Source organism: Triturus cristatus, chromosome 5_1 (genome assembly GCF_964204655.1).
Source record: "Triturus cristatus chromosome 5_1, aTriCri1.1, whole genome shotgun sequence".
In the NCBI taxonomy this organism is placed as follows: Eukaryota; Metazoa; Chordata; class Amphibia; order Caudata; family Salamandridae; genus Triturus; species Triturus cristatus.
In genome coordinates, this window is record NC_140587.1 from 876,808,736 (window position 1) to 876,952,914 (window position 144,179).

Here is a 144,179-nt window from a genome sequence, read left to right on the forward strand (position 1 = left end):
CAGAATTGGGGCTCTGCAGCTGCCTACGTGCAACCCTGAATGGACATTTGGTGCACCCACCGTGTTCCAATCCACATATCTTGTCTGGGGAGGTGCTGGCACCTCCCTGCCACAGGAGCCCTATTGTCCAGCTGGCGAGGCTGGGATTTTCCCCAGCAACAGCCAGCCAGAGTCGTGTAGGTGGCGGACAGTAGCCATTTTGTGGTACATGTGCACTTTTAAATTGGTGTCTAAATTCTACCGCTTTTCCCATATCACCCTCCTAGCAAGGGGGAATCGTACCCTCATGCCCATGGCTGGACTGGGGGTATGATTCCTTCATGTTTGACACCAAACACGATATGGTTCTGTGTAGCCATTCTCAAGTTACAGCGATGACGCGATAACTTATAATGCGGTTAAGAGTATATGGTATGGCTACACTACAAACAACCCAGTAACGGTTTTACGAAGGTTGCAGAGAGGTCCTACTCATGTAGGGGTCCCCCCTCACACATACCTCAGCACCCAGCCCTGTTGGATTACCAGGGCCTGCCATAGGGGTGACCTATGAGAGTATATGTGTTGTAAGGGTATGGGATATAGGGTACCTACATCCCTGTAAGGGGTGCTAGCTGGTCTGGTGGTGTCAGTTTGTGTGGCTGTCCCAGGGTGGCACAATAAGTGCTGCAGCCCTGGTAGGCCTACTGGGGGACCCATGCCCTGGGTACCTAGGGTACCATCTACAAGGGACTGGTAGGGCATGCCCAGCATCCAATTATGTCTGTACCTAGAGTACTCACAACAGTTTTAGGGAGAAAGCAGATAGGCTGGGGTCCTGGATAGCAGGATCCCAGCCAGACCAGTCAAAAACCACTCAAATACCAGGCAAAAAGTTGGGGGCAACCATTAGTCAGATTCCACTCTCCTACAGGCCAAGTGTAAAGTATTGGCATAGCACCACCTTCGCAACACACTGTGGATGCTACACACAGACTCCACGCCATATGTATAAAACACTAGTCTCTGTATAAAACACAAATTTAAATCAAAAACGATATATACATTGAATATACCCTTTACATTTGTATGCAAGTGTCAAACTTCCCATTAGCAGCAGAACAACATGAATAAATATCCCCCATTCAGAGGTATTCCTCAACCATGACATTCTCCAATATTGCATACCAAAAAAAGTTGCAATGGTTAAGATATCACAAGTCTTTGACTACGCCTCATGACCCAGCCCCACAGTCACTCAACTACACCAGCCAACGACACAAGTTTCCTATGCTGGCGCAACATTGTTTAGACGGTCGGAACTACCTAAAGCGTAAAGAAACAGTTACTTAGTTTCATCTATTCAGATTAGACACCCAGGTGCCCTGCGGCACCTGCACAAGGGTGGGATCCCTATTCTCCCCATAGACAAAAAATGATGACCCAGGAAGCTTCACGCTTTCAAGTCTGGAGAATTGTTTCCCTTTAAGCAGAGATTTGAGCTGTTGTAGATCTCGGCAGCCTGCTGTAGGTGCCCAGAAGGCTCATGAAATCCCCCCGGGCTTGTTATGATGTTCTTCACAACAAAGTGCATTGTGGTGTGGGTCCAGGGAGAGGTAGCCAGTGACCTCCGACAGAGGCTGCAATGTCAGGCATTGTCATCTTTCCAATCTGGATATCGAAGACAGTCTCAGCTCCTGGCTCAGGTCCCCCATCACCCCTCAGACATACAATCTCCAGAGTACCAGCTAGCACTGGTCCCCTGGTTTGCAAGCACGGGCCCCTCAGACTCTGCAAACTTCCCCCATGCTCCTCAAACTCCTTAAGTCCCATCACATCAGGTGGGCTGCTGATCTTTATGTGTCCATCAAGACAGTCCTTGTCTCAACAGACAATCACTTCCACGCGTTTCCACCACACCCTGTGTGGCTCTTACTATCTTGTGGAAATGGTGAGATCCCTTGTGTCCCTGAGATCTCATGGACAGGAGACCATCCAACCAGCCCTTGAAGAGTACCTAGGGACCCAGGCCACAACAGTTGGCACTTACCTGCAGGCCAGCAACGTTGAGGCAAAATCCACCACGTGATAGTCCCATTCCTGGAGCACGAAAGCCCCAGACCACCACAATTCTGCAGTTAGTCAATTTGCAGCACCTCCTGGCCTAATGATTTCTCGTGTCAATGTCCCAGTGTCGAAGCAGTGTAGAATGGTTCCAAATCCAAAAGCGTTTCTAAATTTGGAGGCCTCAGCCCCAGTAGCTCTACCTACAATGCCCTTTGGAGAGGCAACCAGTTCAAAAGGCCACCTCTGAAATGCACTGGCCCTCTTTATATTTTTTCCTGTCTGTCTTCCTACCCTAGGAGGTTTTATCACTATCTTTAGTGGGGCCAAGACCCTGCCCTTTGGAATTCAGGTGGCAATTCCACTCCCAGGTAACCATCCCAAAAAGACCTCTCAGAGTCACAAATCTGATGTTTCCCTTCAGCCCCTAGTGTATGGACTTCTATCAGGAATGCACAGATGTAGCTGTCCCTCCAGCACTTAGATGTGAATTAGGAGACAGGCCAACAGGCAGACGGAGCCACGAGCATTGAAATGCAAACTGTGACATTTCCACACATGTAATGTTGGATCCACTCGCACTACCGGAGATCATTTGTCATTACAAACTCTTCAATATCAGACGTGATACTGCTACTATTCTGCATGTAGCAAATAATGCTCAGTAGCCTTCCCCTATATTTCCCCAAGCTAATCCAATGTGAGAAGCAGTCCCTCTCATACCGGACACACGACCCGCTGCCAAGTCGCAACCCTTGCATGTGTAACGCACAAACGCACATGCCATACCTCTTCTTGACACTGCAACCTGTCATCAGGACAACTCTGATATAGCAAGAGACATGCAGAACCTTGGCACATAACTTTTTAAATGTCATTATGAGTAACAGTAACTTGTGCACATAAGCCCCAACAGGGCAAACCTGTGGCATGATTGATGAGCTTCCTTCGTGGATGGCATAACCAGTGCTGCAGGCCCACGGAGGAGCATTCGAGGCACATGCCCTGGGTATATGTATAACCCCTGGACAAGGGACTTACAGCTAACTCAAATCAGTCAATCATATATACACCAACCACCACTATGTATATGAATAGCACAGCACTTCAACACTGAATGGCAGTGTCAAATAGGCTCAAAGTCCTAAGCCAGCAAAACAAGGTCCAAACATGAGGTCGACAGCCAAAAACGTTTAGGGGAGATCACGCCAAATTATGTCCCGTCTAACATTAACCCAGACCAAACTGGATTTATACCCAAGAGGGAATGCATTGATAACACTAAGCGCATTTGCCATCTCCTTGGTGAGACTCAAAGTGCACGCCTAGCAGCACTTCTCTTATCTGTTGATGCCGAGAAGGCTTTTGACCATGCGCATGGGCCTTACCTTACTTAGTGTTTTCCAAATTTGGATTGGGAATTTTATTTAGACACTGGATAGGGTGCAATTATGCAATCCTAGAGGCAAGGGTTAGGGTCAATGAGATGATATCCCAACCAGTTAGGGGAGCCTGGGGCACCCAACAGGGTTGCCCCTGTGCCTTCTACATGGAGCCCTTTGCTGAACAGGTGTGAATACACCCTTCCATAAAGGCTATTTGGATGGGGGTAGAGATTATATTCTAGCAGAGTATGCTGACAACATAATGTTTATGGTGACACAGACATTTCCTTCCCTCCTTTGCTCATGCCCACAGTGGAAGAGTTTGGGCAAGCCTCTGGGTTCAAAATGAATCTTCAAAATAACCTAAGCCCTTAACCTCACTTTCAGGAGTATCAAGCTCAGCTCGAACTTGTATTCCCCTTTGAGTGGGCTACCCAGGGTGTAAAATACATGTATTTACAGATACTTACCAAAACAGGTTGAACTTCCAAGGACAATTATACCACATTCCTTTCCAACAACATATTTGAAATCTCCTTGTGGAAGAAATATATGCTATCATGGCTGGGGAGACTGGCAACAGTCAAATTGACTTTGTTCCCCAGACTTCTCTATGTCATGCAGATACCTCCCTTGCAACTGCCAGTACACATTTTGGAGAAAAAACAAAACTTCATGAACTACTTTATTTGATCGGGAAAGAAGGCATGCATGGCTAGGACATAGCCGTATCTGAATCAAGCACAGGGGGGATGAGGCATACCTCATCTAATATGGCAATTCCAAGCAGCTCAACTTAGATATATGGTGGAATGGCGCAGGACAAGCACTGAGGAACATTGTGCTTCATCGAACTCCACCTCGCTGATGAACTATGGCATTCATTGCCTCGTTGATGTAAAGATTCGAACCGGACAGTGGAACTTTCTTTGAGAAATACCTGAGGTCTTTTCCTTCCTCTGTTATTTTAACACAATCATACTTGTGATTTCAATTGGGGAATTGACTCCTTAAAACCATGGACTAATGGACCTATCATTTAAAGCATCTATATAATTTCAACTCGCCTGTGATTGTTTTAAAGAAACTGAGGCTGTATGCCGGTGTTCTAGCCCTTAATCAAGCCATACTTACCATGTGGGAAGTGTGACCGCATTTGCATTTGGCTGTCCACAGTTCTGTTATCAGTCATGAGGAAGACCCGCTGTGACGCTTGTTGATTTGTGCATACTCTTGGGTCGAAACGTCGACGCTTCTTGTCCAATTCATGTCTTTAGTCTCCTCACTCCAATACCAAGAAAAGGAACATTTATGGGTGTTGCTAGAACATGTGATACAATTGGAGTGGGACAGACCCACATTGATTAATATTATGAATACGTGGTTGTAATCTGTACGTCTTGTATATTCATCTGTAGCACCTCTTTCACTACACGTCACTTGACTCACGAAAGTCACATTATTTATGTTTTTGTTTTTTTAATTTGTACAAGTGACAGCCATATACTAAAGTAGTGATTATAAAATATTTCACATGAACAATTGAACAAGTATTTCCTGTGTGTTTCGTTTGGTGTCTAAAAAGTTCCCAATATACATTGTTCTGACTTTAATTTTCATGTAAAAGAGATTGTGCTGTATCATTTAATGAATTTTGCTCACTAAGCAATTGGTTTAACCAACAGAACCTATTGTAGATTGTATTATCAATACCCAGGTTCTAAGGGACACAGGGTTTACCCCAATATCTTTAATGGGTCAGCCACAGGAATACATATATGGAAGGTACCTTGGCTCCCCAAATGACATCAGCCAACAGGGGTTTATGTATCTCCTATTACCAGAGCAACGGTGGGACTGTGGGACAGAGGTCGAGTGCTGGGTTGCATTTCCACTTGTATCTCACCCCTTACACTTTCTATAGGCAATCCAAACTTCCCTCTGGCGTTGTAGGGGTCCATCTTCCTCAACTGTCAAGAAGCCAACTGTGAGAGGGTGTGGCTTTTATAATGTAGACAGGATCCCGGACTTCTCCCAGATCCAATCTAATTATGATCTTTCCTCCAAGGCCTATTGGCAATAAGGCGTCATCCACCATTGGATCCTGCAACCATACATCCACCCCTATGCTAGCTGACCTCTTACACCTTTTGAAATGTGGCTCTCCGCATGCCAATTTGACAAATGCATCCTTTCAGACATCTATATATTCCTTCTCAATCCCATAACCCATACCAAACCTCTAGCACATAAGAGATGGGAAATGAAACTCAAGCTCACTTTTACACTTAAGGAATGGCATGACATCACTCACGGAGCATATGCCACTGCCTGTATTACAGCGGACAAAGAAATGTTTCTTTATTTAGCACAATATTGGTATTACATCCCAGCTAGAAAAGTACAGTGGAAACCAGGCGGGGATTTCACTTGCTGGAGACACTGCGGCCTGACAGGCACCCTGACAACCTTGCATGGGCATTGCCCCAAGATACAACAGTTCTGGTTGGATGTTTTAGCATCTATTGAGCAAATAACATTACAGGACTGCCTAGATTTCATAGTTACATCTTATTTAGCATACCAAATGCCTTGACCTACCCCATGAAATCACCATGAGGGTTTGCTATCACTTTAACATTGGGTGTGGCCAAACAGGTCCTGCTCTCTCGTTGGGGCACAGATGTTGTTTCGATGCGATCGGATTTTCTCCACAAAGTTTAGGATCTTCTGGGAATGGAGAAACTGACAGCAGTAGCCACCCATATATTACTATGGTTTAACATAACATTACAGAACTGCCTAGATTTCCTAGTTACATCTTATTTAGCATCCCAAATGCCTTGACCTACCCCATGAAATCACCATGAGGGTTTGCTATCACTTTAACATTGGGTGTGGCCAAACAGGTCCTGCTCTCTCGTTGGGGCACAGATGTTGTTTCGATGCGATCGGATTGGCTCCACAAAGTTTAGGATCTTCTGGGAATGGAGAAACTGACAGCAGTAGCCACCCATATATTACTATGGTTTAACAGAACTTGGGCATCCTGCATAAGGTTTTTATCTGACAAATTTATGTCACTGACCTGCCCAATCTACCTCCACATACTTTTCCTTACTTAGCCGTCCCGCACTGTGCATTTATATGATGAACCACCTGCTCTGCACTCTCTTACCAATACATTTCAGTCCTTTTCAGTGGTATTTTCTAGGTTCTGTCGAGCTCCTGTTCTCTGCCCCCTTACACCCCTCCCCTCTTCTCTGTCCCTGTCCTCTCCTGCCCTATCCCTGTTGCTTGTTACTGTCCTTTATATCACTGTTCCCACACTGGCCTACAAATGTAGGTGGGATGTGGTTGTATGGTATTATGGTTCAAAACAATAAAAAGTTTTAAACCATATATGGCATGACATTTACTCCACTCAAGGCCAGAACTTAGGGGCAGATTTACAAGAAAGTGATGCATCTGTAGAGATGCATCACTTTCCCTGTGCCAACATGCCAGATCCTTGCGTCACCATGGATGCACCGTATTTACAATACGGCGCACCATGGTGCAAGGATTGACAGATGCATCAGAAATTCTGACGCATTTGTTGATGCAAAAGTCACGCATTGCGGGAGTCGTGTTACAAGCACGACGCAACTCCAGCAATGCTCAGGGGTGCCCTATGCCTAACATGCTGCGTCACTCCTTACGCCTGCTTCAAGCAGGCGCAGTGTTTTGACAGAGCATGGACGTAAAAGTGACTAAGTGAAATCTTGTAGATTTCACTGCGTCACTTTTGCGGGGCTTCCTGCGACGGAACGCCCACCCTGCATACATTAAACCTGACGCAGGTTTAATGTGGCGCAGGGCTTCACAATGTGACACATCTCCCTAGATGCATCACTTTGTAAATGGGCCGCAACTTTTACGCTGCCGCTGCGTCACAAAAGTGACGCAACGATGGTGCAAAAGTGACGCAAGGGGCTTGTAAATCTGCCCCAAAATGTTTTAATCCAGAGCAGAAGGCAAAGTGGGCATCCCTTGCGTTGATGGTGTCTTTATGGGATTGTTTTATCTATGTGGAAAATTATATTCTCTTTTGAGCATTGTTTATCTATGAATGCTATTGTACAAAGATCATGTTCAGCCTGCATGTGTAAATATATACTCTGTAAAATAATGCACACACCAATGCTTCCAACTAGTTGCAATTGCAAATTTACATAAATATTCCAGAGATACACCTCGAAACATGTCTTTAGGCATAATTTGAGAAACACATACATTTTCCCAGTTATTAAATTTGCACCAATGCCTTGCTATAATCCTCCACCTGTATTGAGTACTTCTGTATCCCTGCACAGGTACATGGCCCAACGTTATCAATTAATGCTCAACCCCCAAGCAGCGTAGCGTAATCTGCCTCCTATACATCCAGTCTTATAGTCAAAATGACTAAATAACCAGACTCTTGAGATTCATTTGATTCTACAAATAGGTGTCTTAGCACCAAATTATTTCACATTCTACTTAGATAAATTATTTCCACATTTACACTTTACAAAAAGAGAGGCATCTTTAAGGATCAGCTACATGACCTGAAAAATGTAAAGCTCTTAAAAGTACATCTCACTTAAAAAGTTTGGACTAAAACTTCGGGTTAAACAGCTGAACCTATAATCAGCAGTGCTGGCTCCCACATTCCATCTGGTGTATGTCCTGAATTGACAAATACCAGATGTCAGAGCTCTCCAAGATCAGGTAAATGTGTCATTAGAAACACAAGAGGGCTTTAGGATTTCATTGTTCACATCTTGTTTCAGAAATGTAGACCAAATGTGGCCATTTGAAAGCAAAATCTGTCCATGGTCATCTATGAAGTTTCTTTGTTGTAAAGAAAAGGATAAACTTAAAGATGAAAAGATACATTTTAATCGTTATGTTTATTCTTCTTATGATTCCTTATTGATATTTGACAAGCAAATCACTCCCAAATCAAATCTTCCAAATAATTCCACTGAACAGTCAATACATACAAAGAAGAAGCAAAACCAGTCAGTTGAAAAAAAAATGTAAGTAAGGATATTGAAAGCAGGCCAGGAAGAATACTCTAGTTAATATTTTGTATACCCTGTGTATTATATGGCCTCTATACAATGGACTACAAATGGTGAGCATACAATGAACAAGAAAAGACACTAACAAACAAAGGGCCTGACTTACAGTTTAACAGACAGGTTGCTCAATCAGAAATATGACAAATATCCCGTCCGCCGTATTACAATTGCATTATCCAATGGCACTTGTAATATCCATCACATTTGTGATGGAGCTACCGATCTGCCAAAAGCTAAATTAAAGTACAGAGGGTTAGGCCAATGGACACACATAAATCAGAAGGTACAGTTCACCTAAGCAATATTAGTTCAAGTGGTTTTAAATAAGGGTGGGCGTAGTTCGCGAAGTAGCACTTCGCGAAGCTACGCAAAGTGAAGTTCGCACTACGCGAGCTACGCGTAGCACTTCGCGAACTGCGAAGTAACATGTTCGCACTGTGCAAGATGTTGTTTTCAATGATTGCACAGTGCGGACAAGCAACCGGCACTGTGCAATCATTGAAAATGGCATCTTGCACAGTGCGAGCTGTAGTTTTCTGCTGCTCGAGTAGATTTTTACTCGAGCTGCAGCTTTCTCAACGCGAACTGGTAGTTTCTCATCGCGAGCGGTCGCGAGCATACGCGACCCCTCGCAATGAGAAACCTGACCTTCTCGCGTTGGGAATCTCGCCGGGAGGTTTATTTTCCATGCTCGCGATCGCGAACAAGGAAAAAGTCTCGCCAGGATGTCATTTTGCTTGCTCGCGGTCGCCAACTTGACGTTGAGGACCGCGAGCAAGCAAAAAATGACCGCAGCACTACGCAACACTACGCTACGCGTGTTCGCACTGTGCTACGTGCAGTTCGCGTAGCGCGAAGTAGCGCGAACTTCGCAAACTACGCGAGCGTAGCGTAGTGCTTCGCCCAGGCCTAGTTTTAAATGTTGTGATAAGGTATAATTCGATAGTCTGATCCAAGAAAGTGATCCGTGAGTGCAACAACACTCTGAAGGCCGGGCTGAAAGCAAGAACCCCAGCAATGGGGAGAAAAGCATGCTGTGTAAATATGTAATATATATTTGTCCAACCCTTATCGCTTCAACTTTTCTTAAGATGTAACCTTGAGTGAAAATGCAACTTGTATATATGTAACTCTAAACTAGTATCTGTAGTAGTCTTATGTACTTAGGGGCAGATTTATGTTCCCTGGCGCATCCCTGCAAATCAGCTTGGATGCGCCAGGGAAGATGCGTCACACAAGTTTGCCCTTGCGCCACGGCAGATGCGCCGCATTTACAATGCGGCGCATCGTGGCGCAAGGACAAGCAGATACGTGACGCATCTGCCGGCGTAAGGTTGGCGCAGAGCTGAAGCTGCGTCGCAAGCGCGACGCAACTCCAGCACTGTTCCAGCCTTTCCTATCCCTGACATGGTGCGTCAAGCCTTACGCCTGCTTCAAGCAGGCGCGGGGTTTTGACGCATCAGCGTTGGGAAAGTGACTCAGTGAAATCTTATAGATTTCACGGAGTCACTTTTCAGGGGCGTTCCTCCGTCGCAGGAACGCCCCCCCTGAGTTGAAACGCCCACATGAAACCTGACGCAGGTTTCAAGTGGCGCAGGGCTTTACACCGTGACGCATCTCCATAGATGTGTCACGATGTAAATGGGGCGCAACATGGCGCAGGGTTTACGCCGCCGCTGCATCACAAAAGTGACGCAACGGCGGCGTAAAAGTGGCGCAAGTCCGATATAAATCTGCCCCTCACTACCCTTCTTATGCAAACTTAGAATCTATCAGTTTGTATCTTTTATGTAATTCATGTACTAAGAAGTCCTTATGTAATGTAACTGATGCTATTGTAAAGCGCTATGACACCTTTGGGTAAGGTTTGTGCTATATAAAAACGCATAAATAAATAAATAAATATGTACAGTTCAGTGCAGTTGGCTGTGCAAAGAGGAGAGACAAAATGGCAACATTACGGTAGAGTAGATGTCAGATGGGGTAGTGGCTGAGTCGTAATCAACACACCATTAATGCAGCTTCAGAGAACCAGGAAGGGTGTTGAGGGCAGTATCCATTACAGTCTCAGAGAAATGACCTCTCTGAATGGGCAGCAGTTGTAGTGGAAAGTCTGCGTACAAAGCTCAATGTTCTGCTTGATACAGAGATTGAGCACGTGAGCCTTTAGAGGCTTCCGGAAGGATAGCAAGGTGTGTTAGGTCACTAGCTCAGTTATTTAAAAGTGAATGTGTAAGGATGCACTGATGCTTGTAGAAACATCGTAGATTGGTCGTTATATAATGCACTGATAGCGTCACTTACCAAAGGTTTATTCAATCTGCTACTTTTGAAATATGATGAGCTATCATTCACACAGTGGTTCAGTCCTTAAAGAATGACTGCCCGTGCCCAAGGTCCTGCTCCCACAGTGCTATTAAAAAATGGAGAGCTGAATACCAAGGCTGTGTAGTGTTGAATCCACCTCAGACCTCTTTATTCCACTACCAGACAGTGCTGCCCCTAATCCCACTTTTGCTGTGGACTGCTTTCTCCTGTTGTTCCCATTTTTCCGTCTTTCTCTTCCTCCTCCTTTACCGGTTGTCTGTTCTCTCTCTTGCTCACCCTCAATATCTGATGAGGAAAAATGTCAGCCCCCAAAAATGGGTGCCAGTGGGCCACACCCGCAACAACCGACAATAATTTAAGCACTGCACCCACAACAGTATGTTGAGAAGTGAAAGTCTTATCCAAGAAACCTGCAGGTACAACCAACACAGGCAAGTCGAAACTACCATACTACACCCCATGTAGAAGCTGGTCCAAGGACTAAGGTTTCTTTGAGTGGTTGATAGCAACAAAAGTCCCAACTAAAGGAGAAACACTCAATATGCCAGCAACATGCCTCAACTATCAAGCAACACGATCTGTGGTGAATTACTCTATAGGAATGATGGATCTAATCAACATCCGTAAATACCACTTTTGGGAATCACTGGAGTCTGTTTAAAGTCATCTGCAAAACAATGATGTAGATAGACATGCCACCTCAAACTGCAAGATGCTTGAAACCAACAGAGCATTGGTAGAGGAGGTGGGGCAGTCCTACACTTTAACAATGAGCTCTAGTCACCGACCCCACCAAACTTACTTGCAACTCTTTTGAGAATTACCTTCTTTAGCAAATTCACTACCATGAGCCAGTGTCTGCGATCAGACTACTAAAATACTATGTTGTCATTTAAAATTCTAAAATACCATGTAGCTATTGTTCATTTATCTTAAATATTGTTTTTTTCCTTGGGTAGATAAGCGATAAACAACCACTGTCTTTAATAAAGATTATTGACATGGCTTTTGCTATCACAACTCTCTAAATGATGTATTTTTTTAATTAAAATATCGCATCTGCCCTCTTGAACGTTGTATTGATTTTGATTCTGGATGTAATATTGCCTGAGAGGTATTTGGACAAGAAATCAGTAAAGAAATGCCGCTGGTAAAGAACCTCTGCTTTGATTGTTTTTTATTTATGCAGTGTAATATTCAAGGTAATCTGTTCTCTTCAACAAATGATGAATTTTGCTATTTGCAAGATTGTGCATACATTTTTGAATTTTTGTTTTGAAAGTGATGTGTTCTAGTTTACCCGCGGCCGTCTTTTTATGATGCACTATTTAGTTATATTTTAAGCGGAAGTAAAGTCAGATTTGACACTGTTTTCAGACCGGCACCTCGCTGAAACCCACATCATTGTAATGTTACATTGGTTGTGCATGTTCAAAGCTACACATTCCATTTCGAGCAAAGACATTCTGGATTTAAAGTATCACCACAAAGAACCAAGCGCTTAATTTATGAAAAATTGGCGTAGGGTAGAGCCGCAAGTCTTCTTGCTGCATTGCCCTATGTGGTGTTGCCCTACGCCAATGTGAAGGATAATATATTTCTCCCCATTACGCCTGCTTTGGGGAGGCGTAAGGGTTTGGCGCTGCCAGGGGTGTACGAGATTTAGTAAATCTGGGGCAGCGTAAAGATCCATCGGTGTTGCGAGGGAAAACCCACCGCAATGCCCATGGACTGCCCCCTTGATGCAGAGTATGCGAAGGCAGTGACTTTGGCTGTTCTGTCCTACTCCAGATCTAAGCAGAGTGGCTTTGTGTCACCTCATAGATATGATTGAAAGGCTTGCGTCACCGGAGCATCAAAAAAAGTGACCCTCCAGTAGCGCAAACCTCTCCTAAATAAGCCCCCAAAGGTGTTCACAAAATAAAACCACACATTTGGGGTTCCAACATTTGGCATAAGCCACTGATGTATTTAAATTACTTATAGAAGTTAGGATATATTTTTTTGATTTTGATAAATATGTGTGCATTATGACTAAGTGCCATTTCCGTCAATAACATTGACCAACTGCTAGATGAAAAGTCTCGCCTGAGCTTAAAGGTAAGACATTGGGCCTCATTTAGAACTTGACGGATGGGATACTGAGTCACAAACATGACAGATATCCCATCTGACATATTACAAGTGCTTTATATCCTATTGCACTTAATACCACAGACGGGATATTCGTCATGATTGTGATGTAGTATCCCATCTGCCAAGATCTAAATCAGGCCCATAGTCATCATTTTGAAAACTGATGTCAGGATGCCGTTTTTAAAAAATATAACGAAAGACTTTTGTGGATAACTGCAGGCTGCATTAAATGCTCTCTTAGTGTTGTGCATTAGTGTCACTGAGTTATCTGTATATGTTCTTGTAAAATTGCATTCCGTATCTATGAAAATTGACAACACCTTTTGAACTAGTATCAACTATGGAAAATGTGCAAACACAAACTTGCACTGGAAATATGAACACTGCATCACTGGTGAAAACTCACACAGCACCTTACATTTTGTTTTAATTTATACAAAATAGGTCACAAATCATAGCTATGAGGGGTTTTCCAGATTTGGAATGAGTTGGTGTCATCAGCAAAGTTGTGTCAGATGAGATTGCAAGGATTTGATGGGGTAAGGAGAGGACTGAGGTGAGTGTTGAAAGATAGAGCCACCAGAAATATGTGCTCAAGTATATTAAAGTGATGTGGATCCAGCCAGAGCGGCAGTAGTAAAACCGTATGCAAGAAGCAGCCTTCTAAATCACTAGGCAATAATTAAACCTCAGAAGGGTAAAAAAGGTTGCATCTTCTACCTGGGAGCAGGAGGGTACAACCACATGGAGGAAACCACTCCTTAAGACACCAAGGGGCATATTATTAAGAACGGCGTTAAAATTATCGCCGCTTTAGCGGCAGGAAACTGCATCTAAAGCGGCGATAATGGGCTTGATAATATGCCCTTGAGAAATTCCATAGAAGCGCATGTTCACACCAGAACATGGGCTTCTATTGGAATTCACAAGGGCATATTATCAAGCCCATTATCGCCGCTTTAGTGGCAATAATTTTAACGCCGTTCTTGATAATATGCCCCCAGATATTGAGAGTGTGTGGGCCGAACTAAGGAGGAGTTGGTACAACCATATGCATGGTTCAGCTCCTATGACCACGAGATAACAAGGGTAATACTTGAGAAACAAGAAGCGTTTGGGGTCCTCCTAGAGTAGTTGAGGAACAACACCATAGAACATATGGCCATTCTTCATTAGAACCATCAGTTTCCAGGACGTCATGCCACCACAGTTTGTTTATTAATCTATCTACTTAGACATTGTCCATCGGAAGCACGATCTAGCAGAGGGACATGGTAGTCACGCAACTCTTTATTGTAAATGTCTGGACAGTCTCTTAATAATTTTGATGTGGAGAGACAGTCCCAATGTGACCAAATGCCCTCAGTCATCTAGTCAGGAATTTTGCCTTCTACGTTGATGTTGCTGAATCCAAACATTGAGAGCGTCCTGTCCAAAATGGAAAATTGCTTTCACATTTCATATATTCGAATTAGATAGTCTGTAGTGCAGTTCATTCAGCAGTTCAATGCCCGATGAAAGGAACCCGGGCCTGATATGCTCACCTACTGAAATACTGGTCTGGGATTGCTTTGAGCACTGATTGGTTTGATGGTGATTCTAATGTGGAAGATTGAGGACACATGCCACTGTGTCCATGACTGAGCCCTGGAAATGTCCTAACTTTAAAGTTTATAACAACCCTTAAGGATTGTAGTAGTCTTACTGTTGCAGAGAGGTGGGGGTTAGAAGAGGTCTGGACACTGCACCTTCAGAAGATTTTGTTGAGATACGTTTTCTGGCTCTACCCTGGTCTCCCTCTATCTATTCACCTTTTCACCTTTCCTACTTCTGCCAAGTTTGCTAATACTAGATTTCTTTGGGTTATCTTTGTTGTCATTTGCAAAATATCTATACCTTTGTTATACAAAGCTGAAAATAAAATAAACAAAATAGAAATATAGATGAATCTCCTTATAAGGGAGGAAAAAGATCATAAAACCAAGGTGCTTGGTGTTGCACCAAAGTGTTGATGACAGGACAAAGGGGAAGAATAAGTAGGAGAACGGTTAAATGTGGCAGTCTCACCGAAGGTTCAAGAATTTCTGATCAGAGTGTGGATCGAGATCAAAACATAGGTGTCCTTAATGTCCAAACTGAGCATCCACTTTCTACTTAAAAGTGGATCTAGGAGAGATTAATTCTCTATTTTAAAAACTGATATTCAGATTTGACAGAATTGGAAATCCTTTGATTTGTTGATGAAGTGTTAAAACAGAAGGAGATTCCACCAGCAAAATAACCTCAACTATGGAGATTTTACGATAAGGGAAATTTGTAAGATGGATTTATTTCTGTCTTATCTCAGACATAATGGGAATGTCCTTAATATTGATCTCAAAATCAGGGCCTACATTTTATTGTAAAATTACTGTGCTTGATTTTTAAATTGAGGAGAATCCACTGGTGGTAGTCTGTCCATTCTGTTGAGCATCTCAGGTTTAATGGGAACTTACAGCTAGATATATTTATTTCTTTAAAGGGATGTCTTTGAAAAAATCTTCTATCACTAACATCCTCATTGCAATATCTCCGAATTATAAAATCTTTGATGTCGATTGGTCAGGCAGAAAGGAAGGAGGAGGAGCTATAATTCACCAAGGTATCCTTTTGGTGAAGAATATCCTCCCTAGTGGAGAGCATTAGCACAGAATATCTGACTTGTTTCTATTTTCCTTAAACCTAGCTCTACCTTTCCAAAAGTAGTACTGTAGAAGTCTCCTGGTGACTCACCAGAATTTGGCACATATCACCTTTAACTTTAGATGTCTCTTTTTGTTCATCACTGGGAATTTTAATATATCAACAGATCATCTTAATTCCCCCTGGGTAATATTCAGTCTTCCTGCACTAATTTGGTACTTCACTATACCTACTCAAGCAGGGAAAAGTCTAGATCTGCAATTGACATAAGAGGAATTTGTATCTAGTCTTTGCTATCTTCCTGTCACATTGTCTGGCTATGTTGCATGAAACCTTTTCAGATATCCCAAAAATCCAACTCGGGATCTCCATTCACTGAAGTCACGCTTCAGTTGGACCTCCCTAATTGATTGTACTCCTCTTCATGGCTTATTAGAATCCTGGATACGTGATTACTCAAAATATGGTGAATGTACTGAGAATTTCACTATTTGGATATCCTCCACCTTAGACAGAATGTCCGCTCTATGCATCATATGGTCTCATCAATTACACCCTTCAGCTCCATAGTACTCATCCACCTTCTAAGCTACAAAAAAATGCCTATGTAAGAAGGTTGAAAGGGCTTGGCATCTGATTTATAAGTCAGACTAAGGCTACTTATACAACAGCTCAGAGCCAGTTTAAAGAAGTTCTACAGGAGTCCCAATCACTATGTTATGCTTCCAGACTTCTTAGAAGCTGTAATATATGTCAAGAAATATTTAAAATCTTTTAAGAGTTTAGAAATCATATCTAGTATCAAACTGCCCCTATTGATTTCTCTTTGCAAATTTCTACCCACTTTAAAATATCAGTCTCATTTACAAGTCATTTCCCACTAACCCCCTTCCATAACTATCTCCTACTGTACCACTTCAGCAGAGAATCTTGATGCCACTCACACCCTCACCTCTTACACCACTTACCTCAGTTGTGACAAATAAAGTCAAGATACCCATCAAATGTGACACTCCAGAAGACATTTATCATCCCTAAAAGTCTTCATTTGAGAGCAAAAATAGTGGAGTATGCACATTGTAAGTTAGTTAATTCTTCCTGTAAAGCAGGCCTCCTTCCTACAATTTGGAAAAAGGCCTACATTCTCCTTCTGCGGAAGAACAGTCTTAAACAATTATAGACCAATATCTCTTCTGTGCTTCTGCACTCAGCTTGCAGCTTTGAGCGGGTGGGAATTGACATTTTTGGGCCTAAGGATCCCTTATCCTGGTTCTGGTGGATCATGTCACAAGGCACCTAGAGGCCAATCCTCTGAGAACTGCAACTGCAGTGTCTAAGGTCCTAATTGGGATTTTACCCAGAGTGAGTTTCCCCAAGGTTGTGGTATCTAACAGGGGCTTCAAATTCATGTCTGCTTATATGCAGTCAGTGTGGAAGGAGCTTGGAATGACTTACAAGTTCTCTACCCCCTACCATCCACAAACCAATGGACTTTTGAAAGATGCAACAAGGCCCTGAAAGGCATTACCAAAGACCTACCTCAGGCCTTGAGGTGTAAGCGGGAAACCCTGCTGCCATGCCTTCTCTTTGCTTACAAGTAGGTGTCATAGAAGGGGGTTGGCTTTAGCCCTTTTGCCCTTCTGTATGGACACAACCCTGTAAGAGGACCTATTTGGCTAGAGGGATGGAAGCAATCTCCCAGGAAGAGTGCCCAGGATGTAGTTAACTACATGCTGGCTGTCAGAAGCCAAATGGCTAAGTTGTGATAGCAAGCTTCTGACAACCTAGAAGCCAGTCAGATAGGGATGAAGCAGTGGTATGACCAAGGTTCTACCCCTGTGGAATTGCAACCTGGGCAGAAAGTGTGGGTGATGGAACCCGTAAAGCCCAGGGCCCTCTGAGACCATTTGACTTGGCCCTATTTGATTGTTAGGGCAAGGTTAAAGTCACCTACCTGGTGGACCTCAAGACCCCTACGCACCTCCTCTATATCAACCGTCTCAAACCACACTTTGTGAGGTCTGAGCTCACCATTTTTTTTGTAACAGATGGAGGGAGGAATATGAGAGTGATCCTCTCCCTGATGTATTTGCCTCCAAGGAGAAGGATGGATCTTGGAAGGTGTATACCTTTCTCCTAGTCTGACTCCTGAATAGCAGACTGCCACCAGTTGCTGAGGCTTTACTCATCCCTGGGACCATCCACCTGTGTAACCATGATGTGGACACAGAACAACGCCTCCCTTTCAAGAATAAATCTTACAGGCTGTCTGATAAGCTGAGTGCCAGCATTAAAGATGAGTTTTCTAAAATGTTGGAATTTGAGGGTGATTGAACCCTTCCGTAGCCACTGGTCCAATCCTGTGGTACTGGTACCAAAAGCACCACACCTGAACTTTTGTTCTGTGCGTATTACAGGGGGATCAATTCTGTCTCCAAGACTGATGTTCATCCGATTCCCGAGGCTCATGAGCTTACAGACAGGTTAGAGGCTAACCAATTCTTAAGTACCTTTGATCTTACATCTGGGTACTGGCAAATTACCCTAACTGAGGGAGCAAAGGAGAGGTCCGTCTTCCCCACTCTAGAAGACCACTATCAGTTCACAGTAACTCAGGAATATCCCTGCTACCTTTCAGAGGTTGTTGAAACAGGTTCTGGTTGGAATGGAGGCCTTCCATGCTGCCTACTTCGATGACATTGCGGTCTTCAGAAGTAGCTGGAGGGGCCACCTTTTCCCTTCCAGGAAGTGCTTTAGGCTTTGCAACAGGCAGGCCTGACTATCAAGGCCAGTAACTGTTAGAGAGGGCTGGGGTTTGTGGCGTACTTGGGACACCTGCCGGGCAGGGGTTAGGTTCAGCCCTTTTAGCCCAAGAAAAAGACTGCCATGGCATGGGAGCCCACCCAAACCCTGACTTAGGTCAGAGCCTTCTTAGGCCTCACTGGGTACTATAATTGGCTTGTCAAGGGATATGGCAATAGTGTTGCCCCCTTGACAGACCTCACCTCAAAGAAGCAGCCCAGGAATGTGATTTGGAAAGAGACACACCAAAAATCAGTTGACTCCCTAAAGCAGGCCATGTGCACAGCCCCTGCGCTCAATGCCCCTGACTTCGCCATGGAATTTATTTTTCAGACAGATGCCTCAGAGCATGGCATAGGGACAGTACTTTCACAACTTAATGAAGGCCTAGACCAACCTGTAGCCTTCATCTCCAGAAGGTTACTTCTCAAGGAACAAAGGTAGAGTGTTTTTGAAAGGGAATCCTTTGGTACGGTCTGGGCACTGAAGAAGTTTAGAACATACCTGTTTGGGACTCACTTCCTGATTCAGACATACCACAGGCCCCTCAGGTGGCTAATACAATGAGGGGTGAGAATCCAAAATTGTTGTGGTGGTCCATTTTCCTACAGAGTTTGATCTTAAGGGTGGAACACAGACCAGGGGTAGCTCACGCCAATGCTGATGGTCTGTCAATGGTTTTCTGCCTTAGTGATGAGAACTCCCTAGATGTTGGATAGCTGTCACCACTTTTAGTTAGAGGAAACACATGTTTGACTGTCAGCCTTAGGGTTGTCCTTTCCCAAACATTTTGCGTGCTTACTTCTTTTATTTGCAGATTCTTTTTGGTGGCCTTAGGACTATGAGCACTTTACCACTGCTAACCAGTGCTGAAGTGCCTGTGCTTCTCCCCTAAACATGGTAACATTGGTTCATCCACAATTGGGATATTTAATTTTTCTGTAAGGCCCTAGTAGAGTGCTCTACCTGTGCCCAGGGCTTGCAAATTAAATGCTACTAGTTGGCCTGCAGCACTGATTGTGCCACCCACACCATTAGCAATTTAAGCACGTCTCAGGCCTGCAATTGCAGAGCCTATGTGTAGTTTTGCTGCCAGGTTGGCTTGGTATTTAAAACCCCTTGCCAAGCCTTAAATACCCCTTTTATTACACAGAAGTCACCCCTAAGTTAGTCCCTAGTGAGCGCCTAGGGTAGGATGCTATGAAAGTAAAATGTGGGACCTGTACATTTAAGTTTTGCATGTTCTGGTACTGAAAAACACACCAGTTTGTTTTTCATTACTGTGAGGCCTACTCCTCTCATAGGTTAACATTGGGAATTCCTTATTACACTTTGAAGCTATAATTCCTGATTGAGGAGTAGCTCTGTCATATTTTAAATAATTGAAATGGTAATGATAAATACCCTGTGCTGGTAACCTTGAATTTACAATTATTATTTAAGAAATACTACTTTTAGAAAGTGGGCATTTTTCTGCTCTTAAAGCTCTATGTGCTTGCAGCCCATCTCCAATACACGTCCGGGGTGGGTGACAACTTGACTTTGTGCTTTCCCTGTAGACAGTTACACACAAGGGAAGATTAGGGGTGTCTTATTGTCCATCTGCATCCTGATGGCTCATCCATCCTGGGCAGGATGAGAGGGAGGAGCTGACACTTACACCTGAATAGGCAGTGTCAAAGTGTTAAACCCATGTAGTGAGCCTGGAGCCAGGGTTAGAAAGACAGAAATGATGTGCATTTCAAAGACCCTACTTTGAAGTCATTCCCACTTCAAAGGCACAATTGGGTATAAGTATTGGGTTACTGACCCCACCAAACCAGACACTTCTAGACCTGTAAAGAAACTCTGTCAGGACTGGTGTACTGCTACAAGGAATGTCTCTCTGCAGGACTGCTGCTCTGGAAGAACTTATATTCTGTTGTGCTGCTCTGCGGCCTGCTTCTCTCTGACCCTGCTGAGGAAGTACTGGACTCTGCTTGAAACTGGAGTGATCTCCAAGGGCGTAGTGGCTTGCCTCCTGTTGTTGATACACAGGGATATCATAGTCTTACCACCTGCTTCTGTGCCTGGAACATTCGGAGTGGACCCCGATGCTTGCTCCAGTTGAACCAATGCATCTCCTGTTTGTGTCTGTCAGAACAATGCATCATCACTGTTGTGGGAGCAGAATCAGTGCATCGCACTCAGAACCAGCGCATCGTCGTAAAGAACTGATGCATCGGAACCAACGCATCAACTTAAAGAACTGATGCATTGGAACCAACTCATAGCCACCCCTGTAGTGTGGGAAGATCTATGCATCCCCTCAACTGCGCGGGGAAACCCAGCACATCATCTATGGAACAAACGCCTTTCGGCTTGATGCATTGTCTTTGGAACCAGCTCATCACCACCACTGCAAGAAGAAATTCGACTGCTGTATTGACACCGACACATTGTTCGGCAGCACCCTGCATCTCGCTGATTCGACCAGGGTCAAAGACTGGTACTTTGTTCAGCAGGATTTTCATGGCTCCTGTATCTGGCTCACGTTCCATCATGGTGCGCTTGAACTCTTGGATTTGCTTCTGTCCAGCATGACCAGAAGACCCCTATAGACGCACATTGCTTCTAAGCGCAATTTTTACATTTATTCTTTAAAAATTAATTTCTTAGCTTCTACTTATTGGATTTTTTTCGTTTTGATCTTGTTTTATTTACAAAACCATAAGCTATATTTCTAAACTGGTATGGGGTCTGTTTGTGGTGTTCTTATTCTGTTTCTGTTTGAAGTGTTGCACAAACACATTGCCTCTTAAGTTAAGCCTACCTGCTCTGTGCCAAGCTACCAAAGGGTCAGCACAGGTTATTTATGCCGTGTATCTGACCTATAATAAGTATCAAAAGGGGGACCATGGGCAAATAAGGTCCAGCACACAAGCCCCAATGTATGAGCTATAAATAATGAGGTATGCTATTCCTGGTAGAGAGAAAGATGAAAGGGGGCTAGCTCCTATAAGGAGCAAGGGCCATCACACACCCCGAACGGTGTCATGCTTAATCATAGGCAGCTCCTCATTGGGCGGGCGCTGCAATGCCCAACGCGCCCCACATGGGGGCGCTTTGCCAGAGATATTTTATAGACCATGGTCTCAGCCGTAGCTGAAGCAGGTGTGTGGGGGATGTGTGGTGTCTATAAAAAGTGAGTAGGAGCAAACCCCTCCCCCTTCTTCTTTCTCACTACTAGGAACAGCATACCTCATTATTCACAGTGTATTTGACTTACCCTGACTAGGATTGTGGTTCCTGCTTAGACAGGGGGCATACTTCTGCCAACAAGAAATTCAATTTCTAACACTCAAAATCTATGAAAAGCCTTCCTCAGGCATTCTAATCAACTGTTAATATGCAGGTATAATGGTTCAAATAGACACAGCAGGGTAGCAAGAACAAAATAAAAGCAGACAATATGAAAACTGAGCAAGAGATCAATAGAAAAAATTACCAGGAATGAAGAAGTTGCTTCTCAGAAGACAATTACCCTATTGAATCAAAGTAAAAAGTGATAGTGATTTGTAAGTACCAATTTATATATGATGTAGGACCTTGCAAAAACGAATCAGCCTTGCAGAATCGGCAACTGACTCTCATACAAAATGCCCCAGAGGTATGATGTCCTCTAAGGTTCTAGCCATGATTCTAAACTTTTACTGAGACCAGTGTTTCTAACATCCTTTCTTAGTTACCTTCAAGTCATGGAGGCAAAGGTCACCATCCTGCAGGAGATCCTTTAAATGCATTGAAATCTACAAAATGGAAAGGAAGATAGGTCGTTCACAAGAATATCATCCACAAGTGACATGACGGGTGTCTGAAATCATCACTAAACATGTCTTTTTTAAACTCCTTCTTCTAGTCCAAGAAAAGGAAAGGAGGTTCTAGTGACTGTATGATCAAAATATCACAATGTTAAAGATATATTGGGCTCAGTCCCGACAGGTGCCTCGGCAAGCGCCCTGACTGTGCCCCACCTCTATGTGACACACAATCAGAGCATCGCCTGACAGTCTCTCTACCTCTGCACTTAAATCTAAAATATGTAGGATTTCCCATGCAATGAGGGCATGCCTCCTTGGGATCACACAGGCGCACATTTAGAGTCCATGAGATTTGTGTTACAGAAGGGGTCATGTAAGTGTCTGCGACCCCCCCCCTTTTGTAACACCAAAATGTCCCAAGTAAAAATGACCTGCAGCTGGGATATTCTCACAATTCCGATTTCTGATCACAGTCATCTATTCCTGAAAGTTGATATGCCACGTTCCATTGCAGGTAATCAAATGAAAATGTAATCTATCCATGATCTAACAAGTTCAGACTGCAAAAAAGACTTCAAACTCAATAACTCCGAGGTCCTGATTAAAAGTGATGTGATAAATCTGACCCACGTGCAAACTCTTTTTCGTGCAGGGTCTGCAATTGCAAGTATTGTGGTAATTACAGCACCTCTCAACCTTTCAACTGGTCAACTCCGCTTGAATTCACTGAAGGATAGCATGCAGAAAAATCCAATACATGTGCAAACAGGTTCTAAAACTAGGGACATCTTAACAGTTATGGGAGCCTTGTGCCAAACATATTAAGGTGGCCTCTGTTTGAAATAACTTTGAATGTATGAGCCAGGTTTAGCTCTCTCCTGCCCTCTCTTGGCCAGCTCACTGACACTGCACAGGCACACTCATCCAAATTCTAAATGTGTTTACATTTCAGTGAAAATCACTTTATTCGGTTACTAAAAATCATAAAAACACATACAGTACATAGTAAAATATCATAACCGAATCATCAATAATAGGGCGATTTGAGAAAATTAGGGAGGGAATAAGACAAAGTTCATGAAGTTGCATAAAAATCTTGGCTGTGGTTAAAACCATTAAAACAGTACACCATTGCAATGAAAATAATTTAGTAATCAAAAGGCAAGTATTAAAAGAGTAATAACAATGACTTTACAAATACTCTTATGCTAAAATAGGGAGCCGAATTTTCCTAAGTCTCACGGCTGCAACAGAAAAGCTTGCAATATTAAACATCTCCCTTGGGTCATTAAGCATTTGTAAATACAGTAAAGCGGGTTTAACCTGCATTGTATCCTGTATCGAGAAATGATCACAGGTACACAGACCTGAACCACACAACCTTGCAAATTACCCAGAAAAAAATTAATTAGCTTAAAACGGAATCTGGTTAAGAGCAGACAGTGAAACGGCTTCATGACAATCCTCAGGTAAGATTCAATCTCGGGGGTGGTTTTTAGCAAAAAATGAACTTTAACTGTTGGTTTCATTAATTCGATCTTCTCCCGCTCTACCTTCATCTGATCCAGCAAATGTATTTTTACCAAGGCCAAATTATCTTTTCTTACTTTATCCGGGGAATCGAATAAGTCTGGACGTACAAGGTTAGTTAAAGTATTCTTAACATAGTTTAGCCATGGAATTGTATTAGCTCGGTCCAGGGTGACACAATCTCTGATTATCTTATGGTTCAGCGTTAATTGGGGGTTAAGCCAGGTTTTAAGCCAGCAAAGCACCGGAGCCAGCCTCAACCTGTCTGCCACATAGGCAACACCTAGTTCTGGTGAATTGAAAAAGTAGGAGTGGATTGCGGTACAGACAGGAGGGAACGTAGAAATTTATTTTCAACTCTCTGTATCCCCTCCATTGACTTATAACCCCAAATGGCTGTGCCATACAATGCAATATCTATACATTTAGACCTATAAATATTGAGCATTGCATCCATTGGATTAGCCCCCAGTGGCTGTGCAAATCCATTCACAGCGGCCGTTGACCTTGCCATTGCATTTACTTTTACTTTCTGTTGAGGTACCCAGGAACCCCTCTCATCAAAAAGTAATCCTAGATAAGCAACAGAGGTCACCCTGGTCGGTTCTACACTTTCACAGAAAAAAGTTTTAGGTTTCTTGGGTTCCCTTGCGGCCCATGGTCATTACGTGAGATTTGGCTATATTTACCACTAAATCCAAAGATTTCATGTAGGCCCCAAAGGAGTCTAAAAGCCTTTAGAGCCATACAGCTGTGCGGGCTAATAGGACGGCATCGTCCACATAGAGGAGCACAGGAATGAGCCTGTCCCCTACCCAGGGTATATCCAAGCTAGCCAATTCTAAAAACTTGCCTAAATTATTGATTTACAAAGTAAAAAGTAGTGGTGCTAAAATGCAGCCTTGGCGAACACCTCTACCCGATGTAAAGTGCCTTGTGCATTTTTCTTCTTGGCTGACCGTCACCCTTGCGGTGAGGTATCTGTGTAGGTCAGCCAAGAAGTAGACTAAGCTAGGGTCGATGCCCATTTCTAACAGGATATGCCAGAGCTTGGATCTATTTACCAAGTTGAAAGCCGACGAAAGATCCATGAAAGCCAGCTGTAGCATCCCTGCTTTAGCAATAGTGTATTTGCCTATAGATATAACATAATTTTCTTCTAGCCAGTCCATTTATTTCATTAAAATCACTCTCCCTAAGACTTTCACTGCGGAGTCTATTAGTGAAATCGACCTATAACAACGAGGGTCCCCTCTCTGACCCTTTTGAAAAATCTGAATAATAGTAGAGGATGCCCACGATGACTGGAAACCCTGACAGCTTGACACATTAAAAATATTTGTCAGGATTTTAGCCCAGAAGGATGGATTTTGTTTATATAAATCCACCGGGACACCATCAGGGCCGGGAGCCTTATTGCTAGTCATTTGCATGATTGCCAATTCCACTTAACCTTCATTAAAAACTATTGTGTGGGAGGCCCTTCTAGATTCACAACTAATTGACACTTCCATGCTATCACTGGCCTCATATATGGCTTCAAAATGAGAGAGCCATTGGTCTTCCGTGATGTTACATTCGACAGGGGCGTACCCTACCCCGGTAAAAAAAAGGTTTGTTGTCAATAGCCCAGAAGCTAGAGCTGTCTTTTATAACCTCTACTGATAGCAGAGCACACCAAGCTTCTTCTTTGATTTCCTTTTTGCGTGTGTATAGGACAAGCTTGTACTCTTTACGTAACCTAGCTATATAGACACGATCTCGTGGGGCCCTCTTCAATTCTGCTATCAATTTTCGGTGTGCTTCAGAGCAGTTGTTATGAAACCATTTCTCTCCTATATTGTGCCTAGATCTTGTTGGTAAGGTGAGGTCTGACGCTACATGCACACAAATGCCTTCAAAGGCCAAAAGAACCCCCGGCCCCTGTTTGGCGTTATGAAGACAGGTAGCAAACATATCCCCAACCTTCTCACAGAGGTCCAGGATAAAGAGGTCCGGAAGTACTTTGGCCCATTTTAACCTCCGTCCTTGATCAGTTGTTTTCAGACAGGATTCACCCACTAACTTTTCCGATTTACCCTTTAGGCCAAAGCCCCTGTCCAGCACTAGGATTACCGGATTATGGTCACTAAAATTAGACCACTTAGCATTATAAGAGGTTACTTGAGGTAGAAAAAAAATCTATAATGGTATCCCTCCCCCGTGCTTTAAAAGTGGGAATCCTCTCCTCAGGGTCAAGTGAGCTCGGCTCAAAAAGATCTACGGTGGCCAAGAGGTCTTCCAAACACTCCCCCTGTTGTGTGTGTTCAAAGTGTGGCATTGGAAAATTGTCCGGCCCTAGAAGTTCTTTCCCCTGACAATTCAAATTACACATGTGAAAGTTAAAAGCGCCCATATTTACAATTGAATAATAAGTGGTTTGCTTCGTTCAATACATTTCTAAAAAGCATTTCAATTTAAGTAAATGTTCATTTAAAAGGCTACTCTCTACTGAATTATAAAAATTTACAAACAACACTTTATTTGAGTTGTGAGCAGTGAATTTGATTGCCAGACAATTGTGAGAGCCCACGTCCACCATCCTATGAGCCCCTGACAATTTAAGTGAGAAAAGAATTAGGAGACCCCCTCTTGCCCTACCTGACGGGGATGGTTGCGCCGGGACCCAATAGGATTTATATCCGTCCACCCAAACATTGTTGACCATATCCCATGTCTCCTGTAGCCCAACTATATCATACTCTTTTAACAGACATAGCTACCTGGGATCATCTTTTCTGCTCTTCAGGCCCGCGATTTTGCAACTAACAATATTACAGTTAGGAATGTTAATCTCTTCTAAGCCCTGCCCTTTATCGTGTTCACTGATGTGATGTTACTCTGATGACGACCAAGCGGTATTAGCCATTCATTTTCATCTAGTGTGGACAAGGGGGGGGGGGAATCTGTTTTGGAAGTATAAATTATTTTCTTCTATATTCCTCTCTGGAAACCCTATTGGCATCTTCGGGTCACTTGCTAAACTTCGGTGTGACTTATCAGGGCAGATATCCTCACTAGTGTTGGAGTGGAAAATGGGGCAATTTCAGATGCCGAATGGGGCCAAAGCCCCTGGGCAGTGACACCCAGTGCATGTACCCCATTGGGAGGTGGGTAAAAGAAGCTCAGTGGCATTGCCCTAATACCCCCCTGCCCCTCCTTGGGACCGGCCCTAAATAACTGTCCCGCGATATCTGCACTGTCAAAATTAACGACAATGCAGTCGCCACCAATCTGTTTAGTTTTTGGGCCAGCCCACCCTACTCGTCTGACCATTTTAATGTGTGAGGAGACATTAGATCTGCTGGTGAGGAGTTGATCATACCAGTGTTTGGTTTTACGTAGCAACTCCATGGTTGATTCCAGTCTATGCTCACCCCTGTGAGTATGGCAACTAGAGGGGAGTCTACTACTGTTAATCCTGTTTACATTTAATATTTGTAACACAGCAGCAGATCACTAATATCACTGCAAATGATCTCTCTGACACCCTACAATTTCTAATAAGTGAGGTCCTCTTTTGATCCAAAAGAAACTTTCTTTTATGGCTGCGGTATGAAACATAAACACAAAATTTGTTTGCAACAGACTCCCACATGAAAAACACATGAAAGGAAAACAGTATTTAAAACAATCCCTTTAAGAAATAGTCAGGGTCATCGGGGCATGATTCTCTGCAGAACCAAGCTGGCTCTATCATGGGGCCCCCCGAAAGGCTGGGGCTCTGGGCCACTTTGCCCATGTCTTAAAACGTCTCTGTCTGGAACACCTTTTTTCACTTATTTATTGCACTCACAACATACCACGCCCCAGGGTTTTGTTATTTATTGATGGTGGGTGCATTGAATAACTCTTCTCATCCTGCCCAACTTTTAATCAAGGCCTCCAAATATCTGAGGTTTTTATGGGATGATTTGAATGCTCCTTTTAGGGTGGCTACGTTGGATTTTGATAAAATGTGCGTACATTAAATGCAGCAAGCAGACTCTAAATGCGCATGTTAGGTAGCTGGAAGTGCAGCATAAAAACAAAACTATAGACAGAGCTTTCTGCTCCTCGTAGATTTATGGCACTACTTAGCCGCTAGGCTACGTCGTAATTTCTCCACCCGCAAACAGACCTCCTATAAAGATAGGGACCACCCAAGTATCGTGCGTGGTTGTCATTTTTCAACATGATCTACTTACACATGAAGGTATTTCAGATATATGTAAAATTCACTTTACTAGTAATTAACATAAGTGTATTCTTCACTCACACCCTTAAGAGGAAGGGCATTTAATAAACCTGCACACCACAAGTTTCTCTGCACCAGATAAAGTAGGTTTGAATACAATAAAAATACTCAAAAAACAAACCACATTATTTAGGCTTTGCACTGCTTATATATTAATGCATTTATGGATTGGGAATTTAAGAATTCAATGAAACAATTTGAAAACAATATAATTGGATGATCTATTCAAATGTAACGCAACAAAACATCTTAGAGTCAATCTAAGTGTAGACATGTCTTCTGTTTTGAACTGACAGAAGCTATGAATACCCCCTACAGTACGTCAGAGAAAATTCTTCAAATTGCTCTGTTGATAGCCTCGAACTCAATATTTCTTTCCCCAGGTGCTGTAAAACATGCTAGCATCAGAATTAATAAGTGCTGAAAATTGATTTTTACTTTTATATAGCCTGTGAGATAATGTAGGATATAAGGAAAAATCCATGATAGGCCGTAAGGGTATGTATGCCACATGCGGCCCAAGGGTCAGCATTGCATACTTTCCTCTGAGAGCTCTGTCTTAACAATATAATACAACCCTTTCTCTGTGGATAGTAGCAGTTAGGCACGTCTACTAGACAATACTGTGTCACATATAAAGAAGCTCAAAGTTTGCAGAACATTAACTTTTTATATAAGTTTATAGCTTCTATTAGAAATATGATACCTATCTCTTACATTTTGCAAACATCATACATATCTATCTTTTGCAAACTGCAGTAACATACTATGTTGAATTAAATCAGTATTTATATTATGAGCTAAAAATTAGAAATTGCACGGTCACTTGCAACACAGGGACTTATTTGTGAGCTTCTGCGCCACTTGTGTGCTGCTGCTGCTGCATCGCTTTTTGTGACGCAGAGGCTGCGTAAAATATGTGCCCTATTTACAAAGTGACGCATCTAGGCAGATGCGTCACTTTGTAAAGCCCTGCGCCACATTATACCTACGTCAGGTATAATGTATTCAGGGTAGGCGTTCTGACGCAAGAAAGCCTCGTAGACGTGGCGCATTAAAATATATTTCAGTGCGCCAATTCTAGGATGCCTTTGCATCAATATCTTACGCCTGCCGCACAGCAGGCGTAAGACTGATGCAATGCTATAATCATAGCCCTCCCACCCGCATTGCTGGAGTTGCGTCACGCTTCCGACACAACTCCAGCAATGCATCAGTTTTGCGCAGGCAGATACGTCTGTAATACTGACGTCAATGTCATTCCTAGCGACATGATGCGTCATACAGTAAACATGACGTATCCATCATGTCGCAAGAAGGGTGCAGCGAATACTGTTGCATCGCGGTTTTCATGCAGCAAAGCAACAGTTTTCATAAATAAGGCCCACAAATGTTACCCAATGCACTAATAATTCTTCCTTTATCCAGTCTGAAATGTGGCTACAGTAGAATAGCCAATCAAAATGTTTGGGGGTTAAGCCTGTTTAAGCCCAACATGTATACTGCTCGCACCAATAATAGCAAAGTTGAAGATCCTATAAACAAAGATTCTTCGTTTGCTGTGATCGTTCACTGCGCTGGGTCACAAACAAGAAAGCATTGTTTTACTCACAGCGGACACAATGGCGCAGAGAAGACAGGGTGCTATCTAGGATAGGATTTCTACTAGAGGCATACCCTTCCAGTACAAATTACAGAATGTGTGAGTGTACGATCGAGTATAGGATTTTTACTGGAGGCATACCATTCCAGTGCAAATTACAGAATGTGAGAGTGAATGATCGAGTATAGGGCTTTTACTGGAGGCATACCATTCCAGTGCAAATTACAGAATGTTTGCAGACGTTGGATGTGTGCTATTCATTGCAGCACACATGCAATGCATTGTTTTATTTTAGAAATGCACATATTTCCCGTTGTTTGCATGTTACGCTTACACATTAATTTTTTATGTAGATTTGAGTCTGGTTCAATTTGTAGATAAGGGTATTTGTGCTCACCCACTCCTGTGAAGCCTCTTTGAAACAGATTGGTGTAAAATAGTTTTTGTGCTTTCAAAATTGCACCTCTGCTGCTAAAAACACTTTTTGCACTATATAGCAAGTAGCGTTCACCACATGTTGCTTTGCATCATCATAACGCTATCGCAAAGCCTTCCTAAATCTGGGTATTATATTATAAACTCACCTTTAAGGGCTTTGGGTTAGCCGAGTACACTCACTGGCTTCTTTAGTTCTGCCTTCAGCCACTGGTTTGAGACATTGTCAATCACAACTTGGATCAGGATCACAAACAGGACAATTTTAGCTATGCCCAGGTGGAAAAATCCACTCTGCTTGAAGATTAGGCAGAATTCAGGAACTCCACGCTACACGTGCTATGTAGAGTTACCATTAAATTCTACTATCGGGCAACTGGTGGCATTATTTTTCGGTTGGCACATGCAGAACTAGCTTTGGCTTGTGCTGGTAGGCATGACGAGACTTGTCTGCCGCTCTCGATTGCACAAGATTTGCCGCCCACTAGTGCGGCTTCTGGCCACAAATGCACCTTGCAGCGCCTTTTTTGTGATGCTAGCAAGCGCAAGTGACTGCGGCTTCACCTCAAGCACATTCTCTACTTGAGAAGCAGAAAAATCTACATGAAAACACATTTTGAGTTAATGTTCTACTCCAACTGTCCATTCAAGTTGTTTTTTCATGCAAGAAGTCTTTTTTTATTTAACTTTTTTTTCCAGACGGAAGTGACCCAGAGTCTCCAACTTCCTGTTCTTGTCCAGCATGCTCCTCCAAGTGCTTTGCCCAACTCTAAGTCACTTTTAATTTGGATTTGGAGCTTGAAGGATCACTCTCTTTTTTTCTGCTGCATAGATATCATTGGATTTAAGGACTTTGTTTTTGTGATAACACAAGTAAGTTCAAAAACTGTTGTATAAGGGTGTTGTTGTCTTTTTAGCGGGCATGCACCACAATTTATTTGTACTTTTATTTGATTTTTAAAATGTATTGTGGTGGGTGGCATGCAGTTTCAGTGGGGGACTAGTTTCTTTTTGCATTTTATTTTTCAACTTTTGTAAAGTACAAATATTGCTCATTTGAGTACATTTTCTTGATGTTTGTTAAATTTGCAATATTCATTTTTTTACTATGTGGTCTTGTCTGCTAACACGCTGCTCAGCCAGTGAGCCCAGTACTAGTCATGGGTGCATGAAACAACTGTTTCTGTGGTATATGTTGTTTTTAAACATCAAGTAGGTCAGGGATGGCATTGAATGAAACTAAAAATGGTTTTTTTGTTGTATTTCACAATTCGGTGTGAATAAAGTGTTTAGGTTGGGTGATATTTGATGCCTTGGGAGGATGTGTGTTGTTGTAAAAGTTTTATAGCTCAGTTAATTTCCATTTTTGGCATTGCTAAATTAATGGTAGTGTTTTCTGCAGTGTTACCATGCCTCCTTTGTCTTGCCAATGTGTGTGGGTGTGTTTTCCTTAGGCCACAATTTTCTGTGCTCTCTATGCAATGTGGCCAGGGGTCATTTTGTGTAGTCAGTGTCCATAGGCTTGCATGTGTTCTTTGTTTTCCATGCATCTTTGCTTGTTGTTCGACCATGTAGCCAGTGACCATTTTATGTATGCAGCCAGTGTGCTCTTGCTATAGGCTTGAATGTGTTCTGTGTTGCAGCCGTGTCTCCTTGCTGGCTGTTGTTGTTATACCCTGTGGCTACTGGTCATTTTGTGTAGCCAGCCAGTATGCTTTTTGCCATAGACCTGCATGTATTCTTTATTGCGGCCATGTCTCCTTGCTTGTTGTTGCTGGTTGACTGTGTGGCTGGCTGACATTTTTTGTAGCCAGCCAGTGTGCTTTTGCCATAGGCCTGCATGTGTTCTTTGTTGTATCCATGACTCCTTGCTTCTTGTTGTTGTTTGACCATGTGGCCAATGGCCATTTTGTGTAGCCAGCCATTGTGCTTTTACATAGGCCTGCATGTTTCGTTTGTTGTGTCCTAGCCTCCTCACTTGCTGTTCTTGGTTGACCATGTGGCCAGTGGCCATTTTGTGCAGCCACCCTATTGTTTCCAGTTTTCAATGCCATGTTGTAATGAGAATAATAAGAGAGGCATATGCCTTTTTGTGTTCATTGTTTTACTTTTCCCTGATAGCAGTTTGTTAATATATTTGAGGATCATTGAAAGAAATGTATGTTATGACTATGAAAAGTGTTTTATATTATATGCATTTCTTTGCATTTTTCATCTGCATCTCCTTGCCTTCCAATTGGATTCCCATAGTCCCCTATTACACTAGCAATACATTATTAATATTATTATCATCATTTGATTTTAATATTTGTTTAAAAAAGCATTTTTTTTTAAAGTAGATGAAGATTTGTTTTTTACATTTGCACACCCTCTATCTACCCCCTGCCAGCCACAGGTGCACAGTCGCACAACAGCATTCATTTTTCAAGTATTGTTCCATTTTCCACTGGGTCCCCTGCCTGCCATAGATGCACAGCACACACACCCGCATTCCTTTTTTTAGGATCATTTCATTTCTCCGTGGGCCCTCTGTCTGCAATAGACGCACACTAGCACTCATTTTTTAAGGAATATGCAATTTTCTCCTGCACCTACCTGACTGCCACAGGTGTCTCCCTTAGATGTGCATAAAGTAAATAGTTACTTCTGTTTGTTGTTATCCCGATTAGAAATGAAACATTATTTTATGGTGGTATGATATGCCATTGGAATGGATACACTGTATTGTTGTCAATTATTTAGGATAACAACTTAATTTAAAACACTAAAAATGTATTGTCTTTGTCTGTACTAATTCAAACTGCAACAATGCCACTCTTCACTAAGGGCCAAATGTACGACCCTTTTTTGCAGCCGCAAACGGGAGAACCTACTGCTTGGGGCCGCAAAAAAGGGTAATAGCATGTACAAATGCTAGTTGGCGAGTCCCTGACAGTTTACCACCAACTTCAAGCAGGTCGTAAACCACTGGCAAAGGGGATGGGGTACCCAGGGACCCCATCCCCTTTGTGAGTATGTTGGGAAAAAAATTAAGAGCAGCCAGTGGTCCCAGAGACCACTGCCTGCACCTAAAAAAATGAAACTGAAAAGTTTCATTTTTCTTTTTCAAATACATCCCGTTTTCCTTTAAGCAAAACGTGCTACATAAAAAAGCTGCTTTATTAAAAAGCAATCCCAGACATGGTGGTCTGCTGAGCCCAGCAGACCACCATTCCTGGGAGGGCTGTCATTTCCAATGGGCTCGCAAATAGCGAGAGGCTTATTAATAATAATGAGCCCCGCTATTTGTGACCCCATTAGGAATCGCAAATCGTAAATTGCGCCTCACGAAGTGCGACTCACAAAAGAGTCACAATTTGCAATGTGCAATTTTCTTGGTCGGACACCTAACCCTAAATGTTTTTCTTGCTTGTTTGCTTTTAGGTGCACAAGAGACATCACCCAGACAGAAGGTCTGTACAAAATGACGTGACCACACTGCAATCATGCTGACTCCGACAAGCAGTGACATTGAATTGGATTTGTCTCTTGTGCAAAGTAGTACCCAATCATTACAGGAAGCTGAGCAAAGGGGACAACATCCCTATCCAGTATTAGTAAATCTTCCAAAAGTGGGAGCAGAACAGGAGGTCGAGCTTCCTGCTGAACAAGAACTTCCTCTTTTAGAATCACTCCAGCCAGAAAAATAAAAGGTACTCCTCCGTCTTCTCCAAGCCCCCCTTCTGATGATTTGAATATGGATTGGACCTCAACTGGTTTTGAAACATGCCAGGAGAGGCAAAGGAAAAGAAAAGTTCCTGAAAACCTTACAATTATGGAAGGGGATGAGGAATGCAAGCCATTCATTGTCTTGGAAGTTGGCCCAGAGGAGGAGGATATTACCCCTCTAATTCCACCTACTCCAAGGGCTGTGGCACTGGTGTCACCACCAGCTCCTGTGCCAAATCCTATATTTTAAGGCCCCAGCTGAGACCTGCATCCACCACTACCTCAGTAGACTCATGCACTGCAGTGAGACAATCATTGGTACACCCTCCAGTTCTTCAGACTTTAACAGTGGCACCAGCGTCCCACTGAAAAAGTTCACCTCCCCAGTTTGTGACTTCCTTAAGATTAGCAAATAGGAGGATGACATTACATTAAGCTCCATTTCCTGTGCAAGTGTTTGTCAAGGTACACCTGGTTCACACTATGATACTGGAGGTCAAATGACATATAGGAGAAAACATCACAAAATCCACTGTGAGGCGCACCTTAAAAAATAGCTGGTGGTGGTGGTGATGAAGGTGATGAGAGTAAGGAATCTGGTCTGATCAGGGTTGAAGGTGAAGGTAATGAGGAAGAAGAGGGTGATATGAAAAGCAGCCCTGCCCCCAGCAGTGCATTAGTGTCACCCACACCAGCAACCTCGAAATGGCCCAAAATGCTGATGGAGACACGACAGCAACAGTATGGAGTGACTGCCCCAAGATGCACATTGAGTCTACCTGCTGGTTCTTCTCTCCAGACGTCACCTGCAACAGTGCACCAGAAAAGGAATCATTTGAGGCCACTATCACTGGCATATTTAAGCAGTAGTGCAGCACGAACACAACCACCGAAGGGCACGTTTGTACAATGGGAAGCTAGCTAAAATGTTAGCACAGGACCTCCTTCCGTTTTATTTTGTGGAAGGAGTGGGCTTTTAAAAAATTGTTGTGGCCATTTGCCTGAAATGGAAGGTTCCAAGCTATTCCTATTTTGCCAGAGTTACTGTTCCAGTGCTCCATCATGGTGTGCTGGAATTGGTTGCACAGAATTTGCAGAAGAGTGCTGTTCACACTATCCACCTGATGACAACATTGGATTTGTTTTGTGGGGTTTAGGCAACAGCTATTCACAGGTCTCGGTGCTGAAGACATTTTAAGGGCATTCAGTGGCATGCAACTGTAGTTATGTTAGCCTTAGAAAAATTCCATACAGCTGCAAAAATTTGGAAACACTTTAACAGCAAGGTGCTTGAAAGGCTTTAACTCAGAGGTCTCAGAATTGTATTTTTTGTTGCGAACAAGGGCAGTTATATAGTTAAGGCCACAGCAGATGGTAAATCTTTCAGGGTCCTGTGTTTGGCGCATTCCAACAATATCATTGCGCAAGACCTTCTAAAAAAAATCAGACCTAATAATCGAAATAGTGGTCACCTGCAGAAGACACTTCAGCCTTTCTTTTAAAGCCTGGAAGCAGTTAAGGTGACCAACTGTCCTTAAATGTAATGGACCTTCTGTAATGCGTACCTTACATCCATTGTCAATGAGGATCCTTTTATGAACACCTTTTGTCCATAGTTTTGGGCCTTGCAGGGAGCAGAGCGGTTCCCCTGTTAGAGGCCTCTGCTCCCTGATGGGGCCGCCTCGCACTCATCCTCGGGGGACAGGAGGGGCCCCACCCCCCCATTGTCATTCTGTATGCAGGCTGATTGCCACATACAGAATGACAATGGGCAGGTTTTGGGTATTACAGCATGTGGTGGGCCTTCTCCTGCCATGGTCTAAGGCAGTGCATTCTGTTAGGGTTAGATGGAAGAAATGTAGAAAACAAATGTACAAAGTTAAAAAGAAGAGTTTATAGTTCTTACACAGTCTAATCATTGCAGAGCTGAAGTATTTTTATTGTTATATAAAATGAAGCCATAGTTGCTGTTTTTTTATTTATTTTATGCAACTAACATCCATTGACAAAGCCAATAGTTATGAATTGTTGTAGGTCTAATGTTACTGGATACAATGAAAGAAACAGAAAAATATCAGTTGGGCGGCACATAATGCTCAGCATATATTTTTAGCTGTTGTACTTTAAGCCACGCCCTTAATTACATCAGGGACGCCCCTTGGAGAGACCCTGAGTTTTTTAATCCCACCTAAAACCCTGGAAACAACACCATGTCATAGTCACCTCACGTCCTGGCACTGTGCATCATGCATGACTTCCAAGCTTTCTGATTGCCTATGTGCAGGGACATAGTGAACCCTCCACCACCTCACCCCACCCCAGCCCTTGCTTTACAGCTAGGGTGGTGTTCTTGATGGTCCTCTTCTGTCCCCATCAAGGAAACCATCAGATACACCATCACCAATGACAACCCCATTCCTCTCATGGAACACCTCAACTTCCTACTACAAACTGACACAAAGACCAAAATAAGAAGCACCCCTGGCTACAGACCCCGGGACCCAGACCTACATTCTCCAATGCCATCCCCAACCTCAATGCCCTCCCAGCAATCAACTCACACCACTACATCCTACTCAGCGACCTCAACTCCCACATCGACGACCCCAACAATGCCATCTCCATTGTCCTCCTGGAGAACCTAAACAACATCGGCCTTACCTAACTAGTCACCAAAACCATGCACAAAGCCGGACACACACACAACCCCATCCTCACCTCCAGTGACAGAATCAAATTCAGCCACACCACATAACTCACCTGGACTGATCAAATGGTACACTTCACCATCCATGACACCCAGCACATCATCACCAAGCAGCAGATCTCCTCCCACAGCAGCTGGAGCAAGGTCATCAAAACTCAGTGGTCACAGACCCTCACTACCTCTCAACCTGAGGCCTCAACCGACCTCAACCAGGCTGTCCAGTACTTCGCTGCCCGGATCACTGACCACGCCAACAGAGTTGCCCCATTGAAACATACAAAAACCAACAAGAGCCCCAAAAATGCCAACTGGTACACCCCGGAACTCAGGTCCAGCAAGGGTAACTGCCACCAACTGGAGAAATAATGGCATTCCCCCAAGAACCTCCCAACAGAGCAGCTCACAAAATAGCCTTCAGTAACTATCATGGCACATCAAAGAAGACAAAAAAGTAGCCATCACCACCCAAATTGACTTCACTGCCAACCACAAAAAGGAACTCTTCAAAATAGTCAAAGAATTCTCCAACCCAACAGCTATAGAGAACACCATCCACCCTTCCCAAGAACTGTGCAACACCCTCTCAGACTACTTCCAAGATCACCAACATCAACAACAATTTCAACATCCAACCCACCACCATCAACCCCGACAACCTCAACCAACCAGCAACACCAGCCAAACCATCACCATTTGGCACCGCTCACTGCCCTGACCACCTCAGTTATTGTGTCTTCCAGCCTATCCGGCGCATCCACTGACCACTGCCTCCACCACCTCTACATCCTTGCAATGAAATCATCAGGCAGTAGTCTATGGTCTGTTGATTTTCCTCACACAAAGCCTGCTTACAGGACCACGAAGGGCAGACTTTCTTTTGTATTCCCGCGGGCAGGGGCCCTCCGCCCACAACCGCGCTCGAACACTTGAACACCTGAACATTCGAACACGCCACCCGTAACCTAGCGCCCCCCGCCTCCCGCCACGGCTCCAATTGCGGCTCCAATTGCCTCTAGTTGCCAGTTGCCACTACCTCCTGGGGGGGCATCCCTCGGGCGCTGCGGACCCCCTTTGCGGACTTCCATCGCTCTCCCTTGACCCCCTGGTGCAACAGGAGTGGGGACCACAAAGACAACTGCGCCTAGGGTGACGAGCGGACGACATTGGGAGGCAGGCTGGTGGACAAGCGGAGTGTAAGCTGAGAGGGAGCAAGGTGAAGCTCAGCTCACCCTGGCCTCTAAAACAAAATCCTTCAACACCAACAGCAACCAACAGCCACCCTCTGACTCAAGCCTTATTGGTAGTGCTGTGGAGGCACTTACTTCACATCACAGCTGCAGCCAGGGAGGGCTGCTGCAGAAGCCGCTACAGCAACCAGTAACCTAGCCGCAGTTACTCAAAATCGCCTATTCACAACTAACAGCTAACACTTCAGCAACACATGCAAAGCTGTTGTAAGCGGTAAGCGGCAACAGAAGGGATCAGAGGGTGGCCTCCAGGGAGTTAGGGGAAGTCGCGAGTGCAGCCGCATTAGAAAGGGGAGGTTGAGGGCGTGCCTAGGCAGTGAGGCAGAAGTGGCCCAGCAGGGCAGGGTGAGGCTTGCTGCCTTGCGCTCAACAGCGTCTCCCCCACCCTAGTCCACCCGGAGCCAGGCACTCCCTCCTAATCAGTACACGATAACCCTGCTGCCCCATAGGCAGGAGACGCCACACACACGAACAGTCAAACTAGACAAAGACCACACCTGGCAGCACAATGAGGTCAGGCAGGACAAGGAAAAATCCACCACAACCCACAAAGCGGACTAGCAAGTCCAAACAAAACATCAAAGGGACAGTGTCCCTCCAGGGCGGCCCATCTAATTTATTACAAAACCAAGGAGTCACACTTATATCACCTACTTATTCAATCTTCGGATCAATGAATACAACCAGTAAATTTACTTTTCTAAAGGATCCAACTGCAGCTATCTACTCAATGCCGGAAAAGGTAAACGGCCTCTTAAAACCACTGACACCATACAAATCAACCTCCACTCAGAAGGAGGACATAAAAGATAATGCATCACATAAGACGACGGCTATACTCACGAACGTTGCCCCACACATCATTGAAAAAAAAGAAGGATCTCAAGTGAGTGAGTGTACAGTGCAAGAGGTCAAAAAAATGCATTGGTGGAGTTACAATACGCATACAGTCCAAGCACCAGTACACACAAAAACTGAAGTACTTGCCAAATAGGAAGCCTCAGTACAGAGCAAGAGACCAACCACCACCCTGGGGATAGCGAATGCAGGCCATGCCGAAATATCTTCAACATCATTTTGCCAGTGCAGCTCAAATCAGCTAGGGCAAGAGCATCTTAATTTGCAAACCATCCAGGATTCAATGCGCAGGGTAGGTGCAAGACCCCCCAACAGTTCGAACACCACCTGCCATGCAGAAAAACCCAAACATCAATCCACACCGAGACACCAGACAAAGCAAATCAATAAAAATGAAGACACCTGCAACACAGATGAATTTAGTGACTCCTGGATGTAGTCCCAATCAATACTGAACAATTAGGAGATATTACAGGCAATAAATACAACATCCGAACCCCTAAAACAATCAAGTAACACATTAACGTCAACGCCTCAACTAGGAGAACAAACAACAACTGAAGATTCATCAAGTGCCCCAGTACAGGCAACAGCTAGTGCAGCAAATCAAACAAACAATAACATTGAACAAATAAATAATAACAAACCTAGCAACCAAACTACAAAATCAAAGGGAGACACAAAGGCCCAGTACACACAATCAACTCATGTCAGCTTAGCACAAGGAAGGGTATCATCAGATAAAAACCAAACAGAGTCACCAAAGGAAAAATTTGACACCGGTATCAATGGACAAACAGCAAACAATAATTGACATATCAAGCTCATCCGAACAGCTAGTACTTGATACCTCAGAACTCACCTTCAAAGCACATGACAAAAACAAAACCAACATCGAACAGAGGACCCACATGGATAATGAAGCCGACAAAAACAACACTCGCCATCCATCTCGTAACGCCACAGACTGGAACCACCGGGTACATAACAGCATCACCGAATATCTAACAGAGCTAAAGCAGGAACCAGAAAACAACCTGGTAGGTCTTTGAAATTTACATGTTTCCCTAGTTAAAACACTGAAAACCTCAATCAGCACCTTCTACATGCAGTCAGCCAAACTCGACATCCAAATCAATCTAATGAAAATAATTGTGGAATACATCTCTGGTATAAACACGAAACTTGACATCATGATGGGCCAATTACCAGTTATCAACAAAAATGCAAAAGGAGCGCGGGTACAACCTCCAAACTGTACTTGCTATCCCATTCTGGAAAAACTAAGGGACCTATCAACCATGCTAAAAAGTATTCTTCATGAATGTAAACGGGCTAATCATCCCCCCGAAAATAATAAAGAAAATAGCAAAGAACCAAAAAACGTAGACAGAAGTTCTTAAAACATTGCTTTATATCATACCGAACAGAACACCCTATCACCAACAGGAAAGAAGTCAAAGCTGGGGAATCAAGCGATGACCTATACTTCACAGATTCTCCCACATCAAATCCAGCTACTAGTATCAATGCCTCATGAACCCAAGCGATTCAACAACCATCTAAACAGACGAACCAAACAAATAATCCACCCCTGCTGTAACAAAAAGACAAAAAAAACGAGCAAGGAAAGCGAGAAATCGTCTGCACATGAATAAAACATCAAAAATAGAGGTATTGGATAGCCACCCAATCTTTAATTTTAATGACGGTAAAGAGCGGCGATTAGTAACATCTGGGCACTATCCAAAACACAAGGAGGAAGATGAGGCAGGCTGCTCAGACAAGTCGGGGTCAACTGATTCACAATACCCAACGCAAAGGGCGTCACCGGCACCAAACAGCCCGACCTCAACAAAATGGAGTTTTGAGAGCGATGACCTTCCAACCGGAAAAAACAAAGAAGAACCCAAACCTGGCGTGAGCAGGTTGAGATGCCCAGGGGACACTGCAAACAAACCAAAAAAGCTTGAGAGACCAGCAAGCCTCCAGCAGAGAACGATCCAACGCTCACAAGAAAATGGCCTGCCTTCAATCAGAAAAAACAAAGAAGTATCCAAACCTGCTGTGAGCAGATTGGGATGCCCAGAGGACAAGGCAAACAAAACCAAAAACCCCAATCGTACAGCAAACCTCCAGCAGAAATCGACCCCATGCACACAACCTAGGTTCCATCTTACAAGTCTACAACAGGGACAACAGAGGACATAGGCAAGTAATCTCAAGGACAGTATGAGAAGGTGGCCTGATATATGCTGCCCACTAGTTCTAGTGGGCACCTTGTATCAGTCCAAACAACCCCTTATGGTGAATGGTTAAAGACAACCTTATTTGAAAGCTATCCTAGTGGTAGCTATGGAGAGCAGCCTTCAGGCTAAGTCTTGAAGGAATGTAAAGCAGCTTGTTTTTACCAGTCTATAATCTCTTGAATGATCAAATGAAAGGACAGCCACACCAGGTATATATTTAAAATATATGTATTTAGGTTAACACACACGCCTCTAGTCTCTTTATGAGACTGGAGTTCGAAGTACTTAAGTTACAAGATAGCAATTATCAGTAATAGCACAAATACATGTTTGGGGCCTAGGGGCGTACCAAACCATATACCAAAAAAGTGGTATAAGAACCATGACTGGGATAGACCCTAGGCCTATAGCCTGTAGAATCGCTGGGACCCCAAGGAACCACCCAAGGTAGTGACACAGGGGACCCAAGGGGATGCAGTGTGAGAACACAACCGCGGGTTCCCGTTATCTTCTATGGGCAATGTCGCGATTGGAAATTGAAAGATTAGGGACACTTCTAATCGAGTCAGGACCAAACCCTTTTGGACTTAGGAAATTCTAGGGCTAGCACCCATGAGAGCACCGGAGTACTCGAGTTACATCATCCAGGGAAGCTTGGTGCATAGGTGTCTTTTGGAGTCGGGCCGCGTCGGCCATTTCAATGGGAACCTGCAAGGAACTGCTGCTGCCGTGAAGAGGAGAAGTGTCCATGGAGATCCAAGGCCGGATCTAGGATGGAAGGAACCTGAAAGCAGAGGGGACAGAGTTTGGGTCACTTAGCAGTGGTCCAATGCCCACAGATGTCGGGTGCTTCAGGTGAGTTGATGGGTGTCTTGACTCTTCAGCCATGAGGTCCAGGAGGCATCGATGAAGTCCATGAGCTGGATTTGAGCTGTCCCATGAAGTCTGTCGAGTGCTGCGGTGTCGGCGACCAGAATGGACCCAACAAGCCTTGGCAACGGCAAGTCACTGGAATTTAGAGGAAGGACTGCGGTGCAGACCAGCAAGGTCTGGGGTACTCACTCAGCGAGGGTAAGTCAGGGCACGTCTGGAGCAACCAGAGAAGCCCAATCAGAAAAGGAGTTGCCTTCGTGGGGACCTGCTAGCCAACAGGCTAGTGATCACGAAGGAGCCTCAAGCGGTCGCACTTGAAGCTGGCCCACGGGTCACTTGTGGAGTGGAGGCCAAAAATCTTCAGTGCAGGAAGTGCTCAAGGCTGGGGCTACTCAGAGCCCAAAGCACAACTTCGAGGAGGTCCAGGAAGAGAGTGTTGCTGCAAAAGTTCACGGTGTCCAGGGGTCACGGTTCCACATCACTCATGATAGCCACAGCCCTCAGCTTTGCTGTGGACTCAGGGTAGCTTCGGGGAAGTCTAGAAATCTACCTCTGGTGATGCAAAGACTTCGGCGTCCGGCGGGAGCATCAGCGATGCAGACTGGTCTGTTGCTTCGTTGGTGCCTCCCAAGCAGGGGAGTCACTCCTTGACCCCAAGGGAGATCTCTTCAATCTTCTAGTCAGAATAGAACATCGAAGGTCCGGGATGTACGTTGCAGAGTTTCGTCCAGAATAATCTAAAGTCCTAGGGACTGGATTCCTATACTTATGGTAAGTTTAGGGGATGGGCTAACCTATGGGTGGGCCTGGAAAGAGGGGTGGTCACACCCATTTCCTTTGTCCAGTTTCGCACCAGAGCAGGGGCAGGTAGCCCCTGCAACCGGTTTGAACTGGGCTATGCACAGGGACAGCAAACCTGCCCCCAGTGCAGGGCTTCAAAGCACCAGAGAGTGCTCCCGCCCAGACCCAATACACATCTGCCTGTCTGGGGAGGTGGTCACACTTCCCTTCGACAGGAAACCTATTGTCCAGGCCTCCCCTGCCAGAGTTTCTGTCAGCAGCAGGAGGCCAGACCTGTGTCTGTGGCAGAGGCATCCATTTTGTGATGCCAGGGCTCAGGAAAGTCCTACCAGGTTTAGCCAGTGTGAACATGTCTCTCCCTCTAGAAGGGTGAAATGCTACCCCCGCCGCCAGAACTGGCAGGGGTAGTATCCCAAAGCGTTTGACACCAAACACGGCATGTATTGTTGCAGCCATTCCAAAGTTAGCATTTACAGCGAGGTTATAATGCACTTAAGAGTATATGGTATGGCTGTATCTCAGAACAGCCATAAGGAAGTATTTCCGAAAGCTGTAGAGGGGCTCAGCTCATGCTTGGGCACCCTCTCACATACAACCAAGCACTCTGCCTTCAGGATTGTCAAGGCCTGCCATAGGAATGGCTGATAGGTTTATATGTGTCTGTATAAGGGTAGTGATATAGGTAGCCTATACCACAGTAAGGGGTGCAAGCACACCCTTACCCACGCTACAGTAGCAGACCTGTGGTGCCATTTTGGAGAGCTTCCAAGGGGTGGCATAATACATGCTGCAGCCCCTGGTAGGCCTCTGGGGTACCTATGCCCTAGGTACATAGTATACCATATACTAGGAGCTTATGAGGCACTCCAGAATCCAATTAGATATGTACCTAATGTACATGCAAACCATTTTAGAGAGGAAGCAGCTAGGCAGTGGTCCTGATTAGCATGGCCAGAGCCAGACTATGGTTGAAAAACAGTGAAACACCATCAAAAAGTGGGGGTACCCATATGAAGCAGATCTTACTCTCCTACACAACCCCCCCCAAATGCAGAGACATTAAACTAACCTTGACCAGTTGAGTCTTCATGTTCTAAGTGAAAATACCTAGAGAGTCTATCTGCATTGGCTTGGTTACTCCCAGGTCTATGTTCCACTGTAAAGTCCATCCCCTGTAGGGAAATGGACCACCTAAGCAGTTTGGGGTTTTCACCCTTCCTTTGTTTTAGCCATAAGAGGGGCTTATGGTCTGTCTGAACAAGGAAGTGAGTACCAAACAAGTATGGCCTCAACTTCTTCAGAGCCCAAACCACAGCAAAGGCCTCCCTCTCAATGGCTGACCAACGTTTCTCTCTAGGGGTCAGCCTTCTGCTTATGAAAGCTACTGGCTGATCCTGACCTTCTTCATTCAATTGGGTCAGTACAGCCCCAATCCCCAATTCAGATGCATCAGTTTGAACAATGAACTTCTTGGAGTAGTCAGGACTCTGCAGAATGGGAGCAGTACACATGGCCTGCTTTAGGTCATCAAATGCCTTTTGACAGCTAGCTGTCCACTGAACCCTTTTGGGCATTTTCTTAGAAGTTAAGTCATTCAAGGGTCTCACTATTGATCCAAACCCTTTGACAAATCTCCTATAGTACCCAGTCAGGCCTAAGAAGGCTCTCACCTGAGTCTCGGTAGTTGGAGCAACCCAGTCCATTATGGTCTGAATTTTGCTCTACAATGGTTAAACCTGGCCTCGACCTACAAGGTGGCCCAGGTACACAACCTGACTCTGCCCTATCTGGCACTTAGTAGCCTTGATAGTTAGGCCTGCTTTTTGCAGGGCCTCCAAAACATTCCTTAGGTGGAATAGGTGATCCTCCCTGGTGGAACAAAAGACAGCAATATCATCCAAATATGCTGCACTAAAGGCTTCCAGACCTGTGAGAACTGTATTCACCAACCTTTGGAAAGTGGTAGGTGCATTCTTCAGACCAAAGGGCATTACCACAAGTTGATAGTGCCCACTAGGGGTTGAAAATGCTGTTTTTGGCTTTGCATCATCAGCTAGTCTGATCTGCCAGTAGCCAGCTGACAAGTCAAATGTGCTAAGGTACTTGGCTGAGGCCAAAGAATCTATAAGCTCATCTGCCCTTGGTATTGGAAGGGCATCATTCCTAGTGACTGCATTGAGACCCCTGTAGTCCACACAAAACCTCATCTCTCTTTTTCCACCACTGGTGTGAGGTTTTGGCACAAGGACCACTGGACTAGCCCAAGGGCTATCTGAGGGTTCAATCACACCCAAGTCCAACATTTTCTGGACTTCTGTCCTGATACAGTCCCTGACATGGTCAGGTTGCCTATAAATCTTATTTTTAATAGGCAGACCGACCCCAGTGTCCACTTCATGAGTGCACCAGGTAGTCTGACTTGGAGTCAGTGAGAACATGTGTCTGAACTGATTGAGCACCTGTCTGCAATCAGCTTGTTGCTGGGCAGTGAGGCTGCCTGCCAAGGCTACACCATCAACTGGCCCATCATCAGGGTTCTGTGAGAGGAGGTCAGGGAGTGGGTCACTCCCTTCCTCCTGTCCCTCATCAGTTGCCATGAGCAAGCCCATGTCAGCCCTGTCCACATATGGCTTTAGCCTGTTGACATGGAGAATCCTATGGGGACTCCTGGGAGTTCCTAGGTCTACTAAGTAAGTAACCTCTCCCTTCTGTTCAACAATAGTGTGGGGTCCACTCCACTTGTCCTGGAGAGCTGCTGGGTCCACAGGCTTCAACACCCACACTTTCTGTCCTGGCTGGTAAACAGTCAGTACAGCATTTTGGTCATGCCAGGCATTTTGCAGATCCTGGCTAGCCTCCAGGTTTTCGTTTGCCTTTTTCATGTACTCAGCCATCCTGGAGCGGAGACCAAGTACATAGTCCACTATGTCTTGCTTTGGGGGCTTGAGAGGTAACTCCCATCCTTCCTTCACCAAACACAATGGACCCTGACAGGGTGACCAAACAGAAGTTCAAATGGGCTGTAGCCAACCCCCTTTTGAGGCACCTCCCTGTATGCAAATAAAAGGTAGTGCAAGAGCAGGTCCCATTTTCGCCTAAGCTTCTCTGGGAGTCCTTTGATCATGCCCATTAAGGTTTTGTTGAATCTCTCAACTAAACCATTGCATTGTGGGTGATAGGGTGTGATAAACTTGTAGTTCACTCCACACTCCTTCCACGTAGCAGTCAAGTAACTAGACATGAAGTTTGCACCCCTGTCAGATACTACCTCCTTAGGAAAGCCTACTCTTGAGAACACACTCAAGAGAGCTCTTGCCACTACAGGAGCTGTAGTGGTTCTTAGGGGAATTGCTTCTGGATACCTGGTGGCATGATCCACTACCACCAGAATAAATCTGTGCCCAGATGCTGTTTGGGATCCATGGGACCAACAATGTCAATCCCTACCTGTTCAAAGGGCACCCCCACCACAGGTAGTGGTATCAGGGAGGCCTTTGTAGTGTCACCTGCTTTGCCACTGGCTTGGCAGGTTACACAGGAGCGACAAAACTCCTTTGTGTCTTCAGACATGTGGGGCCAGCGAAAGTGAGGAACAATTCTGTCCCAAGTCTTGTTCTGGCCCAGGTGTCCTGCTAAGGGAATATCATGGGCTAGTGTCAATAGGAAACCCCTAAACTTCAGAGGTATAACCAACCTCCTGGATGCCCCAGGCTTGGGGTCTCTACTCTCTGAATATAGGAGTCCATCATCCCAATAAACTTTATGGGTGCCACTAGCATTCCCAGCAGCCTCGTCAGCAGCTTGCTGTCTGAGGGTTTCAAGAGAGGGGCAGGTTTTCTGCTCCTGGCTCAGATCAGACCTGGAAGGGCCCCCTGTCCCCAAGAACTCAACCTGGTCAGGTTCAAGCTCCTCTGGGACAGTTCCTTCTTCAGGCTCAATATCATCTCCCTGAGGAGACTCATCAGTATCCTGAGACAGGTGGGAAGGCTCTGCCTTAACCCTACTGCTCCTCCTCTTGTGAGGCACCTGGTCCATTATTCCAGAATCCAGGGCCTGTCCAGTTTTAGACATTTTAGCATGCGACCTGGTCACAGCAAAGACGTGCAGGGATCACTAACATTTCTGCATGTGTCCGGAGCTCCACTTCAGCCCAAGATGAAGTCTCTAGATCATTGCCAAGAAAACACTGTACTGGTAGGTCTGCACTTACCACAACCTTCCTAAGGCCAGTTACCCCTCCCCAGGAGAAGTTAACAACTGCCAGAGAATGGTCTGTTCTGACATTGCTAGCATTGGTCACTTGGTACATTTCACCAAGTATAATCTGTCCAGGATCCACAAGATCTTTTGTCACCATGGTGACACTTGCTCCTGTGTCCCTGAATGCCCAAGCTTCTACTCCATTAATTAAGGGCTGCTGTCTGCATTTGCCCAAGTTACTGGGACTCACAAAGGGGGACATATCCATGCCCTCATCACTGACAAGCACAGCCTGAGTAGGTACTCTGACTAGGCCAGAGTCCATCTAAGAACCCAGGGTCAACCCTACTACACCCTTATTCTGTGTATTCCCACCACCAATTGTAACTGCACTAGGGGGAGCAGGTGCCTTAGGGGAATTGGTTGGACTGGAGTATTTTCTTTGGCCTTGGTGCAGTCACTAGTCCAGTGAGTTTTCTATTTACAGATTTTGCACCAAGGTTTCTTTTGGCCTTTCCCTTTGTTAGCCTGTGAATCCCCACCTGAAGAAGATTTTTGGGGCCCTTGAGAAGACTTCTGGTCTTTACCCTTGTCCCCACCCTTGTCAGAGTTTTTGGAATCTTTCTTCTTTGGGTCACCACCTTGGTTCTGTACCTTCTGCCTCACCCTGGTTCTGACCCACTTGTCTGCCTTCTTTCCCAATTCTTGGGGAGAGGTCAGATCGGAGTCTACAAAGTAGTGGTGCAACAGCTGATTTTGACAGTTATTAAGAATCTGCTCCCTCATTATCAGATTGTACAATCCTTTGAAGTCACACACTTTACTGCCCAATAACCAACCTTCCAGAGCCTTAGCAGCACAATCAACAAAGTCAACCCAGTCCTGATTTTGTGCTTTTTGGGTGTCTCTGAACTATAACCTGTATTGGTTAGTGGTTAGGCCAAACCCATCTATTAGAGCACTTTTCAAGACTTTGTAGTCCTCCGCATCCCCTTCTCTTACAGTGAGGAGCTTGTCTCTTCCTTTGTCTGCAAAGGAGAGCCATAAGATTGCTGCCCACTGACCTTGAGGGACCTTCTGTACTTTACAGGCCCTCTCCAAGGCAGTTATCCATTTGTGGATGTCATCCCCACTCTGGTAGGGAGGGACAATCTTACTTAGGTTTCTATGGTCATAAGACCTCTCCCTATCTCTAGGGAAATTGCTGTCACCAAGGGACTCTAGTCTCTCTTTTTTACTAGCTCAGTAGAGCTCCAGGGCTTCCCTATCTAAGGCCATCTGCTGCTTTCTGAGGTTGAACTTGTCTTGCTCATACTTCAGCAGTTTCTCTCTCTCCACTCCTGGGAGGTTTCCCTCCCTCTGTGAGAAGAAACAGAGGTTCCTATAGAGGAGTTAGACTGGATAGATCCCCTTGACAGAGATCTATCCTTTCTAGCCCTGTTGTCAGGCCTACCTGGAGGAATAAAGGAAGTGGCATTTTTGTCATCCTCCTCATCCACATCCAGGAGTTCTGGGTTCACAAGAGTCTGGTCATTGTCACCAGTCTGGTCAGCATTAGTGGTAGGGTCAGGGGAGTTTCCACCCCTATACCCACCTTCAGGTGCTGCCCACCCACACTGTCTACATCATCAGGCCCGCAGGGCCCTGTGATATCATCCAGTTTCAGTTTCATTATGAGACGCTGGGTGGATGGACTTTTGCCTGTCTTCAGCTTCCTAATGGAACATAAGGCCTTAAGCTGAGCAAAGGAGAGATCCTCATATTTATAGGGAAGGGGCTCACTGGTTCCTGGTAGGAACCCACTGGTTCCTGGCTGGTTAGACATTACTAATGTGGTGTGGTGTATTGCACTACCTACACTGGTGTGGCCTGCTAAACTCTCTTGAGTTGTAGAAAGGGTGTGCTATCCCTTAACATACAACTCCAAGTTCAGTAGAACTTACTGTAGCTAAACTTCATATAATATGTACTTAAGGTACCTTTAGTGGTGTTCAGTTGATCAATTCAATTGAGATTATCTGGTAAAACAATAGCAAGATGGAATCCCACACGCTGCACACCAATGTGAGAAGGTGGCCTGATATATGCTGTCCACTAGTTCTAGTGGGCACCTTGTATCAGTACAAACAACCCCTTTTGGTGAATGGTTAAATACAACCTTATATGAAAGCTGTCCTAGTGGTAGCTATGGAGAGCAGCCTTCAGGCTAAGTCTTGAAGGAATGTAAAGCAGCTTGTTTTACCAGTCTATAATCTCTTGAATGATCAAATGAAAGGACAACCACACCAGGTATATATTTAAAATATATGTATTTAGGTTAACACACACCCCTCTAGTCTCCTTATGAGACTGGCGTTCGAAGTACTTAAGTTACAAGATAGCAATCATCGGTAATACCACAAATACACATTTGGGCCCTAGGGGCGTACCAAACCATATACCAAAAAAGTGGTATAAGAACCACGACTGGGATAGACACTAGGCCTATAGCCTGTAGAATCGCTGGGACCCCAAGGAACCACCCAAGGTAGTGACACAGGGGACCCACGGGGACTGTATGCAGTGTGAGAACACAACCGCGGATTCCCGTTATCTTCTATGGGCAATGTCGCGGTTGGAAATTTAAAGATTAGGGACACTTCTAATTGAGTCAGGATCAAACCCTTTTGGACTTAGGAAGTTCTAGGGCTAGCACCCACGAGAGCACCGGAGTACTTGAGTTACCTCACCCAGGGAAGCCGGGTGCATAGGTGTCTTTTGGTGTCGGGTCGCGTCGTCGATTTCAATGGGAGGATGCAAGGAACTGCAGGATGCAAGGAACTGCTGCTGCTGTGAAGAGGAGAAGTGACAGTGGAGATCCAAGGCCAGATCTAGGATGGAAGGAACCTGAAAGGGGACAGAGTCTGGGTCACTTGCCAGTGACCTAGGGCAGGATGGTCCAATGCCCAGAGATGTCGGGTGCTTCAGGTGAGTTGATGGGTGTCTTGACTCTTCAGCCACGAGGCGTCGACAAAGTCCATGAGCCGGATTCAAGCTGACCCACGAAGTCTGTCGAGTGCTGCAGTGTCAGCGACCAGAATGGACCCAACAAGCCTTGGCAACAGCAAGTCACTGGAATTTAGAGAAAGCACTGCGGTGCAGACCAGCAAGGACTGGAGGACTCACCCAGTGAAGGTAAGTCAGGGCACATATGGAGCAACCAGGGAAGCCCAATCAGAAAAGGAGTTGCCTTCGTGGGGACCTGCTAGACAACGGGCTACTGATCGCAAAGGAGCCTCAAGCGGTCGCACTTGAAGCTGGCCCACAGGTCACTCGTGAAGTGGAGGCCAACAATCTTCGGCACAAGAGGTGCTCAAGGCTGGGGCAACTCGGAGCCCAAAGCACAACTTCAAGCAGGACCAGGAAGATTGTGCTGCTGCAAAAGTTCACGGAGTCCAGGGGTCATGGTTCCACGTTACCCCCGATGGCCACGGGCCTCAACTTTGCTGTGTACTCAGGGTAGCCTCGGCAAAGTCTGGAAATCCACCTCTGATGATGCAAAGACTTTGGCGTCCGGCGGGAGATTCAGCAATGCAGACCTGTCAGTTGCTTCTTTGGTGCCTGCCAAGCAGGGGAGTCACTCCTTGATCCCAAGGGAGATCTCTTCAGTCTTCTAGTCAGGATAGAATGTCGAAGGTCCAGGATGTACGTTGCAGAGTTTCGTCCAGGGCAATCTAACGTCCTAGGGACTGGATTCCTATACTTATAGTAAGTTTAGGGGAGGGACTAACTCTAAGGCCCCACCAATGGGTGGGCCTGGAAAGAGGGGTGATTACACCCATTTCCTTTGTCCAGTTTTGCACCACAGCAGGGGCAGGTAGCCCCTGCAACCGGTTTGAACTGGGCTATGCACAGGGACAGCAAACCTGCCCCCAGTGCAGGACTTCAAAGCACCAGAGAGTGCTCCTGCCCAGCCCCAATACACATCTGCCTGTCTGGGGAGGTGGTCACACCTCCCTTCGACAAGAAACCTATTGCCGGAGTTTTTGTCAGCAGCAGGAGGCCAGACCCATTTCTGTGGCAGAGGCATCCATTTTGTGATGCCTGGGCTCAGGAAAGTCCTACCGGGTTTAGCCAGTGTGAACATGTCTCTCCCTCTAGAAGGGTGGAATGCTACCCTCGCCGCCACTACTGGTGGGGAGGTAGTATTCCAAAGCGTTTGACACCAAACACAACATGTTTTGATGCAGCCATCCCAAGTTAGCATTTACTGCGAGGTTATAATGCCTTTAAGAGTATATGGTATGGCTGTATTTCAGAACAGCCATAAGGAAGTATTTCCGAAAGCTGCAGAGGGGCTCAGCTCATGCTTGGGCACCCTCTCACATAAAACCAAGCACTCTGCCTTCAGGATTGTCAGGGCCTGCCATGGGAGTGGCTTATAGGTTTATATGTGTCTGTATAAGGGTAGTGATATAGGTAGCCTATACCACAGCAAGGGGTGCTAGCACACCCTTACCCAGGCTGCAGTAGCAGACCTGTGGTGCCATTTTGGAGTGCTTCCCAGGGGTGGCATAATACATGCTGCAGCCCGTGGTAGTCCTCTGAGGTACCTATGCCCTAGGTACATAGTATACCATATACTAGGGGCTTATAAGGCACTCCAGAATCCAATTAGATATGTACCTAATGTACATGCAAACCATTTTAGAGAGGAAGCAGCTAGGCTGTGGTCCTGATTAGCAGGGCCACAGCCAGACTAAGGTAAAAAAAACAGTGAAACACCAGCACTGTACTGCGTGGAGCAAAAGGTGCAGACGGTATAAATTTACAACAACAGAATCAGCAAATAACAGCAAACCAAAGATTACACACGCTCGGTCTGAAAGGAGAATGACGTGCGAGCACACCACACACATTATAACCCCCCCAAATAAAACTCTTGACTTGGAACATAGCAGGAGTGAATGGAACCCTACAGGAAAAAAGGGCTTCTGAGAATTGGGATAGTTACAAAATAATTGCGCTCCAAGAAACATGGTTTACTGCTCCAGTTGAGGTTCCAGGCAGTATCCTTCACCACGTGAACACAATACGAACGAGGCAAAATGGAAGACCTAAAGGCGGCCTCACCGTCTACATTTCAACAGCACTAAAAATGTCTTCAATTCAGTTGTCAACAACCACATCCGCTATGCAAATAATAAAAATGGAGCTGGGCTCACACTCAGGGGTAAGCACCATCATCTTAATTAATATCTACGCACACCCGAAACAAAAGATTACAAAAGAACTATTTAAAAAAACTAATTGCCACTATTGCAGAATTCCGCTTTGAACAGCCAACCTGGGTAATTATTCTTACAGGAGACTTTAATTCAAATCTGCTGTATACCCAAGAAGAGAAAGACAACATCACTGCAGCAAAATGTGGGCAGTAGAAACGCAATCTTATCCCTACCAAAAATGTAAGGACAAACTAGGACAGCAACTTGTAATGGACCTCGAACATCTAGGGATGCGTACATTAAATGGGAGAATAAAACAGGACAGACCCGCTACATGCACGTACAACGGCTCTAGCTCAAGCTCAGTTATGGATTACACAATAGTAACCCTCCCGCTCCTAGGGCAAATAAAAAAAATTCAGATCAAATGTTCCAGCGACAGTGATCACTCGGCACAGCACATCAAATTTAAAACGACCCTTCACAGACACACAGAAGCGCCAGTAGTGGAGGGGTCAACACCGTCAATAAACCTGAAACGTCTGCGATCGACAAGTACCACACTACAGCACATAGCCTCAAAGGCCAAAGATCTAATGGTGACCCTTGAGTCACAAAAAAACATGACGATTGAAACATGGACCACCCTCCTGACAAGTCTACCACCAGCTGGGGCACCCATCAAACAGTCAAATAAAAAGTGGACAAACTACAACACCCATCTAAGTCAAACCGCACGAAACACAAGGAAACAACTGAGAAAGGCACTCAGGATGGATCACCGTCAAAGTCCATCCTCAATAGCATGGGAGCAAGTACGACAATTAAAGAAAAAATACAAAAAACAAATCTGGATCGACAAAACAATTCAACACAATAATTTTTGGACAAAGTTCCTACACAACGCAAAGAAACCAGATGCCAGAGCTTTCTGGGACCAAGTGAATTCCATGAACAGAACCTCAAAAGTAAAAAACGCGGCCTGTGTCACCAAGCCTGCTTGGGTACAACACTTGATCTCCACATTTTCAATAAAAAACGTGGCTCGGTCGAACCCCGTTGTAATCACTACAAAGGAAGAGCAAAAAGTAGTAGTGCCCTTAAATGAGCACAGTAATAGGAGGGACAAGTTATCTACAATCACCAAAGTAACAGGAAACGGTACACAGCAGACCGAGGGCACACCACAGTAATACACCCCTTACTCTGAAGTAGACATTTTACAAACTATAAGAAAAAGTCGGCTCGACGGGGCACCGGGCCCGAACGGCGTACCACAAGCAATTTACAAACAAGATCCCAACTACTGGGCAAGTAAGATGCAGCCTGTTCCAGCTGATTGGCACATCTAGTCGCATTCCGGGGAGCTGGAGAGGTGCAATATTTAATCCAATATACACGGGAAGAGCATGCACAGACCCCGCTAATTACCGTCTGATTGCGCTAATAGATGCAGAGGCCAAATACTATGCATCCTTGATCTTAGCAGACCTGATAAGTAGGTCCGACGAGAACAAAAAAATCCCTCTCAACCAGTCGGGCTTTCGACGGGGCACAGGTACAATCACAAATTCACTAGCAATAGGGCTAATTGCCGTCAAAAGTCTAAGACAGCAACAAACACTTTATCTATGCTTCTTGGATTTTAAGGCTGCATTTGACCATGTCAGCTGACGCACACTGTGGGCCAAACTGAAGCAGCAGGGTCTACCAGATGAAATCCTGAACCCAATGATGGATCCCTATACTGATACCTGGATGCAGGTCAAAATCGCCGATGGACAGAGGTTCACCAGCAGGGTCTAAAGCAAGGATGTGTCCCCACATTTATTCAATGTTTTCATGGCCAATTTAACACCAAGGCTAGACGGGGTTAACTCACATCCACAGCATCTGGGCAAACTGCCATTAACACACGTGTCTTACGCAGGCAACGTTGTTCTCCTAAGCCACTCGAGCATTGGTTTGCAAAGATCAATTCACAAGTTGGCCGAATTCGCTAAAATAAACTTGATGGAAATAAATACAACAAAAACAAATGTCATGATCATAACTCACAGATTACCAAAACAAATGACATTTACAATTACCAACACAAGGTTAGATGTGGTTAACAGCTACAAATATCTCGGGATATGTTTGGATTGAAGGTTTTTGTTTACTACGCCGTACGAGAACATACAAAAAAAGGGTAACGCTCTACTTTTTGCATTCTGTAGTTTACCTAAAACCTTAAAAGGCCCACTGTTTACCCCAATATTGGCAGTCATCAAAGCAAAATTACTTCCGACCATCGCTTATGGAAGCGTCGTCCATCACGGAAACAAAGCAGCAATTCTGGATAACATCCAAACACGAGTGTATAAAAGAGTATTTTGTCTGCCACGTGATGCCTCTCCAGCCCAGGTATGTTTAGAGTTCGGCCTACAGCAACAACAACTGTATAGAAGGTACGAGGCAATCAAAATATGGTATAAAATTTGGCTTAATAGGTGTCCTGAAATCAACAATGCACTCTGGGATGCCTTGCAAAATGACCCAAAGTCACACTACGCTAAGTATCTAGACGCTCATTGCAAATAATCAGGACGGTAGACCTTTGGCATCGGAAATTACCTTTGACATCATTCCAGGTAATTATGAAAAAGGCAGTCAAAAGGGCACTCGGTAATAGATGACAAACCAACGTTAAGTCGACGAGCTCATACATGGATGGTATTACATTCCTACAATAAGCCCGAGCCAGCGGCATACCTGGGCCTTGCCTTTTCCCCTCATTTAAAAACCAAGTTCTTAGAACTGCGCATGGGGAAGTTGCCTTCCAATGCCGACATTCCCAGCAGTAAGTTCCAGGGCTCAAAAGCATGTAGCCTATGTGGGTCACCAGTACAAGATTCCATACAATTAATATGTATCTGCCCAGCCTTATGGTCCCACCGCCGTCATCTGTTGAGGAGACAGTTCAATGAAAGAGGCATTCGCACCTGCAGATCCTCAATACTAAAAAGTCTGGACTCGAAGGACCAGCAACTAATCTCCCAATTGATACAATTTTCAATCTGTTATGAGAAATTAATGAAATGGTGATACAGGCCACAATATTGTTTAGCGGACCCTCCCTGTCTTTTAACAGTTATAATATTGTAAATAGAAATAATGAATCAAATTGTAATTTACTGAACAAAGATGGTGGTATATCAGCTGTATCATCTGACTGCACTAACTTTTCTTTCTCTCTTTTTATGTCAAAGAAACTGGGGTATTTTATCATGTAGACAAAACATAGTTAATGTATTGGAATATTGTGATGGTTTTAACTAACTATACAATAAAGAACTTTTTGCTTTCACTAATTAGCATGCAACTCAACACCATCCTCAACACCTCCATCTCCACAGCAAACTTCCCAAACAGAAAGAAATATGCAGATGTCAGACCCCTACTAAAGAATGCCTCTTCTGACCCCAACAATTAAAAATATTATAACACGAACTCCCTGTTCCCCTACCAGGCCAAAGTTCTTGAGGTAGCCATCAACCAACAGCTCACTGAATTTCTGAAATAAAATCACCTACTGAACGCCTCTCAATCAGGATTCTATGCCAACCACAGCACTAAGACCATGCTGATTGCCACTGCAGATGATATCAGAACACTTCTCGACCTTGGAGAAACGGTGGCCCTGATCCTCCTCTTTCTCTTTGTGGCATTCGACACAGTCTCCAACAATACCCACATCAACAGACTCTGCAACATAGTCATATGACCAGACGCCCTCAAGTGGATCACCTCCTTCCTTATAGAGTGCACACAGAGCATCTGACTGACTCCCTTCACCTCTGCACCCAAAGACATCATATGTGGCATACCAAAAGGATCGTCCCTCAGCCCCAACCTGTTCAAAATCTACCCCGCCAATGTCAAAACCAACTTCTGCAATGCCATGACCAATGTATGCAAATGGATGAGAAACAACTGCCTCCAACTCAACTCCGACAAAACTGAAGTACTGATCTTCAGGAAGAACACCTCTGCTTGGGACCACAGCTGGTGGCCTGCAGAACCCAGATCCATACCCACACCATACGACCATGGACTCAACCTGGGCATCATTCTCGACACCCAACTGATTATAAAACAACAAATTTACACAGTCGCCTCCTACTGCTTCCACACACTTCACATGCTCCCCAGAATCTTCGGATGGATACCAACCAACACCAGAAAGACCGGTCCTTGTCACCAGCCACCTTGACTACTGCAACACCTTATAAGCTGTTATCTCCATCCAGCTCCTCAGAAGACTCCAGACCATACAGAACGCTGCAGCCAGACTCATCCTGGACATCCACAAAGGAATCCACATTGGCCATCTCCTGAGAGACCTCCACTGGCTTCCCATCCAGAAAAGATGCCAATTCAAGATTCTCATGCACACCTATAAAGCCCTCCATGACTTGGGACCTGCCTACCCCAATCATTGACTGAACTTCCACCAACCCGCCAGACACCTACTCTTCCCTTCACTCACCCTCGCACATACTACCTGCATCTGCCACACCCGCAGCGGTGACTACTCCTTCTCCTACATAACTGCCAAGAACAACCTCCCATTATAGCTCAGTATGGTCCCATCACTGGCAGACTTCAGAAAGAGACTCTAGAACAGAGACAGAGCTCCCAGAACCAACACTTCATACCACCAAAAATTACATCACTTATGAAATACCACAAGAGGAGGATAAGGGTGACTGGCCAGAATCAAGTGTGTTAGCTGACCAACTTCTGGGTAACCCACTTGAGGACAAACTCTACTTTTTTGATTGAGAGTAGGCCACCCTAGAACATTTTAACTATTATTTATTGTCGAACTGCTTTGAAAAAAGAAATTAGGATATAGTTAAGGGAACATTATATATTTTGTCTGTTTTTGTCTGACTGACCGATGCAGCCCCACCATTTTAGGCACATGTATGGCAGGATTGGAGATAGACCAGTGTGTAGTGAAGAAGCTTGCCAATTCCATATAAAGACATTGGAGACAGTGTCTGCCTCTGTCCCATCCCATCCTTTTTATCATCCCCTATCAGGACTGCTCCAGATCATTTGATTTACAATACTGCCCAATGTGTGTTACATGCATCAAACATGAGATACAATTGTGTACCATTGTGCTTGAACTGGAACAGGTAACTATTGCACCAATGAGTGATATATTATTGAGTGATTGTGAGTGATGATTAATGATTCATATGGTGACAGACAGTGAGGGAACACATTTGTAAACTTGATTCTGATGATTTGCAATGTTTGGGGCCTGATGGGTGACCATTTTTCCTGATGGTGACTGGCCATTTCACACTTAGAGAGATTTACTTGCTGGGTCCACTCCTTTTATCTGGTTCTCAATCTTCAGAGACCAGACCAGTCACTTAAGCTAACACAAATCTACGCAAAAAAATAACTCAAATAACCTTTCTCTTCTTGTTCATTAATAGCAGTGCACTATAGGTCAATCTTACTCATTTGGGTAGGGACTGAGTTGGACTGATTCGCTACTCAGAGTGAGGATGATGAAAGGACGCAGGGCGAGGCCACCTCAACAGCTAGAAGACGGAAGTTATCAAATTCAGAGAAACCAACATGATGATGACTCCAAGAGGCCTACTCAGCTCTGTGGACTGGTGAAAGATGTGTTTATTTGAGAAATGCTGCTGAGTGTGTGTGCTAGCTTAAATGTGAAACTCCTCTATTGTGTGGCTGTGGGTGGGTGGGGGCATTTTGTTGTTGTAACTGGGGATAGACGTGATATCTCATCATCATCTCAATATGCATGCACTCTGCTAAATGGTTTTATGAGAGCTGTGAGATTGAAAAGCATGGTACATACAGCTAGTCCTTGCCCATGAATTGGTTGTAAAATTGCTCTCTCTTCTCAGTCAATGAATTGCTTATGAATCATAAATTTAAAGATTGCAGCAGCCTATGCTCTTGCTCTGCCTCTTTGTCTCGGTACATTCCTCATGAAGCTTACCTTCTGTCGTTCTCCTTTGCTCTACAATATTGTTTCTATTTTACAATCCACAGGCCTTAGTTTACTCCTGCATGAAAGGCAAAAGCTTCAAAGCAGTCCTGCTTATTTTACTGGAATCAGCTCAGCAAAGCACCCAAGAGTGACAGATATTCTGAGAAGAATGGACCCTCTGTCCACTTCTCCTGACTTGAGGATTTTGTAGGTTTATTTTTAATAAATACTAGCTCCTCATTGCTCCAAAGAAAATACTATTGCTATTTGTTGTTATTATATGAGAACTTCTGTGTTGTTGTTTTATGGTAATAGTCTGGTCTCAGCCTTACTAATGTTATGATATGAATATAATGTAACCCACTAACTCTGTGTTTCTTTCAATCTATTGTCTGTTATGGAAAACTCTTTGGTTAACCATACAGTTGGAGTTCACATAGGGGGGAGAAGGACCTCGCTTGTGATGCCTTCCCTGTTGGCGTGCTAGCCTGCCACCACCATTAAGAAGGCACCTTGGAAAACCCTGCAGTAAGAAGATTAAGAGAAGTAGCAGCCATTGTTTTATCTATTCAGGTAAGAGAACTATGGAGTGAAGTGAGCTACTATAGTTAGTATCTAACTTCTACTGAAGATGTTGTTTATCTAATCTGTTGTAGGCACTATAGGAAAGGCAATCCTCCCCTATTGGTTAATATAGTTACAGAGAGTACTAGAACAAGGGTATAACTAACTTGTATACACTTTTATAAGCAGATTTAAAAAGACAGGCCATGTTAAAAATGAAGAATAAAACACGCCCAAAAGATTTGAGGCATAAAGTAGAATAATAATTTCCTTTCAAAGATTTTTTAACAATAAGTAATTAAAACCCACCCTCCCCACCCACAATAGGCCCTCCCCTCTCCCCAACCAATGTCCAAAAGAATAAAGGTCAAAAAGTTCAACTTTCCCTTTCCAATTCACACCCTCCCCACCCACAACAAAAGTCCCTCCACCAAATAAAAAAATAAAAAAGGGCATTAAAGAGCATCAACTTTGGAGCTAAGGCTTGCCACATCCTGGCGAATGCTTGCCACCTCCTGGAGAAACTGCGCCAGCTCCCAGATCATGTGGCGTTGGAAGCAGTCTAGAAAGTAGGAGGGACTGCTGTGGTGGATCAGGGTAAGGATCCTAGCTGCAGGTGGCGCTGCTGACATTGTGGTCGGATGGAAGCACTGGCACTAGCTTGAGGAACTGGGACACTCTTCCTCCTCCTCCTCCTCCTCCTCCTCCTCCTCCTCCTTCTCCTCCTCCTCAAGACACATGAGCAATATTCAGCCTGGACATCCTCCATCCATTGCTGCCGAAGCCTGACTGCTATCTTCTGATGAGATGGTGGACCAGCTGGTGTAGCTATAGGAAGAAAGAAAAAAAAAAGAAAAAAGACAAATTGTAAATAATGCTCTGTGCAAACACTTGTTTATATAGTGGCACAGTAGCAGTACATTGATGGTCAATTAGGCCCATTGGAATTTGTGATTAGTCACAGGGCTGAGTTTTCCCCATACATTCCTCACATAATAGAAGCACTGACTGGCTCCACTGAATTAAGCAAAAAACCTATACCACCAGCGATAAAACTAAGTGATTTTTTACTTTTAAAGGATTTCCCAGTAAAAACTTTGTGTGTAGAAAAACTGAAAAGAAAAATAATGTACCCCTCAATGATTAAATCATTGTGCACTATGCAGCACAATAATTATTCTTGTTGTGCTAAATTAAAAGAAGGACGCTAGCATGTCCGGTACTTTGCTACTCACTGCAGTCTACACCTGTGGCAGCCTCACTGGACAATTTATTATCTTACATTAATTGCAGTGGCCCTGTTCTTCTCCGAATGCCTTTTAATTCTATGACAACTCCAAAGAAGCAGATGAACCATAATGATACATCACACAAGTCAGATAATGATGCATGGCATTTCAGGTAAAGGAACAGGAAAGCTTGTATGTGTTACATTTTTCACAGAGTATCTCATCGGCCAAACTCTAAATCAGGAACTTAGTCCAACTTTACTCCTTGGCCACTTTCTCCACCACAACTATTTACACCAAATACCTTTGCTTGGCAGTAAGGAAACTTACTCTACTGTAGGGTAAGTTAGAGGGATTAGGGTATGTAGAGATTTTGCTATAGAATAGTGGGGTGTCACTCACCTGTGCTAAGCTTTGGCTTAGTCAGTTGCTGTAGTTGGCAAATGAAGAAAGGGAACAAATTTGAACAGGCGAAACCTTAAATCCATTATAGAAGACATGAAATGTATATACATACATCACTTGACTAGAAAAATGTGCCACATGCCAAGAATGGATTTTTCAATTTCTTCTGGTAGTCTGGGACAGTACAAGGTAACTGAGTAGGCACTTTAAAAAGACGCCTTGTTTTCAGTTTGTTGTGCATTGAAAACTTCATAAATGCCACATTAACTCAATCATAGGCACATTGCACAGCCAATACTGCCGTGCCAAATTGACACTTGCTGCAGTTAGGTCACAGCAGGGAGGTAATGCCTGATGGTGGGTGGTATTTCTGCCTTGCTTAATAAATACAATGACAATACTTAATTTGTAAATAAGCAAGCAATGTGTTTAACAACCAATGTTCCCTGGTGCCGCTAGGACACTAACTCCAACCACCTCATCCATCTTTGGCCCACTGGCACTGCCACTGGTGGTCTGCGTAGCTAGACAAAATGTACACATTTTAGATGCCAAATACGCTTCCCTTTATTACTGTTTATTTAACACAATATAACCACAATACCTCACTTCAGTTCAGTTAGCAGTATGTTGTATCAAAACTATCACTTTGGGAGGTTTGTAGCCATTGATTGACAATGTTGGAGAAGCCAGTTAGTCAAGCCAACCAAAAACTTTTCATAATGGAAGGGCAAATCTAAAATGACTGAGTCATTGAAGCTCAATAAAGTGGTAGAATAATGGCCCATGAAGGACATAAGCTCTTGGTTGGCAAATGCAATATGGGACGTCGTTCTTTCCTTTCATGCTGCACTATCATTGAAACTGCTTTTATACAAATAAATTATAGAAGATCATTGGGTGTCCACCACGATCATGGCCACTTTCTCATGTTAACTTTTTGATCATTAACAAGAAAAAGAAAACCTTCCCAACTAATATGTGGTGAATAATTTACTAGCTTACTTGGTCATGCACTCTACACAATAGAGTACCAAAAATCTGTTCTCTTAGTCTCACAATACCACAAGATAGATAAGGGGAGAGGGAACGCTTGCTAACAAAGCAGAAGAAAGCGACAGACTAGTACAGGCAGGAGGAAGTCAGCCATAGAAACATGAAATATAGAAAAATAGGATATTGATAAAGATAACAAGAATTTAAATAATATTAGATAGAGGATTTTGAAATAAAAGGAGACAATATAAAAAATAAACAAGGCAAAATGAAAATTATTCTAACAGTGGGGAGAGGTGAAAGTTAAGGAAATAAATACTAGCCGGACTTACTGGGGCCAGCAGAACCATTTGCCATCTCCATGGCACTGCTGGTGGTGGATCCACCAGCCATGACACTGGTGGTGGCAGCCTCTCCTTCACTCACCTTGGAAGATGCCCTTTTGCCCTTGGGTGCTGATATAAGAAATAAACAAGATAAATAAATAGATCAGTGGTACAGTTAATCTCCCCAAAATTATTTTGATAGGCAAATGCTGTAGCATTGTACTTTTCTAAATCAGATCGCCTATAGTACTCATAGTATTAAGTTGATCTATTCCTGATTTCATAAACTTAAGACCTAACCCTATATACCTAAACTACTAGTGCCTTGGAATGAAAAATGTTTGTTTCTCAACCCCCTTTGATGGGCCTACTCAGCCTCCCTTTTCAATGCGTAGATGAACATTCATCACAGGGAGTTTGGGACTGTATGAGCTACATAAGGAGAGGCACAGAGAATGCTAACTCACTGATGTTACTTACTACGACTATCTTAGTAACAGGACAGAGGAGTCTGTATGTCTTCATCAAATAAATGAATTAGCCGCTGAGGACTGCGATTAGGTAGGGCTAAGCACCTGGCTAGCTCAAGCTGGATCACATATATTCGCAATATCATAAATGTAACTTACCTCTGAATGTAAGCAGCATGCTGTTTGAAAATAGCATTTTGCATTTTAGAAAATACAAATAAATAACTACTTATGGAGCTCACAATCTCGACACTGAGCAGGGCGAGCAGGTCCCGTTCATGGTCAATTATATTTTCCCAGCTGTGTGTCTGCTGCTGCACCGTGATCTGCACCCCACAGTGCCGGTGCACACTACGATGCACTCTCCCCCACATCAGCCTACACTCCCGCAGGGTGTACCACTCACAGGGTTTCTGCCAGAATGGAGGGGTGGGCTCTGCACTAAGAAAACAAGTGTGGCCACCTCTGTCCCAGAAAAAAGCAGGGCAGGGCTGCATCCCTTGGGGGTGCTGGTGACTGCAAGGTGCGTGGCTTGTAAAAGCCACACTGGTGCCTCCGCTTGCTAGCTGGTGCTCTAGCATGGTGCTGGGTAGGATAGAAAATAAGAAACAGAAGCAGAAATGAAAAACTAAACAAAAAAGTGCCAAAAGTCTCAAAAAAGTTTAAAAAAACACAAAAATTGAAAATGCACAAACACAAAGAAACACGCTGATTAAAAAAGTGTGATGGGGAGGATTTCAAAGGATTAAAAAATCATGCCCAGCACAATGCAGAGAAAAGAAAGCATGTAAAACAAAATAGCCATGCCCATGCGGATACCGTGGTGCTGTTTGCACTGATGTTTCAGTGCAGAAGCGCTCATCATGCTACTGGCATGTAAAAAGCCAATGCAAACAGGCGGGCAAGCACTTCCGCCCACTCATTGAGTTCTGTGGAATCTCGCTGCGGTTTTTAGACACTTCGTGGAATTACACAGAGCAAAACTCCACAAGCTCGGCTCAGGTCTAATTTTAACCTCACTATTTTTCTATTGGCTTTTTGGGTGTGTCTTTTCATTTCCACTGGACGGCGTAGATGTTTTTTTTTATCTGTCTGAGAGTGCCTCGAAGCAATGTGGAGTGATCACTTCCAAATTATTTAAAAAAATGAATGTTACAAACAAAATGTTGCTTTTTTTCTGTAGCAACCATTCTCAGATGCTTCAGTTGTGCCTGCTGTGCCTATTCTGGGAGTATTACCTGCAAAGGATTTGCATAGAGTACTCTTTTTTTGAAGTCAAACACATTAAAGTTTGTTCTAGCTTCTAAACAGTCAGGATCCACTGAGACTCTGTTTCTCAGTTAGGTATTTAGGGCTGTTCAAGTGTAAATTTTCTATGTGAAGCATGTTGTTTTGTCATATCTAGCTATGCAGCCTGATAATATGTCTGAAAGTGGGGTAACATAAGGACTCCCTGAGTTTTATCTAACTGTAATACCAAGAGCTTAACCCTTGGAGCCCATCCATTCCATAAACTTCCCAGTAGTGGAATCCAGCTCTTTAAAATATAAATTATCAATCTTAATATAAAGATTAGAGAAGAGAAATAAAAATAATGGCTAAATAGACATCCTAATTAAGGCAACCCTTCCAATCAAAGTGAGAGGCAGTTAAGTCCATTGATGCAGCACAATTATAAAAATCATATATACTACACATTTGCGAACGGAAAACATTTTTTTTTTGTTTTGTTTTGAAAAGCTGAAAGTACACTTTGCCACATGAAACAGAGACATGCGTAGTACCGTAAAAGCATGCTTTAAAACATTAGATGAAGATAACATATAATAAGACTGATACATATAAACGAGTAGTACAAATGAATTTCTAATGCATAAGTTGCTTACTAATGTATATTGATGGAATGTTAATGGTAAATTGAAGTGGTTCAGCGTTTTGGAATGCTTTCTTTTGTACATGCATCACTTAGAAAAGTTGGCATAAAAGCGTGTAGAGATGAAGTACAGGTATGACATTTTAGTTGGTGATACTAGAGAACCTGTAGTTTATGGAAAATGTAAAATAATTTTTGTACTAGGAGTTTGGAAAATATGCACTCATATGAATATGGTGAAAATTTGTGGTCGTAGGCTATTTCTAATGTTAGCTATTTTCATGTAATAATGATTGGTGAACATTCTACATATTCTTTGTTTGAATTAATTAAGTTTTATTATATTTGATGATGGTTTAAAGCTCATTTCATTTAAACATGTAATGCTAATATAATGGCCTTGTAGAAATGCTTTTCTCTAGTGCTGACCTTTCCCCTGATTTAACACAATGGTTCATTTTGTGTTAGCTTTATTTGTTTTGTATGTGTATTCACCCTGACATTTATGAATGTTTCTTCAACGTTCACAGTGAAATATTCCTGTGGGAACAGAATTTCAGCTACTGCTCTAAGTTCCAACTTTGCACCTTTTTCCACCAATTTTAGGCCTATGTGGACTTTCAAATCTCTTGTTTCTCATGACTAGCATGGGGAACCATCTCGATGTTTCACATTTCTCAGGTGACAAGATGCGAATATGTCGCGAATATGGACATGTGATGGTTTTTCAATTGTGGTGTGACGCCATGCCACTGGGCAGTGCTAAAAATTCTTTAAATAAAGAATTCCTAAATGCGGGGCGACGCAATACTTTGCGTTTCCCTATGCAAGAGGATGCTATCCTGATCTATTTTTGAGACTTTTCTCTTACTTTTGTACTATTTGTCGATTCTAAATTCTGTAGCTGATGGACTGAGACTTTCTTTGCTGAACCATTTCCATTTTTTCATTTCCTTTGCATCTTCAGCTCTTTGGTAATGGACTCTTTCCCCTTCTTTGTAGGACTTGAGCTGTTAGGAAATTGAACCATCCTTCCACCTTAACGGTAGAGGGACTCTGCATCTCTGCAAATTGAATTTATTTAATAACCATTCAACAAAGATTTGCCTAAATGGTTGGCGCTTTAATGCAAGTTGTGATATTCTTGACCAAAATCCTAAAGAAATAGCTTTTTGCAATGAACTTTGAGTCTTTAATACAATAACCAAGTTATTCTAAATCTGTCTGAGTCTATTATTGAGTCCTATTGTTTCTTCCATTTAAACTCTGCTACTGTACTGATGTTTTAAATGCGGTGTAGGGAGAATCAGCGAGCCCAGAACATCGAGTTTTACTTCTTTTATTCTGTGATGGTATTGCAGTGCTTTTGGTTTGTATAATTCTAACTCAACTTAACTTCTTCAAGAGGTTAGGTCTCCAGTTGCTATTTATTTCTACAGCATGGTTTTAAGAGTGGGGTATCTCAATCTGATTTCAAATTTGTGAGTATACTGTCAATAAATGGTCCTCATTGGACAGCTCATGTGGTGTTTGGTCACCCTAATTTCCACCCCTCCAATCGACGGAGAAAGATTCATCAGAGGATCCTTGCCTCTATGGTAAATGGACATGCTGTAGATTGTCTAATCGTAAAGGGCCCAGTATGTTTAGAGTTGTGAAAGAGAGTAAGCATTTGAATACATATTTTACAATGCTTTACGTTGCAACAAATCTGGTAGCAGAGTTATGGTTCTTCCAAGTGAAGTGAGATTTTAGGGTGCCAAAAATAGTCCTTTGCCCAAGTCCAAAGAGTGCAAAACAGTTTGGTTCTGCAAAGAGGATTGATGAAATACTGATGGAGTAGCAGCAGCAATGAAGTGAGAGTATCAATAGGGATGTGCGTTGTTATTGCTTTTGCTTACGATTGCAGTTTTTTAATTGGCTGTGTGTTGTTGAGCGGAATGAAATGGTTAAAGTCCATGTATTATTGTGACACTTTGTGCATAGTTGAAGATGTAAACAGGTCCGTTGTTGCCTAAGATCTTGAGAAATTGACCTACGGGTTGTCTCAGTGTATAGGACACTGAGTAATTTGTCTGCTGGTTTGTGGTGTTGGTCGTGAAATGTCATCAGCACCATGGTAAGTGTTTTCTTTCTGTGTTAGTAGTAAACGGTTGGTGTGGTTGATCTCAGGTGCACAGGGACTAACTATATCAATTTAGGGTGAAATCCTGCTCGTCAAGGTTTCATTAAGAGTATAAGAGTGTAGAAAGTTTTAGTTATCTCATCTGCGCTTTAGTGGAACCAACAGAATTATTTGTTGCTTGCAGTGTACTAACATTTTGCTTTGAGAAAAACGTGCAGGAGAAGATTATGAAGGAGTGTGAGCTGCTGCAAGGAGTGAGTTTGACACACAGTGTGCTGCGCTGTGATTAGTCAGTTAGTGTAAAGCTGGACTGGGATTGGTTGAATATGTCATAAGAGCTGTGCTGTCATTGGTTGAGGTTGATTAATAGGTGGGTTGTGGAAGAATAACATTTCCTGAATTTACGGAAATAGTTTGTGAATACAGAATTAAATAAAAATGAAACTTTTTAAGGCATTGTGAAAATTAATTAAGAAAGATGAGACTGTATTTGACGAAAACAAAGGTAGAGGTACCACCCGAGGGTAGGCCAGGAAACATTGTGATGATGGACAAAGGATTACATCCATCTCTGTGGTTCGAGTTTTGGCACACACTTACTGAGAAAGGTGAGGATTTACAGCTCCCTCGTTATGGGACATTGAATTTGAGAATTTTAGAAAATTTACGAAAAAGAATATATGGAATGAAAGATCATTACGCAGAATCTAGATGGGATGCTCAGCAGAAACTAGGAGCACCCGATATAATGCACGGAACATGATTGTATCCAGTGTTAGAGGTTGAGGAAGAAGTTATGGGTAAGAGAAAGGAGAAGAAGAAGCATTTAAAGACAGGCAAACTCAAACAGAGAAGGAGGAAGAAGAGAGTGACATAGATGATGAACTCTTGAATGATTTATTACCAAGTCACCCATCACTTTTTAATGAGATGCTGAGTAGAGACCGGATGCAGATGAGTACACCTGAGGACCTAATGTTCCATTAATGCCTGAAGTACCAAAGGAATCTATGCTTATTTCTCCAGTGAGTGAGAGGACAGAAATGTCAGCTCCTATAGACCTGATTGATTCAAATACTCCTGATGTTTTGACTGTTCCCGCTACTATTGGACCTGTTGTGCCCCTTTATAAGTCTGGGTTACAGGTTAATATGATTCACAACTTGACTGTACCTACTGGAGTAAACACAGTACATGGGTGTGCTTCAGATCTGACAGTAAAAGCACAGATTCACGCACCCATGGCTACGATTTGGACAAATGATGCTGCCGCTGTGAATGTTGTCCCAAATCAGACACAAGCTGATCTAACACAAAGAATGGTGCAGATGTTTCAACCTTTTTACTGTCCCAAACTGAGTGGACCTCCTGAAATGAATTTCCATCTTTCTGACATGACTGTGCCAATAGGCATTTCTGCCCGAGATACATCTGTACTAAATGTACAACCTGGAAAAAGTACACATTTTACAAATGGAAGCTTAAATTAAAATTGTACAGGAGAGAATTCAGGGTTTACCGCTCAAGCATTTGATGAATGGCTCAAGGGATACAGTGTTTTCAATATTCAGAATTAAGCAGTATGTCCAGCTTCAATTCCAATTTCAGCTATGAATTTAGTTCCATCTCAACCTTCAGTTTCTAGTTCAGTCCACACTTCAGTTATGGCTGCGTGTCCAAGTTCAGTTTATAATTCAGTTCAAGAAATTTTAGCACACATGGACGGAAGCTGATTAAAAGTTGAATTAGAAGAAATGCTTCAGGTAACACTTAGCCTCTTAAGATTAGAGACTTAGAAAGAGAAGGAACTATTTTTTCTCTGTAAAAACATTACACAATGAGTAAATGTGATCTATGAGTGAAGGTTTGAATTGGCTCAGACATATGATATAGATATTCAAAATGTAAAGATTTTTCAAAAATCTTACAGAGCGGGCTTTACTGACAAGGACATTAAGAACATAAGAGCACCAGGAAGGAACTAGAGACAAAAGAGCTAATAGCATTAATCAGAAAATGGGAAGAAAGAGAAAAATGGGAAGGAAGATGGTTGAAAAAGAAGTAAACAAAATGAGTTTGAGTGCAGTCACCACCTGATTATTTTGGTGGCAGTGTAGGGAGCATACAAATGCTCCCTATGAGGGAAGTACCTGGATGAGATTATGTTGTATGTTCATGTAACATGGAATAGATACGATATTTTGCCATTTACGAATGATTTCCCCTTAAATTTAGAGGAAAACAAGTGGAATGGCACAGACAATCTGAACGATTTATGGAAATTTCAAAGGTTTTGTGGATTGCCTTGAATGCTTTTCATGAAATTGTGTTTCGGACAGATTTATGGGCTGGATGTAAGATTAATATGGATTGTCCAGAATCAGAACCAGAAAGGGATTCTAGAACAGGTGCACCGTCTCCAGAGGTAATGAGGAAATACCAACAGGTGATAACTTACCTGAAGAATAACATTTCCCCTAAATAGATTGATCAGATGCAGATTGACAGGATGACCCAATAGCTAAAAGAATCAGTATGTGAGAAATTGGTACAGGTTTTCAAACAGTATAGTGGATCAGACTCTATTGCAGAGAGAGATTTGGAACAATTTGTATACAAGTTTGTTATGGGTTTGAGACCTGAGATTTCTAACACAAAACTCAAGGAAAAATTAATGATTGCACAGATAAAAGCTATGATCAAAATCCAATGGGTTTTGAGAACACAGGCCAGGTACAAAGAGGTTATAATCAAGTTCCGATGATGCAGGGTTTTAATGCTTTTCAACAGCAGAATTGCTCATCATAAGGTAGGTCATGGCAACCCTGTAAATCCTATACTGGGTATTGGGGTATCACTTTTAACTAGGAGCACCCGATATAATGCACGGAACATGATTGTATCCAGTGTTAGAGGTTGAGGAAGAAGTTATGGGTAAGAGAAAGGAGAAGAAGAAGCATTTAAAGACAGGCAAACTCAAACAGAGAAGGAGGAAGAAGAGAGTGACATAGATGATGAACTCTTGAATGATTTATTACCAAGTCACCCATCACTTTTTAATGAGATGCTGAGTAGAGACCGGATGCAGATGAGTACACCTGAGGACCTAATGTTCCATTAATGGCTGAAGTACCAAAGGAATCTATGCTTATTTCTCCAGTGAGTGAGAGGACAGAAATGTCAGCTCCTATAGACCTGATTGATTCAAATACTCCTGATGTTTTGACTGTTCCCGCTACTATTGGACCTGTTGTGCCCCTTTATAAGTCTGGGTTACAGGTTAATATGATTCACAACTTGACTGTACCTACTGGAGTAAACACAGTACATGGGTGTTCTTCAGATCTGACAGTAAAAGCACTGATTCACTCACCCATGGCTACGATTTGGACAAATGATGCTGCCGCTGTGAATGTTGTCCCAAATCAGACACAAGCTGATCTAACACAAAGAATGGTGCAGATGTTTCAACCTTTTTACTGTCCCAAACTGAGTGGACCTCCTGAAATGAATTTCCATCTTTCTGACATGACTGTGCCAATAGGCATTTCTGCCCGAGATACATCTGTACTAAATGTACAACCTGGAAAAAGTACACATTTTACAAATGGAAGCTTAAATTAAAATTATACAGGAGAGAATTCAGGGTTTACCGCTCAAGCATTTGATGAATGGCTCAAGGGATACAGTGTTTTGAATATTCAGAATTAAGCAGTATGTCCAGCTTCAATTCCAATTTCAGCTATGAATTTAGTTCCATCTCAACCTTCAGTTTCTAGTTCAGCCCACACTTCAGTTATGGTTGCGTGTCCAAGTTCAGTTCATAATTCAGTTCAAGAAATATTAGCACACATGGACGGAAGCTGATTAAAAGTTGAATTAGAAGAAATGCCTCAGGTAACACTTAGCCTCTTAAGATTAGAGACTTACAAAGAGAAGGAACTAGTTTTCTCTGTAAAAACATTACGCAATGAGTAAATGTGATCTATGAGAGAAGGTTTGAATTGGCTCAGAAATATGATATAGATATTCAAAATGTAAAGATTTTTCAAAAATCTTACAGAGCGGGCTTTACTGACAAGGACATTAAGAACATAAGAGCACCAGGAAGGAACTAGAGACAAAAGAGCTAATAGCATTAATCAGAAAATGAGAAGAAAGAGAAAAATGGGAAGGAAGATGGTTGAAAAAGAAGTAAACAAAATGAGTTTGAGTGCAGTCACCACCTGATTATTTTGGTGGCAGTGTAGGGAGCATACAAATGCTCCCTATGAGGGAAGTACCTGGATGAGGTTATGTTGTATGTTCATGTAACATGGAATAGATAAGATATTTTGCCATTTACAAATGATTTCCCCTTAAATTTAGAGGAAAACAAGTGGAATGGCACAGACAATCTGAACGATTTATGGAAATTTCAAAGGTTTTGTGGATTGCCTTGAATGCTTTTTTATGAAATTGTGTTTCTGACAGATTTATGGGCTGGATGTAAGATTAATATGGATTGTCCAGAATCAGAACCAGAAAGGGATTCTAGAACAGGTGCACCGTCTCCAGAGGTAATGAGGAAATACCAACAGGTGATAACTTACCTGAAGAATAACATTTCCCCTAAATAGATTGATCAGATGCAGATTGACAGGATGACCCAATAGCTAAAAGAATCAGTATGTGAGAAATTGGTACAGGTTTTCAAACAGTATAGTGGATCAGACTCTATTGCAGAGAGAGATTTGGAACAATTTGTATACAAGTTCGTTATGGGTTTGAGACCTAAGATTTCTAACACAAAACTCAAGGAAAAATTAATGATTGAACAGATAAAAGTGATGACCAAAATCCAATGGGTTTTCAGAACACAGGCCAGGTACAAAGAGGTTATAATCAAGTTCCGATGATGCAGAGTTGTAATGCTTTTCAACAGCAGAATTGCTCATCATAAGGTAGGCCATGACAACCCTGTAAATCCTATACTGGGTATTGGGGTATCACTTTTAAAAAAGACAAATCAATGTCATGCTTGTGGAAAGCATAGGCATTGGAGACCTGTGTGTAGGTCTGTTTTGAATAATATAGGGAATCAGATGCAGATTGTGGAATACCCATAGTCTCAAGGGAATAACTTGGGACAGACTCATCAAATGAAAGGACAGAGAATGCAGAATTCAAATGCATCACAGCAATTGCAAATGCCTCCATCTCACATGCCATGACAGAATGTTCAGGTGCAAAGATACAATATGAATCAAAATGCTTAACAAAATCAGAATGTAGCACAGCAATATTTGATTGAACTGGATGACAGTGACCAGGAACCATTAGCATAATGGTGCCTGAGTGGGGAGGAGGACTGTGTGCTTGACGCAGCCCTAGATGTAGACCAGAGTGGTCCCTATACGGTTGGATAAGTGAATGGAAATCCTTTCTCATTCCTTGTTGACACTGGTGATACCCACTCTACTGTAAGAACGGCAGAGGTTCCAATTCTACCCTCTCGGCAGAAAGCATCCAAGTTACAGGAGTTATAAATAAACAGTAGTCTACCCCAATTTCAGAACCAGTTACTGTAAAAATAGTATCTTTTGAGGATCGTCATCGATCTGTGGTGTGTGATGCAAGTCCAGTGAACCTGCTTGGATGTGATTTACTTAGTAAATTGAATTCTTTGATTTATTGCACACCCACAGGAATTGAATTCCATACGATTGATGAGTATGTTGTGTTCAAACTTGCCCAACAGGAATCTGATGTGGAGTTGTATCCTCTCCTGTCAAGTGAGGTTTTGCTCAAGGAACTGAGAGATACAGTGTTGCCTGAAGTCTGGGACTTTACAGGTAAAGACATCGGCCTAATCAATGGTGTTGACCCAGTTCGAATTACAATCAAGCCAAATGCAGAGTTCCCAAGACCCCCATAATACAATTTGTCCCTAGATACCGATGCTGGAATTATTCCTGTGATTGACTCAATGATTGAGCAGGGGATTCTGAAGGAGATAATGAGAAGTCCATGTGACTATTCCATTATGGGTTTGCAGAAGTTGAATGGCAAGTATCCCACTGTGCAGGATTGCACAAGGTGAATGCTATTGTAGTTCTGTGTTGTACTGTGGTACAGAATTCAGATGATTTTAATTTCAGATTCCATGTGAGGCCGAATGGTTTTAAGTCATTGACTTGTGCCAGGCCTTCTTTTTGATCCCATTGCATAAAGAGAGCCACTTTTTATTCATTTTACCATTTCAGTAGTCATATTTTAGCATGGTGCCGAGCACTGCAAGGTATACAGAGAGCCCCAAAATCTTTAACCAGATCCTTAAAAAGAATCTCGAGTCTCTGGTAATGTGGAATCACTCAGCGTTGGTCCAAAACATTGATGGCCTATTGGTGGAGTCAACTATGAGAGAAGCTTACAGAGTTGATACTATTGCCTTGCTAAGCCAAGTGGAAAAAAAGGGACACCAAGTATCCCCAAATTAAATACAGTTTTGCAAACCCAAAGTCCTTTTCTTAGGACATCACATTGAGAAAGGAGTGAGGAATGTGTTGCAGGAAAGAATCTCAGCAATTCTTAACATGAATCTTCCAGTTATCCAAAAAGAAGTTCTGCATGTTCTTAGGTGGGCTATTGCAGACAATGGATTCTGAATTTTTCATTGACAGCAAAGCCTCTTCAGAGGTTGACACACAAAGACGTGTCAGATCCTGTACCCTGTGATGAGAATCACATGACTGCCTTCATAAAGCTACGAGAATGCCTTTGCAGGGCACCAGCTTTGGGAAGGCCTGATTATTATAAGTGATTTGTTTTATTCTGCAGTTAGAGAGAAGGTTGAGCTCTTTCAGTGTTGACACAAAAGCATGGACATAACCATAGGCCTATTGCCTACTTTTCAGCAATACTTGACCCTGTTGCGACTGCTTTGCCTGGATGTCTGAAAGTGGTTGCATCTATGTGTTTGATTCTTGAGCAGTGTAAAAGCATTTTATGGGTCATCCTCTGACAGTATTTGTGCCCCATCTCAGTGGAGATACTTTTGACTCATACACAAACATAGTATTTGACCAGTAGTTATCTGATTAAATGCAAGATTTTATTGGGTGCAGAAAATGTGACGATGTACGGTGTTGAACTCAGCTACCTTCATGCCATTGCATGGAAATGAGAATGTGATTGATGAAGTTGAGCATGATTGCTTGGATTTGACTGAGTTGTGTATAAAGCCTTGTTCATATATCTGAAGAGCCACTGTCTGAATCTGATCATGAATTGTTTGTTAATGGCTCCTGCTTAAGGGACAATGAAGGAAATCTGAAAGCTGCGTATGCTGTATGTATAGCTGGAGGTGCCATGGAAGCTTTGTGGTTGCAAGGAGTGTTTTCTGCTCAAGTTGCAGAGCTCATAGCTCTGACACAAGCATGTACCATTTCATAACAGCTTTGAGTTACAATTTACAACGATAGTCATTATGGCTTTGGAGTTGTACATGACTTCAGGCAATTGTGGTCATAGCGTGGGTTCCAGCCGTCCCCTGACTTACCCATTAGAAATGGGAATTGCGTGAAGAACCTTTTGAAGTTCCTACAATTAACTTGCCAAATTGCTTTTGTGAAATGTATTGCTCATTGACTAGGTATCGACTATGTTACAATTGGGAACCGTTATGCAGATGGGATGGCAAGATATTGTGCCTTGAATGCGTGCACATTTAATAAGGAGCTTTTCAAAAACACATCCGACGTCACAGATTGTACTTTGATGCTGTCAGCCTTAGACATATGGGAGGAGGTTAGGAAGCTGCAGGATTAGGTGACTGAAGCAAAACGGCAAGGTTGGGTATGAGCAGGCTGTACCAAGAGGGAAGATGATGTGTGGATTTACATGGATAGCAGACCGGTATTGTCTGACAGTTTATTGTCCCCAATGGCAAGGCACTACCATGGTTCTGCACACGTTGAGAGAGATGAAATGATGCGCTTTTTCCAACAGGTGTGGTACAATCTCATGTTCAGAGTAACTGCAGAGACACTGTGCCATCATTGTGTATGATGTCAACAACAAAAACCAGGAAGGAAAACACAGGTTGTCATGAGTCACATAGGTAAATCTGCAGGTTCTTTTAACTGGATGCAAGTGGGCTTCATAGAGATGACCCTTTGCAACGGTTTGAGATATGTTTTGGTCATTGTGTGCATTGTCTCAAAATGTGTTGGAGCTTATCGTACTTGTAGGAATGATAGTATAACTGTGGTAAAATTGTTGTTACGGGAGTTTATTCTGAGATCCGGTTTTCCAGCTTCTCTTCAGTCAGACAGTGGAGATCATTTTAATAATGAGGCCCCAAAAATGTTATGTGTAGCACTGCAAGTTGAGCAGAAGCTCCATTGCAGTTACTGACTGGAGGCTTCAGGGTTGGCGGTGCAGATCAATATCAGACTGAAATCCAGATTGGCGAAAGTATGTGCTTCCATGTCTTTAAAGTGGCAAGATGCATTATCTCTTGTGTTGATGAGTTTGAGGAGTACTCCAGATAGGAGGACAAGATGTTCGCCTCACAAAGTGATCATGTGACATGTGATGAGGCTACTAGCTGTTCCTGCAAATGCATTAGTCAATAAGGTGATCTTATATTGGACTACTGCAAGTGCCTCACAGACATGGTATGCATTGTCACTCACCAGGTTGGAGATGCTGCCTTTGCGGTTCACAAAAGCAGTGCCATGATCTCAGTCCTAGTGACTGGGTAATGGTGAAGAAACATGTGTCAAAATGTGTCTAGAACTTCGATGGAAGTTGCCTTTCCAGGTGATCTTAGTCACCAACACTGCTGTCAAGTACAGGTGTCTCCCAAACTGGTTGCACAAGCTCATACTCACAGAGTCCCAAGCCCCCTTAATGATACAATAGCACCTGTTCCTAATATTCTAATAATGACAGTGAGACAGAGGGATCAGTTTTGCCAAGCTGTTGGGGACCAGCAAGCTACGAAACAACACTCGCCTGAGGAGAGTGAAAGAGACAACTGTCGGTTCCGAAGGGATACAGCTAAGAGGGCTGACTACGAGAGGTACAGACCCCAATGAAGGGAATAGTGCAGCAACAAAGCAAGTTCTACCCGGACACCCAGAGGAGGTGTGATATTGAGAAGCTGGCTGAGCTCAGGACGGGTACCACCAACTATTCCTGAAGGCTCTGAACCATCAGATCAGAGTGACACAGATGATGAGCAAAGATCTGTGAGGAGATCACAAAGAACAATGGTACCTAGTAAAAGGCATGCATCTCCTGAATGAACTTAGTAAGCTGCTAATGTGTGTGAACAGCAATTCTATGAGTCTTGTACTAACAATGTGTCCACCGGAACCTCCCTGAAGTGTACTGTGTTATTGATCTGAATTTTCACCTGGATGTACCAACTGAAGGACTGACACAGTTTTCCCTGAATCTACTCATCAACAATACTGATATGACAGTCTTTCCCTAAATGAGAAGATTTCGAGCTTTGCCATACAAAATATTTTGAGCCAAAACTTTGCTGAATTGCTCAAATCACTGCTGCTATTTTTGATTTGTCTTTAGTTAGACAGTCTGAATCATGAGTAGCCATGTGGTCCAAGGCTGCAATCTCTTCCAAATGCAAATGTTTATATCCTGTGATTCTTTCTATTACTCTTTTGATATTAATTGCAATGCTTGATTTCTTAAATCTGCCACATAATGTTTCTGTCAAAAATTCCAAACTTACCATTTCTTCTGGAGCCACTGAAAGAAATGTTTCTGATGTTGTTGATACAGATGACATTTCTCTACAAAATAATACTATGAAAATAGATTTTAGTTCAAATCTTGATGCTACTTTGCTTGGCAAATATGTAAATACCATGAATGTTGTTGATTGACAAGAGAGTAACCTACCATCACTTACCTTTAACATAAGAAATTTCTTTCAGTGTGTTAGCCAGCCTATTTTATGGTACTGACCAATTGCTATATTATTATTCCAATCAAGATTGGATCTTTTCTAAAATGTCTATGCTTAGACATTTATACTCACATACTGAAGCTTCAACAATTGAGACTATGGGTTACATTTTTAGATGAATTCAATCTTTGGACATGGTTTATACATTTAGAAATAACCTAACATGTATTAGTGAGAAGCGAAAATAACTATAGATTTGGTGGTTAGCAGACTAGACCATGAAATAAATCATGTTAGTATACTGCCTAAATTTGCTCCTTGGAGCTTACCTCAAGAAGAAAATTAAATCATGGAGGGAATTGTTTCATAAGCTTAAGATTGGCAACTCAGGGTCAAACTCTATATATACAGAAAGGAATTAAATACCAACACTGTTTTTGTAGGGTTTAGTGAATGCAAACACACATTTGAATTGTATGAAAACTAGGGAAGATATTTAGAAGGTGTAGATCCTATTTTCCTTTGAGTGTATTATATTTGTGGGAAGAGTGCTTATTGCAGATTGACAATAAATGGTATGGAAGTTGTCATTTGGGCAGAGTTTTTCCCAACAAATTATCTCAACAAGTGAATTAAAGAAGGGCTAGTAAAAACAAATGAGATAACGAAGAGAAGAACAAGTGCAAGTGAAATAGTGGAAGACATATTTGGAGTGCTGACACTTTTGGTAGGAGTAGCATTACACTCACAGAAAATCAGAAAGCTGTCTAGTATTGTTGATGAACTGCCCACCAGCAAAAGTTAGCTTTTTTCTATTGTGAATGAAGAAATGATATCGATAAGATTGATAAGATCCATAGTGATTTGAAATCGACTTCACCTTGACATTCTACTCGTGAAAGAGGGCAGAGTCTGCTGATTATTGAAAGTTCCACACTGTTGCACGTACATATCTGACAGGAGCAAAGACTTACAAGATTAGATTAAAAACATTACTGACTTAAATAAAGACCTGAAAGACTTAAAAGCAAATGGTGCCTGGCAAACCATAGGTAAGGGATTATCGAAATTTAGCAACTGGTTAGGAAACTTAGGTAATGGACTAGTAATTTCCATCTTGAGACCTGTAGTGGTGATCTCTTTGTGCATAATGCTGCTGATATTGGCAATCAAATCTTGCGGATACCAGAAGAGCAAAAATCATGGAGTAAAATGGACAAGAGCTTATCTTGAAATGGAGGATGCACAATCCAAATGTTATGATGCGTTAAAAGCCTTAGAAGAGAGTAGAAGAAAGAGGTTCAAGTCAAAACACACATATTCTGTGATGTGATCTGATGTGGTAGATAAGATGAGGGCTTGTTCAAAAAAGTGAAGAGAGAGGACAATATGAAGGTCAATTACTTTAATGGGTCCATTCAGATAAGTTTAATAGCAATCAGCAAAAAGGTACACATAGATAGATGGTTGGTTCCATTCATTTTATTCCAAATGACCGGTTAATTACAACCGACACGTGTTTTGTCGTACTCAACGACTTTTTCAAGGCTGTAAATTGAGATAAAACTCATAAGTATTGAAAGTCTTGTCTCACAAACATGATCAAGTAGAACAAACCAGAACATATTTGTACTCCATTGATAGGCTAAAGCATGCATAGACAATCTGACTCACAGAAAACAAGAACTTTGTGCCCTAAATGTATGAAAACACAAAAAAAGGAATAAATGTTGGTGGTGAAATTACAATTCTGGTATTGTGACAGCAGAGAATACATTGATATAGTTTTTACCCAAGGTAGATCATATGACATTCACAACGTACCATGCAGAAAAGAGAGGTGAGCCGGTAAAAATCGCCTACTATACCCAAACTTACTGGGTCAAGGCAAATAAAACCCAAAAGAAAACCCCAAATAAAAACAATGATAGTAGAAACTTCTGGAAAAATATGCCTGGAATATACCTTATATATAGTCCGTCAAGAAGAGTCATCAAATGGTAGCAGAATTTTAGTCCCAATAGTAGCACCCACAATTTGCGGAACCGCAGAAATACGCAACTTTAGAAGCATAATACAGTTGTCAGAAATATCATAACGTAAGCAAATGTTCTTGCTAATGTAAACGTAAGCAAACATCGATAAATACAAACAGACTACCCAGAAAAGGTACAAAGCTCCATTAGGAACCAAACAAAACACTTCCGTTTTTGTCCAACCCATCATAACAGCCGGAGACACAGAGTTGAGGAAATACTTGTCATAATACCTTGTACAAAAGGACAGTCCAATGAATGTAACTACTCATTAATTGCCCGTTATATTCGTACCCACTCGGGCCATGGACGTAGTCATAACCATCTAAACGTACAATTTCACGAAAATCAAACTTATGAACATAATAATTCCATCGTACATAAAAACAAACGATAACATGTAGCACTCACGTTGTGAACTGCTCGCAATCTCCATAGTCACATATACGTACACATTTAAAAGTATTACTATTATAATAAATATCATACCTCAGACCCATTAGTGAGTCATCTGAAGTCTGAGGTATGGTAGGTGTTTGCAAGTGGTTACAACCTTGATAAGTCACGAGCACTAAGACACAGGCAGAAAATTTGTAGTTAGCCCATCAGAAATCAGGAACAAGCTGAGAGAATGAATGCAGTGAATAAAAAACACAGTCAATAAAGAAACAAGCTCCCCTGAGTATCAATCTGCATAGGCCCTAGCAAAACTCACCAAAGTATAGCGAGGCTGCGGCTGCCTCAACAGCGTGTACCTCCATGTGTTCGCATTGAGCAGGCCAGCCCCCTTTATATAGCCAGAAGGCTCCTGTTGAGTGTGCATCAAAACAAAAGATGGCCAAAGGCCAGTTCATCGTAAAAACATAAGATCTTAGAGTGAGCGCCATATTGAGATGGTGTAAGTGCTACTGTGTTAATTAGAGCAAGTCGTAACAGCATTGAGTTAGGCTCAGAAACATCCTTACCCATTGTTAAACCGCATCCAATTAAGACATTTCAACGGGTGGTACTCATATAACTGACATTCCAAATTGACCACCTAGAGTTGCTATACTTATTTAAAACAACCAATGATAGAACATAATACCACCTAGTCAGTCCTATATTGTCTGTTCCTTATAATGAATCTAGATATGACATCAACGGACTCTGAATCAAACAACTAAGTCCCCAGTTGATGCCCCACTAATAACAAGCCACACATAAAGACTCTACAAGCAGTTCACTGTCAAGTGTATACTGAGAGAGACCAATCGCATAACATTCTACTGCCCCAGCCCCTCCAATAGGCCACTGTTAATACATATTTAGTAGAGATAAACACGTCGGGGTAACCCGTAAAGCTTAACATGAGGGCTTAATTTGCCATAAGAGGAGAGCCTGTTGCAGCACGATTATAAAAATCACAATATATGACACATTTGCAAACTGAAAACATTAAAAGCTGAAAGTGCACTTTGTACACATTAGACACAGTGACACATGAAGCATTGGCAAATGTAGTAGGAGCACCATAAAAGCCTGCTTTAAAACTTGAGAAGAAGAAAACATATATACAAAATGACACTGATACATATAAGTGAGTAGTACAAATGAATTTCTATTGCGTATGTTACTTATTAACGTACATTGATGGAATTAAGTGAAGTGGTTTAGCATTTTGGAATGCTTTCTATTGCAAATGAATCATTTAAAAAGGTTGGTGTAAAAAAGTGTAGCAATGAAGTACAGGTATAACATTTTACACAGTGATAATAGAGAACTTATAGATTATGGAAAACTAAAAACTATTTTTCTAGCAGCAGTTTCGAAAAAATATGTACTCATAAATATGGTGAAAATTTGTTGTAAAAGGCTATTTGTAACTTTAGCTACTTTCATGTAATAATGATTGATGAACATTGTTAGAAACTGGCTAGGGCAAGCACCAAAGCCAGTCAGAAACCCCCATTCTAGTTAGGGCGAGGGAGCTACACCCTGAGGATAACTCCTACTCAACCCCTTGGTAGCTTGGCGCGAGCAGTCAGGCTTATCCCTGAGGCAATGTGCAAAGCGCTTGCGCAACACACACACCCAGCGGCAAAACACAGGGCACACCACAAAACAGACTCCACACAAGGTTATATAAAAATAGCCTTTGTATTATAAAAACACATTAGAACGCAATCACATACATATATGCACTGTGCCAACTGGCACCAGGTAGCGATTTACAGGGGATTATGTACAGGGCAGAGCCAATCGGGTCGCTGCCGGAACCATCACCAGCATAACCAGTACATGTAGTAAACGTAAAACAACCAGTAATAACAGCCAGTAGCTACTGGTAAATAAATGAACCCAGCACCATCCCATTAGCATAAATCACATTAGTTCAGGCTTACACCTAGAACATCATACCCTGACGTTAGGCCTCCTCATAGCATAAATGCAACATCATTAGGATAAAAAGACATTATGCATAACCATATTAGGATGGACATAAATAATGAGCATGAGGGCATCATCGGTAGGCAGAAAACACATTATGCATTCTCATTAGCATAAATACATTCCGCATATATTCGGTTAGCATTTAGCATACACATGGGAGCATAGAGGCATCCTCATTAGACTAAATGCCCTCCACCTAAAATCAGCAAGCCACACATCGCGACCCCAACAATGCGCAGGCTGGAGCCCTCACTCCGGGGCTACTAAACTCACATATGCCCAACATGGCAACTGCCCACGGTCCGACGGGGCAGTCGTGTAAAGTAACATCAGTACTGTCTCGTTGGAGCCCCCTCCGGGACTCTAAAGGAAAGCCAAGAATGTTGCAGCTGCCTGTGACTGCGGTACAGCTGTGAGTGACCCACAAGAAGAACTGGCACGCTGGAGTCCCCCTTTGGGACTCTGGAATTAAAAAACAAAAATTGCCCCCAACGTTGCAGCGGCCTGCAACTGCGGCGTCGCTGTTACGGCAAAATAGTACTGGCAAAGTTGGAGTCCCTCCCGGGACTCTAAATTTGAAGAAATGCCCCATGTCGCAGCTGCCCGATTCTGCGGTGCAGCTGTTGAAGAGTAATTCAGCACTGGCCAGTTGGAGCCCCCCTCTTGGGCTTGAAAGTACAAAAGTGCCCAAAACATGGCAGCAGCCTGCTTCTGCGGTGCCGCTGTGAAGAGTGAACCAGTACTTGCACCACAACACTTGGAAGGCAGCCCCCACCACAGCCAGAGCCCAGCACCACTCACCTCTCCTTGAGGGCTGGGCAGGGGACATCTCCAGATCAGACGAGCCCCGCACACCAGCAGGCCGCCTCCAGGCTTCTCCTTACTTCACCCAGGCCCCTCCTGGGACGCGGGACTTCGATGGGGAACCCGCGATGCAATGCGGGATGGGCTCTCGCTTAAAATCAATTATTTCAAAGGTGTCACAAATGCGGGTTGGGCACCCGCGAGAGGCTGCCAAATGCGGGGTGGGCACCTGCTTGTTTTAATAAGCACAAAGTTGTGGGGTAGGATCCCGCTCGAATGCAAACATTCTACATATTCTTTATGTGAATTTATGTAATTGTATTATAATTGATGTTGGTTTAAACCTCATTTAATTTAAGTGTGTGATGCTAACGTAATGGCCTTTACAAAATGTTTTTCTCTGGTGCTGACCTGTCCTCTGATTAAACACAATGGTTCATTTTGCGTCAATGAAATGTTGCTTTATTTGTCCTGTACATGTATACACCATGACATTCCTCAATGTTTCTTCAAAGTTCACAGTGAAATATTCCTGTGGGAAAAAAATGTCAACTATTGCTATAAGTTGCAACTTTGTACTTCTTTTCCACAATGTTAGAACTTTCAAATTTCTCATTTTTCATGACTAGCATGGGAAACCATCTTGATGTTTCAAATATCTCTGGTGACACTCTACTGTTTCTGTGAATTCCTTGATAAGTCTATGGAACAAATTAACTGGTAAGTAAGATTCTTCTGTTTATTCGTTACAAACTTCTATGCATGGCTTGAACATTTGCACCATAAAAGCAGCCTACACGTGTTTCACCCACAGAACTTTTTTAAGGCTGCAAAACTATGCAACAACAGTCAACATATTTTATGGATAATCTATAAATATGAAACTTGGATTCCACACATGGTGAACATATTTAACATAAAAAAATAAATTAACAACAAGAGAGAGAGGGAAATTAATTGGAGCCACTCTTAGTCCCCAGGGCTGGTATAAGTAAACAAAGAAAGAGTGTGTCCGTCAAGGTTGAACAAGTGCAAAAGTGTTAAGAAAGGTGAATCACTGTGTTTTAAAAGAACCCTCACTCACCAACCTCCGGTGGGAACCCAATGATGAAGCATGTCACCAACTAGGTTGGTGAGTGAGGGTTCTTTTAAAACACAGTGATTCACCTTTCTTAACACTTTTGCACTTGTTCAACCTTGACGAACTTATTTAACATGCAGGAAATGATGACCAGAAAGTGTACAAGGATACAAAGATAAGATTTATAAAGAGGATGTTAAGCATAAAAGAAACAGGCTGGAAGCATGGAGTCACAAGCTTCTACATACGTGAGTGACATTAACATCTCATTGTTAGAGACTCCCATACCATCAATAAAAACGAACCTGAAGGTGATGATTAAAAGATGACGTGACATATAAAAGTGATTCAAAAAATCATAGCAAATACCTAACAAAATGGTCAACTACCATACTAGTGGACCATGACCAAAGACACATCTACTACTCTTCATAGGCCCTTCAAATTTGAGGCTAACTTACAGTGGTTAAATAAAATCATAGCAATTGAAAAAAAGAAATTACGGACCGCCCAGACCATGTAGGCACTGTAAATGAAGAAATTTTGTAACATTTAGACCATCATAATCTGCTATTGTTGATTGTATGCAACTTGTCTGTTCCTCCAAGCCTAGAGTTAAGTATACAGGGGTAACCCTATAACCCAAGGAACCTGGGCCTCGTAGTTATATATGAACAATGGTTCCGTAGGGGAAATATTATTTACAATGAAGAAAAATCAATTACACATAAACACAGCAATCGATGATCTAGCAAGCAATTAATCTTAAAGGATGAATAATACTTCAAAAAACGTAACAATTTATTTTTTAGTATTTCATCTGAATTTTAAATCATTCAGCAACTCCTTTAGATATGTATAAAAATTGAAAAAGGGCTGTATATACAATGATATTTACAAAACAATGACGCAGTGACAACGTGAATAAGGTGACTCTGTGTGATAGTGAAAAAGTGGATATTTACATTATCAAATACAATACAAAGGAAGTTTTTTACACGAAAAGTCCTCGGCTAAATTATAGATAGGTAATGAGCCTTGTATGGCACAAGTCCTGTAGTCTGTATGTACAAGGAATTCCAATTCGTGCAGGACTATGAAACCGTCAACGTTTCGACCCTGTATCGACCAGTTGTTCTATGCGGTCATGTCGGGTCTTCTTCAGGACATTGGGAATGTATAACAGCCCAATTAAAGGTGAAAGGACCGGTGTCCGACTGTATGGCGTGATTACTGCTCAGTGCCAGTCAGAGGAGAGTACCAGTATCGTAGAAAGTCTATATTCTTCTTCGCCTAGTAATCTACTCGTTTGCTTCGTATGTCATTCTGATTAACGTGTCCGCTGTGAGTCACTGACTTGAGGATAATTTATTTAGCGCTGCTGGAGTCAAGGTCATCAGGATATCAATTCAGCTGATGTGTAAGATGTATTCTCCTAATCTCAGGGAGTCACTAACTTGAGGATAATTTATTTAGCGCTGCTGGAGTCAAGGTCATCAGGATATCAATTCAGCTGATGTGTAAGATGTATTCTCCTAATCTCAGGGAGTCCGTCTGAAGCACGCCACCTGGTGGCGTGCTTCAGACGGACTCCCTGAGATTAGGAGAATACATCTTACACATCAGCTGAATTGATATCCTGATGACCTTGACTCCAGCAGCGCTAAATAAATTATCCTCAAGTCAGTGACTCACAGCGGACACGTTAATCAGAATGACATACGAAGCAAACGAGTAGATTACTAGGCGAAGAAGAATATAGACTTTCTACGATACTGGTACTCTCCTCTGACTGGCACTGAGCAGTAATCACGCCATACAGTCGGACACCGGTCCTTTCACCTTTAATTGGGCTGTTATACATTCCCAATGTCCTGAAGAAGACCCGACATGACCGCATAGAACAACTGGTCGATACAGGGTCGAAACGTTGACGGTTTCATAGTCCTGCACGAATTGGAATTCCTTGTACATACAGACTACAGGACTTGTGCCATATAAGGCTCATTACCTATCTATAATTTAGCCGAGGACTTTTCGTGTAAAAAACTTCCTTTGTATTGTATTTGATAATGTAAATATCCACTTTTTCACTATCACACAGAGTCACCTTATTCACGTTGTCACTGCGTCGTTGTTTTGTAAATATCATTGTATATACAGCCCTTTTTCAATTTTTATACATATCTAAAGGAGTTGCTGAATGATTTAAAATTCAGATGAAATACTAAAAAATAAATTGTTACGTTTTTTGAAGTATTATTCATCCTTTAAGATTAATTGCTTGCTAGATCATCGATTGCTGTGTTTATGTGTAATTGATTTTTCTTCATTGTAAATAATATTTCCCCTACGGAACCATTGTTCATATATATGTTCCTCCAAGCCTAGCAGTTTTAAATCCCCTGATTTAAAGAGTAAACCATAGGTAAAATCCACTGGTGTGAATAAAAACAGGGAATTGGTGTGAGAACCAGGTGAACTGTGAAACACCTGAATGATCTATACGCCAGGGGTCCTCTATTACAATATTTTGTTTAGTAGTAGCAAGGATCCTTGCTAGTGTTGGCTTTAGCTGTTTTTTAGTCTTATTGGTGGTGTCCAATATGAATTTACTTGTTTTCGAGGCTGAAGTTTTTGATAATGTTTTAATAAGGTGAATGGTAAAAGAATCACAATGGATTTAACAGCATTATAAAGGCAGAGAAGCTCCCTAAAAAACTAAATTTAAGGTTATTTGTGCAATGGAAAAACATTTTATGCCTTTGTTTAAATCCTAGTAGGTTTCAGCATGTCATTGTTTCACTCTAATGCAGGACTGTAAGGTTCTCAGACTGAAATCTATAGGCCTACATTAGAATTTTGAAAGTCAAAGAAGCTTATTATGATGGGTGGCTTTTTTATAGATAATAATTATATGACATGGGGAGAGGTTATGCAGCATTATGGTATAGAGAGTTGCTTGTTTATGTTTAGTTTTAGGCGGATAACTAGTTTTTTAGCAGCCAATTATCAGGTGATGAATAAAGAGCCACCTGCCCTAATCCATCTTGTTGCATTTAATCAACTCACAGGTGTGGGCATCTAGCTGACTAGCGATGTTCCAAAGATCAAATGATCAGAGTGGAATTACAGACATTACTTTACAGTTTACTAGCTCATTTGCAGAATTAATAATTGTCTTTGATGAACTTTGTTTAGGAGCTGTTAACATGTATGCTACTAAAAGTATGCGATGATATTCTTTGCTTTGTTTTTATTTTAAAATACTATGACACTTTAGATTCTGTGCATTAAATTACTGAAGCAGAATCTATACGACAATTTAAAATTAAGGTTTTGTGCCATTTTGATTGTTTTGAAAAGGGTGAATGCTTTCTTTTTTATGAATGCTATTCATATCCACCTATGATTTAAAACTTTATTCCATCTCTGTTAGAAATGGGGGTTTGTAGTTGGCATCCGCTTGCAACCTGTCCAAGTAGGGACCCTTCTTCTAGTCAATTTAAGGGAGTTACACATTCAAGATAACCCCTGCTCATCCCATTGGTAGCTTGGCACGAGCAGTCAGGCTTATCTTGGAGGCAGTGTGTAAAGCAGTTGTACATAAGCACACAGTAACACAGTGAAACACTGCAAATGAACACCACACCATTTTAGAAAAATAACCACCCCGGGGAGGCATGGCTAGTGCCCACGGAAGATGGCAGTGTTTCCCTGACTCTTCCGGGTCAGCTGCTAAAGAGGTGGAACAAATGACTCACCGGATGCCTGCAGACCCCTAAGAAGGGTCGCACAGGCTGTACGAACTATGAGGAGTAAAATAATGTGAGTGTCTCGCTGCGCGGATATCCATGAATACGGCACCCTTGCTGGTACTTAACAAAGCGGCTCCGTCATAGCGACGTCCATCATTTTAGACTTAATCGACGAGAGATTACGATTACTTCATGTGCTATTTTGTCAGGAGGCACGTTAAGGGACTGCAGTTGGCCTTCACTCGGCATTTTTCAAGAACATGTCTTTCATAACGTAGTGTAAGCAATCTGCCTTTCACCATTTTTTAAATATTGTGGCAGTTTTCCCTATCCTTTCATGATAAAACTACCACCATTTTAAAATTTGGAAGAGAGGTTGTAATGCATAGACTTCTGATATACATTGCCTCTAACAATTTTCAACAATGTTTTACTTTTTATTAAGCTGAGCACTATGAGACCCTAAGATTCATAAACAGCATTACCTCCATAGTTTCTGTGGTACATATGGAATCAGCTTTGTAGAGGGTGTGCCATCTTGGAAATTACCTGCTCTTTCGATAAACTAGCTTGATATTGTGTTGAGGACTGACCTACCTGTTGCTTTATACTTGTTATCCAGTATTTTGGTGTATCATTCTACACATAAAAGTCCATAGAAGCTGAGTAGCTCTACTCTCATTAGAAAAAGGTGTACCTTATCACACATTGTTTTGTATATGAGCAAAGCAATTAAAGCTAGTACCCAAGTGGTACCCTTAATGCATATTCGTTTAAACTTCAACTCAATCTCCAACACAATGGAGGATACAGCAAAGGTCATCGCCAAAGGGTACCCCATTACCGACAATCAATGTGCCCTTAGGTGCCAATAAAGCAACAAGTAAGCATCTGAAAAAGAATCCTCCCTCTCCTCCTAAACAGCCCTCGTAAGTCTCCATGGACCTCTTACTGTAAGAAATTTGTGTTCTGCGTCTATTTGTGGAAGAGACAAATTCTAAATTGCACATTTTAACTGATCGGTGGTCATGACTAGAGGAAAGGATCACCACAGAGGAACAGAACATTGAATCTTTAGGTTCATCGAATATCAAATTTGAAGCCTTCCAATCTCAAGTGACGTCGCTTCAGAAGCAGGTTGAAAACTTGGAAAACAGAAATAGACGAAAGAATCTTCGTATATATGGACTGCCAGAGGGCTCAGAAGGTTCAGACCCTATTGCCTTCTTCAAATCCTTCCTCCCGAAAGTTCTTAATTTACTGAAGGGTACTATACTTAACATACAATGTGCTCATAGATTACGTCACGCACCTGCAATGTCCTCTTCTAATATGAGAAACCCGAGAGGGATCATCCTGTACTTCCTGGAATACACAGACCTGCTAAGATACAACAATAAGACTATCACCTATGAAGATCCAATCAGATTTTAAAAGCTTTTTTAACTCATGCAACACTGACACTATTGACACTTCCTTGTCAGATAAATAAGTAATTAACTTTGTTGTTTTGCATGTTTCATTACTTGTTACACATTTAAAAGTATTACTATTATAATAAAAATCATACCTCAGACCCATTAAGGAGTCGTCTGAAGTCAGAGGTGTGGTAGGTGTTTGCAGGTGGTCACAACCTTGATAAGTCACATGTCCAACTTTCCTTGGATTATAATACTTTGACATTGGTTATTAAGTTTCATTGAATATTATTAACCTTTTTTCTCTCCTCACAGGGTATGTCTCCTTATCGTTCGATCCATTCTTTGTTCCTATTGTTTGTCCTGCGGTTCCCCTCGCCTTCCCTCTTAGAGTCCAGAAGTGTCATTGTTGCATGTGGCCTCACCCCCCCACCCTTCATATGTTTTCGACTATGTGAAGGGTATGTTTTTCTATTTTATATCTCTTTCCACTACTTTTCCTATTTTTCATTCTTCTATAACCCCCTTCTCTATCCTCTTTAATTGTATTACTTTTTGTTACCTACAATCTAATTCTCTTTATTCCTTCTACCTTTATCTTAATTATTTTATTTTCAATGTTATTGTGTACATTTTGATATTACGTATTCCTTTCAACAATATTTGTATTAAGGCTGGTTTATTTCATCATCTATTTGATTTTTTTATTTGATGACTTTGAAAATTGTTATCTGGAATGTTAAAGGCTTAAACTCCCCTATCAAGAGACAAAAAGTATCATCATAGTTATCTAAGTTGGATGGTAAAATCGTTTTGTTGCAGGAAACCCATCTTACGAAAGCTGAGTCCTTAAAGCTTAAAAGAATTTGGCTGGGTGAAGTTTTTTTCTCACCCGGAGATGGCAAAAGAAATTGTGTAATTACTTTATGTTCCAAATCACTCCATGCCAAGCTTATTTCGCAAGATATGGATGAAGAAGACAGATGGTTGTTTACCAATTTAATGATTGAGAGGACCTCGCTTTCTTCACTTAATCTGTATGCTCCCACCAATGGGAATGCTTCCTTCTGGTCACAAATCTCTCGACTGATTGCTCAAAATCCTGCTAAAAATGTTATTCTTGCTGGTGACTGCAATCAGATAGTTGATCCTTTTCTGGACCGGAAATCCGAGGTCTCCTTCATACCCAAACAAAACACACAAAACCTTCACACAAACCATAAAACATCATAACCTAATAGATACTTGAAGATTATGCAACCCGTCCTCACAGGAATACACTTTTTATTCTCCACCTCACCAGACTCAGTCAAGAATAGAATCTTTATATCACACAATGTTTACCAGTCCTTGCTTTCAGCGGATATAGGTCCTATACTCATCTCTGATCATGCCCCTGTCTCAATTCAGCTAGATATGTCATCTCATTCTACCTACCCCAAAAGATGACGTTTCAACAATTCCCTGCTTCTAGATCCTAATTTTAACACCTCCTTTATATCCTTTTTCCACAAATATTTTCTTATCAATAACACTGATTATATTTCCTTTCACACCGTCTGGGATGCTTTAAAGGCATCTGCACGTGATTTTATTATCAGATTTGTATCCAATAAGCAGAAGCCAGCTCAGCTATTGACACAGAAAGAGTGCCTTTCAGATCTTATTAATACTAAAATTAAGTTTAATGAAGATACCACTTCAACGCTTCCTTATTTCTGTTCAAATCTAGTGCGAAATTCTAAAGAGGGCAAAACAAATCTTTCAAATTACTTGCTAACTATCTTAAATCTAAAAAGAACAAGCTCAATATTAAATCTATAATTGAGGAAAATAATGCGCCAAAACACAGAGGCATCTTAAAAAGAATTTGTTAACTTCTACGAGCGGTTGTACACACCTGAGACCTCCCCTACAGATGCAGATATTTCTCTATACCTTTCCTCTATTCAAGAGCACGCGAGCCCCTCACTAAATATGGGGCTCCTTGTAACTAATATCACGCAGGAAGAACTGCTTAATGCACTAAAAATCCTTAAAAAGATAAAGGCCCAGGACCTGATGGGTTCACTGTATAATTTTATGTGCATTTTGCCCAAATACTTATCCCAAGATTACATACTCTCAGTTCCTCTTTTATTGACTCAGGTACTTCTTCAGGAACTTTCTTAGAGGCCCTGATTTGTCTTATTCCAAAAGAAGGCAACGATTTATATTTCTGTAAAAATTACATACCCATTTCCCTAGTCAATATAGATTATACGTTTTTTTAAAGCATTGGCTCTCCGAATTGATTCAAATCTTCCTCATCTGTTGGGTAGGGAACAGATGGGTTTTGTTAAAGGGCGTTCTATCACTGACAACACTCGCTTGTTTTTTTATATCATATCTAAATCTTCAAAATACGCTGAGCCTCTTGCCGCTATTGCTCTGGATACAGAAAAAGCTTTTGACAGAGTGCATTGGCCTTTCATTTTTCAGACATTATCCTGGTTTGGTTGTGGCCCAAAAATTATCTCCTTGATTTCTTTGCTTTATTCGAACCCTAAATCTGCAATTTTTGCTAATAGTCTCACATCTCCCTACTTTACTCTCTATGGAGGGGTGAGGCAAGGTTGTCCTCTATCGCCTTTTCTTTTTAATTTAGCCTTAGAACCTTTCCTATGCCGATTAAGACAAAATCAATCCATCAATGGTTTTATTTCAAACACTCAACAAGTTAAATTAGCAGCTTATGCGGATGATGTGCTTATGTTCCTCTCTCAGCCTCACCTTTCCCTCCCGGCCTTTTTGACAGAGGTCCATTCATATACTTTATTGTCCGGATATAGATTAAATAATGAGAAATGTGAAATACTGCCCATAAATAAATATACTTTTAAGGAGGACTTTTTGATCTCTAACATTTCATGGAATCCACAACATATCAAGTACCTTTGCTTGTGGTTCCCCCCTTCTAACAAAGCGTCAATTACCCAACATTTTGAAAAATGTAGAGAGAAGCTGACTGACCTTACAACCAAGTGGCACCCCTTATATTTTTCATGGTAGGGCCGTCTTGATGCCATTAAAATTATGTTAACTGCTATTGTTCTCTATGTTATATCCAATATCCCAATGTCTATACCAGCAAGATTTTTTCACAAAATGAATTCTATCCTTATATCCTTTTTATAGCAAAAAACCTAAAATGTCATTACAAAAACTGTTGTGCCCAAAATCAGAGGGAGGTGTTAACTTCCCTGACTTTGCTAAATATCATAAAGCCTTCCTATTGAAACAATTAACCAAATTGGTGGCTGACTCTTCCTCTGACTCTCCATTATGGATTGATCTTGAGAGATCCTTTCTGTCCCCTTTTTCTTTCCAAGAACTTTTATCCTTCACACACAAACCGCAAAATGTATCCATGCCAATTATTACTCACTCATATAATATTTTGAAGTCTCTCCTGCACACTCCCCCATCTGATCTTGACACGTTCCTCAATTCCACCATTTGGCATAATAATTCAATACGCAATAGGAATAAGCCTGTATAATGGAAAATATGGAGGGATAGAGGCTGTTCATCAATTGTTTGATAATGATACTTTTATCACATTTTCAAGTGCTTCCTCTCTTTTTCAGTTGCCTCTTTCATTTTAATACACATTTTCAATTCTTCACACCGCAATTTTAGAGTTGCACTCTCATTTTAAATCCCAAGCTTCTTTACTTGTGTCACCTAATTCTACATGGTATAATCTACTTCGGAGTGCACCGAAAGCCTCTACCCTATACTCTTGTTTATCAAAATCCTCCTTCCAGAGACACAAGACAAAAATAGAGCTTTCCTGGGAATTTGACCTTGATGTACAATGGCCTATTCCATTATGAAATAAAATTTGGTTGAAAAATAGGAAATCATCCAGAGCAGCTAACGCTACACAAACTCTTTTTTTCATTTACAATAGACTTCTCCTAACTCCAATCTCCCTACACAAAATGCATGCTGAAAAGCCTGACACTTGCTGGTCGTGCTCCATGACACTAGCCGATCTAAATCATCTATTATTCACTTGTCCACAGGTATTTCATTTCTGGACACAAGTCTGGTCACAAATTAATACCATATTCCATACTGAAATTCCCCTTTCACCCACCAATATTTTCCTTGGTAGCCTTCCCATGGGCTGGAAGACAAAGAGAGCACAATCACATACCACTGACCTATTATTAGCTGCTGCTTTTCAACAAATCACAAAAAATTGGAAGGACGCCTCCAAGCTCTCATACTTAGCTTGGTGGTACTCTATTTGTCATAACCATAGATTAGATACCACTTTTGTATTTCCTATTTACCTTGTCAAGAAACTTCTACAATAAGGTCTCCTATCACACAATTCTTAAATGAAAGTGCAAAAATATCCTTTGCTCCTATTCCCTATGCACAAGAAGTTGTTCAGCCCTCTTGACTCTGTGATATTGTAATTATCTATTTTGCCATTTTTACTACTTACATTTGTGTCTGCCCAGTGCTTGTTAATGCTTTATGTCTTGCCTTTTTATTTTTTATCATAGTATGCATTTCTAATCCAGTTCACTGCATTTACTGATACTTTTCTCTATGTTATTTTTTGATTTTGAAATACTTGATATATTGATGTTTATTCATTTGTACTCAATAAACTCTTCTTTTGAAACTTAAAAAAGAAAAATAACCACTCTGTATCTAAGTAAAACAAGACCAAAACATCAAAAAACAAATATACATAAGCAAAGATATCACTCTCTGAAAAAGGTTCCTAACAGTTCAGTGCATATGAAACTATGGCTGAGTCACTTTTAGCACAAAAGATGCGTCAAAATCAAAGACAAAAACAGGCGCTGGGGAGCTGCGGCACCGGAAAAGCAAAGCGATATCTCAGTTCATCGATCCCAGGGGAGGTGATGCATCTGCTCCTTACTGCCAGGGAAGTTGATGTGTCAGTTCCTTACTGCAGCACTGGGGAGGTGATGCGTCGGTTCTTTACTGTCAGAGGAGGTGATGTGTCAATTCCTTATTGTGAGTGGAGGTGATGCGTGGATCTCTGGACAAGTGGCCTTTGTTCCTTACTTCTGAGCAATGTCGATGTAGAACTTGGCGCATAGGTGTGATGTGTTGGAAATCTGGACGCACCGGGGTTGATGTAGTGGTGACGAAACAGGCACAAGCAGGTGATGCATCGATTTCTTCAGCTGGCCAACTGGGCTTGCGTGGAGTCAGAGTGGGTGCTTTGGATGTCATAGAAATGATGCTCAGGAGTCAGGCTGCGGTGATCTTGGAGCCACACAACAGGTGATGCGTTGATTGTTCCACAGCACCGCAGTGATGTGTTATTTTTTCAATAGCACAGCAAGCTTGCAGCTGAAAAAAACAGGCGTTGAAGTCCAGTGCATGAATTTTCTTTTCTTCCTGCAGCAGAATCCACCTCCAAAGACTGGAATTGGCACCACTTGGCAGGTCAGACCTCCCAGCAGAAGAGTTCAGGTGCTGTAGGTGAAGACTCTGAAGAAAGCACATACAAGCACTTGGAGAACCTTGGTAAGCAGGATGATGAAAACTAAGCCCAGTCCTTTCAGTCTCCAAGACAAAAGCAGCAAACAATTAGGCCAACACAACACAGCAACAAGCAGAGTGGCAATTCCCCTCCTACAGCTTCTCCAGCTCTTCTTCTTGGCAGAATCTCCTCTTAGTCCAGATGTTTTCTAAAAATATGGGGTCACAGCTCCAGTACCGATACCAGTTTCTACCTTTCAAGTAGGCATACTTCAAAGGAAAGTATTTGTGGTACACACGACCCTGCCTTTCCCTGACTTGGCTCCAGACACACTACAGGGGGGTGGAGTCATCTTTGTATGAGGACATTCACAGTCATATTCAGATGTCAGTAACAAGGCTTCCCACCAGTCTAGCTGAGGGAGAACCATCAGCCTGGTGATGGGCAATCAGGATATGCAGCGCACAACTCAGCTCCCTTTGTGTGACTGTCTAGAGTGAATGCACAAACAGCCCAACTATCAGTCTAAACCAGATGTGGATTCCTCAGGCAGGCAGCGGCACTTAATGGCAAAGCAAGAAAATGCCCCCTTTCCAAAGTGTCATTTTCAAACACACAGGGGCAGATTTACAAACCCCTTACGCCACTTTTGCATCACTTTTAACATGGGAAAAGATATGCAATAGTGGCACAAGGGGCTTGTAAATCTGCCCCACAGTTTTTAAGCCAACTTCACTAAAAGGTGTATTTTTAAATTGAGAGTTCAGGGACCCCAAACTCCAAATCTCTATCTCTTCCCAAATGAAAGTTACACTTGTAGTGTTGACAAGGCAGCTCCAATGATAAACTACTGGAAAGCTAGTCCTTGCAATAGTGAAAAATGAAAGTGGTTAGTATATCGCTATCAGGACATGTAAAACACACCTGCCCATGTCCTGCCTTTCACATAGCAAAACCAAAGGGGATAATGGTCGGAGTGTTGAACAATGCAAGCACTCACCCCCAGTCAACTGATCTGGGTTTAATCCATTATCATTCTTTAGCTCACTCCGCCACCCCAGTTCAGACATGGCCATTTGCAAATCAGTCTGACCCTGTGCCTCATGGGAACAGTCCAGCCCAAACTGCCAAGCCATGTCTTCCCTGGACCAGAAACAAGCATCCTGGGACCGGTTTCTGGCTAATCAGCCATCATCAGCCAGGCTAGCTTGAATCCAGTGGCAAAGTGAACAAGGGACCCACGTCTGGGCATACCCTGCCTACTTAGGGCAAACAAAGCAAAACCAAAGGGGATGATGGACGGAGTGTTGAACAATGCAAGCACTCACTCCCAGTCACCTATGAATTGTTAGCCTGCACTCAACCTATGTATTACTTCTTGGTATTCTAACCTAAATCTGTTGCATACCTCCCTGGTATGTATGCTGTCTGTCATACATGTAACAAAATTATAAAGGTTAGCAAAGAATCACTTGTTCATTGGACCCAGAGAGCTCTGCATTAAGAATTCATCATACAAAACAAATTAATCCTATTTATGCATTCAAATACATGTTTCTTTACTTGTGTTCAAATTCTTGGTAAATCTTTTCCAATTCAGAGACCAATCCACCGTAATAACGTCATTAAGGGAAATACCGCCATGCACCCCAGATCAGGATAAACCATTAAACTTCAACCTTGAACAGATTGTAATTCACAGAATCTGATTTATAGCATAAAATGTCCATGCGGCATGCTTTACTTCGGCAAAATGGAGAGAAAAATTGAAATCAGAATAATCAAACATAAAAGCATGATTCACAGCTAAAATGTCAATTCAAAATTAGCTCTACACTGGTTAGAACACAGACATACCACTTCACCATTACGGTTTTAGATCATAGGATTGGTACATATTCTATAATGCTCAGGTTCTGTCACAAAGAAAGGTTTATTGGATCAAACATTTTGACACAATGGATCCCAAAGGTTTAAATGATAAAATTAATATGAGTTGTTATCTTTAGAAGATCACACACATTAGGAAATGTCGCTCATTTGATTTATAGCACGTAGACATTACTCTGAGAGGAATTAACATAATAGTACCCATACTGAGTTAGATGCTTCTCTCATCACTTGATATTTTTCATTTATTGATTTCATTTTAGTTTTCATTTTCCGATACATAGGCATCATCACTGTCTTAGTATAGATGCATATTACCAGTTCATTTTACAGGCGTTGTCAGTTGGTGACTATAGCGTCATTAGGTTTTATGAATAGTCTACATACTGATGAGTGTACAGAGATCAATTAGTTTAAATACTGTTTTTGTCACTCTAATAATTTTGCCATCAGTAAGATTATGAATATGGAGTATCATAACATGGCGACTAAGAGTGAGTAACTATTGAGGTTTGACGTGAAGCACTGTTTCGATTTCCACAATAGATAACTCCACATCAGCTGGAATCATAGCTAACGGGTTTATCCTTTTATTCCTGACACACCTTGGAGATTATGAACCAGCTTGTCACATATAGGAATAGATACAAAAGTGTATTGTGACGTTTCGACTTAAATACATAAGGTTGCTACAGTTTTTCGGTGTATTTTGATAGCCCTACACATTGTGACACGGTGACCATGATGGTGTATCTACGGTCTAAAGGTGCAGTCTTCTTTTGATTAACATACTAAAGGATGCCGCTCGCGTAGGACATGTATTAAATCAATTCTGCCGTTACGTTCGCAGTATATGCGATCAAGTATGTAATTGTCTTTACGGAGCATGAATTTGAATGCATAAGGTGACTAAAGTCGTTTACTTCTGCACAATACTGAGTCGTTATTTTCCGGCTGGTTCGTTAGGTTAAGAAGCCTGAACAAAAAATGACAGATGCAAAGTGGTTACTACTGAAAGGTTCAGCAGATAAGTGGTAGAATAATACACCACTAAATTGATATTTGGACAACCATTTGCAATTAGGATTTCTTACATAATGCCAGAGATTCATTACAGTTTAATTTCAGCTATATGAACCGGATTCCGCTGTCAACAGTGAAAAAGCGTAAGTCAGTGACACTGTTATCACTCTGCGTTCTGGATGTTTTCACGTTTTGTGCATGGCACAATAGAACTAAACTTGTTGTTCCAGACTCGACTTTTTGCAGTTATTTATGTGTTTTTTCTTTTTTTTTTTTAAGTATATGTTATTGCATTTCTTATTTTCATTTACATCATTACAATGTGCCCAACTTGTACACAAATACATCCAGTCCTGTATACATTAATCCTTTGCAGCTCTCCGCCACAATCCAGGTATATACAACATGTTGATGCGGCTGGTGCATTGTCTAACAATGAACTAAAAAACAAAAAAAAAAAGGTGGACATTTGTGACGAACATATTACTACAATATTGATACTAACTACCCAAAACTCCCCTCTTCCCGCCATCCCCGGTCTCACGCGTACCTCTCCTTCCGGTCTTGTAAATGTAAACTTCAGCCTGTGCTTGTTGCTTGGTCGTGTACGTGTGCTTTGATACCTCCTGCATATACATTGGCTTTAGGGCACGGTTATTTTGTATATGTTAGGTTGTAACACCTATGGTTGGGTTTCAGCTGCCGCTATGGACTTTAGCGCTTCCAATAGAGCATCCCACTCTAATGCTATTGGTACTTTCCGCAACCCTTTAAGCTCTTCCCTGTGTAGTGTTGCGCTCTCTGCAGTGCCCCAGCGTATTCATTCCGAGTGCCATGCCAAGACGCCTGGAGGTCTCCGTGATTTCCATCTCATTGTAATGTTACGTATGGCTAATATAAGTGCAAGATCCAGAAGTCGGTATTGTACCTTGTGTTTGTGTACTTGTGTATGCAATCCTAGAATGCACTCCTCCACCCTGTTCTTCACCTCCCGCTCCGTCGCTTCCCCTATTCTATGCCTTATGGTGTCCCAGTACCCTCGTATTCTTGGACAGGTCCACAACATATGAAGTAGTTCAGCGCCATCTGACAAACATCTCGGACAATGGTGTTGTGTCTGGGGGAACATTCTGTACAACCTATGCGGAGTAAGGTAGGCCCTGTGCAGTACCATGGTCTGTATAAATTTAAATTTCGTGTTCCGTGATACCTTCCTCGGGTGCTCTAATACCCTTGCCCATTCCTTGTCTGTAAGGGACCTGTCGATGTCACCTTCCCACGCAGCTTTCAGGGTGTCCAAAGCGGCCGCTGTATGCGTGCTGATGCCGGTGTATAGCCATCTAATAAGGTGCCGACCCCTTCCCATATAATGCACCATTTTAACCAGGTCATTCGTGGGAGGTTCCTGCCTGTTCGGGGCCCAGTGCCTTTTAACGTATTGTATCAGTGCAGCATGTATGAGATACAACTGTTTCGTTAACGAATGTGTCATAATCTAATAGTGTCCCGTCCCCAAACAAATCCGACGCCGTGGTGATCCACGCATTCAGCCAGGGTGTTAATTTGCGCTTCATAAGCGTGCCACTCGACAGGGGGATCCCCAGCAGGGGAATATTACCTGCATATGCACTGAACGATTGTGTATATTGTAGCGCCGCCTTCAAGCAGCGAAGCGCCGTGTCTAATAACGGGGGGGGCTCCTTAGGGGTCCGCCTTCTGGCAGCAGCAATGCATGTAGTTTACCATTCTCTATGTCTGCCTCTGTGTACCCTATTTCCTGCAAGTTGCGGTCCAGTAAGACAGCCACTGCAATTGACAGGCGAAGTAATATGCTTGCAAATCTGGGACTCCCAGTCCCCCCATACGTGTACCCACTTGTAGCTTTTTAAGGCTGATGCGGCGTCTGCCATTACCCCAAATTAATTCAATGAGCGTTGTATTTAGTACTTTGAACGTGGCGTGTGGTATCATTAATGGTAGGTTAGTAAAATAGTATAAAAGTCTCGGTAAGACCACCATTTTTGTAAGGGCCACTCTTCCCATCACTGACAATGGCAGTGCTGTCCAGAACCCTATGCTGGATCGCAGGGCGCGGATTGCTTTGTGTAGGTTACCGTCCAGCATATCCGCATGCGTCCTGTATACTTGTATACCTAGGTATTAAAAGGTGTCCAGGGTTACTTCTATACACTTGTCTCCAAAAGCCACATTCTCAATCCCTGCATGTTCTGTGAAAAAGAAAGCGTGTGACTTTCTGATATTAATGGCTAATCCTGAAACCTTGGCAAAGCGACTGTATGTATCGTGTACTGCGGTTAGAGGCATTCTTAGGTCATGCAAGTATAAGAGAATGTCGTCTGCGTATGCCGAAAAAAGGTGTCTCCTGTGTCCCAATAATATGCCACGTGACAGGAATTCTTTCCGCAGCGTTATGGCCAGTGGTTCCAGAGCTAATATAAATATTAGAGGCGACAGAGGGCAGCCCTGCCTGGTCCCTTTATGGATCGTGTATTCGCTAGAGATGTGGTTTCCCTTGCGGGCTCTGGCCACCGGGTTTATATACAGCAAACGTAGCCACGCTATGTAACCCTCCGGTATTCCAAATTTCCCCAGAGATTGGAACATGTATTCCCAGTTTATGGAGTCGAAAGCTTGTTTTAGGTCCAGCGAGAGGCAGCCCGCATGTGGATATTGACTTGGGGCTTCCGACATCAAATGGTGCAATTTTCTAATGTTCAAGGACGTGCTACGTGAAGGTAAGAACCCAGTTTTATCTATGTGTATGAGCTGTGGCAGGGAGGGCAGTAACCTAGTAGCTAGTACCTTGCTTAATATTTTATATTCCGAGTTTAGTAGGGACAGCGGCCGGTAGTTTGCCATATCCGCAGGGTCCCTTCCCGCCTTCGGTAGTGATATAACCAATGCTTGCGCTGTTGTGGACGGTAGGGCCCCCTCCTTCCATACAGTTTTGTACAACATTTCCAATTGAGGGACTATGAGATCCGCATATGTGCTGTAAAATTCTATTGGGCGCCCGTCCATGCCAGGGGTTTTATTTCACGGGAGGGTCTTTATGGCTGCCCGAATCTCAGCTTGCGTAATGGGCCCGGTGAGGCCTTTCTGCGCCTCCTCTGTGAGCCGTAGGTACGTCAGAGCAGAAAGGAAGTCTGTCGTTCGGGTCTCTAGGTCATGATCTGTGGTGCTATACAATGTGGCGTAATAATGGCGGAAGGCTGTATTAATGTCTGCTTGCGTATATACCTTTCCTCCATCTATTGTCTCTATCTCGTGTATTACCGCTGTAGGGGGAGCATCCCGTATCAGCTTGGCAAGCAGTGCTCCAGACCTATCCGCTTCCGCGTGGGCTCTCCTCGTGTATGCCTGGTAGTCAATGACCCGTAGTGTCTCTAGTGTTTCTGCGTGTTTTATCCTTGCTTCCTGTAGTGGGCCCTTATGGTCAATACGCGTAACTGCTTCCTGCTCTAGTGTACCTATTTCGTCCTCTACCTCTTTTAGTTTCTTATGTATTTCCTGCCTGACACCCACTGTCGTACTGATTGCTTTCCCCCTTAAAAGCATCCCATTCTACCAATTTGCTTGACGCCGTGTTACTATTGATTGCAAAGTAGTGTTCTATAGTCCCAGAAAGGTCGCTGCGGAACACTTGGTCCTCCAGCATCTGTGGCCATAGTCTCCATGTGGGGACTGGTGTGGGCACCCTCCCCCATGCCATGGTTATCTCAAGTGGATTATGATCTGAGAAGGTTTTTGGTAAGTATGTGGCATTGAGTGTCTGCATTGCTATTCTGGTGGAGCAGTACAGCCTGTCAATACAGTATTCCCTGTGCGTGGGGTGTCTCATTCTCCATACATCACATAGTTCCCATCCTTTTGCCCACCTGCCCAGTGCTTCAGCTTGACTAAGCACGCCCACCCCATGTAGCGGCGGGTGTGACCTATCTAGTATTACGTCCGTCACCGCATTGCAGTCCCCTCCCAATATCCAGGGGTGCAATTCCCAACCTACCAGCGCCCCGCTCACCTCTTCCCAATAGTTGTCTTGTTCCGTATTCGGAGCATATACTGTGCCGAGCACCAGAGGCTGACCGTCTAACATGCCTTTCACAAATATGTACCTACCGAGCTTATCCACTCTCTGCTCCGTTGCCTGAAATGGTCCTCCATGCCTCACCCATATTGTGGCACCCCTGGCGTAGCTGGAGTAGGAAGTGGAAAAGATTTGTCCCCTCCATTTTTTGCGCAACTTTACCGCTCCCCGCGTCATATGGGATTCTTGAAGATACACTATCTGTGCTTTGCAGCGTTGAAGCTGTGCGTGTATCCTATGTCTTTTCTGTACTGTCCCCATGCCCCGTATGTCCATGTTATTATAGTGTATTTACCTTGCGTCGTCATTGCTATATTTTTGTGTCTGCTGGAGGAACAATGCATCTGCCGAACGCAATAGCCCATTCAATGTTCCCAGTACCGTGAGACCGTCCCCACTCCCCAACAACCCAATACTTGGTCTGGTCATCCAACTATACCGGACCATAAAACTGAACTGAAACAAAAAAGAAACCTCATTGGTCATGTATAGCGCCTTTGCCATTTGGGGGACCGTGCTAGTGCTCCACATGTGGCGTACACTCGTGCAGTAATATTGTTAAGCTTACTACGGGGCCTGTGCCATTTAGATGTGGAATAGTGTGAGTCGACCCGCCAGTTTCGCGGGCACCTTACAGAAGATCGCTCTACATTTACAGTTAACAAGAAAAATTACACTTGCGGATACAGTCAGCCATATAAGTTCTTGATGACTTGCGGGGTCGCAGAGGGGAACAGCGCGACACTGCTCTCAGAGTCCGATTCGTGCGTGGCCTCTTCCTCCGAGGAGGGTCGAGTCGTCACCTCCAGACTGTTTGTGAGGGCGGCCGCCGCCACACGCCCCCCAGCCTTGGTCTGCTCCATCTGCTGCTTCGTGATGTTTTGCCTCGCAGGCGCTCTGTCCGTTCTTCGCCGTCTTTTCCCAGGTGAGATCACCCTGCTGTTCCCGCTCTTTGCCGATGCCTGTGAGCCAGTCGGTGCAGTGCTCTTCAGTTCCATCACTTCCAACCAGTCTTCTACATCACCTGGGCTTTCAAAAAAGTAGGATTTTTGTTCATGTATGATCTTTAGCCGCGCCGGGCAAAGCAGTGCATACTTCAGGCCCAGGTCTCTGAGCTGTTTCTTGACTGCCAAGAAGGAAGAGCGCTGCCTCTGTACCAGCATCGTATAGTCCGGATATAGTGAGATCTTCGTGTTTTCAAAAGTTATCGGGGTTAATTCGCGGGCTTTCTGCAGCAAGAGGTCCCTGTCCCAGAAATTCAGCAATTTTACTATTAGCAGTCGAGGTGGAGCACCCGGTTTTGGGCGCCCCATGGGTATCCTGTGCGCGCGCTCTATGCAATATTGCATAGACAGTCCTTCGTTGGTGACATGGTCCCGGAACCATTGCTCCATATATATTGACGCGTCGTTCCCTTCACTTTTTTCCGGCAGGCCAATGACTCGTATGTTGTTCCTTCGGGCTCTTCCCTCCGCATCCTCCACATGGTCCAACAGGGCAGTCACTTGTTCCTGCAGTCGTGTAACCTGGGTTTCGCTCTGAGCCTGCCGCGGGACGACATCCTCCAGCGCCGCTGTGTTTGTCTTCACCTTATCCGCCAACTTAGTGTGGTCTGCTCGGAGCAACCCAAGGCCAGCCGACAGTGTCCCGATTTGTAACTGTAGTGCCTTCCTGGAGTCACGCACTTCTTGCAGAATGAGATCCAGTTTATCCACTGGGCCGGACGTCGCTGACGATGTCGTGCACTCAGGTCCAGGCTTGCCTCCGGTAGGATCCGCCGTGTCGGGGACGCAATCTTGTCCGCCCTGGTCATGCTGTCGCACTCCCTTGTGCCCGATCCTTCAGGCCAGGACAGCGATAAGAAACATGGGTGACCGCTTCCCGCTTTATGGCGCGCGTCCACGGGTCACCCTATCTGGTGTGTCTGCTACTGGTTTCCCACTGTCGCCTGGGTACGGTGTACCCCTCTCCGAACTGTGTCCTAATGCAGCCAATGGCGGTGGCTGTCGCCGTCTTATCCACAGCAGCCCGCCCAGAACACCGGCACGGCAGCTTCACCCTGCTTACACCGCGGTCACCGGGAAGGGAGTGGACGCCCAAAGCATGCGGTGGGCCTCTTGTCCTGCAACTTCTCCCAATCTATGCCACCTCGCCCTCACACAATCCATTCACTTCACCTTGTTTGTGGTGCTTGCAGTTTACGGACATAGAACACTCCAGGCGCTTTTGTGTGCTTTCCACCTCTACACCACAGGCTTCTCATGATCTCCCCTTTCCTGCCATCGCCTCCTGCGCCGCCATTGTCAAATTGTCATCCAGTTCTTTACAACTACGCCGCTGCTCCTACAGTCCTCCTCCGTCCTTCACGAACTCACCCGGCCTGCACAGCATCCCGCCTCTCCTCTTCCTAGCAGGGCACCACTGCGGTTCGCTTCAGGCCGGCGAGGCGGTAGGCCGCACCCGGCCTCGGTCTCGATTAGTTGCTGATCCCGCCCGACAGGTGCCGTGTAGTTCGCCAGTCATGGCTGCCGCCACCTCCGCTCCCTCCGGGCTCCCTTCGTTTATTCAGCTGCCTTGGGCTGCATCCGCCGTCGTTCTCAGCTCTCTCGCGGCATTGGGCGCACCGGGACCCACCGAATTTTACCGCAGCCTTACCCGATCTCACAGGAGGCTGCCCTGCGGCCACTGGCGGGTTTTAAGCAGGATATCGGCGGCACAGGTCCCGAGCTCGCCTTCGATGCGGCCGCCATGCTTGGTTGCCGGCCACTCCCGCCTGCAGTTATTTATGTTGTTATTGTTTTGGATTGAGCACATGGTGTTTGGACTCTGTCCTTTTTCTGAGACTTTCAGATTAACCACAGACTTTAGGGTTTGACCACATTCCACTCATTAAGAAACATGCCACAAACTATAATTATTCACATGGTCTCAAACTCAATATAGGTACATATATATAATTCTTGTTGCTAAGGTAAAGGCCAACTTGTTGTGTTTTTTCATTTTTTTTTTGTTATTCAGAACATCCCCTGAAGATGCATTTGGCAGTTTGCTCTTTGTAAGAATGATATAAGATTAAAAGCATTGTTATAATTATGCTTTATTGTCGCAAAGACATATGAATGAAGTCATTGTATATGAGATAAAGGAGTGGTCTCTGTATTAGAAAAGATGTAAGGAGAATTTGAACATAAGTAAAGAAACATGTAATTGAATGCATAAATAGGCTTGATTAGTTTTTATGCTGAATTCTTAATGCAGTGCTCTCTGGGTTTAAGGGACAATTGATTCTTGGCTAAAATGTATAAGTGGGTGCACTTGCCAGGTCGACATGGAAGTTTAAAACTGCACTCACACACACTGCAGTGGCAGGTCTGAGACATGGTTGCAGGGCTACTCATGTGGGTGACACAATCAGGGCTGCAGAGCCACTAGTTGCAAATGATTTACAGGCCCTGGGAACACACAGTGAGGGACTTACCAGTAAATCAAATATGCCAATCATGGATAGCCAATCACAATCACATTTTAAACAGGGAGTACCAGCACTTTTGCACTGATAAGCAGTGGTAATATATCCAGAGTTCTAAAACCAGCAGAAACAAATTTCAGCACACAGGCGGTCAGAAGCAGAAAGACACGGGAAAACACACCAAAGAAGCTAGGTCTAACAATTTTGATTTTTTTTTTATCTTCTCTAATTCTACTCAATAAAAAAAGCATGTTGTCTCGATTTAGATCCTGGTCTCAATAGACATACATCAAAAGGCTGAGAGGGTGGTGGTGAGGTGGTGGTCTGCTCAGTTTGTAGTATTGATCAACTAATGGGCTGCTGCATGTAGGAAAGCTTGCAGTGAACAAGGTCATTATTTTGGAGAACAATGAGAACAGTGGACCAGAAAATGAAGCAGCTTTTGACAGATATTTTTAAAACTGTTTGGAAATTCTGCTGGGAGTGTGTAATGTGTCTCAGATTTTGATCCTTTGAAATTGGAATCCCTCCTACCTTGCCTTGGGTTATATGTGTTTTTTGTCATCTAATAGAAAACATAGATATTTGGCTGAGATGATATTTGAGCTTGATATTGAAAGACTTTAAGGCATTTCTGTTCAATTATGTGCAGTCGATCTTTTTAAATTAGGGGTCAAGAAAAAAAGTATGCCTTTAAAGAGATACATTTCAAGTTCATTTGCTTCTTTTATTGTTAGATGCTGTCAAACTGTAAGTTTGAGGTTTTTTTTAAAACATATTTAGGGGTTTAAAAGAGACATCAAGGTTTGTAATTAATATTCAGAAGGGTTAAACCTACAGGCTGATTAGAGTGAGAGATAAAACTGACCTCTATACCATGCACAATGATACAGAGATAGTGTATAACAAGGAATAACACATTTCCATGTGCTTTCATCAGTCTGTCTGATAAGTCTAATCATTAAAGAAGATTACCATCAATGTAAACCGAAGAGTAACTTGTGGTCCATAATACCAAACACTGCCAATAAATTTAGTATAATAAGAAGGCGGGGTGTCTCTCATCAAAGTTAAAGTAAATCTTCTATTATTTTTTAAATTGCAGTTTCATGCTGGCTCTGCTATACCTTGTACCAATTCTGGATTTCATTTTCCTTTGAAAATATATAGTTCGGGATCTTCTCTTTCAACAAGTAACATCAGGAGAAAACCTCCACACAACAAAGCTGCTCCTTCAAAATAAGTCCTCAGTTACTATCTTGGCCAACAGACAACTGACTATAAAATTAGCAACGGATATTATACCATGCTTTGGACATAATAATTTCTTTAAAGGATCATTTCACTGGTCAGATATCTAAAAGAACAATTCTGTCCCAAATTGTGAAGTGAATATCTTTAAGGAGAAGAGTGTGCCAGGATTAATCTTATATATCAGTGAATATCCTATGAGCTACCTCCCTCTTAAAATTGTCTTAAAACAATTAGCAACCAGATCCCCCAAAGACACTATCATACTTTTAAATGCAAGCCAATCCATATTACCAAGTAAACAGGACTTAACACCTGAATTGTCCTTCTGAATTTTGCTGTAGTTACTGCACATTACATTGTTTTCCCCTCAACATCTTTGTAGGAGCTGGGCCATATTACATAAAGTGCCCCTGGGGCACTTTGGTATAACAGAAGGGTTCGCAGAATCTTGTGCAGCCCCTTCTGTAATACCAATAGCGCAGGCGCACATAAATCGCCAGAGCAATCTTCAAAGTGGATTTCTCTCATTTGCATGGGGTTGTGCCCCATGCAAATAAGCGAACCCATTTGCTTCTGTGTCCGCACCGTATTACCGACACGGGCGCAGAGGCAAAGAAGTAAAGAAGCCCCCAGGAGGCACACTGACACTGTGCCACCTAAAAGGTGGTGCACTGTCAGTGTGCCTCTTGAGAGCAGCCCTCTGCAGGAGGTACAGGGGGTCACATGGACCCTTCAGATATCCCCTTGCAGGCGGATGTAGTCACTGACTACACCCACTTGCAAGGGGATCTCTAGTCTGCACAGTGAAACACGGAGCGACTGTAAAGCAGCCGCTCTGTATTTCACATGAATGTGCTGCCCCCAGAGCAGCATGTGTTCGCGGCCACCCTAGGGGCTGCGCATCCTCATTATGTGGTGCACTTTCCTTCATTTTGTGTGTACACCTTTATAAAGGTGCACCCAGCGAAATGAAGGAAAGAACGCCACATGTGTAATCTGGTGGAATTAGTGCAGAAAAAAAAGTTTTCTGAAAAATCAAAATGCAGACAACACATGGTAATAGTGTCTTAGCCGCCATTCTGAGGCGCAGAGCTCACAATAGTGCAGTAGTATCACACTGAGGTGAAGTATCAGTAAATCTAGAAGCAGTGATACTTCACCTAGTAAAAAACAGGTACCACTGTATTGATAGTTTAAGAGGTGATATTAACACAATATTTTACAGCGTGGTACAGAATTAGCCCTGCAGTCCCCAAATAGGCATAATTGCAAGGATCTCAAGATAAAACTCCAGTTTAGGAATCCAGCCCAGAGTTTCAGCTTGTGTTGTTCTATAATCTGTTAAGGATGCTCTTCCCATTTCAGTTCTGGGACTAGCTCCACACTCTTTTACTGTTAATCCTAACCTCCTCTCTAACCTTTTCAAATGTATTGTGTTTGCATAACACATAACCAAATCACTCACAATGCTGTCATTCCGCACCATGCATTCTTCATCCACTTAGAACCTCTGTTATATTACTTTCAAATGGTTGGCTCTCCACTATCACTTATGCCAAATGTAAGCAATATATCCCTATTGAATAAACAGACACTCATCCCTAGATGCACACTCCTCAGCACATTCTTTCTAACAGTTTTTTATCTCTATTGTTTTGAGTGTTTAATATGCAGCAGTTATAGTTTTGTCTGCATTTTATAGTTTATAGGTATATTTTGATAGAGACATTTCACAAGAAAGAAAACTCTTTCCTGTTTGCTGGTCTCTGAAATTACTGACTGCCTTAATTTTTTCACATTATTTTCCAGTAAGGACAATGGGCCTAATTACGGACTTGCTTCCATCTGACACCATTGCGGTCTGGAACTGACCGTCCATAGGTCAGCGGTTCTGACAGCCGGATTTGGATGCGATCTCCCTATAGGCTGTGGGAAACATCCATTCCCCAATGGCAGCTTGTGCGGTTGGTGGAAAAGACACGCAGCATAAGCAGCTATTGGGAAATTAATGTTTTTAAACATCCCTGCACCATGTAGCAGGCACCATGCAATGCTTGCCACATGGTGCCAAGATGTTTAGGAGGGCACAGGCTATCATAATCTGATGGCGGAGCCAAGCCTGGCTCTGCCATCATTAGTGGATTACAATGGCTTTCGACGCTCTGCGTCAGAAGCGCATGGAAATCACCCCGCAGGTGTCGCTCCGACCGCCGTCATCCTAATAAGGAGAAGCAGAGAATTGTAACTTTTCATAAATTCCTTGGTGCTACTGCCTCAGAGTTTCTTTGAAGAGCTGTTGTCCTTTCTGTAAAAAAATGAAATAGAGTGGAGAAAGGAGTGGGGAGCACTAAGTAAATTGGAATGACCTTCGTAGAATGGTGGAATGGAAGTCCCTTAGAGTGAGCTCTATATTCATTCCAAAATTGCAGAGGGTGGCAAAAGAAAAGACAAATAAGGCATGCTATATAAGCTATGCCCTAGAGCAGTCTAATTTTAAATTTACTATGTGGTATATTCAGTAGGAAAGACCATCTTCCATGGCTACTGCATAACAAGCTGCCTTAAGAGCACACAATAACCTACGGGCTTTCTCAAACTTAGTCTGACAACTTGAGGAACTAATATAAAAATGTGGTTAAATGCTGTGGGTCATTGGTTGGGAGAATGCTAAGAACACTTCCTGAAATAAGACAGAAATTTAAAGCGCCAGTAGGGTAATCCAAAGTTCAAGTTCATCTCAAGAGTGTTGTGAGGTTCAAAAGGGCCTGCAAACATCATGACCCACGGGCACAACTGATCCTTATGTTAACACATACGAGAAGAAATGTAAAACAACTTTACCTCGCCCCAATGAGAATAGACAAAACCAGTCTAGATAATGTGGGAGGCAGCTGGGAACAGGACATGGAGATTGAGTTGGCAGATGTGGACTTAACTAGATCAGAAGGCCATTCTGCGCAAGTGGTGATCTGGGGTTGCCCAGAGCTTTCTCAAAACAGTCACAGAGGACTCAGATAACTGACAGACCTAATTTGTTTAGACCACATACTTAATCGTTAAGTATAATTTTAAGACTAATGAAAGCTATGGTGTGTGTGTAAATTTATAGACACACAGGCTCTCGGATTGCCAGCTTTAAAACACAAATTGCTGTGCTAAAGTTTTTTTTTTTTAAAGTCTGTCATTGGAACTATTCTCTGTGAAAATGAACTAGTGAAGTGCCCTATAGTAAAGGACTGGAAATCTTGTGAGACCCCTACTGCAAAAATGATTAGTAGAAGTGTTGTGGTGGCCAATGGCCAAGTAAACAGTAAGCATTACAGGGTTGTGGTCAAAATGGAACAGAGTTAAGCATTTCACCTCAATAAAGTGAATGCCTTGAAAAGAATCTTCCTCTTAGTTTGGAGGATGGTTTTGACCTACCCACTTACAGAAGGAGCAACAAGGTAAACAATTGTGTTTGAGAGGGAGGGCGATAATGGCACACTGGGGCAAGGGGGAGGGTGCAGCAGGATTGTGAAGACTGTATATGCCACAAGGTTGAACCTGTGCCCTATATCTGCCAGTATAGCAGATAGAAAATATGCATCTGTAAAAGGCTTAAGATTACAAAATGACACAATTGCTGAATCACAACCTTTCATGCTGCACATGCTCCTTGTCTGCATTGTCTGGCTTTTGCCCTTTAGTGATTGTATGGGGGCTGCAAAGTATCTTCAACTCGTGTGTCAGTGGAACCCTCCTCGGGTGTTTGCACATTGGTGGTGGGTGCCTTCCATTGTTCTAGAGACAGTACGATGTCAGGACGGGCGAAGCTGGCCCTGCCACCATGGCCTCAGCCCTTAACTCGGGCCACTGCAGTAAAAGTAGTGATTGCCACAGTAACTACTGCAGCAACTTCAAAGCTACCATGGCACAAGACACAGGCAATGAGAAGATATTTCTGGTGCAGATGTTGTCCCTACTTGGCCAAAACAACAACCAGAAGCTAACCATGTTAGAGTGCTTTCAATCCCATAGAAAAACAGCACTACACTGTCACACCATCTAGCACAGTTATGGTACTCTCTAGGAGAAATGCTTAGCAGAGGTTAGAGCCAGAGACGAGAAAGGTCAACAAGCACAGGCACTTGTAATTGTCTAAGGCTGTGGAAATTGAACATTCTGAGTCACTCAAGCACACTTGCCTCAGTGTCAACAAGGAATGTTTCCAAAACTAGAAGAAATCTTTTCTCTTTGTCAGACTTGTCCGAGGAATCGGGTGAACTAGATATTGAACTCATGGTAGACTACGAGTCTGAGTTTGAGCTAGACAAGACCAGCAAGTCCATTTGCACATAGGCTGATCTGGGCTGAAAAAAAGAGGAGCAGAATCAGGACCTGAAACTTCGTAGACAAGATTAGTTGCGTATGCTACTCTCAGAAGAAAAAGGGCAGGGTATGAGTGGATATGTGGATGAACGACATAGCATGAATAGCTTGGCTGGGATCCTGCTGCACATCAGTTCAAACTACCTGCTGCGGCAATAAACTCACTTATAGATAAGGGTTCTCACAATGTTCAAAAGTCTTCATCTACAAAATGGCCCATAGTATAGTGGCTTCCCAATAAACCACATTTAAGAGGAATATACAATTAAGTATACATCACAATGAATACCGTCAAGCCACGGAAAATGTCTCATTAGAACGCTTCTCTGTGAAAATGAAAAACAAACTGGTAAACTTGAACAGTCTTCTTCGTTAATCGAATGCACGACTGTGGGAATCGCTTCACTGCTGAGACTAGACACCTGTGTGCTAAACTTCCTCCTCCTTCTTTGGAATCATGAATTTGAGTCTTTTCGAGTCTGCATCTTGCTAAACAAGCTGCACCTCTTTAAATAATTTTCAATTTCACAAATCCTTAAATTTCCAAGTTGGAAAGCCCTCCAACATATACCACGACTCGTATATAGAGAAAAGTGGTGACGACACAATATATTGACACCACTTGATGAAGCAGCATCAATATAAACATCGATACTGCCCATTCTAAACTATTACACAGTACCAACGCGGACAACAAGGGTCTAGCCATTGGTCTTCGACTTCAAGAAGCAAGAATTGTCATTCCCAAAAGTAAGATCATTACCTATTACATCCATAGAAGAAAAAGTTGAGACTGGTTTTCCTGACGAGGGCACACTTGCCGAAACGCGCATAGTTTTCATCTACCGCCAGCCTTTGAATTGCCCTACAGCCTAGCACTTTTTTGTGTATTTTAATTTTATGTATAGTGTTGTTTTGTATTATTTTTGTCATATATGTGCTTGTATGTATTTGTCTTCTACAGGCATATAATTATGCATATGAGTCTCACATAACTGAGAATAATAATAGAAATAAATGCACATAAGTCTATATATTTGATACATTAAAAAACAATCTTGGAAAATAAGAGTATTCTCATCAATGAAATATCCAGAATAAAAATATTTTGTTATAAAAAAATATATAGACGGTTTTTATCATATGTATATGCCTATTTAAATGTGTCTTACTATGTTTTTTGATGAATAGCGTATAGAAATGTGTGGCCTGAAATCTTTATATGATTGTTTATCTTGCATTTAGCCGTTGCCTTTACCCTAATTGAAACTTGAACGAACCGCAATACTCACCAGGGGTGTCGCTTGTTAAGTAAGATGGGGGGTCTTCGGATTTCCTAACAATCAGGCTGGCTTATTTTCCTAAAATGCATTATATGAGAAGGAGAACAGGAGGGGGACTGAGGGGGCAATGGAAAGAAACAGGCGTGGGGATCATTAGGGGTTCTTAAAACACAACATTTTAAAAAATAACAAACATTTTAAGGCCTTCAAAACTGAGATGAGAGAAAGAGCATGTATGTGTGTGTTTTTGTCAGTGTCAGCATGCAAAAATCCCAGGTGAAACCCGACAGGCACCTCACCTTACCCAGCTGAAAGCACTGTACCCTACTGTTTACTACAGAATATTTTTTAGGGAGGTGTAGCACTCCAAAAAACACCCTCTTGAGATAGGCCCCTGACACTCGCACAGGAGCAAATCTCAATTCTGAGAAAGCAACCAAATAAGATATTGCTGAAAATGGAGGATGTGGACACTAGGATGCAGCATAGCAATTCGAGAGTTTTGTGCATCAAGGAGGGCACAGAAAGAGATGATCCGCGGGGCTTTATTGTTTTGTTGTTCCTGAGATCATTTCCTAGTTTACAATACTGGGGCATACATTGACATGTACAACAAGCACATCGATTCCCACTTTAAAGGCCGAAGGACTCTTCAAAAAAGTGTGCACCCAAGAGCTTTCATGATTTATACTGGTAAATTTATATTTCACCTGCTGCTTAACGAGATTGCCTGCCCCTCTTCCAGGTAAGGAAGGTGCACATACTTTGCTTGGTCATTCAGATTTTTGCCATCAGACTGTTGAACACCACTGGACACTAAGGGTCCCAGGATGTTAATTTCTGGTCCAGGGAAGACCTGGCTTGGCAGTTCGTGCTGGACTGTTCCCACATGGGTGGGTCTGAACTGGGGTGGCAAAGTGTGCTAAAGAATGATGATGGCTTCAACCCAGATCTAACAGTGACTGGGGGTGAGTGTCTGAAAGGTTTCAGCGCTCCGTCCATCATCTCCTTCTGTTTGCTTTGTATGTGTATATAAACATCACAAGTGAAATCCGACAAACACCTCACATACCTGATGTAAAGCACCTGTACCCAGCAATTTACTACAGAATAAATCTTTTTAGAAGGGTGTAACACCACAAACATCCCCCAGCGAAGTTAGGCCCCTGCACCCGGAAGCTGTAGGAAGTTCATTGATCCACTTGTGTGCCTCTGAGATGCGAGCTTGGGCACTCTTGATATTGTGGTCTCACAGCGGTCTATTAGTTAATGAATGAATTAATGCATTTTTATGACTCTCAGTAATTTCTCCCTCTCAGTTTACCATCGATCTACAATTTAACTGTATCTAGTAATACCTGCCTTTCTCCTGTCTTCTTCTCTTATTTTATTTTTTCACAGTTTTGTTTGAGCTCAAGTTTACACAATTGTCTCAGTCCCTTTGCAGGACTATTTTAAGGTTCCTCGGATCACTGCCAGATGTTTGCTTCAGGGGAAAGATGGAACTCGCTGAATGGGATGTTTTCTCAGATTTTTCAGAAAGCTCGTTGGTGTTGGGAGCAACTCTTCACCCCCAAGGTCGAGGAAGGGTCCATGGTAGGTAGAGGGGGTGGTTGGTTTGGGATGGGGGTTACAGGGTTAAGCATGAGAAAACATTAGATGTATTTCTCAGAGGCATTATAATCACTAAGAGCACTTATGGCAGAACCCAGAATAAATCAGGATAGACACAATGTATCAAATAACATACATTTCAGTATAAACTCTGCATCGTAGAAGTACGGCATAAATATTTAGCAGCCAAGGATTTCTTCCTTCAAGACACACCTTTCTAGGCACAATAAGGGAATTCTCAATAAACTGGGTTTTAAAGTTGTACCTGCCACACAAGGTTCTCCAATAAGAAGTATGGCACTTCTGGTCAGCAGCCCCAGAGAAGCAAACTTGACATTAAAGGCAGTTGGCTTCTTACTAGGTTGATTAAAGATTCAGTAACGGTTACACTATGTAACTTACATACTCTGAACACAAACAATCCCACTATGTTTAAACAGCTCTTACTCTAGTTAGCTATTTGGGACGGCCCATTCATCATATGTGGGGATTCGACTCTTAATACTGAACTGAGCAAGGACTTCTCGAGCATGGGAGTTGTTACCCACATGCGGCAGGCTCTGACTGCCTTATTGCATATAAACGCCTCATCAGGACCTATAGATGCATGGCAGCATTTACACATTACATACATACCCGGGATTTACATGTTTTTCAGCTCGACATAAATTATGATCGAGGACAGATGTGTTCCAGGTGTCACAAAATCTGTATCATATATAACTATTCAACTGCACCCAGTTATGATTTCTGATCATAATCTGTTAATTCTTCATTTATCAAGAAGACTGTCACTGTCACTTTCAGTAGGTAGACTTTGGACATTTGACAGGAATCTCTTAACAGACTGAAGCTATCAAATGTACATGACAAAAGTAATTTTATACTATATCTTGACATATGCACATAGCATCTCCTAATATTGTATGGGATTTTGTTAAAGCTGCAATAAGGGGAGCAACGCTGTCCTTAATAATTACTAGGAGAAGAAAGATAGGTCTACAGAAGATCAGTAGAAGCATGGTAATATTGCTACATAGTGAACTGGCAGAGTCTCTACCAACCCTTCTGACATATCAATCCAGGAACTCCTGATGGACAGAGTCAGTGCTATCAAAATTAGGCTAAAAAAACAGCCCTGAGAACTGTCTATTTGATGGGTATGACAGGGTCGATTCAAGTATGAAAGCACGTGAGAGAGCCGCCTTTAAAATTGAGGGAGCAATCAGCAAAGAATCACATTACGGCTATTCGGGGTGCACAGGGTACAATAATAAAAGATAAAGATTATATTAGTTCTATATTTCAGGACTATTAGATGATACTGTTGCAGTACAATGACTAGACTGAGATTTCTTGATTATTCCATATATCAAAGGGCACAGAAGCACATTGCATTTTTTGAGACAGGCCCATGACTAAGACAGATTTAGAGACAGCCAAAAAGTGACTTCTTCCAGGCAAAGCAACTAGTCCGGACTCGATTCCTGCAAAATTTTATAAAACCTTTTGTTTTTACTTTAGCACCTCTCCTATTGTCTCTCTTTAACTCATTTAACAACAACGGGTGTGAGAAAACCAATGTAGCCACCTTCCTCAAGCAGGAAAAAAAAAACCTCAACCCCAGCTTCTATTGCTGTATTCATTAAGCAATGCTGATTCTGAGATGCAAAGTAAAATCCTTTCTGATAGGTTCTCCACTTGTTATCAACAGGAGGTGAATCCATGGCAATATGGATCTGTACCCCAAAAAGACAGTATACATCACACTCATTTGGCTATATTACTACTTAATAAAAAAAATTCGCCCGCAAAACCATCTCATAACCAATGGCGCAAACAACAAACTTGCAGCAAGCGCAGATAATATCACAATATTTACTTTTCACCCCCTTCCCACCTGATCTTCCAGCAATTAAAAAGGAAACCACACAGTTCAGCTCTGTCCCCTATCTGGGTATCTATCAATATTTCTACCTCTACATATTTTAGGGTTAAAATATCCTTACATCTTCATGAAATGTTCCAACTTAATTTTGAGGCACTGTAGGGAATCACTACGTCAAGCTGGGTAAGGTGCAGGCAAATCCTAAATAAACCTGTGCTCAACCCCCGGTAGCTTGGCACAGAGCAGTCAGGCTTAACTTAGAGGCAATATGTAAAGTATTTATGCATACTTCAAACAGTAAAACAGTGACAACACCACACAAAAAGGATCCCAGACCAAGTGGGAAAAATAGAGCCTAATTTAATAAATAAAACAAGACCAAAACAATAAATATCCGATAGTAGAACAAGAGATATTCAGTTTTAAACATTTAGATCAAAATAGCACCAAAAAGCACAAAGCGCCAACTGTGGATATCTGGTCACGCCAGACTGGTACAAAGTCACAAGTTCAGGCTGACCGTTAGGGAGTGTGGGACAGATACAGGGACCCAGTTAGGCCCGCTGAACAGCGTACCTCAAATCCTGGTTGCGAAGCATTGTGTGGATTTGCGTCAAAAGATGTGCTTCACAGCCGAAGCGATGCGTTGGTTCAGAGAAGTGATGAGGCTGTGGTGCAAGGTCCTGTTGCAACATCATCGAGAATCCCATCGACGGGGCTTGCGATTCAAAGTCTGGCGTCGGGGATGCGGTGCACAGGTGGCGAAGCACCGTTTCTGATTAGTTGCAAGGCTACGATGCAGAATCAGATGTCGTCATTGAGGCTGCCATCAACAAGAGATGTGATGACCTGAGCTATAGATACACCGCTCCTTCGAGGCAATGCAACAGTCCGAAGACTGCAGGACCAATGAAGTGCACAGATGACCTGCCTTCCTTCTCATGGCTCCAGTCTAACTGCAGGGGTATGCAGGTCTTTGTGTGGAGACAGGACACAGCCTATTCATGTGAAAGTGAAGCTGGGCCCAGCTTCTCCTTCGCATTCTGCCAATGATGGCCACTCAGTCACACCTATGCTCCCATTGTGTGTGGCTGTCTAGGAGGAATCCACAAAGCCCAACTGCCAACTACACCCAGTCATAGGACCAGAGACATGCTACAGGTACCAAATGGCTAAGGCAAAAAAAAAAAAAATTCTAAAAGCGGCATTTTAAGATTTGCAATTTTAAAATCTGACTTTAGCATGTTAGGATTTTAAATTGTGATTCCAGAGACATCCAACAATAAAAGGTAACTCCAAAGTTATACTATGAAAGAGATTGGCCTTCCAATAGCGGAAAACAAATTTAGGATTTGTTCACTACCAGGACATGTAAAACTTAAAAGTACATCTCCTACATCTTATATACATTGCACCCTGCCCATGGGGCTGTGTAGAGCTTACCCCGGGGGTGACTTATATGTATTAAAAAGGAAGATTTGGGCATGGCAAAAGCTTTTTGTTTGCCAGGTCGACATGGCAGGTTAAACTGCACACACAGGTTCTGCAATGGCAGGCCAGAGACATGTTTAACCCCTTCAGTGCCCCGCCCTTTCCCCGCCCTGTGCCGGCCCTTTCATTAGCGGGCGGGGTTCATGACGAGATAGTCTTGTCATGGGCACAGCGCAACCGCGCTCCATGACGAGACCATCTCGTCATGGGCACTGAAGGAGTTAAAGGGCCACTTAAGTGGGTGCACAATCAGTGCGCGGGCCCACTAGTAGCATTTAATTTCCAGGTCCTGGACACATGTAGTACACTTTACTAGGGACTTACAAGTAAACTAGATATGCCATTTGGGAATGAGCCAATGTTGCCATGTTTTAGGGAAAGAGCAGAAACACTTAAGCACTGGTTAGCAGTGGTAAAGTGTGAGGTGTCCTAAGGCTATCAAAAAGGAAGTCATTAAAAACAGGAGGTCAGAAGACAAATATTTAGGGGCAGTTTCATCACAAGTTTGTAAAAAAAGTTGAATCCCCATGGTCTTGGTTCATAAAGCAACAGAAGAAATCTCTAAGGGAAATTACAGAACTAAAGTTTCCTTTTTTAAAGGGGGGTTAGGCACACCCCTCTCTCAAATGTTATTACCTGGCATCCTTTCCATCAAGGTTAGCACACATAATAGCAACTACTAAAGCTCTAGGGTTCCTCCGAAATTTATTTCCAGATCTGTTGGATGTTTTTTTGACCCATCCTACATTAAGAAAACGATTTTAAACACTGTCTCTATATGGACACATCTGGATACTGATTTCACAGAGACTTGAGTTATCTAAATGATCATATTATACCTGTCTGATAAAACCCATGCCTACTCAATTTTGTTTTCATCATTTACTTGTAGCTATGTAATCACGTACTCGTTTACAATGTTTGGGTTTTATCTATGAAGAATGTACTGGCTTCTACAGGATGAACACGCGAATAGCCTGCAGCATAAAAAGTCAGTAAATCGATCACAAAACCAGACATTCAGTTTACAAGAGATTAGCTCATTGAAGGCAATGCCAATAATCAAAATGCCTGAATCCCTCCCAGATACAAATCCACCATTACAAATTACTTCAGAATGTGTACAATACCCCCAAAAAGAGGTACATACGGGGTTTTCAAAGGATTTCCTCTCATTTTACCTGCTCTGAGCTTGAAGCTGACATTTAATGAATGTATGCCTGAGCCATTTGTATAGCTCACAGCTGTCAAAAAGACTTCCTGATTCTGAAATAGCTAGGAAGGAAAATTACTCAAGACTGCTGAATACTGCGAAATAACCAGACCTTTAGAAGCTTTTTGAAAATCTGTTAATTCGGGGACGAGAGGTTGTTAGAGCAGATGGTATTCCACAGTTTAGGGGCCAAAAATGTAAAGGAGCACTCCCCTAGATGGGTACAACCACTGTGGGAGCATACAACAGAACTGATTAGAAGGTCTCAAGGATCTGGAGGGACTCTATGCATGAATTCTATGCCTCAGATATACAGGGCATCTCTTAGGATATATATGCCCTGAAAGGGAACAACAAAAACATTTGAACTGGTTGTGTTGTGACACTCACATGTTTTTAATTAAATAAACATTCAGACTTATTGGTACCAAGATTTTCAAGAAAGCAGCAAATTGATTGTTGTCCACCTTCTTTCTTCCTGCTCCAAAAATCCTACTGCTCAGCAGCTCCTCCTCACTATTGCCATCGAAATATACACTTAGATTTTTTTGTAACATTATACTTGCTAGATAACAGATTGCTTGGATATGATTAGATAGGAATCCACCAATAGCTGAGAATGGTGGCACATATTTGTGGAATGGAGAGCGTCATCATTGAAAGAACAGCAGGCGTAAAAACTCAAAACAAACCTGGGAACCTTTGGTCACACCTGTGGGCGCATTCTTAACTCGTAATTGCAGGGCTGTAAATTAAGACTATGAAACGGGTTTCTGGACTCAAAATAGGGGTTTAGTTTGGGATGATCTGTTCCTGCTTTAAAAAAAGAAAACCTACAGTGAATGGTAAAAAAAACTGAACAATGTAATTATATGTATTTGGTATATAAAATGAGGTATGTTTTACAGAGCCTGTGCACCCTTCTATCTTCCACGGTACCATGTCTCATAACAGTGGTGATATACTCAAGCCACATCTGCATCTTGCTTAGCTTCCCTTTCTTCTTGAGATTTCCCCCTAAGGCAGAGTAATTAGGGATCGAGGCAACTGCAATAATTCTACTTACATTTTTACTGCTCGATTAGAAGTAGTTGAGAGGCGGGGCGGGGAAGGCAAAGCTGGGAAAGTAGGGGCCTTTGGGGAGCACCTACGGGGGACGGGAGCACACGAGGGGAAAGGAAAAAGCCTGCGAAAAGGATTTGGGTGAGCCCTTTTGAAACCTGCAAACTGCCCAATGGCAGAGAGAGGGCAGAGCGGGGCAAGGAGGTCAAAATAGGGCACAGTGGGAGCAGGCAAGTGGCCAGCAAAAGTCCAGGGCAAGCAGAAAGGCACTGACGGTCACCCACAGAATCGGTAGGAAGGAAAGCCTAGAGCCTGCAAAACACTGAGACACCAGCAACAAGCATTGGCAAAGCAATAGGTCTCGCATTTGTCAAAGTTGGGGCTATTGGCATTGTAAATGGCAATGTTTTTGTTGTTGTTTTTTTTGCAGTGAAGTGTTTATTTAAAGACAAACAGCATGCTTTACTGATGAAGTGGAGGCATCGTAAGACAGGCAGGCATCTCATGTGTAACTCTGTTTGAAACCCAACATTAGGGATATTATACCCGCCATTGGGTTTAAGATCCATACCATATTTCATACAGGCCCTCCTCATACTCCCAGAATGCAAATAAATGCAGCATCATGTTCTAGATAATTCTGGAGTGTGTAGTTTATTCTTGTGCGCATGGTCATTTAGATTAAAGAGCTGTACCAAGGACTGTAAGGGGAATGGTATCAAATTTCTGCTTTTTTTTTAATACAGTCTCTACAGGGGAGGGGGGCATATTATATTCCGAACTATACTGAGGATATGTTGTGGAATCCACACCCAGATATTTTAAAATATCTATTTGGACCTGCAATTTTAATTACCAATGAGTAGCTAGGGTCATCCTTCAGCATGGGAACAATGATGTATTTACCTCAAATGACCAAGACTCCCATTGTCTCTGTGGAAAGATCCAGAATTTCCATCAAGCTTTGCTAGGTATACCTTGGCTGGCCTTTTGTGTGGATAACAGCGAGGACTGTCCAAGCATGAAAGCTCCCCCCACTCCCATATCCCATCATATGCTCGCCTCCCTTCTTTGTACTATAATCATTTGATCCAATTAAGGGCCTGGAGCGTGGAGATGAGGCGCTTTATACTGCATTTGGTCAGGTCGCGCATATGCCAGATGTGTCGGAGCCGCCGTGAGATCTACGCATTGTGGGTTCCTGGGGAGTGAGATGCACAACCCTCTCGGGCACCATGTCCTTGGTCACAAAATGGATCCGACAGCCACGGGTGAATGCGCCCGAGAGGGGAGCAGGTGGTGCTGAGCCGGCAACGCGCATGGCATAAACCGAAGGAGCATGGCCGTGACAGTTGGACCACGAGAAGTGCAGGTAGCGCTGAGCCGGGCACGCGCATGGCATCAACCGAAGTCGGCATGTCCGAGACGATGGGGACAAGAGAGTGGGACCCACGAGGAGTGCAGGTGGAGCTGAGACGGGCACGCACATGCCATCAACTGAAGGGGCATGGCCAGGAGGGTGGCACTGAGCCAGGCATGCGTATGGCATCAACGAAGTGTGCATGGCCGAGAGGGTGGAGGCCACGAGCAGTGCCGGTAGCGCTGAGCCGGGCATGCACAAGGCATCAACCGAAGGAGCTTTATTACGTCAGGAAATCCCATATTGCAGCCATTCAGTTAGTTTGACTTTTAACTATGATGAATCATTTTTATAAAAGTGCGTTCTGCGGCAAGACAATAGATCCGACAGAAAAGATTGCCGGATTGAAGGCTCTCTTGATTCCGTGGGTGGGGGCGGGGCATCTGCGTATAGATTTGTCCAGTTCATCGAGGGCCGGTGCCCCTGCCCAGAGCACCCCAGCAGCATGCTGGACGCTCACATTCATGGCCTGACATGAACACACTGATTCCTTATATGTAGTGCCGATGGAGGCACTACATATCAGCAATGCACTAGCGCTGGACTCCCCTTCACCGCCAGACACTGCAAGCTGGGGGTCCCATGATCCACGCCAGCCGGATTCTCGGTTCTGGCCCCCACTCTTCGCAGTCTAGTCACTTGGTGCCTCTAGCGCCGTTATGCGCTATACTCAGCAGCGAGGAGAAGGCCCTTCTGAAAGGGCCGAGGTGTTGTATTCACCCCGTGTGCCACGCCCGGACCATGGTACCATGGGGTACAGTGCTTTGTTTAACGAGGTGTAGCCACTTACTTTCGCTTTCTGTCGTAGTGCAATGAGGGTGGAAAGTGACGGGCGGGAGAGAGGCTGGGTAGCAAAACGAATGGGGCGGGAGGTTAAAAAATTAAATACACTTTGTAACAGCAGGGGTAACTCTCCACTGCCACGGCATTAATCAACAGAGTGGTGGTGATCAAAGCGCTTTCGTGACACCCCAGGTGGCTGATATGACAACTGGGAAAGTGCTGCAATATTAAAAAAACAAGCGCCCAGAGTGGTCCCGACTCTACCCGCCCACCTCCTCCAAAGAGCGGCTACATTAGATCAGAGCTGCCGACTCTCGACCTGAGGATCGGTCTTCGAGCCTCAGTGAATCTGGGCAAATAACGTATTCACCCCGTGTGCCATGTGTGGTCGCTAAATAATTGTACAAATTGACATCAAAAAGCAGTGATCTCAGAAGGGTGGCCGTGTAATGTAAATGGACGAGGTAATGTAAACCAAGCTGTTCCAGAGAGTGCAGGAGAGCCGCGGGTCCCTCTCCAGCTGCTTGTCCTCACTCAGCCTCCAGCTCAGCTCGTCACACAGAGACTCAGGGCAACGGGAGGGGGCGGGAACAAAGTAATGGACAACAGGATTGAAAAAAAAAAAAAAAGTGGAGCGCCGCGGCCACCATTACATGAAAGCACACAACAGGGCGCTTAGTAAACAAGACAAGCCCAGCGGAGCGTGGCGCACGCGTGCTTGGGGGCGAGGGAGCGGAGCCTTTGAAGTGCTCCCAAAAGGCGGATTGCATGGCGGCACGATGCGCGTGATTGTGCGCGTGCTAGCAATGCAATCCGCTTTTTGGGAGCACTCTCCAGCCCGCTCTCTATAGTCTCGCTTTGCGATCGCTTACGCGATAGCAAGGCGAGACCTAAAAAGGGGGCCCTCGCACAGTGTTAGTGTTGTCAGTAAGCCTGGGCAAAGCACTACGCTACGCTCACGTAGTTTGCGAAGTTCGCGCTACTTCGCACTACACGAACTGCACGTAGCACAGTGCGAACACGCGTAGCGTAGTATTGCGTAGTGCTGTGGTCATTTTTTGCTTGCTCGCGGTCCTCAACGTCAAGTTGGCGACCGCGAGCAAGCAAAATGACATCCCGTCGAGACTTTTTCCTTGTTCGCGATCAGCAACTTCAAGTTGGCGATCGCGAGCATGGAAAATAAACCTCCCGGCGAGATTCCCAACGCGAGGAGGTCAGGTTTCTCATTGCGAGTGGTCGCGTATGCTCGCGACCGCTCGCGATGAGAAACTACCAGTTCGTGTTGAGAAAGCTGAAGCTCGAGAAAAAATCTACTCGAGCAGCAGAAAACTACAGCTCGCACTGTGCAAGATGCTATTTTCAATGATTGCACAGTGCCGGTTGCTTGTCCGCACTGTGCAATCATTGAAAACGACATCTGGCACAGTGCGAACAAGGTACTACGCAGTTCGCGAAGTGCTACGCGTAGCTCGCGTAGTGCGAACTTCACTTTGCGTAGCTTCGCGAAGTGCTACTTCGTGAACTACGCCCAGGCCTAGTTGTCAGCCAGAAATTGAGACACACAATTGAGGGGGGCAATGCTTGACATGATAATGCAATGTGTAATGAACATGGGTTGCCAATGACCAACCAGTAAGTTGTGAGATGTATAATCCATGTGTTGAAAATAAACTGTGGCCTTTGATGCACCATAATCAGTTGTCCCTTGAATAATTCAAGATGGGAGGGGTTGCTGCATGACAAGGCTGATAGGAGGGAGAGAACTCGCCCCCTGGGAGGTGTTCGGTAAAACATCAAGCCCTGATTTAGCATACTCTGGTGCCGATCACGATCCTGGAAAAATTTTCCCCGTACGACTCGTATCCGGTCTTTTTACCATACGAATCGTACAAGTGCCGTACAAACTGGCAATGAAATCCTCAGAGTCGAGCCACACCTCTTTGGAACATTGGTCAGACAGACCAGCATTTCAGAAAAAACAGCCATGTGGCAGACCATCGTCGATGCTGTGAATGCTGTTGCGGACACCAGAAGGAACAAGCAGGAATGCCAAGCCAGGTGGTACGATCTGCGGAGGAGGGTCCGAGCCAAGATGACGGACGAACACAACCAGGCCAACGTCACTGGAGGGGGGCCGTCCCGCAGACCCATACACTACCATCCCTGGGAGGAGAGGGTGATGGCCATACTGCCGGTGGAGGCAGTCGAAGGATTAGGAGGACTCCGAGACCCGGGTGAGTACACAAACAACGCACCTCACATGGGGGGAACGTCATCCACAACCAAACCCACAAACAGGCACGCAACCACCCCAAGCTATCGCATGACTCAACCACACTCCATGAACACGCACATGCCACTGGCGCCACCATGCCCCATGCACCCAGCTGGACAATGTCAAGTCACAGGCCACAGAAGACACCAACACATGACACGATAAGCCGGATGGCGGGCCCCAAAAATCACATAGTGCAACTCAGAAGCAGACAACAATGCCCTCTGCCCATATGGCCTAGGTCACAGCCAGACTAACACTGTGTCCCCACACAGGAAAGACTCGCCAGCAAATGGCGGACGCCTTGCATTAACACATGGGGGTGAAGGCACGTTTTTGCACATGACAGCAGCTAATGAACAGCCAACACTGTGAAAGAGTGGCAGCACACACCACCACAGCAGCAGCGCAGACATACACACTACACCCAATGGGTGCCTGTAGATCAGAAACAAACTCACAGCAACAAGCCAAGAACCATTCAAAGATCTGCTAACAGTGTGTGCCCAGGAAGCTGGCCTTAGGTGACAGAGGGTGACACACAGAGGGAGGGACAGGGGGACACAGAGGGAGGGAGACACAGGGAGACGGACAGAGGGAGGAGGCTGACACACAGAGGGAGGGACAGGGGGACAGAGAGGGAGGGAGACACGGGGAGACGGACAGAGGGAGGAGGCTGACACACAGAGGGAGGGACAGGGGGACACAGAGGGAGGGAGACACAGGGAGATGGACAGAGGGAGGAGGCTGACACACAGAGGGAGGGACATGGGGACACAGACGGAGGGAGACACGGGAAGACAGACAGAGGGAGGAGGCTGACACACAGAGGGAGGGAAAGGGGGACAGAGAGGGAGGGAGAGGGGGACAGAGAGGGAGGGAGACACAGGGAGAGCAAATCAGCCTTGTGGTGTGTGGGAATGTCTGCTCGTCAGCAGGTGGACTGCGTGCATGTAGACAAGGGTGGCCAGTGCCAGAACCCCCCCTCTTCTCCATGGCAAAACACAGGGCCATGTCACAACCTGTGCACGAGCACAACGACAGCTACCTGCATTATATAAGTGTGTGGATCCACTCCATGTGCACATGTACAGTGCTACACAGAAGGCGCCAATGCATGGCTCGCCACACCTGCCCACTCCACTGCTGACTGCAGTCACACTTGACGCAGCAAGTAAGACTGTGCCACACATAGTTAAAGGCGCCAAAGTGGTGCCCAAGGGACACACCCATGCACAAGTGCACTGTGAGTGGAATGCAAGACAGATCCTAATTCCAAGAAGAAATGTGCCAACTTTGAAACTGATGAAACATGGATGTTGCATGGACCAAAATTAACATTGTCTCTCTCACACACAGGTCAACCTCGTGGTTCAACCCCCAACACTGGGGGGAAGACTCACAGGACCCGGCTCTGCGGGAGGCCGATCCCACCGGCAGCGACGACTCTCACCACTCTGTGGACGACCCCAACCAACCTGGCCCCTCTGGTGTCCAACGACCTGCAGCACCTGCGTCAGGTACAACGGGGCCAACCACCACCCCCACTCCTGCCACATCCCAGGAGACAACCAGGATCCCTGCCCCACCACCACAATGCAGCCAGGCTAGCCAGGAGGGACACGGTGTCCCGGGCACCCAGGAGGAGGCAGGCGACAACGCCAATGCCACCCCTCAGGGGTCCCGGAGACCCGATGTGCCCACAAGGGCAGGCCAGGTGCAAGTGGGCAGGGGTGGTGGGAGTGGAGGACGGCGGAGGCGCCAGCCTGACCAGTTGGCTGCGGAACCGGTATATTCCCATGTCCGAAACATCCTGGACACATACCGGCAGGACACCACGGGCCTGGCCCAGGTTGTGTCCGTCCTCGAGGGGATCAAGACCCAGCAGGCCCAGCAACATGCGGAGCTACATGCCTGTCTACTGCAACACCAACGGAGGATGGAGGACGGACAGGCTGAGCTCGTGACGGTGTACACGAGAATTCACGATACACTCCGTCGGATGGCCGACAACATGGGCAACCCTCCCTGTGCCAGAAGGCGTAGAACATCACCATCCACAGGGAGGGATCAGGAGGAGGAGGAAACATCCGATGGAGCATCCCAAACATTGTCACGGCCTGCTTCTGAGGGTCCCCGCAGGAGGCCGGGTCGTCCACGGAAAGGACCGTGAGGGTCGGCGCTACATCACCATCTCCCAGGACACCTGGCCTGGCACCTGGCCCACTGGAGCAACAGCATCACAGCATCAAGAGACATTCTCTGCCACATGGCCTTGCTGGTCACTGTCTGACCAATGTTGACAAAGACTGTGGCATGGACTCTGAGGATTTCCAATGGCAAGGACACCAACTCCCCTACTGAACTTTGGATTCCAAACTCCCGGAAAGCCCCTCACGTCATACCCCCCCCCCCCACCCCCCCACAAAAATAAAAATTCACACCATGAAGAGAAGATGCCTGCTGGTTGCATTATTACCTTACATGTGTCTTGTAAAGTCTAAACATGCCTGACTTCTCTTTTGACTTCAACCATCCACACCCTGGGGCCTGAGTCTGGCACAGGACACATGGGTCACAGTGTATTAGGCAAGACAGACATAGAGCACCATACACACCCGTGATGGACCCAACCAGCTGAGGGGGTGGCCGCACAACCGTGCTGACAGACACATTGAGTACAGCAACAGTCATGCGCAGAGGTCAGTGATCCGGTCCAATGTCCTGGGGGGCACCCAGGTATGTGTAGACCGGTGGCAGAACCATGTCCTGCAAGCTTGAGTCCGGTGGATGCAGAGAATGGGGGCCTGGCCAACGTTGGATGCATGGGGATGGCACATGTCACAATACCCACACAGTCATGGACATCATGCACAATACACAGTCTCATCCCACACACACAGCTTGCATCTTGCTACTCGACACATAGACACATAGCCACTATCAGGGAAAATCATGCCAGACATGCTGGATGCACCATGGCAACACGCCAGCATTGACTGAGAAGAGGCACCTTGGAAGCATAGGGACACCTTTATTAGTCATGTTTTCGGGATTGCAGAGGCAACTTGAAGTACACATGAACACTTCATGTGGAGTAACATGTGGGTCCAACACTGGCACCCCCCTTCTGCAGCACAAATGCGTGATAGCCATGGAACTGGCACACAATTGTCGGCTAACAGCTAAACACCCACAGCTGCTCACGGAGAGACTGCCATACACCATTGATCCGCTGATCTAGAAGTCCCACACCATGTCAAGCCAATGCAAACCGTATGTGTCCGAGTGCAGTGTTACACACATTGATGCCATCATCACAATCCACTATCCCATCACTGATGACTGTCAACAAGTCAGACCATCTATTCAGGTGTACACAGCTGCATGTCGTGTCCCATGGTGATGCTACATGGCTGCAGAGAAACCAAACATCGACAGGGTCAGTGTGCATACATCGTGAACAACTGCCACACCCAAATACACCCCTGATGCATCCCTTACCCTAAGGAGACTTCCAAACTTGTCCGTGCGTGTAACGCTGAGTCAGCACACGATGACTTGTCCATGAGGAATAGCAGTGCCAGAACAATGCAAGCAGCAGACGGCATGCGCAAGTACCTGGGGAAGAGAGACACACAAGAAGTCAGCAACAAAAAGCGCAGCCACTTGCATGTGCATGTACTCGACACATGTATGGATGACAACATGCTAGGTCACAATTATGACTGGGGAAATACAACCATCACTACCACCATCACTCCAGTGACACACCCACACATACCTCTGACTCACGTGCCATACATGCAGGTGGAGACACACATCACAACACATGCCACACGGGGAGCAATGCGTGCACACTCAGACACTGGTACTCACCACTAAGCAAAGAAGTCGCGTATGAGCCGAGTCCGGATGTCCTCTTGCGGCTCCACATCCTCCACATCACTAGCCCCATTGCCAAGCCCTTCGTCCTCCACGGGTGGATGGTCCTGGTCAGCTTGATCCAGGATGAGTGGCACAGCTTTCTCAACTGCCATGTTGTGCAGCATGCAGCAGACCATGAAGATTTTGCAGACCTTCGCAGGGGCATATGGGAGCGCGCCGCCGGTCTTGTGTAGGCACCTGAATCGGCTCTTCAGCAGGCCAAACGTCCTCTCTATCACTCGCCTTGTCCGGCCATGGGCGGTGTTGTAGCGGAGCTGGGCCGGCGTGATGGGGTTGCAGAGAGGTGTGATCAGCCATGGCATGTTGGGATAGCCAGCGTCCCCTACATGGGAAGCACATGGACATCGTTAGAACTGGAGAAGCGGTCGTGCCGGTAGTCTACGCAAAATACAGGACAGACAGACTGTACCCACCAACAACACATGCTCGTTCGTTGCGCAGCTGCGTCATCATTTCAGGCACCCTGCTACGCCTCATGATGTAGGCATTGTGTGCTGATCCTGGAAAACGAGCACAGACATGTGAAATCACCATGTTAGACAGACACACCACAAGGGCATTGATGGAGTGGTAGTGCTTCCGATTGCGGTACGCTACCTCCTGTGCGTGTGGTGGTACCAAGCAACATGTGTCCCATCTATGGACCCAATGACATGGGGCATCCCTCCCAGGGCATAGAATCCACGCTTGACCCCAGTCAACATTTCAGGGGTTGGGAACTTGATGAAGTCATCCAGGTGAATCAACATGGCCTCTAAGAAATCATGCAGCACACGGCAGAACATGCTCTGGGACATGCCACCAACATGAGCTATGGTATTTTGAAAGGTACCCGTGGCTCGAAAATGTAGGGCTGCCATTACCTTCAGCTTGGGTGTCAGTGCCGTAGGATACCTGTGCAGCGGTTGCAGGTGTGGTGCCAGTCTCGCCGTCAACTCCAGAATCAACCATTGGGGGAAGCGGTAGCACCGGATACGATCATTCTCCCGCATGGCAGCCAAGTCCGGAATTGCTCGGGGAAGAGGCGGCGCTCTGCAGTAATTTGGAAGTGACAAGGAAGAGTGAGTGCACCACAACAACAAATAATTTGTACTGAGCACATGTTAATCTGTCTATACATATATGCTACATACGCAGTCAGGTATGTGCCACATGCCCTGGACACGTATGGCTGCCAGGTGACACTCCTACCAAGAGCCAGCTACACACGGAGATTGAGAACCTCCACATGCCATGCCATGGGATTAGCTGTGTCCCAGTGCAAGTGAACAGCCAGACGCACGACAGGAGTGACATACACCCACACATCAGCAGAAGTAGGATGCCGATTGCAGAGACTGGTAGCGGAACACTAGACCCACAGGTCACATGACATTACACTAGGACAGCCCACACACCTTGCCATGAAGGTGCACATGTCATGACTCACCACACATTCATTGAGAGGATGCAGACATGTCCCTGTTACGCTACTCCGTGTCACATGCATACATACGCACCTCACATCCAATACCACATGTGGCATGGTGTGCGGAACAGTGTGCAATGTCAATCTACACACAGACACATGTTGGTTGCTGCAACAGCTGCAGCTTTTGAGGGTGCTCCAACATCAACCTAATGGGAAACCCCCATACATACATGACATAGTCACATCGTGCACTGTGGGTAGTGACAAGTCAGGTGTGGTAACCCCTGTACCGGGCATCAGGGGACACTTCCGTGTGTTGGTGTCCGTGCCATGCCAGTGTCGGTCATCCCAAGTGTGCAGTACGACATGCACACATGTCCAAGGTGTCAAGGGCATGCCTGGCACACATTGCACCGTCACACATTACATCTGTACACATCTCATCGTACATCTGGTGCCTTCTCGACGACTCAGGAGTAATGTTCCACATCACAGCCTGTCACATTTGTGCCCCACACAAGTAGTACTGCACAGACAATGCCTTGATGTCCATCCATGGACAAGTATGTCCGCCCTATTCCTTCCTGTGTGCTGCCTGTCACCACTGTGATGTGTGAAAACCGCCGTACTGCTGCTAAGAGGGCCTGTGTACAGTCCCATATCACTATGGGAGTGCTGCCGTATGTGTACCCATCATGATGGTGAGCGTACAGGCATGTGTACGGTCCGTACCACTACGAGTACGCATACACAAGAACACCCATAGTGGTACGGGCCGTACACGCGCCTGTACGCTCTCTATCACTATCGGTGTCCTCGCGTATGCGTACACGTAGTGGTACGGGCCGTACACGCGCCTGTACGCTCCCTATCACTATGGGTGTCCTCGCGAATGCGTACACGTAGTGGTACGGGCCGTACACGCGCCTGTACGCTCCCTATCACTATGGGTGTCCTCGCGTATGCGTACACGTAGTGGTACGGGCCGTACACACGCCTGTACGCTCACTATCACTACGTGTACGCATACGCGAGGACACCCATAGTGATAGGGAGCGTACAGGCGCGTGTACGGCCCGTACCACTACGTGTACACATACGCGAGGACACCCATAGTGATAGTGAACGTAGGCACGCGTGTACGGGCCATAGCTATGCATTTGGGGTGCCCTAGGGCCCCGGAACGCACCGTACCTGTGTGTGAAGCTCCAAATTACATAGGGGACACATGAGGGACAAGTATTAAGGCCTACATGCATGCTGGTTGTCATGGAGACTGTTAGACCCGGCCTCGTAGCATGGCCCTTCCTGTCCTCGCACTACCTAACCTGGTACCAGGGACCCCAAGCACACGGCCCAGCCGATCCTTCCCACCAGAACACACACACGCAGCCCGGGCCTCCCCGTCCATGGCCTCTCTCCTTTCGGCCACCCCGGGCACGCGTGCCCACTTCGTGCACCAAGATGGCCACCCGGCCCCAGCACGACCCGGGCCTAGAGGCACCACTCCGGCTGGAGGACATCACGCTTCCAGGGGATGAGAGAGGGAGGAGCAGTTTCTATCGCACCTCTGAACTCCCCTGGGGCGATGGGTTTCGATCGGCCCTCCGGCCTCCCTGAGGGCTGGCTCCACGCCTGCTGGGTGTCTGGGACTCCTCCCGACCCGGCCCTGAAAGGATCAAAAGACAATAGCAGGAAACCTCGACAAGCGACCCCCAGGTGACAAGACCCCTGCCTGCACAGACTCCGAACATCAAAGAGGGGTCGACCTATAACAAGGGGTGCTCTGGGACTGTCCGGCAGATTTGCCTTGGAACATCTGAGCCCTGCTGAGTGACTCGCGGCTCCCCGAAGAACGTAAGACCTCCGAACCTATGCTTGAGCCCTGCTGAGTGACTCGCGGCTCCCTGAAGATCGTAAGACCTCCGAACTTGTGCTTGAGCCCTGCTGAGTGACTCGCGGCTCCCTGAAGATCGTAAGACCTCCGAACTTGTGCTTGAGCCCTGCTGAGTGACTCGCGGCTCCCCGAAGAACGTAAGACCTCCGAACCTGTGCTTGAGCCCTGCTGAGTGACTCGCGGCTCCCTGAAGATCGTAAGACCTCCGAACTGGTGCTTGAGCCTGCTGAGTGACTCGCGGCTCCCCCTGACTCTCTTTGGTCCCGCCGGACCCCACGACGACAAGCGTATCCCCCAGCTCGAGGATTGTGAGCTGTGCGCCGGGTACGCTCCTGCATTTGATCCGATCCCCCCAAAGACTGTCCCGCTACCTCCTACCCCCGCCAAGACTCTGTGAGCCCACTCTCTGCTTGTAAATATCTGCCTTGCTGATCATAAAGATCCTACCACTTCGAGTTGATAAAGCTTGAATCCTAAGAACCCTCGGTGTGGTGTCTCTTTGTCGTGTGGTGCCAAGTGTATGATCCTAGGTACGAGATTCCTCCCCTGCGGAATCTCCCGCCAGTGCCCGGCTACGATACTTTGAGGGTGGGTCTCAGGACAGTCAGGGCCCCCTCCGGGCCCCTCTGAGGTCGCCTTCTAACAGAGACCAAGTTCAAATTTTGAATTAGTTCTGGAAGGTGCACAGCAGAAGTCAGTTGGAATGAATCTACTTTGTTGCAATGTGTTTGTGGGGCTGACATCATGCAGGAGAAAAAAACAGATTAAGAACCCACAGACTGCTAGGTTTGAAGGGATTGGAGGAAACATAGGATGCAAATGTGAGTGACCAATCACTCTGTACTCCTGTGCATGAGATAGGCCAGCAAGGCAGATATAAGGCAGCCAGGTCCCATGAGGGAGCACACGCCTGCACATCTCTGTATTCCACGACCCAGCTGCTGCTACTGATTCCCTGGAACCATGTCAAGGGCTGTGGAGAGGTCACAGCCATTCACCCTGGAGGAGAACATGGCTTTGGTGGATGTGATCCTCCCACGGTACCCCATGCTGTATGGGCGACCAGGTTATCAGGTGAGTGCAGTGTCCACTGGCACAGACTGTGTCCCTTTTTTGTGACTGTGACTTCTGCCATTGTGTCCAGGTGTGACACACATGCTATGTACTGTAGGGGGAGTTCCAGGGGGGGGAATGCCTGATGTCTCCCAGCAGTGCCCAGAGTCAGGAGGGGTGGGTGCCTATCACTCCCAGCAGTGCCCAGAGACAGGAGGGGTGGGTGCCTATCACTCCCAGCAGTGCCCAGAGACAGGAGGGGTGGGTGTGATGCACAGTGTGAGCCTGGATCATTGATTGTGTAGTTGCCCTCATTCCACCTGTGTCCTTTCAATGGCACATACTGCTTTTGGCCTTCCCCAGAGGATCATGTCCCTATGACAAAGGTGCAATGCGTTGGATGCATACTATGCCTTGTCGACAATCTCTGTGTCTACTGCATAGGTTGTGCTCTGTGCCATTGTCCCCTGGCACCATGTATATTGACGTGAGATGTATTACAAGTGTCCACTGTCCGGCCTGACCTGATTTTCCAAGTACATACTCACGGTGGCCATTGCCTGTGTGTCTTGTTGCAATCATCTGATGATGCCCATTTGTACATGAGTATTTGGACAGGCGCACCTTGTGTATTTTGTGTGCAATATTGAATTTTTGCATCCCATGTGTATTTCACCCAGACTAAGAGCTTCCTGTGTCTCCACAGATTTGTCTCATGTAAGGGGTGGGTGGTGCGGGCATGGCCTACATGTCAAGACCTGTAATCTCCTTGCTAGGACTGGCCAGTGTGTGATGTTTGTCTGGACATACACTCAAGGTGCAGTGTGCCAGTCAGGGTGGACATGTTATCAGTATTACCTATGCTGCATGTGCCTCTAGTTCCTGGATGCGGTCCCTGCTCATCCCTATTGCCTGCCATGCTGTGTGGTGCAGATGCAGTGCTGGATTGTCCCCAGGGCCTTGCTCCTCAGTCAAAATTCCATGTCATCTCATTTGCTATTGTGTCATGCTCTCCATAGTTTTTCCATGGCATGGTGGGTCACACAACTGTGTCTTGCAGGGCCTACATATGTACCTTGTTTTGTAGTTGTAACTCTTCCTTTGTTTCAGGCTATGCACTGTAACCTAAGTAGATTGGACTCATGTGACATATGTATACAGGTGTATGATTCATTTCTGTCTCTTCACCCTGCCCACAGCATCGTCGGGGGACACAGAGGGAGACATGGACACAGATGGCGCGGAGGGACCGAGCACCAGTGCCAGTGGTGACATCGTGCCTGGCACATCGAGTGGGACTGAGGCGGAGGAGAGTGAACCCGGGGACCTGTCGACTGGCACAACAGAGTATGAAGCTGACGGGTCCGAGGATGATCTCTCCGAGTGGGCGGTGGCTGCACCACCATCTGACAGCAGCCCTACATCTCGCACCGCCCCCTCCATTGGCATCAGCCGCCTCCCACGTGCTTGTGTCCCTTCCCAACGTGCCCAGTCACCACATGTCTCCTTCGTGCCAGGCACCGCACCCCCTGCTCCTGTCTCCACTGCTGCCGCCAATGCTGAGTCTGTGGACATCCAGCGGCAGTTGCAGATTGGTCAGACTGCGATCCTTAATTCCTCCATGCCCACAACCAGGTCCTCAACAACATGGAGGCATACTTGGAGGGCATTCATTCATCGCAGGCTGACCAACGCAACTTGCTGAGGTCCATAGACTCCACACTGACTGCAGCAGTGGGTCTCCTGCAGCGCTACGTGCCACCCCCTACCCCTGCCCCATCCACACTTCCCACTCCCATCCCTGTCCCACGTACACCCAGACGTCAGCATGCACCCACCACAACACACACAGGCACCACACCAGCAGGGAAGGTCCACCGCACACCTCCTGACACGCACACACAGGGTGAGGTAGGCACACCCACTGGGTCGGGGGGCAAATGTGTGACACGCAGCCAGAGTGGGAGTCCGCATTCCACCCAATCCACTCCCTCCAAATCCCCTCCCCTCAGCTCTCCTGGCCACATCTCCCCCAAAGACTCCTTCATGGCCGCTCTGTCCCTGAGCCCCACAGTGACACCACCACGCAAGCGGTCAAGGAAGTCCTCGGTCAGGGTGGTTGATTCCCCCCCCCTGTCTACACCCTCCCCCAGTGGCGCTGCGACCCATCCCTCTGACCCCCCCCCTCCTTGGGGCCTGTGGTTCCTTCGGGTGCAGGGGATTCCCTGGCGGACCTTGCTAAGGTGTGCAGCGAGATCCTGGCCTCCACCTTTGGCCCTGCCCCACCCCCTGTGGTGGAGTCCTCCATCCCTGCACCCACCACACCTACCCTTCACCCTCCTGTCCCTGTGGTGCCTGTTACTTCCCCCCCACATGATGCCCTCACCCCTGTGGAAGACGATGGAATGTAACTGTGCAGGCAAGCTAGGGGACACGCATCCCACTGTGTCCCCCGTTCCAGCTGTGACTTCTGGACTGCCCAATGGGCTTTGTAAATATTGAACTTTCTACGAACATACAATTTTTGTTATTGCTGATTAAAGCCATTTTTGTTTCCTTTGAACACTACTGCTTTTCTGATATTGCTGTTGGTGGGGCTGCTACATGATTTTGGGTGGTGATCATGTGTTGGTTGTGTGGGAAATGTAGTAGTGTGCTGGTCATAGGGGGGACCCTGGGATCTGTGTGCCATCACACGGTGTTAGCTAGGTTTCTGTGTTCATGTAAGCAGTTGCTTCATGGTGAAATTGTCCTTCCTCTGTGTACCCTGCCATCTTCCCTGCAGGGTGGTCCCAATATTTAGCGCTGAGCTGTGTGTACATTAGCTGGGTGTGTGACGGACTCCTTCTACTTTGCACATGCATGCTGAGCGATGTCTCCACCTGCATCATTCGTGGCATTCTTAGTAGTCATTGTACTTGTGTATGTGGACTATTGACATGACTTCATGTGTACATGTTTTCTTTTCTGCACTATGCATGCGTATACTCCCAGCCTCGCACACATGTGGTACATGTACTGCACGGTCTTTGTGCACCTGACTGAAATTTGTGGGCATGGTATCTGTGGCTACTCCACCCTTTGCGTTCCATGGGCACTGCTGTGCGTGATAGGCACCCACCCCTCCTGTGTCTGGGCACTGCTGGGAGTGATAGGCACCCACCCCTCCTGTCTCTGGGCACTGCTGGGAGGACTCTGCACACACCCCTCCTATTTAACAATATGTACGCTTTGTCCATACACGTGTGTGGGTTCGCTCCATGGGGTACGGGTCGTACTTACACGGTTGGGGTGGGGGGTACGCTCCCTCCTGTCTCTGGGCACTGCTGGGAGGACTCTGCACACACCCCTCCTGTCTCTGGGCACTGCTGGGAGTGATAGGCACCCACCCCTCCTGAGTCTGGGCACTGCTGGGAGGACTCTGCACACACCCCTCCTGTCTCTGGGCACTGCTGGGAGGACTCTGCACACACCCCTCCTGTCTCTGGGCACTGCTGGGAGTGATAGGCACCCACCCCTCCTGTCTCTGGGCACTGCTGGGAGGACTCTGCACCCACCCCTCCTGTCTCTGGGCACTGCTGGGAGGACTCTTCACACACCCCTCCTGTCTCTGGGCACTGCTGGGAGGACTCTGCACCCACCCCTCCTGTTTCTGGGCACTGCTGGGAGGACTCTGCACCCACCCCTCCTGTCTCTGGGCACTGCTGGGAGTGATAGGCACCCACCCCTCCTGTCTCTGGGCACTGCTGGGAGGACTCTGCACACACCCCTCCTGACTCTGGGCACTGCTGAGAGTGATAGGCACCCACCCCTCCTGTCTCTGGGCACTGCTGGGAGTGATAGGCACCCACCCCTCCTGTCTCTGGGCACTGCTGGGAGTGATAGGCACGCACCCCTCCTGCGTCTGGGCACTGCTGGGAGTGATAGGCACCCACCCCTCCTGTCTCTGGGCACTGCTGGGAGGACTCTGCACACACCTCTCCTGTCTCTGGGCACTGCTGGGAGGACTCTGCACCCACCCCTCCTGTCTCTGGGCACTGCTGGGAGTGATAGGCACCCACCCCTCCTGTCTCTGGGCACCGCTGGGAGGACTCTGCACACACCCCTCCTAACTCTGGGCACTGCTGGGAGTGATAGGCACCCACCCCTCCTGTCTCTGGGCACTGCTGGGAGGACTCTGCACACACCCCTCCTGTCTCTGGGCACTGCTGGGAGGACTCTGCACCCACCCCTCCTGTCTCTGGGCACTGCTGGGAGTGATAGGCACCCACCCCTCCTGTCTCTGGGCACTGCTGGGAGTGATAGGCACCCACCCCTCTCATGTCTGGGGACTGCTGGGAGGACTCTGCACCCACCACTCCTGTCTCTGGGCACTGCTGGGAGGACTCTGCACCCACCCCTCCTGTCTCTGGGCACTGCTGGGAGGACTCTGCACACACCCCTCCTGTCTCTGGGCACTTCTGGGAGGACTCTGCTCACACCCCGCCTGTCTCTGGGCACTGCTGGGAGGACTCTGCACCCAACCCTCCTGTCTCTGGGCACTGCTGGGAGGACTCTGCACACACCCCTCCTGTCTCTGGGCACTGCTGGGAGGACTCTGCACCCACCCCTCCTGTCTCTGGGCACTGCTGGGAGGACTCTGCACCCACCCCTCCTGTCTCTGGGCACTGCTGGGAGTGATAGGCACCCACCCCTCCTGTCTCTGGGCACTGCTGGGAGGACTCTGCACACACCCCTCCTGACTCTGGGCACTGCTGGGAGTGATAGGCACCCACCCCTCCTGTCTCTGGGCACTGCTGGGAGTGATAGGCACCCACCCCTCCTGTCTCTGGGCACTGCTGGGAGTGATAGGCACCCACCCCTCCTGTGTCTGGGCACTGCTGGGAGTGATAGGCACCCACCCCTCCTGTCTCTGGGCACTGCTGGGAGGACTCTGCACACACCCCTCCTGTCTCTGGGCACTGCTGGGAGGACTCTGCACCCACCCCTCCTGTCTCTGGGCACTGCTGGGAGTGATAGGCACCCACCCCTCCTGTCTCTGGGCACTGCTGGGAGGACTCTGCACACACCCCTCCTGACTCTGGGCACTGCTGGGAGTGATAGGCACCCACCCCTCCTGCCTCTGGGCACTGCTGGGAGGACTCTGCACACACCCCTCCTGTCTCTGGGCACTGCTGGGAGGACTCTGCACCCACCCCTCCTGTCTCTGGGCACTGCTGGGAGTGATAGGCACCCACCCCTCCTGTCTCTGGGCACTGCTGGGAGTGATAGGCACCCACCCCTCTCATGTCTGGGGACTGCTGGGAGGACTCTGCACCCACCCCTCCTGTCTCTGGGCACTGCTGGGAGGACTCTGCACCCACCCCTCCTGTCTCTGGGCACTGCTGGGGGGACTCTGCACATACCTCTCCTGTGTCTGGGCACTGCTGGGAGGACTCTGCACACACCCCTCCTGTCTCTGGGCACTGCTGGGAGTGTTAGGCACCCACCCCTCCTGTCTCTGGGCACTGCTGGGAGTGAGAGGCACCCACCCCTCCTGTCTCTGGACACTGCTGGGAGGACTCTGCACACACCCCTCCTGTCTCTGGGCACTGCTGGGAGGACTCTGCACACACCCCTCCTGTCTCTGGGCACTGCTGGGAGGACTCTGCACCCACCCCTCCTGTCTCTGGACACTGCTGGGAGGACTCTGCACACACCCCTCCTGTCTCTGTGCACTGCTGGGAGGACTCTGCACCCACCCCTCCTGTCTCTGGGCACTGCTGGGAGTGATAGGCACCCACCCCTCCTGTCTCTGGGCACTGCTGGGAGGACTCTGCACACACCCCTCCTGACTCTGGGCACTGCTGGGAGTGATAGGCACCCACCCCTCCTGTCTCTGGGCACTGTTGGGAGTGATAGGCACCCACCCCTCCTGCGTCTGGGCACTGCTGGGAGTGATAGGCACCCACCCCTCCTGCGTCTGGGCACTGCTGGGAGTGATAGGCACCCACCCCTCCTGTCTCTGGGCACTGCTGGGAGGACTCTGCACACACCCCTCCTGTCTCTGGGCACTGCTGGGAGGACTCTGCACCCACCCCTCCGGTCTCTGGGCACTGCTGGGAGTGATAGGCACCCACCCCTCCTGTCTCTGGGCACTGCTGGGAGGACTCTGCACACACCCCTCCTGACTCTGGGCACTGCTGGGAGTGATAGGCACCCACCCCTCCTGTCTCTGGGCACTGCTGGGAGGACTCTGCGCACACCCCTCCTGTCTCTGGGCACTGCTGGGAGGACTCTGCACCCACCCCTCCTGTCTCTGGGCACTGCTGGGAATGATAGGCACCCACCCCTCCTGTCTCTGGGCACTGCTGGGAGTGATAGGCACCCACCCCTCTCATGTCTGGGGACTGCTATGAGGACTCTGCACCCACCCCTCCTGTCTCTGGGCACTGCTGGGAGGACTCTGCACCCACCCCTCCTGTCTCTGGGCACTGCTGGGGGGACTCTGCACACACCCCTCCTGTGTCTGGGCACTGCTGGGAGGACTCTGCACACACCCCTCCTGTCTCTGGGCACTGCTGGGAGTGTTAGGCACCCACCCCTCCTGTCTCTGGGCACTGCTGGGAGTGATAGGCACCCACCCCTCCTGTCTCTGGGCACTGCTGGGAGGACTCTGCACACACCCCTCCTGTCTCTGGGCACTGCTGGGAGGACTCTGCAGACACCCCTCCTGTCTCTGGGCACTGCTGGGAGGACTCTGCACCCACCCCTCCTGTCTCTGGGCACTGCTGGGAGTGATAGGCACCCTTCCCTCCTGTCTCTGGGCACTGCTGGGAGTGATAGGCACCCACCCCTCCTGTCTCTGGGCACTGCTGGGAGGACTCTGCACACACCCCTCCTATTTAACAATATGTACGCTTTGTCCATACACGTGTGTGGGTTCGCTCCATGGGGTACGGGTCGTACTTACACGGTTGGGGTGGGGGGTACGCTCCTTGCATATGCGGGTGGGGGTACGTGTCGTACTTACACTGTTGGGGTGGGGGGTATGCGCCATGCATACGCGGGTGAGGGTATGGGTCGTACATACACGGTTGGGGTGGGGGGTATGCTCCTTCCATACGCGGGTGGGGGTACGTGTCGTACTTACACTGTTGGCATGGGGGGTAAGCTCCATGCATCCGCGGGTGAGGGTACGGGTCGTACATACACGGTTGGGGTGGGGGGTATGCTCCTTGCATACGCGGGTGGGGGTACGTGTCGTACTTACACTGTTGGCATGGGGGGTATGCTCCTTGCATAGGCGGGTGGGGGTACGTGTCGTACTTACACTGTTGGGGTGGGGGGTATGCTCCATGCATACGCGGGTGGGGGTACGTGTCGTACTTACACTGTTGGCATGGGGGGTACGCTCCTTGCATACGCGGGTGGGGGTACGTGTCGTACTTACACTGTTGGGGTGGGGGGTACGCTCCATGCATACGTGGGTGAGGGTACGGGTCGTACATACACGGTTGGGGTGGGGGGTACGCTCCTTGCATACGCGGGTGGGGGTACGTGTCGTACTTACACTGTTGGCATGAGGGGTACGCTCCTTGCATAGGCGGGTGGGGGTATGTGTCATACTTACACTGTTGGGGTGGGGGTACGCTCCATGCATACGCGGGTGGGGGTACGTGTCGTACTTACACTGTTGGGGTGGGGGGTACGCTCCATGCATACGCGGGTGGGGGTACGTGTCGTACTTACACTGTTGGCATGGGGGGTACGCTCCTTGCATACGCGGGTGGGGGTACGTGTCGTACTTACACTGTTGGGGTGGGGGGTACGCTCCATGCATACGCGGGTGAGGGTATGGGTCGTACATACACGGTTGGGGTGGGGGGTACGCTCCTTGCATACGCGGGTGGGGGTACGTGTCGTACTTACACTGTTGGCATGAGGGGTACGCTCCTTGCATAGGCGGGTGGGGGTACGTGTCATACTTACACTGTTGGGGTGGGGGTACGCTCCATGCATACGCGGGTGGGGGTACGTGTCGTACTTACACTGTTGGGGTGGGGGTACGCTCCATGCATACGGGGTGGGGGTACGGTCCGTACTTATCCGTCCCCACGCTATCTGATGCTTGTGCGGCCCGTACCCAGGCCTTTGCCACGTGGGTACGAGCCGTCCCGCCATTGTTGGGGTGACGTAGGTGTGGGCGTGGTACGACTCGTACCCACGCTCTTAAGGCGTGGGTACGGGACGTACCTGTCTGGTTGTGTTGCCGGTTCGCGTCGTCAAGAACTTCCGTTGTGGCGGTCGCTGGCTTAGCTGGACACGCCCCCACCCCCTCGTAGTGACCAGGGCCTGAGGGTCAGGTATGTCCAGGGCATGTGTGCTGTGTGACTATGGTGGTGGTTTTGTGGCCTGCCCTGGACCTGCCACCCCCCCCCTTTCCCCCCTCCCTTTGTTGTTCTGACCTTCTGCGGCGTCTGCGTCGTAACCTGTAGAGGAGGTCGACTGCTATGAGGGCCGGAATGACACGTAGGTTCGGGTCCATGTCTGTCCGTCGCGTACGGGTACTCCTTGTTCGCGTCGTCCTGTCTGTCCGTCGCGTACTGGTACTCCTTGTTCGCGTCGTCCTGATTTCCCGGCAGTTTTTGGCAGCCGGAAAATATTCACCGTGCGGGATGACGTCGGTGCGAATCGTAATTCCTGGTTCGTGAATGGCAGGCTGCGTGCGTCCCGACGTCAGGTCGGCGCTTTCCCGGATCGCATTTGTATGTTTATTTTAGTCGGTCGGTGTTTTGTACGATTCGTACGGAAATGGTGTTTCCGTGCGAATCGTAATTCCATGTTGGTATATTTTGACGACCGGGTACGCGTCGGACGGAGAATATGCTCCGTCCGACGGTTCGTACCCGGTTTTTACCGGATCGTGATCGGCACCTCTGTCTCTGTGTTGAATAACTGTGTTTCCCAGAGTTATGTATAATTACTCCATTTAAAAAAGAGAAGCAGGCTGCTTTCCATTATGTGCGATAATTGTATCGCATCAATGTACTTTTTAACAATTTTGAAATGTGTAATATAGGACTATGTATGTCTAAAACCAGGTTGTATCCATTCATTAGAATGGCAGATGTAAATATTGCTCAACAGCTATTAGCATCATTTTTGCCATGCCGCAAATGACATACAAAGTATAGCCTTTCAGCAGAATCTTCTGTCTCCATACCTAACTGTACAAGCAGCAAAAAGATGCAATATAGAGATTGCTCCATTTTGTTTAACTGGAGTGCATTAGGGCCCAGGTTTACTAAGATATTGCATCGAGGTTGCATAACATTTAGAGGCTTAGCACCGACGTAAAATCAATTTCTGACTTTTAGTAAGCCATGCTAAGTGGATTTTTGTGGCCTTGCATGGTTTCATAAATGCTGCCTTGCGTTACTTTGCATCGGGTATGATTTATATAGGTGGAGCATGGGCGTTCTCGTGCATCCACCCAATAATTTTGCCACAAACCCAGATTTACAAACTCTTGTAAACCTGTGTTTGTGCCAAATTGGTGCACTGACAGATGTGAAACAAGTGGAAATGTCTTCTTTTCTTCTCTTTACTTCCTCTTTCTATGTGTGCTGCATCAGAAAGAGGAATATGCGGCACAAATAGTCCCTTGCATGGCTTTGTAAATCACATTTAGGTACTTCATTACCTTGCGACGACATACATCACACAAATCTGGGCCAATGTCACAAGCAAACAAGTGGGCATTCGTTTAAATTGAATAACCAAGGTGAGGGAATATGCACTTTTTTCTGTAAAGGTTGAGCAGGCCAGGTTTTCCTTCATGGCATCCGCTTGCCTATCAGTTTAATTTTAAAAGAGAATAGACAGGGACATATCATTGTGTGAGACAGCCTGTGAGGACATCATTAGGTCTGGGCGGAATCTCAAATTCAAGGCCATTCAAGCAGAATGAAAAGATGAAAAGTTGTTCTATCAAGCTCTAGCCTCACAAAGATGACCTCCGTGGAGCACCTGCTCCTGTTTTAGCACACGTTGTGGTTGTGTGAATGTGTAGATAGGTTTTTGCTCCTTTTCTTCCCCAAATGTCACTGGAGAGAGAAGCATTTGCCAGGATTAAAGTGGTGTCTGTTTCTTTTTAACCCATCCATATGTGAATCATTGCTTTCACCTGGCCTCATTTTTTTATTTTTCTGTACCACAGTTCATTCCTTTGTTTTTGTAAAGTTTTAAGTTTTTGTTTTAATAGTCGTACTCATTTACTATCACAGATGATTAAATATCATGGTTTGTCATGGTATGTAACATGACTGTGCAGTGTTAATGTTCATCTAAACAGTACTGTGAGATCAAGGCTACTTTATTTATGAGTCAGCGAAAACGTCTTCATATTTCAGTCTTTGATGTGTATGATGCATCATCATATCTATCCCAACCTTGAGTCAGTGGGCAACCACTCTCCCCCTACCAACCCTCTTTTCAATTAGTGACCACTCCAAGCGAAGACCAATACATTGGACACACTAGTGTAACTTTCCCTTTATCAATGTGTGGTCCTTCTATATTCAGACGAAATATTCTTAAATAGTTTTTTACGTTCCGAACGGTGCAAGCAACATGTGTAAAGGTTTTCCAATTTAGGCACTGCTTATTTATGTGCTTCGAAATAGGAAAGAATGAGTTGGACCTGTTTGTTTTTGACCTTTTGTGCTTAAGGCCATACTTGGAAGGCAGTAGCAGTCACTTAACTCACTGAGACATCTACCTGGCAAGCTCCTTAATTTATGAGATAAAGTACCTGCTGTTGTACATTATACCATTATTGTAAGTTGCTGCATAGTTCTATGATCAAGTAGTGGAAAGAGGTTGAAGGCCACGTTTCTTTATAAGATCATGATTGTAGGAAATTAGATTTTTGATTTGGGAGGGAGGGTGATGATCCTCCTCAAGCAATAACCACAATACCTGTAAGGGTGAACCACAAAAGTCACTAAATTAATCTGTGTCTAACCCTCTGGTAGCTTGGAACAAAATCAGTCAGGTTTAACCCCTTCCCCGCTCATGACGGAACCACTCCGTCATGAGCCACGGTTGCGCTGTGCTCATGACGGAGTGGTTCCGTCATGCTGCGGCCGTTGGCGGCCGCTCCGCCCACGCGGCGCTAATTCCCCGCCTGTGCTGGCGATTAGCGCAGTGGGCGGAGACGTGACGGAACCACTCCGTCATGAGCAAAGCTCAACCGTGGCTCGTGACGGAGTGGTTCCGTCATGAGCACAGCGGACCCGCAACTGCCCCCAAACCCCCCAGCACCGCGGCGGAATTCCTGCCGTGGCGAAGGGGTTAACTTAGAGGCAATGTGCTAGTATTTATGCAGCACACAAACAATAATAAAGATAAAAACAACACAAGACAATCCCTCACCAATTTACAATGATAGAGAGAAATATAATGAATAAAAATCATACCAGAACAACAAATATCCAATGAGTAGAATCAGAGATTTTCAATTTCAATGTTTTTACTAAGTCTAGCACATTTAAAAGCACCAAGCACCACTCAAAGTCATCTGATTGTGAGAGTCTGGGGGAACGTCATGAGTTCAAACTGACCACAATGGAACATGGGCCGGATACAGGGACTAGGTTAGTCCCACTGAAAAATGTACCTTTTCAAAGTCTGGTGTGAAAAGTCTCGTTCATTTTGGAGGAGGACATGGGGAGAGCTTTGTGAATCATCATCGCTGTAGCGTGAAGTGCAGGCCTAGCATCATAGATGGTCATCACTGTAGCACGAAGATCTGGATGGTCATTACTAGAGCTTCGCTTTGGCAGTCCCTGCAGGCTGTCATTGCAGAAGTGCAAAGTTATGTTATGTTAAATATATTTATAACGCGCAATAGTTACTCCAAGGAGTGTTCCAGCGCGAAGCCACATGAGAGGAACTAAAGTAAGAGGCTATGGAAACAAATGGGTTTTAAGAAGACGCTTAAAACAGAGTGGATCCTTAGTGTTGTGCAGAAAAAAAGGAAGAGCATTCCAGGCTGCAGCCGCTTTGACCATAAGCGAGCTACCTCCAATCCTAGACCGGGAAAAGCGTGGGACCCTAGCCGGCTGAAGGGCTGACGAGCGAAGAGCTCTGGTCGGAACATAAAAGGCAAATCGCCTCTGCAGATAGGGGGGACCTAGATTGTAGAGGGCATTGTGGGCAATGACCAGAGCTTTAAACTTAACCCTCTCAACCATGGGCAGCCAATGCAAGGCACGAAGATGAACGCAAACACTGCTACTTCTAGCGTGTCCAAGAAGGAGCCTTGCGGCCGCATTCTGGATCACTTGAAGTTTTTTAATGGAGTAAGCAGGCAAGCCCACATAAAGGGCATTGGCATAATCCAGGCGAGAAAGTAGCAATGCTCGAACAACCGTTTCCCTAGCAGGTCTAGGGAGAAGAGGGAGAAAACTCCTAAGAACCTTAAGAAGGCCAAAGCAGCCTCCCGAGAACTTCTTCACTTGGACTGAAAAAGACAAATTGTCCTCGAACCAGACTCCTAGGTTTTGACGGAGTTCCCAACAGAAGGAGGAGGGGGGAGATCAGGAGGCCAGATCTTACATCTAAAGTCCAGGGGAAAGTTACCATAGAGAAGGATCTCCGATTTGTCTTCATTGCACTTAAGTAGAGCTCTAGCAAGCCAACCGAATACCGCAGACAAACACTTCTGCACAGGCAAGACCGAGTCCTCCCCCTTGCCCCAGGTCAAAAGAAGCTGAGTGTCATCAGCATAGGCTATCACCTTAGACCCCAGCTTCTCAGCCAGAAAGACCAGCGGGGTGACATAGATGTTAAAGAGAAGGGGGCTAAGGGACGAGCCCTGGGGGACACCTGTGGGCACCTCCTGCGAAGAGGAGGCGGCCGGTGGTACCCAAACCTGTTGAGAACGACCCTCCAGAAAATACCTCAGCCGGGCAAGAGCTAGGCCAGAGACCCCAATCTCAGAGAGGCGGTAGAGCAGTCTGGCATGCGGCACCGTGTCAAATGCTGCTGACAAATAAAGCAATACCAAAGCTGCTCGGCCACCCGCATCTAAGCAGTCCCTAATAGCTTCCGAGATCTCCACTAGCGCTGACTCCATGCTATAAGATGCCCGAAAACCAGACTGAGCTGGGTGCAAGGCCTCAGATCTTTCCACAAAATCGGAGAGTTGCCTGGTCACAACCTTCTCACATATTTTAGCAAGGCTAGGGAGGAGGGAGATGGGGCGATAGTTGCCGGGCAGCGCGGGATCAAGGGATGGTTTCTTCAATAAAGGAAGAATTTTTGCCTGTTTCCAATCCGGCGGAACCCACGCCTCCCCAAGGGACAAGTTGATAATAGCATTCACCTCAGGGTTGATGGTCTCCGCCACAGCTGCCAGCAGTCTAGCAGGGCATAGGTCCGAGGGAGAACCGGACTTAAGGCCCTTAAGTAATTTTAACGTGCTAGCCATATCAACAGGAGAGAAGACCGACAGGGCATGATTCAAATCCCTGAACCTGGGTACAATCAGTCCATCTTCAACATCAACCTGGAACCCCGAAAACACAGGCAAGGACTGCTGTATCAGCCGGATTTTATCAGAGAAGAAACAGGAAAGGGTGTTGCACCAGTCAACCGTGACCGGGCCCGAACAATTGAGTGCGACAGGGGAAGTAAAACTCTGGACTATATGGAAAATCTCCTTGGAGCTATTACCGGCCTGCTCAATACGCTCAGTGAAATACTGCTTTTTTGC